At 44.9% G+C, this 144179-nt stretch overlaps 1 protein-coding gene, 1 long non-coding RNA gene and 1 pseudogene across 2 annotated transcripts; 2 read left to right on the forward strand and 1 right to left on the reverse strand.

The window, feature by feature from the left end:
* The first annotated feature begins 4977 nt into the window (after positions 1-4977).
* Positions 4978-116121, forward strand: FUZ (fuzzy planar cell polarity protein). The gene is made up of 11 exons (XM_040327535.1): positions 4978-5262; positions 8509-8630; positions 44588-44672; positions 47946-48014; positions 57255-57359; positions 60593-60790; positions 65777-65872; positions 67765-67871; positions 84483-84562; positions 107133-107231; positions 115574-116121. Exons 1-11 carry the CDS (start codon positions 5179-5181, stop codon positions 115774-115776), a joined length of 1248 nt encoding a protein of 415 aa, XP_040183469.1. The 5' UTR covers positions 4978-5178; the 3' UTR covers positions 115777-116121.
* On the reverse strand, positions 64157-65873 carry LOC120916520. The gene is made up of 2 exons (XR_005743991.1): positions 65797-65873; positions 64157-64471 (listed from the first exon to the last, which is right to left on the reverse strand). It is a non-coding gene; the product is annotated as an uncharacterized LOC120916520 (long non-coding RNA).
* Positions 116122-118907: 2786 nt separating the features above from the next.
* On the forward strand, positions 118908-119084 carry LOC120916689 (annotated as a pseudogene).
* Positions 119085-144179: the final 25095 nt, after the last annotated feature.

A 144179-nucleotide genomic window follows, 5' to 3' on the forward strand; every position in this document is an offset into this window, starting at 1 on the left:
GTGTTCAATGGCTTTGCAAGAATGGTGTTTGCATGAAATAGGCCTTGAGAGAAAATTAAGTCCTCCTCTTTCTGCTCTGCCTCAAGTGCCCTGTCCATAATGTCATGCAGGGTATGCTCTAGCATGAACACAAGAGGGATTGTGTCACTGATGCATGCATTGTCATGGCTCACTATCCTTGTTGCCTCATCAAATGGTGACAGTACAGTGCATGCATTCTTTATAAGCAGCCATTGGTGTGGGGGGAAAAAGCTGAGGTGCCCTGAGCCTGTTCTTGTGCCATACTCACACAGGTACTCATTGATGGCCCTCTGCTGAATGTACAGCCGCTGTAGCATTGCCAAAGTTGAGTTCCACCTGGTGGGCATGTCTCAAATCCGGCAGTTTTCAAGCAGGTGCATATCCTGCAGAATGTCAGCCAACCTAACACTAGCTGTGTATGCCCATCTGAAATGGCTACATACTCTTCTGGCCGGCTTTAGAATATCTTTCAAACACGGGTACCTGTTTAAGAAACGCTGCACCAAGAAATTGAGGTCATCTGCCAGGCATGGCACATGTGTAACTTTCCCTGTCGATGGGTGGACAGAAGGTTAGTGCCATTATCGCACACCACTATTCTATACTTTACAGCTGGTGGTGTGCTTCCGTCAGATGTGTTGCAAGGACCTGTGACACCCTTTGCCATACCATCATCCATGTCAGTGGAGGCTGCTGAGAGGTCATGAGATATAGGGGGGGTAGAGAGAAGAAAGTCACCGCTCCAATTAGGTATGTGGATGAATCCGTATGCTCTCAGAGAAACCCAGGTGCCGGCAATGCACGAAGCAATTGTAGAAAGAAATGTTTGGACAGCCGCACTCTGGAAAAACCTTCTTGGTTGCCTTTTATTGATAAAAGTATTCAAACACCACACATCACAGCAAAGACAGGGGCATACAGCTGACGTTTCGCACTACAATCAGTGCTGCTCATAGCATCGGCTTCGGGTGCAGGCACCCGCATTGCAAGTAGGGGAAATCGGCAGTGAAGCCTTCAGGCTTCATGGTCGGTTTCCTACTGCTCATGCGAGTCGTGCGATGCTTTCTGAATGGTCCCGACGTCTTCTGGGACACACACAGATCCGAGAAGGCAATGGGGGGGGGGGGGGGAGGGCAGGATAAAATAGTGGAAGTGACGTACCTCGCCGTGGCGACATGGGACAGAAGTCTCGAAGAAAACATGACAAAGAGGTATGAAAAAAAAAATCCAGAATGTTGGGTGATGTCATGGTGGAAGGGAGCCGAGGCGGAGCCTCATGTATGTGCGGGTCTGCAGGACGGAAGCAATGCAAGCCAGGGAGAGGGACTGTCAGGCCTCGTACACACGACGGGACATGTCCGATGAAAACGGTCCGCGGACACGGCGAGGTGCGCGACCCTGGAAGGTCAATGCTTCCACGCATGCGTCGAATCACTTCGAAGTATGCGAGGGCTTTCGGCCGAGCGGACATGTCCGGTGAGTCGTACAGACGACCGAACATGTCCGACGGACAGGCTTCCAGCGGACATGTTTCTTAGCATGCTAAGAAACATTTGTCCGCTGGAAACCTGTCCGATCCGCCGGAAAACTGTCCGGTCAGCCGTACAGACGACCGAACATGTCTGCGGAAACTGGTCCGCAGACCAGTTTCAGCAGACATATTCGGTCATGTGTACGAGGCCTCAGTGCTGTTTGGACTGGAGATCATTTGGTGTGGAGAGAGACTAATGCCGCGTACAGACGGTCGTTTTTTGTGATGAAATAAAACAACGTTTTTGAAACTTCATTTTCAAAAACGACGTTACCTACACACCATCGTTTTTTCAAAATGCTCTAGCAAAGCGCGGTTACGTTCAGCACTCTTTTCCATTGAAGCTAGCTTCATAACTTGCTTCTGAGCATGCGCGGGTTTAAAAACGTTGTTTTAAACGTCGTTTTGCCCACACACTATGATTTTAATTGACACAAAAAACGACGTTTTGAAAAACGACACAAAAAATTCAAGCATGTTCGAATTTTTTTTTTGTAGTTTTTCAGAAGACATAAAACAAAGTTTTCCCCACACACGGTCATTTTAAATGACGTTTTTAAAAACAACGTTTTTTTTCATCACAAAAAACGACCGTCTGTATGCGGCATTACTGTGACTCTGTGATCTGAGCTGTTGCACACCGCTGTTAGTGTCACTGTGAGGCCGGGTACTCACGAGCAAACATGTATGGTGAAAGCGGTCCGTCGGACCGTTTCCACCATACATGTCTGCCAGAGGGCTTCTGTACGATGGTTGTACACACCATCGTACAGAAGTCCGCGCGTAAACAATACGCGGGGCGTGTCCGCGGTGTCGCCGCGTCGATGACGCGGTGTCGCCGCGACAATGACGCGGCGACGTGGGCGGCCCGCCTTTAAAATGCTTCCACGCATGCGTCGAAGTCATTCGACGCATGCGAGGGACGGCGGGCGCCTGGACATGTACGGTAGGTCTGTACTGACGACCGTACATGTCCGAGCGGGCCGAATTCCAGCGGACTGTTTTAAAACAAGTCCAGGAATATTTGTCTGCTGGGAAAAGGCCCGGCGGGCAAATGTTTGCTGGAATTCGGCCCGCTCGCGCCCACACACGACCAAACATGTCTGCTGAAACTGGCCTGCGGGCCAGTTTCAGCAGACATGTTTGGTCGTGAGTACGGGGCCTAAGAGTCAATTTCATGTGTGTGTGTGTCTGCCCACTCTAATTTCTTGCCCACTCTAATGTCTGCCCCCAAGCTACTTATTATATCGAAAATTAAATAAGAAATTTGTTTTTTGGCTCAAAGAGAACTTGGTCTCAAACAATTTCCGTCCTATGTCACCACAGCGAGGTACGTCACTTCCGCGGTTGCATTCGGCCCTCCTCCTTCTCTCCCGCTGCCTTCTGGGACCTGTGTGTGTCCGAAAAGATGACGGAACCATTCAAAAGGCGCCACGCAACTTGCGAATGTGCAGTAGGAAATTGGCTGTGTGCAATGGCGGCTCCCCCGCTGGCCAATGGGAGTGTACACGCTCCCACAATAGCGAGTTCCCAAGCCGACGTACAGCTATGGGATCATGCCACCTTGTCGCAGTATATGATGGCGGCTGGTCGGCCAGCGGTTAAATCACATTGCTAATTGCATATCACTACTTGTTTGTAGCCTAAATACTGAAATTTGCACTTAAAACTGTAATTTTGTATCTTTTTATAACTGTAGTTTTGTAACTTTTGGAAATGTCAGTAAAAACTTGGCTGTGCCAGTAAATTTTGGGTGTTGCCATAGATTTCAATCTGGTAGGTCGGCAACATTGATTTTAATGCACACGGACAGTGAGAGACTGAAATATGCAGGGAATACAATTCTGGGCCTCTGGGAAGGTTTTGTACACCCGGAATTTTACACCCAGCATCAGTGGCAGTGCATCCATAAGGGCGCCGCCCCCTCTCTCCTGCCACCCCCTCTATCACCATAGATAGATTTATGCATTGCATGAATCTATCTATGGCCGCTGCCAGCCTCTCTTCAGGCGCCCTGCCCCTTTTTGGGTGCCAGGCGCCTGAATTACAGCAGTGGGGGGTGTTTTTAATGCACCTGATCAGCCTAAATACTCTAATAGGCATCAAAAAGGGTAAACAGCAAGCGCCATGCTTTGCGCTCGCAGTTCTCCCAGCTGTGTTACAAAAGCGAATTAACATTTGCTTTCCTAACACTGAAGCGCCAATCAGGTGCTCTGGTCTGTTACCCGTCACCTCATTGGCTGAAAGGACAGGCTCTGTGATTGGACGCCTATCAGGCATCCAATCATAGCAGAGGACGGGAAGAGAGGACAGGAGAAGACTTTGAGGAGCATGGAGGACACCACTCACTACCCGGGCGGGCACACTGGCAGCATTTGATGGGCACAGTGGCAGCATTTGATGGGCACAGTGGTAGCATTTGACAGGCACAGTGGCTGCGTTTGATGGTACAGTGACAGCAATTGATGGGCACAGTGGCTGCGTTTGATAGCACAGTGGGAGCATTTGATGGCACAGTGGCAGCATTTGATGGGCACAGTGGCAGCATTTGATGGGCACAGTGGTAGCATTTGACAGGCACAGTGGCTGCGTTTGATGGTACAGTGACAGCAATTGATGGGCACAGTGGCTGCGTTTGATAGCACAGTGGGAGCATTTGATGGCACAGTGGCAGCATTTGATGGGCACAGTGGCAGCATTTGATGGGCACAGTGGTAGCATTTGACAGGCACAGTGGCTGCGTTTGATGTCACAGTGATTGCGTTTGATGGGCACAGTGGCTGCATTTGATGGGCACAGTGGCTGTGTTCTATGGCACAGTAAGGCTGCAATTGATGTTTTTTTTTTTCCCCAGAATTTGTTTGCGCCCCCCAAAAATTACAAGCACCAGCCGCCACTGCCCAGCATATTTTCAGCCTCCTGCCACCCATGTACATGAGGCCTAACATGCGTTGTACATGCATCGTGGCACGCCGTGAAGTAAAAAAACATGGAAGGCTTGTTCTTTCGCCATTTAGGCGCATTGTCAGTCCATTCAGAAGGTATTGTGAGTGTTCTGCTGAGAATGGGCCCCAAATGATGTTTATATCTATTCAATCCCAACACAAGCTGAATGCACCTGACAGGAATCTGCAGGCTGTGTCCAGCACACGCTGAGCTCTACAGTCAGTCAGAAATATCACACAGGGTTTGATTAATGAAGGAATTCTCAGAGAGATCATCACAAACCGCTCAGTGTGAAGTCCTCCCACCACTATTCTGTATTTACTATGACTAGGAGGACCTCTTTCAGTCCTCCCATCCCCCTCCTTCCCCGCCGCAGTCCTCATACTGCAATCCTCTCTAGCACAAAGCCAGCCTGCTATATATACAGCACTGCGCTACTGGCGCCTACCACTTCATCTCTGCCGGGGGGAGGCCCAGCTCATCTGCGCCCTCGTGTGGGCGCTCGCCGCAGGTTCCTCCCACCGCCGGCTGGCAACACCACGTTCACGCCCCCCTTTGTTGCCAAGCGACGGCTTCGTGCAGCGCTGGCGTCTTTTCCCGGCGTGCACCGGGCGCAAGATGGCGGCTAGGTGCTGTGTGATGAAGATAATGAGGAGAAGTGAAGAGGAGATGTGAGAGGGATGGAGGAGTCGTCTGTCTTCCTTCTGTGCCTGACGGCCAGCAGCGGGGTGCCCCTGTATTGTCGCAGCAAGAGCAGCAAACAGGTAATCCCACAGAGTGCTGGAGGGACTACAAATCCCAGCATGCTTTGGGGTTTTAAATGACAGCATGACCTGGTATTCTCTGCAGGGGATCTTTTGCAGGACAACAAGAGAGGACCTCAAATCCCAGCATGCCTTGGGAGCCCCTGCAGGGGAGACCACAAATCCCAGCATGCCCTTGGAGCCCCTGCAGGGGAGACCTCAAATCCCAACATGCCCTGGGAGCCTCCACAGGGGGGGAAGCACAAATCCCAGCATGACCTGGGAACCCCCGCAGGGGAGACCACAAATCCCAGCATGACTTGGGAGCCCCAGCAGGGGGGACCTCAAATCCCAGCATGCCCTGGGAGCCTCCGCAGGGGGGACCTCAAATCCCAGCATGAGCGGAGTGCCTCTGCAGGGGGGGAACCACAAATCCCAGCATGCCCTGGGAGCCTCCGCAGGGGGGGGGGGGGTCCACAAATCCCAGCATGACCTGGGAGCCCCCAAAGGGGAGACCACAAATCCCAGCATGACCTGGGAGCCCCCAAAGGGGAGACCACAAATCCCAGCATGACTTGGGAGCCCACAAATCCCAGCAGGCCCTGGGAGCTTCCGCAGGGGGACCTCAAATCCCAGCATGAGCGGAGTGCCTCTGCAGGGGGGACCTCAAATCCCAGCATGACCTGGGAGCCCCCAAAGGGGAGACCACAAATCCCAGCATGACCTGGGAGCCCCCAAAGGGGAGACCACAAATCCCAGCATGACCTGGGAGCCCCCAAAGGGGAGACCACAAATCCCAGCATGACATGGGAGCCCACAAATCCCAGCATGAGCGGGGTGCCTCCGCAGGGGGACCTCAAATCCCAGCATGAGCGGGGTGCCTCCGCAGGGGGGACTTCAAATCCCAGCATGAGCGGGGTGCCTCCGCAGGGGGGACCTCAAATCCCAGCATGCCCTGGGAGCCTCCGCAGGGGGGACCTCAAATCCCAGCATGAGCGGAGTGCCTCTGCAGGGGGGGAACCACAAATCCCAGCATGCCCTGGGAGCCTCCGCAGGGGGGGGGGGGTCCACAAATCCCAGCATGACCTGGGAGCCCCCAAAGGGGAGACCACAAATCCCAGCATGACTTGGGAGCCCACAAATCCCAGCAGGCCCTGGGAGCTTCCGCAGGGGGACCTCAAATCCCAGCATGAGCGGAGTGCCTCTGCAGGGGGGACCTCAAATCCCAGCATGACCTGGGAGCCCCCAAAGGGGAGACCACAAATCCCAGCATGACCTGGGAGCCCCCAAAGGGGAGACCACAAATCCCAGCATGACATGGGAGCCCACAAATCCCAGCATGAGCGGGGTGCCTCCGCAGGGGGACCTCAAATCCCAGCATGAGCGGGGTGCCTCCGCAGGGGGGACTTCAAATCCCAGCATGAGCGGGGTGCCTCCGCAGGGGGGACCTCAAATCCCAGCATGAGCGGGGTGCCTCCGCAGGGGGGACCTCAAATCCCAGCATGAGCGGGGTGCCTCCGCAGGGGGGACCTCAAATCCCAGCATGAGCGGGGTGCCTCCGCAGGGGGACCTCAAATCCCAGCATGAGCGGGGTGCCTCCGCAGGGGGACCTCAAATCCCAGCATGAGCGGGGTGCCTCCGCAGGGGGGGCTTCAAATCCCAGCATGAGCGGGGTGCCTCCGCAGGGGGGACCTCAAATCCCAGCATGAGCGGGGTGCCTCCGCAGGGGGGACCTCAAATCCCAGCATGAGCGGGGTGCCTCCGCAGGGGGGACCTCAAATCTCAGCATGAGCGGGGTGCCTCCGCAGTGGGGACCTCAAATCCCAGCATGAGCGGGGTGCCTCCGCAGGGGGGACCTCAAATCCCAGCATGCCCTGGGAGCCTCCGCAGGGGGGGGGGGGGGGGGTCCACAAATCCCAGCATGACCTGGGAGCCCCCAAAGGGGAGACCACAAATCCCAGCATGACTTGGGAGCCCACAAATCCCAGCAGGCCCTGGGAGCTTCCGCAGGGGGACCTCAAATCCCAGCATGAGCGGAGTGCCTCTGCAGGGGGGACCTCAAATCCCAGCATGACCTGGGAGCCCCCAAAGGGGAGACCACAAATCCCAGCATGACCTGGGAGCCCCCAAAGGGGAGACCACAAATCCCAGCATGACATGGGAGCCCACAAATCCCAGCATGAGCGGGGTGCCTCCGCAGGGGGACCTCAAATCCCAGCATGAGCGGGGTGCCTCCGCAGGGGGGACTTCAAATCCCAGCATGAGCGGGGTGCCTCCGCAGGGGGGACCTCAAATCCCAGCATGAGCGGGGTGCCTCCGCAGGGGGGACCTCAAATCCCAGCATGAGCGGGGTGCCTCCGCAGTGGGGACCTCAAATCCCAGCATGAGCGGGGTGCCTCCGCAGGGGGGACCTCAAATCCCAGCATGCCCTGGGAGCCTCCGCAGGGGGGGGCACAAATCCCAGCATGACCTGGGAGCCCCCAAAGGGGAGACCACAAATCCCAGCATGACATGGGAGCCCACAAATCCCAGCATGAGCGGGGTGCCTCCGCAGGGGGGACCTCAAATCCCAGCATGACCAGGTACCCTCTGCTGATGGAGGCCTCTAATCCCAGCATGCCCAGGGAAGTCCTCCAATCCCAGCATGTCTGTGGATTTTTGATGATTGGCTGACACGCTGTGCTTTTATTCAGAAGAGTGCTGGACAGTTCTGCTAGACAGTCATGGCTACTGATGTCCCCAGGAGGTTTTAGCGAGAAGGTGAATGAAGTTGACAAGACATCCTACCCTGGGAAGTGGTTCTGTGCTGCTGTATGCCGTACGTCAGTGGCAGCAAAATGTTTAAAGCAGGCCCCCCCCCCCCCACCTGGTGATCTGACCAGTGACACACCTCCTGTACTAGAGTGCCTCAACTCTGGAGGAATGACAACAGGAGGCACAGCGACAGCAGCATTGAAAGTCTGGGAAGAGGGTAGTCTTAGAAAATTTAGATACAGTAACAAATTGAAGCCAAACTCCAGTTCACACTTTATAATCAGTTACAGCCGTTTTTTTTCCATTTGGGATAAAGGTTTTATATAAATTGAATAAAAGCTGATCATTTTAATCACCCCTGCCAGTGTTGAGCGTGTTGTCTCTTCCGTGTAAACTGATACATTCTACTAGAGAGCTTGTGCTGAGAAAAACAAGGGGGGGGGGGGTAAATATCTGTAGCATATCGAAGACTGGAGAATAGCTTTTCATGCTGATATCTTTTTTTTTTTATAGCTGACTTTCTCTGTGATTGGATCACTCAATGGCGTGCACATGTTTGCAAATAACCAAGAGGTGCTGCTAACTTCTACACGTACAGAGAACAGCAGAGTGCTCTGGAGAACCTTCCATGACAGGTGAGTGACGGTGACATTGTATGTAATGTCCAATTAAGAAAAAAATCATCCGAGAGTGCTCATTGGCTCAGGTTAGGCTCATAACAGACAGAACTACCCAACAGTTACCAGGAAATAAAATATCTAGACCAAAGGATAAAATAGTCCACGTTCATTTAATTGTTCGTACTGAAAAAAGCAGCCAATATGCTTTGGGGTCTAATGCCGCGTGCACGCGACCGTTTTTCATGAAGTGAAAAATGCCATTTTTTAAATTGGTCATTAAAAACGATCGTGTGTAGGCTCCAGAGCATTTTTCTCGATGTGAAAAATGGGCATTAAAAATGTAGGCCCAGATTCACGTAAGAGATACGACGGTGTATCTCCAGATACGCCGTCGTTTCTCTGAGTGTGAGGCGTCGTATCTTGGCGCCTGATTCAAAGAATCAGATACGCCAGAATTTGTATAAGATACGACCAGCGTAAGTCTCCTACGCCGTCGTATCTTAACTGCATATTTACGCTGGCCGCTAGGGGCGTGTACGCTGGTTTACGCCTAGAAATATGTAAATCAGCTAGATACGCCTATTCACGAACGTACGCTTAGCCGTCGCAGTACAGATACGCCGTTTACGTAAGGCTTTTTCCGGCGTAAAGTTACCCCTGCTCTATGAGGCGTACCAATGTTAGGTATGGACGTCGGAACAGCGTCAAATTTTTCACGTTTTACGTCATTTGCGTAAGTCGTTCGCGAATAGGACTGGGCGTCGTTTACGTTCATGTCGAAAGCATTGGCTTTTTGCGGGTTAATTTGGAGCATGCACACTGGGATACGTTCACGGACGGCGCATGCGCCGTTCGTAAAAAGCGTCCTTTACGTGGGGTCACAATAAATTTACATAACACACGCCCACATCTTCCACATTTGAATTAGGCGGGCTTACGCCGGCCTATTTACGCTACACTGCCGCAACTTTGCGAATACTGCACTTGCCTGTCAAAGTTGCGGAGGCGTAACGTAAATAGGATACGCTACGCCCGCACAAAGATGCGCTCTCCTACGTGAATCCGGGCCTTAGAACCTATTTAAATTTTTCGCGTCTTTCATGTTGTGAAAAACGGTCGTGTGTAGGCTTTAAAAACGTGCATGCTCAGAAGCAAGTTATGAGACGGGAGCACTCGTTTTGGTTAAGCTAGCGTTCGTAATGGAGATAGAACATTCGTCACGCGGTAACAGACTGAAAAGCGCGACGACTGAAAAGCGCGAATCGTCTCTCACCAAACTTTTACTAACACGAAATCGGCAAAAGCAGCCCAAAGGGTGGCGCCATCCGAATGGAACTTCCCCTTTATAGTGCCGTCGTACGTGTTGTACGTCACCACGCTTTGCTCAAGCTTTTTTTTTCACGATCGTGTGTAGGCAAGGCAGGCTTGACAAGAATCACGTCAAGAAAAACTTTGAGTACGCGGCATAAGGAACTTCCTTTATCAGGACTGTAGTTAAAATCCTTAAATTGACTCGAAATAGAGCTTTCCCGTGTAAATCTGTGCAGGGAAGCTGATTGCTGGATCAGGAGAGTTATTGGCAAGATCACGATTGTTTATGCAGATACTGCTGGTCTGATCCCTCCTGATCCAAACATTGGCTTCCCTGTACATGTTCACATAGGAGATCTCTATTGCGAGTCCATTCAAGGTTCTTATTATAACTGAGGTCCATATGAAGGGGGAGTTTCTTAGACCCCCCAAAATGCATTGGCTGTTTTTTAGTAAAACCAATAAATCAATTTGGACTCTTATTACTTGTAATGTGTCTATTATTATTCTTTTGTGATAATACATCTTAAAGCGGTGTTCCACTTTAAATGGGTACTAAAGGTTTTCTTTCTTTTTCTTTCTTTCTTTCTTTCTTTCTTTCTTTCTTTCTTTCTTTCTTTCTTTCTTTCTTTCTTTCTTTCTTTCTTTCTTTCTTTCTTTCTTTCTTTCTTTCTTTCTTTCTTTCTTTCTTTCTTTCATGTCATACTTGCCTCCACTGTGCAGTTCGTTTTGCCCAGAGTGGCCCCAATTTGTCCTCTTCTGGGGTCCCACGGCGGCTCTTCTCTCCGCAATAGCTAACCTCTTCTGAGAAGCTCTCTCTCTCGAGGGGGTTACCTTGCGGGAGCCAATAGCTGTGCTGCTATCAATCTATCCAATGAAGAGCCGACAAGCCATGGAGACAGCGGCGTGGGATCGCGCCCACGGAAATTCGGGGCTCAGGTAAGTAAAATGGGGGCTTGGGGGGCGGACAGTGCAAGGTGTTTTTTTTTTTTTCACCTTAATGCATAGGATGCTTTACAACCCCTTTAAGGTAATGTACATGCAGGCTCTAAAAGGAGCGGTCAGCAGGTGTTCCTGATGTTTGAACAGCTACTTCCAGGTTCGTGACTTGAAAAAATGTATTGGGGGGAAAATAGCATAAAGTGGAACTAAAGTCTCCATTTCAAAAACTTCAAGCAAGCAGGCTCTTTATTGTATAGACATTCACTGAGGTTAATTTACCAAACCTGGAAAGTCCACTCCCCTGGCGTTCGGATGGTGGGCCAATAAAGGCCTTGTACGCATAGCCGATCTTTGCGATCACAAGGGTATGCTATGCGAACGATCTCTAGTGGACAAACATCAGATGCCACCCACCGAGTGTGATAGGTATACTCAAATACACCATTATCTACAAACTTTACTTCGCAAGGGTGATTTAATTACATTAACGCCTGTAGAACATCTATGTAGTCAATATGACAAAATCAGAGGCCACATGTCGGCTATAGGGTTGTCCCGATACCACTTTTTTGAGACCGAATACAAGTACCGATACTTTTTTTTCAAGTACTCGCCCATACCGATTGACAATACTTTTTTTTAATGTCATGTAACAGTGGCACTATTTTTTTTATATCTCCACTTTAAGACAGAGAAATGGACTAAGGACACAGATTCCCCAGTCCCTTTCTCTGCAGCCTCAGCTAAAATGAATGGAGAGAAGCTCCTCTCCATTCATAAACTGAGCATCGTAAACACAGGTTATGATGCTCAGTTATGTGAATTTGACAGAGTCAGTGATCACTGACTCTGTTCATTCTGAAAAGGTAGGAGCCATCCTGACAGATTGAGTGGGGGGGGGGAGCACGAGGGGGACAGCACGGAGGGGGACAGCATCGGTATCGGGACATCCCTAGCTCTATCTATCTATCTATCTATCTATCTATCTATACACAATTTTGATGTATGTTTCGACGAAACTAAATTATATGCTTCAATGGGAACAAGACCTTCAGGAAACCCTTGACCTTGAGGAGTGGCACGCAATATCAGAGACAGCTTCTCGGTTGCTTATCAACACCTCTATTATAGAGGCTAATTATAAGGTCTTATAGAGATGGTATATGGTGCCGGCCAGGTTGGCCACTTTTGTACCCAGAGTTTCTTCAAGGTGCTTTAGAGGATGTGGCCAGGTGGGATCCACCTATCACATATGGTGGACCTGCCCCAAGGTCAGGAGATTTTGGCTTGGGGTCTACAATTTTTATCTATACCCTTACCCGGATTAACCTGATGAAATCCGCAAAACATGCACTGTTGGGTGGCAGGGTAGCGGTGGCCTCTGAGTCCCAAAGGCGGCTTCTCACATTTATATTTATTTCAGCAAAAATAACTATAGCCAGGAACTGGAGGTCCGCTGCCCTGCCATTTGATCTGCTAAAATACAAAATGTCGTGGCTTATGCTAAATGAGAGGTTAACGGCAAAGGTGCAAGATATGATGAAATTGTTTCACAACGTATGGGATCCATGTATTGGATGCCTAATGAACGACCCCAGGACGCTCACACTTTAGATCTGTTCCCAGGAAACAGATCACTGGACACTGTACTGTAGTTCCCTCCCCCGCCTTCCCTTCTCATCTTATCTGTCCCCTCCCCTATACTCTTTCTACTCACGGTTTCATCCCCCTCTATCTCTTTGTTTTAAAAATTCTTCATCACTAGGTTTGAATTTTTTGTTTTGTTGTGATGTCTTTTTCTTTATTTTATTTACCATTGGCGAACCATTGCTGATTTGGGACATTGAGGGAGTCATCCGCATCATGGGAGGAGCCAGACTCCCCTGATTGTCAGATGGGGAGCTGGTTCTTCCCTGCGGGTAGAATCAACACTAGGACATTGGACTGAGAAAAGGCCTCAGGTTGTAGACACAGTGGTACTGTACACAGTTTAGATTTCTTAGTTGATATGGGTTTTTTTTTCTCTTTACCATGCCTCATTCAGCAGATGCTTCACAGTCCATGTCAGGAATTGAGAATGATCCCTGTGTGTTATACGAGGATTACTCAAGCCTTTTGAGATACTTAAAGGGGTTGTAAAGGAAACATTTTTTTTTTTTCATAATAAGCATCCTTTACCGGCAGACATTCCTCTTTTCACTTCCTCATTGTTAGTCTTTGCTCAGAAATTGCTCTATTTTTTCTCTGTTCTGTGCACTTCCTGCTTGTCTGATTTTACTGACCACCGTGATGGGAGGCTTTACTGCGGTGGTCAGTAACGTGCTCACCCCCTCCTGGGAACTACATCTGTGTGTCAGGACGCTCTCTACGTGTTGGAGACTTCAAGGAGGTGTGAATTACAGGACGTGCCGCAAAGCATACTGGGAAATGTAGTTCTTACATGAACGAGCGATGCAAACCAGGAAGTGAATGAAAGAGCAGAAACTAGAACGCCGGAGGTGATATAGATGAAGGAATTTAATAAGTATTTACTCGTTTTTTAACAGAATCATTACACTATTCTGTCTGTCTACCTTGCAGACATTTAGGCAAAAAATTATTTTCCTTTAGTGACCCTTTAATGTTTGACTCCCTAACTATGTTGTATACTGAGCAATGTAAAGCCGAGAACATCATACCCTGTATTGTAAAACTTTAATAAAAACTATTGAAACATAAACCTGGAAAGTGCAAAACCTGGTGAAGCCTGGTAGCCAATCTGCTTCTAACTTCAGCTTGTTCAACGAAGCCTTGACAAAACTGGAAGGTGATTGGTTCCTTTTGGGGTTGATTTACTAAAACCTGGAGAGTTCAAAATCTGGGGCAGCTCTTCAAAGGAACCAATCGGCTTCCAGTTTTATTTTTTGTCAAGGCTTTTTTGAACAAGTTGAACTTAGAAGCTGATTGGCTACCATGCACAGCTGCACCAGATTTTGCACTTTTTGGGCCAGATTCACAAAGAGATACGACGGTGTATCTACAGATACACCATCGTATCTCTGACGTAAACTGGTCCTATCTATGCACCTCATTCATAGAATCAGATACGCATAGATAAGGCTAGATCCGACAGTGTTACAATGTGTTACACTGTCGGATCTTTTTTTCAATTTAAAAATGGCGCCGGGGCGTTCCCGCTGATTTACGAAAAATAATATGTAAATCGGCGAGATACTCAAATTCACGAACGTACGCGGACCTGTCGCAGTGTTCCTACGTCGTTTCCGTAGCGGTTTTCCGTTGTATACTTACCCTTTCTTTTATCAGGCGCAGCCAATGTTAAGTATAGCCGACGTTCCCGCGTCGAATTTAAATTTTTTAACGTCGTTTGCGTAGGTCGTTCTCGAATACGGACGGACGTCGTTTACGTAAGCGTCGCAACCACTGACGTCCTAGCGACGTCAGTGGGAGCAATGCACGCCGGGAAATTTCGCGGACGGCGCCTGCGCATTTAAATCGGCACGGGAACGCGCCTGATTTAAATATGACACTCCCCTAGCCGCGGAATTCGAATTCCGCAGGGGGATTTAGGATCCGCCGTCGCAAGTTTGGAGGTAAGTGGTTTGTGAATTAGCCACTTGCCTCCTAAACTTGCGGGAGCGGATCTTAATTCACGTAGATCGAGCGGATCTATAGATCCGCTGAGCTACGTGAATCTGGCCCTTTCTGTTTAAGGCTGGGCTCACAGTAGTGCGGTGCGAATTTCAGCTCTCTTATCTCTGCAGAGAGATAAGAGAAGTGTTCAGCAGATCCATTGCGTTTTAGCTGCAGATAAGCTGCGAATTTGGAGACCTGGGAGAGGGGAGGGGGAGGGGGGAAGTGTATTGAACTGAATGAGACAAATACTGAAGAGAAATTAACACATCTGCGAATTCAGCTGCGTACCCATAGAAGATAATGGGACTGAATTCGCACCTGCACCGCAAGACCTAAAAAACGCACACGGTTTGGCGGCAATGCGCAGTGCGAATGCATCGTACATATGTGAACCAGCCTCATTGAAAACAATGTATTTTGAAATGTTCTGCAAATTGGATGCGGTTTAAGCCGCGCATAATTCGCATAGGTGTGAACCTGGCCTTAGTAATATATTTTCTGCTATAAAAAAACTGCCTTCCTGCTCACAGTTTATGTACACTGAGCTACACAAGTCGGTTTACATTCTGGGACAGATCCTGTGTATCAAGGTGATGGAACTCTTACACATGTGCAGGAGTGAAGTCCTCCCACACCGGCCAATAAAGACGCCTCCTTCGGCCAGGCATCCAGAAAAAGCTGGGTAGAAGATGCTGGCGGGGGACGTTGGAGGAAAAGGTAGGTATTGCGGACTTACGTTCCGCTTTAACCACTTGCTTACTGGGCACATATACCCCCTTCCTGCCCAGGCGAAATTTCAGCTTTCAGCACTGTCATGCTTTGAATGACAATTGCGCGGTCATGCAACGTGGCTCCCAAACAAAATTGACGTCCTTTTTTCCCCTCAGATAGAGCTTTCTTTTGGTGGTACAGTGAGGAAAATAAGTATTTGAACACCCTGCTATTTTGCAAGTTCTCCCACTTGGAAATCATGGAGGGGTCTGAAATTGTCATCGTAGGTGCATGTCCACTGTGAGAGACATAATCAAAAAAAAAATTCCAGAAATCACAATTTATGATTTTTCAACTATTTATTTGTATGATACAGCTGCAAATAAGTATTTGAACACCTGTCTATCAGCTAGAATTCTGACCCTCAAAGACCTGTTAGTCTGCCTTTAAAATGTCCACCTCCACTCCATTTATTATCCTAAATTAGATGCACCTGTTTGAGGTCATTAGCTGCATAAAGACACCTGTCCACCCCATACAATCAGTAAGAATCCAACTACTAACATGGCCAAGACCAAAGAGCTGTCCAAAGACACTAGAGACAAAATTGTACACCTCCACAAGGCTGGAAAGGGCTACGGGGAAATTGCCAAGCAGCTTGGTGAAAAAAGGTCCACTGTTGGAGCAATCATTAGAAAATGGAAGAAGCTAAACATGACTGTCAATCTCCCTCGGACTGGGGCTCCATGCAAAATCTCACCTCCTGGGGTCTCAATGATCCTAAGAAAGGTGAGAAATCAGCCCAGGACTACACGGGAGGAGCTGGTCAATGACCTGAAAAGAGCTGGGACCACCGTTTCCAAGGTTACTGTTGGTAATACACTAAGACGTCATGGTTTGAAATCATGCATGGCACGGAAGGTTCCCCTGCTTAAAACCAGCACATGTCAAGGCCCGTCTTAAGTTTGCCAATGACCATTTGGATGATCCAGAGGAGTCATGGGAGAAAGTCATGTGGTCAGATGAGACCAAAATAGAACTTTTTGGTCATAATTCCACTAACCGTGTTTGGAGGAAGAAGAATGATGAGTACCATCCCAAGAACACCACCCCTACTGTGAAGCATGGGGGTGGTAGCATCATGCTTTGGGGGTGTTTTACTGCACATGGGATAGGGCGACTGCACTGTATTAAGGAGAGGATGACCGGGGCCATGTATTGCGAGATTTTGGGCAACAACCTCCTTCCCTCAGTTAGAGCTTTGAAGATGGGTCGAGGCTGGGTCTTCCAACATGACAATGACCCGAAGCACACAGCCAGGATAACCAAGGAGTGGCTCTGTAAGAAGCATATCAAGGTTCTGGCGTGGCCTAGCCAGTCTCCAGACCTAAACCCAATAGAGAATCTTTGGAGGGAGCTCAAACTCCGTGTTTCTCAGCGACAGCCCAGAAACCTGACTGATCTAGAGAAGATCTGTGTGGAGGAGTGGGCCAAAATCCCTCCTCCAGTGTGTGCAAACCTGGTGAAAAACTACAAGAAACGTTTGACCTCTGTAATTGCAAACAAAGGCTACTGTACCAAATATTAACATTGATTTTCTCAGGTGTTCAAATACTTATTTGCAGCTGTATCATACAAATAAATAGTTAAAAAAATCATACATTGTGATTTCTGGATTTTTTTTTTGATTATGTCTCTCACAGTGGACATGCACCTACGATAACAATTTCAGACCCCTCCATGATTTCCAAGTGGGAGAACTTGCAAAATAGCAGGGTGTTCAAATACTTATTTTCATCACTGTAGTTGATCACCTGTGCGTTTTTTATTTTTTTTATTTTTTGCGCTATAAACAAAAATAGAGCGACTATTTTTTTTTTTTTTCAGTTTAGTTCGATACGTGTTCTTCTACATATTTTTGGTAAAAAAAAATCGCAATAAGCGTATAGTAATTGGTTTGCGCAAACGTTATAACACCTAAAAAAATAGGGGATAGAATTATTACTTTTTTTTTTTTTTTCTTACTAGTAATGGCGGTGATCTGCGATTTTTGTCACGACTGCGATATTATGGCGGACAATTTTGACACATTTTTGGGACCATTCACATTTATACAGCGAACAGTGCTATAAATATGCACTGATTACTGTATAAATGTGACTGGCAGGGAAGGGGTTAAATGTGTACCCTGGGAGTGATTCTTACTGGAGGGGGTGACCGATGGGTGTCCCTATGTACAAGGGACACACCATCTGTCTCCTCTCCCTAACAGGACGTGGATCTCTGTGTCGCCTTCCTCCGGATCAACTGCGGATAAAGGATTAGTGTATATGGGATTGTATTATGTATGTATGTATATATATATATATATATATATATATATATATATATATATATATATATATATATATATAATATAATTTTTTTTTTTTTATTTGGTTACTGTATTTGCCGGCGTATCAGACGACTGGGCGTATAAGACGACCCCCTATTTTTCCAGGAAAAATGTTGGTTTTGGGATATACTCGCCATATAAGACGACCCCCTTCTTACTAGTCTGTCTGGAAGCTGAGGGGTAGCCAGAACAACCGCTGACAGAAACAGGCATTTTTCAAATCTCACTGTGCCATTCCATTCCATGCCCCACTGTGCCATGGCATTCCATGCCCCACTGTGCCGTGCCATTCCATGCCACCACTGTGCCATTCCATGCCACCACTGTGCCATTCCATGCCACCACTGTGCCATTCCATGCCCCCACTGTGCCATTCCATGCCTCCACTGTGCCATTCCATGCCTCCACTGTGCCATTCCATGCCTCCACTGTGCCATTCCATGCCTCCACTGTGCCATTCCATGCCTCCACTGTGCCATTCCATGCCTCCACTGTGCCATCACATGCCTCCACTGTCCATCACATGCCTCTACTGTGCCGGCCAAGACGATCTCCCTACCTTATTTTTTTGCTGCGGACATCCATGTTTCAGGCTGCGGGCATCCATGATTCAAAAGCCGCGCCTCCTCCTCAGACTGTTCCGTGATAGGCGGAACACAAATTTTCCCAGCGGGGCCTCTGTTCAGTGTTCTGCCTATCACGGACGTTCTCTAGTCCGAGGATGACAGATCCGGCGTATAAGACGACCCCCGACTTTGGATACATTTTTTTGCATCCAAAAGGTCGTCGTATATGCCGGCAAATACGGTAATCTAGATGGACTTTTTTTTTTCAACCTGACTAACTATGTAACTATGAATGCCAGCAGGAGGGAGAGGAGAGGCAGCTTTCAGCAGCTACAGGATGAAGGGGATCGGTTACAGTAAATGCCGCCCCTCCTAGCCAAGTCCTGGGGGTCTGCAAGGAAGGATCGCGGTCTACCTATCATCTTCCTACGATTGATGGGTTGCCAAACCCTGATCTATAGCAAGCGTATTATTCAACTTTGGTCAAGACTGCACAGTTTGTTTTTATGTACAAGTGCCCCCCTTTTTTTTGGGGGGTGAAGGTGGACTAACCCAATAATAATAAACTCCAAACTGTTATGTGACTATTAATTTGTACCATTTTATTGGTCAAATGTTGCAGCTCTCTTCATTATTCTCTGTATTCTCACTTAAAATAAAAATTAAAAGGTGGGCGGGGGGGAGACACTGGTGCGCTGTGGCACTGAGAGCCACATAAAAAGAAGGGAGAACTCTGATGATTCATTACCCACATGAGGACAATGTGTACCATATTTCCTGGACGAATACACTTCACAAGGTGTATTTTGGATGAGCGCCTATGTTGAGTTATTTTTGTAGTGTTTACCTTAATATAATTATTCGTACAATGTTCATGTTTTTTTATACTTGCTCTTCCACATTGTTAGTGCAATAACAGTAGAGATTTGTAGATCAGCTGCTGATGTCAGATAGAAAAGCATTATAATGGCTCGAATAGCTTAACCACTTAAGCCCCGGAACATTATGCAGGTAAAGGACTGCGTCACTTTAACTGACAATTGCGTGGTCGTGCGACGTGGACTCCCAAACTAAATTGGCGTTTTTCCCTGTTCGTCTTTCAGGACAGGTACTGTAGAGAGACACAGGCTCCTCCCCTCTTAGGAAACACCGCCTTCCAATTAAGGATTTAAGCCTCATCCTCCCTCAGCTCCTCAGTTTATGGTGTTTCCTCCGGCAGGAGACACCGCTGGGGCCGAGAGCCAGACAGCTGGGGAGGCTGGGGCTATGTTTTCTGAGGAGGGGGGTCCTGGACTCTCTTTTTCTCAGTCCTGCAACTACCTGATTGGGCTAGTGAGCTCTAAAATCGAAGGTACCTGTTGCGCTGCGTGCCTCGGCGTTCTTGGGGAAGTATTTGACCGAGGGGGTCCTTTTCCTTTCGTCCAGGGGGGCGCTGCAGGCGGCGTGTCGGCTCCCTGTGTAATCACACAGTTAGGTCAGGAGCTGAGACCGGCCGGATGACGGGTGACGTCAGATCCGGAAGGGGCGGGCACTTCCGCCGGATACGCGTCTTCTAGGCCCAGACGCGGCAGAGGATAAGGACCACACGCCAGGCTGGTGCGGCCTACGCTTTTCAGCCGTGGAGACGGCATTCGGAGCGTGTCCATCGACCACAGCCTAGACCGGAGATGTCGGAAGCAGAGGCTTCACACGCGCCTCCGGAGGACAGCAGCACCAGCCACTCTAAGGTAGGAACCCTGGGGTGGTGTTCCTTTACCTTCTTTTCAGCTTCACTGGTGTATTCTCCTGGTGGTCGGGGGGTGAGGTAGTGTGTCCCTTGGTGATGGTTGGCTAGGGGGAAAAAACACTCCTGGTGGTTTGCTGTTTTTAAAAGAAACGCTGATAACCTCTCATACCTGCTCTTGCTTTTTACTGTGTTTTACAGAAATCCACAGAAAAATCGGGTCATAGCTCCAAGAAGAGGTGTCCTTCCTGTAAAACTTCTTTAGGAGAGACCTGGAACAAAGTACTGTGCAGACGCTGTATTGAGGGGTTAATCAGGGAGAAAGAGGCAGAGCAGGGTTCTGAGCTAGCAACTACAGTGAAAGAGCTTACCAGCACTTTTCAATCTTTTAAGGATCTGTTTGCTGGTTTTCAGTTGCCACAGAGTAGCCCTTCTCCAGTGCAGCAGGTTAATCCACCTGGTCCTGTGGTACTTCCCTCCGTAAGTGGAGAGAACCCAGAGGACTTCAGAGAGGACGCTGAGGAAGAGCGAGATAGTGCCGCTTCTGACTCCCAAGGGGAGTCTGAAGGGGAAGGGAAGGAGGGGGAACCCTCAAGGAATTCCCGATATAAGCTTTCCCTTGAAGAAGTGGATGACCTCTTAGGGGCAATCCACGCTACGTTGGGGATCCCTGAAGAGAAAAAAGCACTATCGCTCCATGACAGAATGTTCATGGGCTTAGGGGAACAAAAGAAAAGAGTTTTCCCGGTCCATGAGGTCTTGGTCCAGACCATCAAAAAAGAGTGGCAGGATCCGGAAAGGAAACCCTTCCTTTCAAATGCATTGAAGCGAAGATTTCCCTTTTCTGAGGAAGAAGCCTTAGTTTGGAACAAAATTCCCAAATTAGATGCGGCATTCTCACAGGTGTCCAGACACACTGACTTGGCGTTTGAAGACATGGGGGTGCTTTCAGACCCCATGGACAGAAGAATGGATTCACTTCTGAAGAAATCGTGGGATTCTTCACAGGGGAATCTCAAGCCTGCCATGGCAGCTACAGTGGTAGCTCGCAACATGGAACATTGGCTCACGCAATTGAAAGCGCACATTGAAGCAGGGACACCCAAAGAAACTGTTTTGGCCTCTTTTCCTACACTACTGAATGGGGTAGCGTATCTAGCAGACGCATCAGCAGAGTCTATACGCATGTCTGCGCGCTCTGCGGCCTTGTCTAATTCGGCAAGGAGAGCCTTATGGCTCAAGACATGGCAAGGGGATAGCGCATCTAAGGTTAAATTTGTTGCGGTATTCCCCTCACAGGAGACCTGCTGTTTGGACCAGGTTTGGAGGCTGTTCTTGACCGAACAGCCGACAAAAAGAAAGCCTTTCCTCTAAAGAAAAAGTTTGGGGGACAGGCAAAGAAGAAGTTCTGGTCCCAGAAGAAAGTAGAAACCCCTAAACCAGAAGGGAAAAGGAAGTTTTGGGGGCCGAAAGGTAAGGGGCGCGGAGCAGCGATTTTTCGTGCTCCTGAACAACCCCAAAAACCACAATGACGAAGTCAAGGTGGGGGGAAGATTGGGGGCCTTTCTCCCACAATGGGAAATGATCACCAGCAATCAATTTGTGCTGGGGATCATAAGGCGAGGATACAAATTAGAATTCTCAAAGCCTCCTCCGTTAAGACTTTTGATCACCGAACTACCAAAATGCAAGGAGAAATCATTAGCTCTTCTTTCCTCCCTTCAGGAGTTGGAGGATCAGGAGGTAGTGGTTCGGGTCCCGACAGAAGAGACAGGCAGGGGCTTCTATTCCCACATTTTTGTGGTTCGCAAACCATCAGGGAAGTTCAGACTTATACTGAATCTGAAGCCCCTGAATCTCTCGGTCACTTACAAAAGATTCCGGATGGATTCAATTTACTCAGTAAAGACCCTTCTCCCCCCCAATTGCTTTATGGCATCAATAGATCTGAAGGATGCCTATTTGCACATCCCTATAGCAGAGGGTTATCAGAAGTTTCTGAGATTGGCAGTAAGGTCCAAGGAAGGGACATTTCACCTTCAGTTCAAAGCCCTTCCCTTCGGGCTCTCCTCTTCCCCCCGCATCTTCACCAAAGTTATGGTGGAGGTCTTGGCGTTCCTTCGTCTCAGAGGGATCTCAGTGATAGCGTACCTGGACGACCTGTTACTGTTTGCAGGGTCACCGGAACAGCTGTCCCAGGATCTCCGGGTAACAAGAGAGGTCCTGGAAAGCCTGGGATGGCTTTTGAATCTGGAGAAATCCAGTCTAGTGCCATCTCAAAGGGTCACCTTCCTGGGGTACGAACTGGACTCAACCAGACAGATGGTCTTTCTCCCAGCAGAAAAAATACAAAAAGTAGACAGGGCAATGCTACTTCTTCAGGGCAGCTCTCAGCTCACAATAAGGAAAGCCATGTCAGCCTTGGGTCTTCTAACTTCCACACTTCCGGCGGTACAGTGGGCAGGGTTGCATTTTCGTCCCTTACAACTTTACATCTTAAGTGTCTGGGATCGCAACCCGGGGTCCCTGGATGCTCTAATTTCAGTACCGATTCAGGTCAAGAGAGCCCTCTGGTGGTGGAGGAAGGGGGCGAACCTGTTACAAGGGCTGGAGTGGATTTGTCCAATATCCAGGACAGTAACAACGGACGCCAGTGGCACAGGATGGGGAGCACATCTGAATTCTTCTCTGATGCAGGGTACCTGGGAAATAGAGGACTCAAAGAGATCCTCGAATTGGAGGGAGCTGAAGGCTATAGATCTGGCCCTCAGAGCCTTTCAAAGAGATCTTCAGGGTCATCATGTCCGAATCCGTTCGGACAATTCCTCCGCAGTTGCCTATATCAACAGGCAGGGGGGCACCAGGAGCCAGTCCTTGTGGAAGCTGACAGAGTCCATCCTCAAATGGGCAGAGACCAACATTTTGTCTCTTTCTGCGATTCATCTGAGGGGGGAGCAGAATCAAGTCGCAGATTTCCTCAGCAGGAAAAAGCTGAGGGAGGGCGATTGGGTCCTGAACCAAGAGGTTTACGAAGTGATCACTCAAAGGTGGGGAATACCGGAGGTGGATCTGTTCGCCTCAAGGGGAAATACCAAGACACGGCTATTTTTTTCCCTGAACAGGTGGGACGGAGCACTAGGGGTGGATGCTTTAGCACAGACCTGGCAGTTCGTCGGGTGTTATGCTTTCCCCCCTCCGGTTCTGATTCCAGCAGTTTTGAGAAAGCTGCAAAGGGAAAACACAACGCTGATTCTGATTGCACCCCATTGGCCCAGGAGACCATGGTTTTCCATTCTGAAGAGTCTATCAGTAGAACCTCCTTGGATTTTGCCAATCCGGGAAGACCTTCTTACTCAGGGTCCAGTCTGCTGTCCGCAGGTGGAGAGGTGGAACCTAGCAGCCTGGCTTCTGAGGAGGAGCTGCTAAGAAACAAGGGCTTTTCAGAACGACTAATAGCAACCCTTCTAAGCTGCAGGAAGAAGGAGACGCAAGCAATCTATCTTAAAGTTTGGAAGCGTTTTAACAACTGGTGCTTGGAAAGCTCTTTCAAGGTTCATAGCTCGATAGCAGTATTGGAATTTCTGCAGGCAGGAGCAGACAAGGGGCTGGCCATTAGCACACTGAAGGGTCAGGTCTCAGCTTTGAGTGTTTTCCTAGAAAGACAGTTAGCATCTGACCCATGGGTTTCTAGGTTTTTTAAGGCCTTGAGTAGAAGACCAGTTAGAGCCCCCAACTTCCCAGTATGGGATCTTTCATTAGTTCTACAGGCTCTTACAGAGGAACCATTTGAGCCGCTAGAGAGTAGTACTTTAGAGGTGATCACACTCAAGACTGTATTCTTGGTAGCGATCACCACCGCTAGAAGAGTGAGTGAACTCGAAGCCCTGTCAATTAGGGCGCCCTTTTTTCAGATTTTTCCGGACCGCATTATTTTTAAGACGGATCCGGCCTTTTTACCGAAGGTATCTTCTAATTTTCACAGAAGTCAAGAAATCACATTGCCTTCTTTTTGTTCGAATCCTGTGAGGGAACAGGAACACAAATTTCACAGTTTAGATGTAAGGAGGTGTGTCCTACAATACTTAAATAGCACAGAGCAGGTCAGGAAAACTGATTCTCTTTTTTTGTTTTATTTTCGGGGTCCAAAAAGGGGTCCAGAGCCTCTAGGCGCACGATAGCCAGATGGTTAAGATCGGCCATTATTCAGGCATATATATCTAAGGGGGTGGAGCCTCCACAGGGTATTAAGGCACATTCCACCAGGGCTGTAGCAGCTTCACAGGCAGAGTGTGCTGGTGCTTCCCCGGAGCAGATCTGTAAGGCTGCAACATGGTCTAGTTTCTCGACTTTCGTGAAACACTACAGACTGGACCTGCTTTCGACCAAGGATCAAGCCTTTGGACGCAAAGTACTACAAGCAGTGGTCCCACCCTAGGGTAAGGTGCTCGCTTATCCTCTCTACAGTACCTGTCCTGAAAGACGAACAGGGAAAAATGGGGTTACTTACCGGTAACATCCCTTTTCCAGGAGTCTTTCAGGACAGCACTGGTACCCACCCTTTTTTTCTAGGGGTATTTCTGAAAAACTCATCATACAAGGCCGTCAGGTAAGATGAAAAGTGATATTTATTTGACGTGTTCTTGTGTCTCCCCAGCTGGCCGGAGGTACTCTGGAAAAACTGAGGAGCTGAGGGAGGATGAGGCTTAAATCCTTAATTGGAAGGCGGTGTTTCCTAAGAGGGGAGGAGCCTGTGTCTCTCTACAGTACCTGTCCTGAAAGACTCCTGGAAAAGGGATGTTACCGGTAAGTAACCCCATTTTTTTCCCCCCACAAATAGAGCTTTCTTTTGGTGGTATTTGATCACCTCTGCGGTTTTTATTCTTTGCGCTATAAACAAAAATAGAGCGACAATTTTGAAAAAAATTCAATATTTTTTACTTTTTGCTATAATAAATATCCCCAAAAATATATTTAAAAAAACATTTTTTTTCCTCAGTTTAGGCCGATACGCATTCTTCTACATATTTTGGTTAAAAAACACGTTTACAAAATAGGGGATAGTTTTATGCCATTTTTATTAATAATTTTTTTTTTTTACTACTAATGACAGCAATCGGTGATATTTTTTTTTTTTTTTTCGTGACTGCAACATTATGACGGACACTTTTGACACATTTTTGGGACCATTGTCATTTTCACAGCAACAAGTGCTTTAAAAATGCATTGTTTACTTTGACACTGGCAGTGAAGGGGTTAACCAGGAGGGGGCGCTGAAGGAGTTAAGTGTGCCCTAAGGGAGTGATTACTACTGTAGGGGGGCGTGTCTGTGTGTGTGTGATGTCACTGATCGTCGTTCCCTAAAACAGGGAATGGACGATCAGTGATAGTCACACTAGGAAGAACGGGAAAAGGTTTGTTTACACTTACCTCTCCCCGTTCTTCCTCTGTGACTCGATCGCAGGACACCGGCGGCGATCGGGGCCGTGGGTTCCGCGGTCACGGATAACAGGACCGCTCGCGACCCACGGCTGGGCTCTTAAAGGCGACGTACAGGTACGTGTCTGTGCCCAGCCGTGCCCTTCTGCCGATGTATATCGGCGTGAAGGGGTCTTTAAGTGGTTAAAGTGATTTTTAAACCTTTTCAACTCTGATCTTCCTCTTCTAGGGTCTGTGCTCTTGGCTCCCCCAGCAAGTTTCTGCCTAGGGGGATACTTGTGCAGACTCGCTCCCGAGCTCCACTGCCTGTCTTCATAGACACAGAGAACATAGCTTTGCCCTGCCCCCAGCTCCCTTGTCACAGAATTTGATTGACAGCAGCAGGAGACACTGGCTTGCAATGTTTATATGCTTGGGATTTTAACCACTAGAGGGCCGCGCTATAGATGAAAGACGTCTATAGACTCGGCACTTGATGTCTCAAGTGCCGAGTGGACGTCTTTAGACGTCCTGTTGTGATTCCCCGTGCGCGCCGGTGGGGGCGCGCAGCGGGGAAACAACGTGCTTGGCGCATCGCTCGGGAGCCGATGTGAGTGCCTGTCCGCCAGACACCCGCGATCGTCGGTGACACAGCAGGACATGGAGCTCTGTGTGTAAACACAGAGCTCCACGTGCTGTCAGGGAGAGAGGAGACCGATCTGTGTCCCTTTACATAGGGACACAGCATCGGTCACCTCCCCCAGTCAGTCCCCTCCCCCCACACAGTAAGAACACAATGAGGGAATACATTTAACCCTTTCCTCACCCCCTAGTGTTAACCCCTTCACTGCCAGTCACATTTATACAGTAATTAGTGCATTTTTATAGCACTGATCGCTGTATAAATGTGAATGGTCCCAAAATCGTGTCAAAAGTGTCCGACATGTCCGCAATATCGCAGGCCTGACAAAAAAATCGCAAATCGCAGCCATTACTAGTAAAAAAAAAAAAAAAAAAATCATAAATCTATCCCCTATTTTGTAGGCGCTATAACTTTTGCGCAAACCAATCGATAAACGCTTATTGCGATTTTTTTTTTTTTTTTAACAAAAATATGTAGAAAAATACGTATCGGCCTAAACCGAGGGAAATATTTATTTTTTTAAAAAAAAATTGGGATATTATTATAACAAAAAGTAAAAAATATTGTGTTTTTTTTCAAAATTTTCTGTTTTTTTATGTTTATAGCGCAAAAAATAAAAATCGCAGAGGTGATCAAATACCACCAAAAGAAAGCTCTATTTGTGGGAAAAAAATGATAAAAATATAATTTGGGTACAGTGTTGTATGACCGCGCAATTGTAATTCAAAATGCGTCAGCGCTGAAAGCTGAAAATTGGTCTGGGCACGAAGGGGGTTTAAGTGCCCAGTAATGAAGTGGTTAACAGATATTAACAACCTCCCGCCCACCGACTAATGACGGTGGCGGGGAGGCTCTCTTGTTCTGGGACGACATCATACTACAATGTCTCACTGATCTGTGGCGCACGATCTGGTACACAGCGCAACCCCGTTCCCGGTAAAGAGCCGACGATGAGGTTCTTTACTCATGTGTCCAATCACAGCTGATCACATGTAAACTAGGAAATTACGGTTATTGGCTCTCCTCACACTGACCGTGTGAGAGGAGAGCCGATTAGCAAAATTTCCTCACAGGGGAGACTTGTACAGATAATCAGGGCACTGATAATCAGTGTCCTGATGATTAGTGCAGCCCCAACAGTGATGCCAATCTGTGCCCATCACTGCCACCTATCAGTGGCCAACAGTGCTACATATTTTTGCCGCCCCATCAGTGCAGCCTATCTGTGCCCATCAGTGCAGCCTCACCAGTGCACATCAGTGAAGGAGAAAAATTACTTATTTACAAAATTGATTAACAGAATGTAAGAAACTTTTTATTTTTCCTTAATTTTTTTTTTAAAATGCCACCAAAAGAAAGCTCTATTTTTATGAAAAAATGATAACAATTTCATTTGGGTACAGCATTGCATGATTGTGCAATTTTCATTCAAAGTCTGATCACAGCAGCTTTGGCTTCAATGATCCATTTAACAACCTCGCGTTACAGTGATCATTGAAACGTGGTACCTACATACTGTCACATGTTTTCTATGTTACACCTTTTATAGATCCCTAGGCTTGTTTATGTAGCAGATCTGGAAATTAAAGCTGTCACAAACAATGAGCAGGCTCTTTATTGCAGAAGAGACATGCAATTAGATGCACCTATCTGCCTGATCACTGTCTTCTCCAGCACATAAACTGTGCCGTGCATGCACAGCTCAGCTTACGCCGCCGGCCAGGATGATTGACTCCTGTGCATGCACTGGAATGATGTCATCTTGTGCCAGCCAATAAAAACAGCCAAAGACCAGTACATAGAGGATGTTCTTGGCACTGGCGTGGGACGTTGGAAGATATGTTTACTTCCAATTTAAGGCCCCACTCATACTTGCAATTGGGACTGTTTATGATCAATGTGGGAGGCTCAGTGGGGTTCCTTGCAATTTAGCTGTAGGTGGGAAGCCCCATTGAAAGCAATGGGAGCATGATCGCTGTAACGAGACCCTTGCTCGCTCGCTTCCACTCTCCCGACACTCCTCTGCTACTAGTGAGTCAGCTTGCAGATCGCAACGTCTGATGGTTCAGTCATCCAAGGCTCCAGGATCCGAACTACAGCTATCTGCCGTTCGGAATCCATTAGAACAAACGCCAGGCAGGCTGTATGTAAGTTCAAACAGGAAGACCTTTATTGGAAGTACACAACACACTTTTATACAGAATTTGGAACATCCTGCCCCCAACACAACCGCTTTCCTATTGGTCAATTGTAAAGTACATGTAGTCCTCCACTAGGTCCTCCTTAGCCATGCAAATGAGGACTTGAAAATGAGTCAGCAGGGGTGGTCCGATAGCTTGATTAGAAGGACTGTTATGTGTAATGAGACAGAAGCCCCAGGGGGCAATCAATGTACACAATAGCCAGACACAGAACAATGGAGCCGTCTGGAGCCTTAAGACAGGGAAGAAGACCCCCCACTGTGTAACAGATTTCAAGGAGGAACACTTTTGCATTCCAAGGTCCATGACAATTCGCATTCTGCAGCTATTCACAGCCCCTTGCATGTAATCACTCTTGCATCAATTACCTGCATGCGATTAGCCCTGTACTCAGACTGTTTGCATTAATAGCGATCATCCGCAGGTAATTGATGCATAAGTGATTACATGCAAATGGCATGAAATCCCTTTGGCCACTATCAGGCTCCCTGTGACTCGCAACAAAAATAACAGGTGCCGCTCAAGGCTCCACCAGGTCCTTTTGCATGACAAATCAAAAGGAGTGCCAACAAGGGCAGAGCTCATCCCAGCTTAAAATATCTAGTAAGGAAAGGAAGTCCTAATGCCGCGTACACCCGATCATTTTTCGGCATGGGAAAAAAAAACGTTGTTTTTAAAAACGTTGTTTTTAAAAACGTCATTTAAAATGATCGTGTGTGTGGGCTGCACATTGTTTTTTCGTTTCTGAAAAGCAACAAAAAAAAAATTTGAACATGCTGCATTTTTTAACAGCGTTTTAAAAAATGGCGTTTTCGGGTTGTAAAAAATGATCGTGTGTGGGCTAAAACGACGTTTTAAACCCGCGCATGCTCAGAAGCAAGCTATGAGGCGGGAGCGCTCGTTCTGGTAAAACTACCGTTCATAATGGAGTAAGCACATTCATCACGCTGTAACAGACAAAAAAAGCGCAAATCGTCTTTTACTAACAAGGAATCGGCTAAAGCAGCTCCAAGACGAATAGAACTTCCCCTTTAGAGTGCCGTTGTACGTCACCGCGCTTTGTTCATAATTTTTTTTAAAACGAAGGTGTGTGGGCAACGTCGTTTTTAATGATGAAGTTGGAAAAACATTGTTTTTTGGACATGCTGAAAAACAACGTTTTCTTTCATACCGAAAAATGATCGTGTGTACGCGACATCAAAGTCGCACAACACAAAACACTATAAGGGAGGTATATGACAACCTTAGCTTGGTCTTCAACCAGGCCATACCTTTCAACGGGTTTTACTCTGTCCCAGAGCTTAATCATCGGGGAACTATCAGGCTTCCATTGCTTTCAATGGGGCTTCCTGTCTGTAGCTTCCTGCAAGGAACACCGCTGAGTCTCCTGCAGGTAATCACAAATAGCCCCATGCACAAGTGTAAATGTGGTTAAAAAAATGCAATTTGTTAAAATGTGAAGACCAGGTTATAGAGACCCTGTCAAACCGATTACCCTTCACACCCTCACCGACCTCTGTCTCATCCAGTGTGTTTTCGGTAGCATGTAAAAAAATCTCATAAAATTCGAGATTTTCCTAGCTTGTGACGGAAAATATTAATTATATGAAGACAGGAGGCGAGTATCTTATGCATTATCTTTCTTTAATAATGCTCATAGCAGAAATACAGTAAAACATTTATTGTAACTTAAAAAATTCAAAGAACTACCATTCCCAGCAGTCCCTGGGCCAACGTAGCCCCTCCCAGACCGTAGCCTATATAAGGGACTGTCTGAGGTAACCTATTCCTCTTTCTTCATGCGAATTAACGTAAACAGGAACCGAAAGTCCATTTAGACATCTCCGCGGCTGCCGGGAACCTTTCCGACCGGAACACGACATCCGAATCTGGAGGGAACGAAAAGGACAAGGCCAACACGGACCAACTTCATCCAGACCAACTTCATCCAAACGGGGGACTGTAGGAAACCCAAACCATTCGGAGCCGACCGGTCAGTCGTCTTCAGGAACATGGACCAACGGATTCAGTCAACGGTATCCCGACTCCGGATCTGGGACGTAGTAGGAGCCTCTATTTTCGGTCTGCGGTGAACTAAACCCATGGATCGAAACGGAACAGCAATCCCAACGGGGCTAGTGAAAACGAACTCCCGGGACTTATCAGTCTCTGACTTGCAGGATGCGTGGTTCAACAGCCTAGAACGAGAGAGAGACAACCTCGTGACAGGGTTGGGTCGGGAGGGAAGATACTCGCCTCCTGTCTTCATATAATTAATATTTTCCGTCACAAGCTAGGAAAATCTCGAATTATACATCAGACAGGAGGCTCATATCTTATGCAAGTTCAAAGCTACAACAATGTATATATATATAAATGATAACAATCGGAAACAACTACAAAACTGACATAGATATGTGTTCCTCCGGTCCAAAGCAGAATTGGCGGAAGGTGATTGGGACGACCAGTCCGCCGCTAGTCGTAAGTCCTAGAGGGAGCCGCTCGAGGTGACGACCTTAGAAGCCACCGCTCCATTGGAGGGGTGGGCACCCAACGGGGTTATATCAAACCCTGCCATTTCCATGACCGACCGTACCCCTCTAGCTAGTGTACCTGAGGAATCCGGAAACTGAGGTTTAACGTAGGAAATAAGGAATTGGGAGAATTGCGAAGATCGTGGCGGGACCGTCAAGGACTCCTAGGTCTGTATACAGCGGAGCACGCACATTTGTGGATGCGCGGGGAAGAACGGGTAGAAAGCCGATGGAAGTCCCGTCGCTGTCCTACGCATGACGGAAAAACCTGATTCCCAGAGGTGAGACCTGACGCCTGGCTATGTCCAGCGCCGTGACGCCTGACACACGTTCGACGGAATCAGACACGAGAGGGCGGTAAGCTTGAAGGACGATAACCTCAAGACAGAGTGAGATCGACCCCCCCAGTCCGAGCGCCTGGTCAGGACCTTGGTCACATCCCAAGAGTGCTGATACCTTGGGCGTGGTGGGCGTTGAAACTTAACGCCTTTCAAAGTCGGCACACCCATGGATGTTCCCCCACCGTTAGCAAGTCTACAAGGGAGCGGTAGGCTAAGATCGCAGGGCGATAGACGTTCATGGAGCCATAGTACCTCCCTGATTCAAAAGAGTCCGTCAGATAGTTGGGCACTACAGGCAGACGCCTGAACGGGATCAACCTGTCGTTGATCACATAAACTAACCTAGAGTCCCCAGGTTAATCGAGATGCCGATCTAGTCCCGGGGCCAAGGCAAGGAGACCCCAGCTGTACTTGAAAGGTCGCTGTCCGCGACCAGCACCCCAAAATCACCCATGCGGGGAGAGGTAGGATGTGTGCCGTGAGTAGAGGGTGTAGATCCCCGTTCGGACTGGCGAGGAGATGAGGGGGGTGAGGAAACAACCCGGGGAGATCCACAGACATCCCCAGAAGGAGGGGAAAACCTGGTTGCGTCGGCCACCGTGGAGTGAACCGCACGACTGATGTTCTCAGGCTCGTAATGTGAAGGAGGACCCTGAGGGTCAACGAGAACGGGGAAAACGCGTAATGTGTCCCCTGTGGCCAAGTTTGGCGGAGGGCGTCCACAGCATGCGCCTCCGGATTCGGCCTCTGGCTGTAAAGCGCGGGAGTTGATGGTTGAGACGAGAGACAAACGGGTCCATAGAGAAAGGATCCCATAAGTGAGCGAGGGCCAGGAACACTGACCGGCGCAGGCGCCAATCGCTGGAACCGGTCGGGTAACGAGAATTCCAATCCGACATCATGTTGGAAGTGCCTGGGGCATATTCCGCAACTGGAACGATATTGTGTTCCAGATAGAGGTGCCAGAAGTCTTAGGTAGATCCGCTAGGATTCTGGATCCGGGACCTCCCAAGCGAATTACGTACTAGACCGCGGTTACGTTGTCCATACGCAAGAACACGCCATAGTTGGACGTGTGTGGCAGCAGACTCCTGATGGCAAGAAGGTCGCCAGGAGTTCTACGTGTTGATGTGCAGTTGAGACTCCCCTGTGGACCACGTCCCTCCTGCGGACGAGGGACGGCACCGAGCACCTCAGCCGAGGCGGTTGGCATCCGACTCTATGACGAAGTCCATTGTGGAATTGAAGATGGTCTTGCCGTCCGTTCGTCGGTCTGACGTAACCACCACCGTAGTTCCATTATGGCTTCTGTGTCCAAAGCGACTTCGTCTGTACAGCGAAGCCCCTAGCGAAGACGCAGGGCCCTGAGTCTCTGGAGGGCTCGATAGCGAAGAGGGGCTGGAGAAAATGGCCTGGCTTACCGCCGATAACAGGCCGACTAAGCGAGCCAGTCCGCGTAAGGACACTCGTTGTTTGTTCAGCAAGATACTGATCTCTTGCAGATGGCAGCCAATTGGTCATGGGTAGCCGAAAGATCGCTCGGTTGGTGTCCACCAAGAACCTCAAAACTCTATCACCTGCGATGGGGAGAGGATAGATCCCCGTGATCTATGGGGAGTTGTCCGGGAGGCGTGCTCGCCCGCCAGGCGAGGGGGGACGAGCCATTAAGAGTAGGTCGTCCAAGTAGATAATCAACCTCACCCCTCTGTTCCGCAGAGTGTCACCACCGGATCTAATAGTTTGGTGAGATTTTTTCAAGCTACCACTGGGCGATAACCGCCACCCTTTCCTGACCAGGAAGATGTTGTTGAGGAAACCCGGAGAGAGCGGGTCCGCCTCTACTGTCGCTTGTTCGGTCCAAAGGTCCTGCAATTCGTTGTCTATTAGGGTGGTGATCAGGTTTGAAAAACCGAATGGGAAGAGGAATCAGGCCATGTCCGGTACTATACCTCTGACAGCCCGTTACCGTACTGTGTTAGACTTTGTAACGATGTTTGGGTTTATCCAGGCTGGGATAGAGCCCTACCGTCTTGCATGTCAAACGGCTGTTAGCGGCGGTAGCCTGCTCACTAAGGCGTAGGATGTTGGTGATCGGTCCAAAAGGTCTAAGACCCTGGCCTGTATGGTCCGAAAGGACCTCTCTATTCCCTTCTTGGGGTACTTCCCGTGTATGGTGAGATACCTCCAGAGTATGGGGTCCACCCCGGGAGTGTGCACGATCTCGTTTGGCAATAGAAGGGGGCATTACTCCCTCAATTTGTTTCGGTTAGCTATACCGACTGATCTCCGGATCCAGTATTGGATATATTGGGCCACCTCGGGTAGAGGAGTCTAGTCACCGGAGTGTGGATGGCTAATCGCCCCTTGCTCGGAAATGGCTCTCCACGAGAGTCCAATATGTTTCACCCTGGAACACAGGGTTGGCGTCGTCATGAAGCGCCATGTGCCCACTGCTCTCATAATCATATCATCATCATCCTCATCATCTTCAGACTCAAAGGTGTTAGCCGCCTCGGACTCCGTGGACGACTCTGGAAGAGTCCACGAATGAGTATGGCTTAGTCCGTCTAGCGGACCGCTGCCTCTGCATGTGCATCTCCCCGAGGCTCGGGGGTCGATCGGAGTCTGGGAGGGCAGTGGGTCGGCAGTCCTGGGAGGGTACTGCCTGGGACATATTATTTACTTCCCTTGCCAGGAAATCGGGGGCCACATTAACGTGGCGGTGTTTTTGGGACACCTTGCCCTACTTAGGGGCGATACATCATTGCCGGAGGGTCCGGACATAGGGGTGCAGGCGGGTTGGAACAACCGACGCCATGGCAGCCTGGACGGGCCTACCGATCAGTTATTGAACCTGTGCCGCACTGAGGTAGACTGGGCCTACTCGGGCTGTGTCCACCACATCAGGGGTACTAGCGGGGGAAGGTCCAGACGTCAGGTCCAGACGTCAGCCATAGGAGAAGAGACTGCTGACTGCGAACAGTCCAGTAATCCAGCACCGTAAAATATGGAAATATGTACAATGCTATAATTTATTTATATATTTGTTTATTTATTAAGACCGGTATAATTTAATTTATTTATATATTTAATTATTCATTTAATTATTAGGGTAAATGAGGGATATAATCTGGGGAATAAATTCCCCAGAAACATGTATTTGTTTATTTATGTATTTATTTATTTATTTAGATTTGGTATAATTTATTTATTTTATTTGTATATGTATATATTTATTCATAAGATTGGTATAATTTATTTATTTATTTATATATTTAATTATTTATTTAAATTATTAGGCTAAATGAGGGATATAATCTGGGGAATAAATTCCCCAGAAACATGAGGAGTGATAGAGGAAGGATTCGTTCTCCCCAACCAGTGCATGGACTAGTGCAGTGAGGGAAGAGATTCCCCAACAAGCAAGGGTAGCCAGAGTTGGTGAACCGTGTCCTGTGCATTACACAGCGGGCGGGCGCCTATCAGAATGCGATTGGCAGAGTCGCGCAGGGACAGGCTCCTATCCTATCCTCCCCACCGTCGGCGCTGAACTGGCGGCGAAGGGGAGAGGAGCCCGAGATCCCTCGCGACCCGAGGATGAAGTCTCGCGGGACTACGATCCTAGGTTGCTGATTGGTCGAGCGGCGAGCCCCGCGCGAAGACGCGCTGTGAGGAGAAGGGGGGAAGGAGAAAGATGGCGGTGCCTGGGGATGGAACTCGGCGAGCGGCCGGGAGCGGATGCGGGCACATGTAAGAGACAGCCCTCCGGCGTCGGGGAGACGGATTCCCCGCCGTGGTGGGCGCACATGCGGTATAATAAGGAAACAGTGACACCTCACACAAAGAGTATTGTAAAACACAACCAGCTGAAAAACAGGAAAAACACAGGAAAAATAGTAAAAATAGTAAAAGGCGATTTGGGAAGGAAACGGGGGTCAGAAATCCCCCCTGTCCTCCCTGGAAGTCGTAAAACAACAGTATAGAGTAATAAAATAGGAACAATAATGTAGAGTACTTATCTGTCAGCCATGAGCAGAAAGAAAGAGGAATAGGTTACCTCAGACAGTCCCTTATATAGGCTACGGTCTGGGAGGGGCTACGTTGGCCCAGGGACTGCTGGGAATGGTAGTTCTTTGAATTTTTTAAGTTACAATAAATGTTTTACTGTATTTCTGCTATGAGCATTATTAAAGAAAGATAATGCATAAGATATGAGCCTCCTGTCTGATGTATAATTGGCACTAAAAGTCAGTGCTTAGTAAACAATGATTTCAAGCTTTCTATGAAGCTATTTGTGTCAATGGTATGCCATTTCCCTTCATGCTACTGAAACCCACCGATGTAGCGCAGGGGTGTCGCACTCATTATCACAGACCACATCAGCAGTATGGTTGCCCTCAAAGGTCCGGTTGGATCCGGATCACGCTGTGTACAGAGTGCAGGGTTAAGGATTGCGTTGCATACAGAGTTCAGGAGTACGCTATGTATAGAGTGGAGTTCCAGGGGTGCCCTATGCGGAGAATGCAGCATTCAGGGGTGTGCTATGTTTAGATTGCCGGGCTCAGGAGTGCATTACATACAGAGTGCAGAGTTTAGGATTACGCTACGTACAGAGCAGAGTTCAGAAGTGCGTTATGTACACAGTGCAGTTCCAGTGGTGCTCTTTGCACAGAATGCCGAGTTCAGGGGTGTGCTATGTACAGAGTGCAGGGTTTAGGGGTGCGCTACTCAAAGTGCAGAGTTCAGGAGTGTGTTGAGTACACTAAGCACAGAGTGCAGATTTCAGGGATTTGCTGTGTACAGAATGCAGGGTTTTATGGGTACGCTGTGCACCGTGTGCAACACCAACTCCCCACCCCCAAAGCTTCCTTGTATCTCTACTCTCACCTACCTGGCCCAGCTCTACCTCGCCCTGCAGGGAGATTGTTCTCTCTCTCTTTCTCTCTCACATTCTGGAGCTCTGCGTGCAGGGATCTGTTAGATCCAAGAGCCACTGAGAGCAAAGCGGCCCTTTTATAAACACAGAAGTCTTCTGTATTTGCAAGTGACAGCAGGGAGCGGGAGTCGGGGTTGAGAGCCAGAGGTTGCGGAATGGAGTTCCACCATGTTCTGGGTGTGAGGGCCACATGACCAGGCCTGGCAGGCCCAATTGGGCCTGCGGACCATGGCCCGGATTCAGAGAGCAATTGCGCCTGCGTAACCATAGTTACGCAGCGCAATTGCTGACTTGCTCCGGCGTTACGAATGCTCCTGATTCAGGAACATCGTAACGCTGACTGCAGCCTAAAATCTGTGTGGCATAAGGCTCTTATGCCACGCAGATTTTAGGCTGCATTCTTGCGATGACCGCTAGGGGGCGCTTCCATTGTGCTCAGTGTATAGTATGCAAATTGCATACTAACACCGATTCACAATGTTGCGCGGGCCCTGCGTACGCAAGTTACGGAGTTTCCGTACGGCGTCTTTAGCGTAAGGCTGCCCCTTCTAATAGTATGGGCAGCCAATGCTAAAGTATACCCGCCGTTCCTGCGTCGTGAAATTTGAATTTCACGTCGTTTGCGTAAGTGATTCGTGAATGGTGCTGGACGCCATTCACGTTCACTTTGAAGCAAATGACGTCCTTGCGACGTCATTTGCCGCAATGCACGTCGGGAAAGTTTGCCGGCGCGCCCTCGCAATTTACAGGGCTACTGCTCCGTGAATCGAGGGCAGTGGCGCAAATTTGCGGGGGCGCAGGGCAAAATCGTTGCCCTGTGCCTCCGTAATTTATGCGCAAATCTTACTGAATCCGGGCCAGTGTGTTTGACATATGTAGGGTTTGAGGGGCACTCTAGGCAGCCTGAAAAGCTCCCTATATGACACTCCCCAAAAGTTTTATAAAGCAGGATTTGTAACCTGATTTCTTTAGCAGAACCTACTTGCTGGCATGCATCATGCAGGATTTCTGTAAGTACTTCTTATGCAAATTATTGGCCTGTGTTTAGTTGGCAGCATAGCAAGTGATAACAAGGCCTGTTTAAACAAATATTGTCTAAATGATGGAATGTGGGATAAGGAATGTGTATTGTTAGTTGAACTTGGTTTCCTTTCTGAATTTTTTTTATTTTTTTCAGACCTGTGGAGTAATCCAGCGTAAAACATCTCCTCCTGCAATTTGCCTCTGCGCAGGAGCTTCCTGTAATAGGGACCAGTCACTGCTGCTCTCTCTCTTTGTGCAGGGCAACTGGTCTTGTATCCGCCCCCCTCCTGTAGTTTTCTGCAAGTTTTGTATCCACCCCTCCTGTAGTTTTCTGCAGGTTTTGTATCCGCCTCCCTCCTGTAGTTTTCTGCAAGTTTTGTATCTGCCCCCCTCCTGCAGTTTTCTGCAGGTTTTGTATCCGCCTCCCTCCTGTAGTTTTCTGCAGGTTTTGTATCCGCCCCTCCTGTAGTTTTCTGCAGGTTTTGTATCCGCCTCCCTCCTGTAGTTTTCTGCAGGTTTTGTATCCGCCCCCCTCCTGTAGTTTTCTGCAGGTTTTGTATCTACCCCCTCCTGTAGTTTTCTGCAGGTTTTGTATCCGCCCCCCTCCTGTAGTTTTCTGCAGGTTTTGTATCTACCCCCTCCTGTAGTTTTCTGCTGGTCTTGTATCCGCCCCCCTCCTGTAGTTTTCTGCTGGTCTTGTATCTGCCCCCTCCTGTAGTTTTCTGCTGGTCTTGTATCCGCCCCCTCCTGTAGTTTTCTATACGCCCCCTCCTGTAGTTTTCTGCAGGATTTGTATCCGCCTCCCTCCTGTAGTTTTCTGCTGGTCTTGTATCTGCCCCCTCCTGTAGTTTTCTGCTGGTCTTGTATCTGCCCCCGCCTGTAGTTTTCTGCTGGTCTTGTATCTGCCCCCTCCTGTAGTTTTCTGCTGGTCTTGTATCTGCCCCCGCCTGTAGTTTTATGCTGGTCTTGTATCTGCCCCCTCCTGTAGTTTTCTGCTGGTCTTGTATCCGCCCCCTCCTGTAGTTTTCTATACGCCCCTCCTGTAGTTTTCTGCAGGATTTGTATCCGCCTCCCTCCTGTAGTTTTCTATATGCCCCTCCTGTAGTTTTCTGCAGGATTTGTATCCGCCTCCCTCCTGTAGTTTTCTGCAGGTTTTGTATCCGCCCCCCTCCTGTATTTTTGTATCTGCCTCCCTCCTGTAGTTTTCTGCAGGTTTTGTATCCGCCCCCCTCCTGTATTTTTGTATCTGCCCCCCTCCTGTAGTTTTCTGCTGGTCTTGTATTCTGCAGGCAGCCTGTAGTGGAAGAAGTTCATCTTCTCTTTATTTCTATACTTTCTCCCGCTGATTTCTTTTTTTTTTTTACGTTTCTGTATCCTTTGGTTTTCAATGCTGTAATAAGTAGGAAAAATCAGGGAATTAAAGTTTATTTTTATTTTTTTTCGTATCTACAGTTCTTTAATTTTTAAACTAAAACTACCACTGGACCAACTGTAAAAAAATAAATAAATAAATAAAGTTAATTCTTCTTTTTTTATTTCCCCTTTTAATATGCATGCAATTTTAGTATTCTTGTTATTAATATCATTGATATATAATAAATGCTCCAATAGTTTTGTCATTGCTTTACAAAATAAAGGGAGACAGTATAGTTACAATGCAGTTCAAGGCAAGAGTGTTAGGCCTCATGCACACGAGACGCTGCTAAACTCGAGTTCAGAGGCATTTGGGCATTTTTTTCAACTGCCCCTGAACACATTTAATGTTATCCTATGTGTCCATGCACACAATCACGTTTTTTGGCGTTTCAAAGCAGTTGGGTTTAGGGCCGTTTTTCCAAACCCAAAATTTTGGGTTCAGAAGCATTCAGCTTTTGCGTTTTAGACGCAAATCGCGGCAAATCGCGGCAAAACGCGGTACCGGCGTTTTGCCGCGATTTCGTCTATAGGCGTTTTTAAAGGTGACCTATTTTTTTACATTAGAAATCTCGAAAATGATGGCAAATGATGAAAAACCATAAAAAAAAACATAAAAAATGTAATTGCTTGTATTGCATTGTGGACAATCCACAACTTGTGGCAGGTGACGTGGCCAGTGGACAATCCACAACTTGTGGCAGGTGACATGGCCAGGTGACGTGGCAAGTGGACAACCCACAACTTGTGGTAGGTGACGTGGCCAGGTGATGTGGCAGGTCACGTGGCCAGTGGACAATCCACAACTTGTGGCAGGTAACATGGCCAGGTGACGTGGCAAGTGTACAATCCACAACTTGTGGTAGGTGACGTGGCCAGGTGACGTGGCCAGGTGACGTGGCAGGTGATGTGGCCAGGTGACGTGGCAGGTGACGTAGCCAAGTGACATGGCAAGTGGACAATCCACAACTTGTGGCAGGTAACGTGGCCAGGTGACATGGCAGGTGACGTGGCTTGGTGACGTGGCCAGTGGACAATCCACAACTTGTGGCAGGTGACGTGGCCAGTTGACATGGCAGGTGACGTGGCAGGTGGCGTGGCCAGTGGACAATCCACAACTTGTGGCAGGTGACGTGGCCAGGTGACGTGGCAGGTGACATAGCCAGGTGACGTGGCCAGTGGACAATCCACAACTTGTGGCAGGCGGCGTGGCCAGGTGACGTGGCAAGTGGACAATTCACAACTTGGCAGGTGACGTGGCCAGTTGACGTGGCAGGTGGCGTGGCCAGTGGACAATCCACAACTTGTGGCAGGTGACGTGGCCAGGTGACGTGGCCAGGTGACGTGGCCAGGTGACGTGGCCAGGTGACGTGGCCAGGTGACGTGGCAGGTGACGTGGCAGGTGACATAGCCAGGTGACGTGGCCAGTGGACAATCCACAACTTGTGGCAGGTGGCGTGGCCAGGTGATGTGGCAAGTGGACAATTCACAACTTGGCAGGTGACGTGGCCAGTTGATGTGGCAGGTGACGTGGCCTGTGGACAATCCACAACTTGTGGCAGGTGACGTGACAGGTGATGTGGCCAGGTGATGTGGCCAGGTGACGTGGCAGGTGACGTGGCCAGGTGACGTGGCAAGTGACACGCTAAATACACGTACACTGCTGCTCTCTCAGCTGCTCTGGTCTCACAAAATGGCTGAAATGGTTAAATAATATTGTTTTTTGAGCTTAGGGAGGGTCTTATGATGTTTCTTAACCAAATGCTTATAAACGCAAACGCGGTAAAACGCGGTAAAACGCCGCGAAATTCGCGGCAAAAACGGGCGTTTTAAATGCCGGTTTTTGCGTTTGAAAACTTGTGTTTAGATGAGTTTGCATTTGCTTCTCGTGTGCATGGGGCCTTAGGAGAGCACGGGTCTTAAGAGCTTACAATCAGAAGTAAAACCTTTTTTATTTTAATAGTCCATGTTCAGTACTTCTAAGGCTACATTTACACGTGGTGTATCAATGCCTACCCCCAATGCGAGGGACGTGTTTACATGCACTGGGGTGCCCAGGTGTTTGTGCATCCCTGTGCAGGTAGTCCCATTCATGTCTATTGGGATACATTGGCTGCATGGACGTAGCTGCTGCTCTCAATTTCACATCAGTGCCCTGCATGGCCCTGATTACAGCCAGTGTAAGTGGCCCCCTCTTACATGGGCATTTGAGCTGCAGTATTACCACCTTCTTTTTTCCCCCTGTAAAACAAAGCACTCAGTACTCAGTACTCAGGACTGTACCAATGCTGTGGCTGTAATGTTTTGCTTAAATGGGTTGTAAACCCTGCTTTGTTTTTACCTACAAGTAAGCATATAAGGCTTACCTGTAGGTAAAAGGAATATCTCCTAAACGTGCAGTTTAGGAGATATTCACCCTACATGCAATTGTGGACGTCGGTGGCACATGCGCTCTGAAGGTCCAGCATACCGTGCCGGACCTTTAGAGCTTCTTGCTGGAACAGAGGGCTCCCACGCGCATGTGCGGGAGTGACGTCATCACGGCTCCGGCCACTCTCAGCGCCGGAGCCTGCAAACCCTGTTGAAAGGCTGGGGGAACATGCCGGGGCTTCATTCTAAGGTAAGTATTTCATAATGTGCTAGTATGCAATGGATACTAGCACATTAAGCCATTGACTTGCAGTTTTTTTTTAGCGCTTTATAACTGTTTTAATGGCCGCGGCAAACGTTAAACAGCATGTCGTATTCGGCAGGCGACCCAACACGTTAAGAGTAGAACACTTTATCCTTCTAATCTTGCAGAACTAAGTTTGGAAATATTTGCGGCAGGTAACATGGCACCCTAGGTATATGCTCAGTGGATCTGCTGGGGGATTCTCAGCCCCGCCTGCTGCAGCCGTCATGTGAGAGGAGAGAGATGGTGGGTCACGTGAGGGCCGATCCGTGCTGTGAAACGGGTATATAGCTGTATTATTTTTATAAGACGCAGACACAGCGCACAATACATACATAAACGGAGAGGATACTGTAAAGTGTACTTGGTGGGTTAACAACCACTTTAATTGAACAAGTTGAAGTTAGAATCTGGCTACCATTCACCATATTTTGCACTTTCCAGTTTAGTAAATCAACCCCAATGCCTTACTGTCAAACTAATAGCAATCTTAGATAAGGCACTGCAGAAGCTTCTTTGATCAAAAGGGCAGCATAGAAGGAAGCTTCTCTACCTGCATTAAGCAGCATTTTTGGGTAAAGGCATTATAAACCTTCCTATCTACATCTTGTGTTTGTCCCTTGCTTAAGATGTGCATTGATCATGTAGTCTCTTGGTATCATTTGTTGCCCTGTACACACGGCCCATGGTAATGTAAATCTTCACATTCCTGTGTCAGATGTTTTTGTTTGTGTTCAGATATGAGGCATGCAACATGGCACACTTCAGGTTAATGCATTAACTCTGTCTGTAGTCTGAGAACTTACATTTCCTGTGAAAAAACTGTAGTTAGATCTGACACAGACACAAACAGGCAGAACAGAATGCTGAAAGATGTTTTCATCACATTAGCACTCCTCCTGTTTTCATCACATTAGCACTCCTACATTTGTGATGCAACCCTAAGGAAATGGTGAGGCATGTACTGGATGCTGTGTAACCCAGGAGAAGAAGTTGCCTATGGACAGGCTAGCTGCAGCATTACATGAATATAGGGGAATCGATGAGCCATGACACTTCAAACTGCAGCAACTGCATGTGAATCCCCTGTCAGCCCTGTCTGTGCTTATGGGGAAATCCATGCAAATTTCTTTCCTGTAAACACAAATTTGCATAGTCTATGGGCCTGCCTTAGTCAGTTCTTACCCAGTGTCAGTTAGTGCCAGATTACTCACCGCACTATCACAGTTTAATTGGATAGGTTTTATAGTAAATAAATAAAAAAAAAAAATATATATATATATATATATATATATATATATATATATATATATATATATATATATATATATATATATATATATATGTCTTTTATATTATAAAAATTGTAGTGGTGATCAAACGCCACCAAAAGAAAGCTCTATTTGTATGAGGAAAATTATATAAATTTGGTTTGGGTACAACATTGCATGACTGTGCAAGAACCAGTTAAAGTGGTTGTACACCCTGTACAACCACTTTTACCTACAGGTAAGCCTATAATTAGGGCTTGCCTGTAGGTGCCGGAAATATCCCCTAAACCTCCACAGTTTAGGAGATATTTGCAATAGAGCCGTGCCCCGATGTCTACAGCGCATGCGCCATAGACAACGGCACTTTAGTAACAGCGATCGTGCTGTTTCTAAATGGAGTCATGCCTTGACTGGCGGTTCCCGCTTATGCGTGGGAGTGACGTCACACGACTCTGGCCATTCACAGAGCCGGAGTTCGTGACCCTGGAAGGAAGAGGGGTAAAGATGGACGCTAGCTGCTAGTGGGGACAGCAGTGACATCCCAGGTTTCGGTTTTAGGTAAGTGACACCTAATGGGCTACTATGCCATGCATAATGGCCAATTATGCTTTATCTTTGCAGGGAAATAAAGAGGAAGTAAAACTCATCAGGGTTTACTTCTTCTTTAAAGTAATGCAGTACTGAATAGCAAAAAAATTGCCTGATCACGAAGGCGGTAAAACTTTTCTGGAGCTCAAGTGGTTAACACAATGAAAACATTTCAAAGTGTACAATGCTTTTGAAATAATATTAAACTGTGGTGTAAAAAGAAAAAATTCAAGTATGCATTCTTATCTTACAAAAGTACCTTTTATCTCTTTCAGCCTCCTATTAACTTTCCAAATTCTATTGTTTTTTTGCTGCTGTGATCCAACTTTCTGTTAGAGGGTGGCTACGTTTATTCTCCATAGTCCACCTGTATGTAGGAATGTAACCACCCTCTCATGCTTGCTCCTGAGATGTACTAGGGACTGTGGGGTTTGTAGTGCACATGACCACAACTAATGTGCTGTGCTCGTTTCAAACAGAAGTGAGTGTGGGGGGGGGGAGGTTCAGGAGCTCACCAGAGACCTTAAGGGCAGAAAAACACAGTAGGAAATTATTTAACAAAAATAAATTACAGGACCATTAAAGTGGAGTTCCACCCATAAATATAACATTACATCAGTAGTTTTAAAAAAATGGCATTAATCCTTTACGAATTTTTTTTTTTTTTTTTTAGATGCCTTCAAAGTGTTGTTGCTAGGCAGAATAGTTAATCTTCCCACTTCCTGCACCTAGGTGCTTAATGCTTCCTAACCTACACCGCACAGACTCCTGGGAATGTAGTGGGTGTAACTTTCCAGGAGTCTGTGCACTCCCCAGTCTCAAAGAATCATGTGACTTGGACAGCACAGGTGCTGAAACCTGATCTGACACTGTTTGTGCAGAACTGAGCATGTGCGAGATTTGCAAGGCTGAAATCCAGGAAGTCATACAGTCTGGCTTCATGATGCCCACACTTAAGATGGCCCCAGTCAATTTCTATTTTATAAAGTCTCTAAATGCTGTAACAACCTAACAAAACGGACCTTAGTTTACAGGCCAACTTTACTAGAATACATTAAGCTTGTGTATTACAGGGGTATTTATATTTAAAAAGTGAAATTGTGGCCGGAACTCCGCTTTAAGTAGTGGATGTATACGGTGTATACGGATTATATTTGGAAAATAAGATTGTTAATAAAATAATATTTACCTGTCAAGGGATCCAGCTTCATCCTCACCCTGGCCGGTTCTTTGTCAGTCTTTTGGGTCTCTGTATCTGGGTAACTATGGGAAGCCGACTGTGACTCTTTGTGGCTCTTTGTGGCTTTACAGCCAGCTTGCCACCGTGCTGCACTTTGTGAACGGTCCCGCTGCCTTCTGGGACCTGTGATGTGTCCTAGAAGGTTGTAGGCGGGGGGGGGGGGGGACTTCGGTTGAAATCGCCTAGTCAAATCCGACTGGAAGTGGTAGCGGGTAGAGGAGGAAGGGGGCAGAGGAGGGCATAAAGTGAAACCTCCCCTTTAGGGCGATGTTCCACTTTAAGACTGGATGGCAAGTTCACTTTACACTGAAAATACTTCTCTATGCTGTACAGTACTATGATTCTTTGTTAAACCTTATTTATCAGATTAAACCCTTCTTCTTTTTTATTTAATTTTGTGTTTTTGCAGCATCAATCTGATAGTGATGTCATGTGATAGCAATGCCAGTGACCACTCGCTGAACAAACTTTTGGAGAATGTATTTAGTGCTATGGTAAGTAAACCAATACTCTTTGGATACAGCTTATTCAGATCCGAGGTTCTTCCTTAAAGTGGATGTAAACCCTCCATACACCCAGTGAAGTGAACAGCCTCCGATGATACACAGGGATGAACCAAATCTCCATATGAGTTTTACATCCATACCTGCTGTCTTCACATTTTATATACTGTTTAGAAAGTTCAGATCTTGTAAGGAGATTTTCTCTTCCTGTTTAACACAGAGTGTGAAGTCTGGGCATACAGCCAAGATAGCTAAAATGTGCTTATTGGAGGAAAGGCACACACCCCCTCTCATCATAGGCAGATACACTCAGAGGTGTTTTGTAATGGGGTCTGCTCCCTGCTAATCTATTTTAGCAACCTCCACTGACTGAAATTTCAGGCTGCTTTTGTCTAAAGTGTCTGAGAATTTGTCAGGAGTTATCCGGCTGATAACAGAGGGAACGGGTCAGGAGAGAGCTAAGGGACTTAGATCTTTTATTAGAGATAACAAAACACTGCAAATATATGTGCCCAGCTCAAATTTCATGAATCGGGTTTACATTCACTTTAATGGGGTTTAACTGTGAACACGTGGAGCCCCCAACCCCCACCTGGGAAGAAACTGCTACTTCCAGCCATGTAAGCCAGTTATATTTGAACACCACAATTTCATTCCTGTTACATTGGCTATAAAGCATGTTCGCCAATTAATCAATATATTCCTTCAGATTAACCCTTTAACTGCTAGAGTTGTTTTTTGTTTAACATGTTAAAAAAAAAAAAAAAAAAAATTTTGGGCCTGCGGACTAGTTAAACCCCCAAACATTACAGATCTTCTGAAAGCAGAGACACCCCTGGGAAATAAAAGGATTACTTTAGTTAACTGTAAATATTGGCCCTATAATTTTTGCTTCAACTCCGTAATGTATTATGATATATAAGGTACAGCACAATTGACGTTTGCACACACATGAATGTCCCCAATGCATGCGTTTTACATTCATATGTGCATCTAAGTTGGGGGGGGGGGGGTTGCTTGGATGTTGCTTCAATGTTCGTTCAGGTTGGGGGATGTAACGGGAGGGCTCCTGGGACCCAGAGGCTCTTGCAGGGTGTGGGATACTCCTGTTTCAGCTTCACCGATGACTCTTGTGTCTAAAGTCATCCTATGTCCACTAGGGGCATAAGATGACTGAGAAATTATATCTATGACTACATGAGATGGGGCAGTAATGTAATCCACAATATATTCAAGAATGTCTGGAAGAACTATTTACAGGTTGTTGATTCTAAACCCAACCTGTCAATAGAAAGAGTGATTCATTCAATGTGGGAACAGAGACTGTTAAGGTGTTTAATGTCATCTGCTACTGTCATGTAAATGAACCTTAGTCTGGCTCTCAAGAACTTTTCATTGTGTGATGCTAATTGACACTGTATTGTGTATATTTCTATTGATGATAAATGTGTATTATATAGCAGGTGAGAAGAGCTTATCTCGGAGTCACCTTGTCTGGGTAAATTATTAGAAATTGGCTCATGTATATTATCTTGGAGACAGAATGTCTGTCTCCTAAAAGATGTGTATTGAGCTCCTTGTGTCATGTTGTGGGTGGAGTTGGGTCATTGTTCATTGTGGTTCCTAAACTGTATATAAGAAGCCTGAGTTTCCCAATAAAATCTATCCGTTTTTAACCAGAGAACAGAGCTGTGTGTCTTGTTTCTGGGGAATCCATATGGGCCGTGTTCGTCTGCTGGATTGTGGCGTGTCGATAGCTGTCTTGGGTTCGGAATGGAATATCGTGAACGGCGTTAACCCCTGACCGTTACAGGGGAGATCAGTGAATGGATGGTTTACCTCACCTCTAGCCAGCAGCACCCGCCATGTGGATCCTGGGCCCGTGGTGGGGGGGTTGGGTTGCACTACCAGGGGTCTATGTACGGTCGCCTCCAGCTGACAGCTTGTCCGATTTATATGTACTCCCAGCTGCTGTAGCAGCCAGGAGATTGTGTAAAACCACCCACTGCTGACATATAACATTTTAATTTTGTGTCAGACCTGTGGATAAATTAAAGCCATTGTACTGAAAAATACATACAATCTGGGAATCTAAAATATGCACATTTTCTTGTTTATTAAGAGATACAAGATTCAGAGACAGTTGGGTTGTCCAAGTCCCTCAGCCGTCCGGAACTCTCCCTCTGAATTGCCTGAGACACAGCAGCAACCCCACTGGCTCTCTCAACTCTCAATATGAGATCCAAAGAGATGTCACTATCAGTGAAGCAAGCCATCATTAGGCTGAAAAAAAAACCAAACAAACACGTCAGAGAGATAGCAAAAACATAAGATGTGGCCAAATCAACTGTTTGGAACATCCTTAAAAAAGAACGCATCAGTGAGCTCAGCAACACCAAAAGACCGGAAGACCACGGAAAACAACTGTGGTGGATGACCAAAGAATTCTTTCCCTGGTGAAGAAAACACCCTTCACAACAGTTTGCCAGATCAAGAACACTCTCCAGGAGGTAGGTGTATGTGTGTCAACAATCAAGAGAAGACTTCACCAGAGTGAATACAGAGAGGGTTCACCACAAGATGTAAACCATTGGTGATCCTCAAAAACAGGAAGGCCAGATTAGAGTTTGCCAAACAACATCTAAAAAAGCCTTTGCAGTTCTGGAACAACATCCTATGGACAGATGAGACCAAGATCAACTTGTACCACACATTGCTAGTGGGAGTGAGAGATCAAGCAGCATGTAATGTGAATGAAAGGCAGTTAGGTGGTGTTACAGTGGAGGTAGACCAAAGCATGGATAAGGAGCAGAAGAGGCTGAGGGAAAAGCCAAGTGAGAATGGAAGCAGTGCAGGGGGTTGAGTGTAAACTGAAAGTGCCAATGGAGGGGGACAGCTGGGGGGCGGTGAGAGGCCGAAGGTGCAGAGGAAGGGGGCGAGCTGGTGGTGGTGAGCAGCAGAGGATGCAGAGGGGGTGGCTGTTATAAGGGGAATCCCAATGAGATTAGGTCTGAATAATATGTCCGGGTTTCAGGTGGACTGAAACCCGGACACATGATTCAAAACCCGAACTGTCCGTGTGAATCCCGGACAGGTGGCAACCCTAATGCCATGTGCTTTTGTCACCTTGAGTTGTGCGATATGAAGCAAATAATATGTTTAGATGGCAAGTTTGCTTTAAATTTTATGCACTTGTTTGTACAAGCTAATTTTGTTTAGCGCATTTATCCTACAGCTGTGTAACATATGCATTCATTCTTTTAGGTTCTTGTAATCGGGCTGGATGACCTCATGAATATAAAAAATGTGGAACGGCTAAAGAAAGATTTTCGGGTAAGTGAGCCACTGCTTGGGGGATACAGCTGTGGATTTGAGCTTCATATGGTAAAGGCGTGGAGGCTGATCGCTTACAATATAACGTCATGTTTAATATTACTTTACAACCACTTCAATACTGGCCATTTTCACCTTCTTCTTGCCCAGGCCAATTTTCACCTTTCAGCGGTGTAAAATTTTGAATGACAATTGTGCGGTCATGCTACACTGTACCCAAATTTAATTTTTATAATTTTTTCTCCCCACAAATAGAGCTTTCTTTTGGTGGTATTTGATCACCTCCTGCGGTTTTTATGTTTTGCGCTATAAACAAAAAAAAGAGCGCCAATTTAAAAAAAAAACACTATTTTGTTTTAGTTTGTGTTATAATAAATATCCCATATTTATTTATTTTTTTTTATTTATAAAGGCATTTTTTTTCTCAGTTTAGGCCAATGTGTAATCTTCTACATATTTTTGGTAAAAAAAATTGCAAAAAGCGCATATTGATTGGGTTTGCGCAAAGTTATAGTGCCTACAAAATAGGGGAAAGATTTATGGCATTTTTATTATTAGAATATTTTTTTTTTAATAGTAGTGGCGGCGATCTGCGATTTTTATCGCGACTGTGACATTGCGGCGGACACTTTTGACACTATTTTGGGACCAGTGACACTATTACAGCGATCAGTGCATATTTATAGCACTGATTACTGTAGAAATTTCACTGGCAGGGAAGGAGTTAACACTAGGGGGCGATCAAGGGGTTTATGTGTGTTCTACGGAGTGATTCTAACTTTGGGGGGAGGGGACTGACTTGGGGAGGTGACCGATCGGTGTTCCTATATACAAGGAACACACGATCAGTCTCCTCTTCCCTAACAGGACGTGGATCTGTGTGTTTACACACACAGATCCACATCCCTGCTCTGTGATGAGCAATCGCAGGTGCCTTGCATACATCGTGGCCGCCGTGCACGCGCATCGGCTTCCGAGTGACATGGCGGCGCGTGTGCGCCCCCTATATCGCCGGGAAGCCAATGACGTCATATGACGCCCGCCCAGGATGGGAGATCCCACCTGCGGAAGTTATATGACTATGGGCAGGTAGGGAAGTGGTTACATACTTTGTTTGGGCCAAGCGTGCCCAAATGAACTGTTTCTGTTACTGCTGGGTGTGCTATGACTAACTGTAGTAGTACTAGCGACTTCCTGTCTGCTGCCAGATATAGTTAGGCTGAGTGCTTCTCAGACCTGTATTTTTATCAATGAACACAAGGCTTTCTCTAATAGGCCGATTGGTAGAGATCACAATGTCATCTGCTGTCTTTCAACCTCCGCCAATCAGAAGAAGTCTTGTATTCATTGAAAAAACTACAAGGTTTCTCCTAACTGGATGAGAAGCACTCAGCCCAACTCTATTTATATCCAGCAGCAGAGGGGAAGTCACCTGTGCTGCTGCAGGAAAACACCGCTACTCACATATGTAGCTAATGCTACTACAGTCCATTATGGCACACTTGGCAGGCACATCATTCTGTAATGGAAATAGTTTGTTTGAGCTAGCTTTACCCAAAAAAACTATTTTAAATTACCATTACACATGGAATTCTACTTTTAGGGAAGCAAAAATTGTCTCGCAAAGTAAAAATAAGCTTAGTTATTAAACTGTGTGTTAAATACTCCATTATCTATCTGCAAAGGAAAAAAACAAACAGGATCATGCATATGATTGGGTGATTGAAGGGAACACCATTTCACTTTATATACATGGCTAAGGGGACTTTCACTTTGCAAAGGGGATTTTCATTTAACTTGGTGGATAAGATGAAGTTTTATGCTTGGCTCAGTCATCAAAAAAATTTTTTTATTTTTTTTGTTGTTCTTGCAAATTTTCACTTATTCACAAAGCTAAGCAACATTTCACTTTGCATAGTGAACATACTCTACTCCAGGGGTGCCCAAACTTTTAACGAGCAGGGACCACCTAAGCGACTTGGTAACCGGTCGCGGGCCACAATGAGTGGAGCGGGTGCATGGCAGCCCACTCTACTCTATAGAGCCCACTCTACTTTTTTTGCAGGTTGGATTGGAAGTAGTCCATTTACATCTGATACTCCTTAGAGGTGAATGGAGGGTCCAATTGGGTCGGACTAACCGTGTGAAAGGGGCCTATGGCTCAGTGCAGGTAACCCTTGGGTGCATTGCTCTGCACCTGTGGATCAGTTTGAAAGCAGCCCAATAACAACTGCAGAACAGATATGCCCATATATACACTCTGATTTTAGTAATAAACTTACCTTTAATAACAGTATTCTATTCTATCCCAGAGCAGGAGGTCGCAGGCCTCATCAGAGGGCTCTGCATGCCACTGGTTGGGCACCCCTGCTCTACTCTGTTAGCATGTCAGCCCCATTATGTCCTGACTCTAGAAAAAATACCGGGCTATAATGCTGCGTACACACAACCGTTTTTCATGACGAGAAAAATGCATTTTTTTAAATTGGTCATTAACCAAAAACCAGCCCCGGACCTTTAGGCAGCTAAATGCCCAGGCCAGGTTTTGCGATTCGGCACTGCGTCGCTTTAACAGACAATTGTGCGGTCGTGCGACGTGGCTCCTAAACAAAATTGGCGTCCTTTTCAAAAAATGCATTTAAATTGCATTGTTTATTGTGAAAATGACAGTTGCAGTTTGGGAGTTAACCACAAGTGGCGCTGTAGGAGTTAGTGTTCACTTAGTGTGTGTTTACAACTGTAGGGGGGTGTGGCTGTAGGACTGACGTCATCGATCGAGTCTCCCTTATAAAAGGGATCACTCGATCGATACGCCGCCACAGTGAAGCACGGGGAAGCCGTGTTTACATACGGCTCTCCCCGTTCTTCAGCTCCGGGGAGCGATCGCGACGGAGCGGCTATAAACGAATAGCCGCGCCGTGGTCCCGGATCGCTCCCCGAGGGAATCTGCCCGCCGCACGCAGTGGAGGGGGTCCCGATCGGACCCCCCACCCGCTAGAAGGCAGGGACGTATATATACGCCCATCTGCCTGTCCGTGCCATTTTGCGGACGTAAATAGTCGTGCGGCGGGCGTTAAGGGGTTAAAAATGACCATGTGTAGGCTCCAGAGCATTTTTCTTGACGTGAAAAATGGCCATTAAAAATTTAGAACCTGCTCTATTTTTTTCTTGTGGTTTTTCTCGTCGTGTGTAGGCTTTAACAATGGGGGGAAAAAAACGTGCATGCTCAGAAGCAAGTTATGAGAAGGGAGATTTGCATAATCGGCTCAAAGGGTGGCGCCATTTGAATGGAACTGCCCCTTTTTTATAGTGCCGTTGTACGTCACCGCGCTTTGCTCTGAATTTTTTTTTTTCATGATCGTGTGTATGCAAGGCAGGCTTGCCAAAAATCGCGTCTAAAAAAACTTTGTTTTTTTCCATGACATGAAAAACGCTTTCATGCGGCATTTTTATGCGGCATTAGAGTAGTTACATCCCAGTTCTCACATCCGTTACACTGTTTAGACTTTCACATCTCTGGGAATCTCACGACATAATCACTTGGCACATTTAAATATGTAAATTACATTATTAGGTGAACAACCCCCAAAACTTTTTATAGAGTATCTCTTGCTTTAGCTGTGAAAACAGGTTTTCCTTAGCATTCAACTTCTCTTATTTGCTCCCTTCTGGTCAGTAAAAAGGTCCTATTGAAACCATTTTATTTCTATTCAACAAGTAGCATTAAAAGATTCAGCTTAAATTAATATAATTTAATATATTTTGGTGAGAAAATCGTGCAAGAAAATATTTGCAGAAAACAAACACTACAAAACAGACAAAAAGCAAACATAAAAATAAAAAGGATTAAAAGTGAAAAATCTTACATTTTGCCTGGTCTTTTGATTCTGTGTGGAGTTTAATTCATTTGCAGAGGAGGTTCAAATGACTAGCATTCCATTATAGTTTTGTGGGCTGAACATAAGATCAGAGCTGCAAATACAGCCATTGTTTATGATCACTGGAGAGGGTTTTTATAAAATCAACACACACAATAAAAGGTCTGAGGGTTGTGCTGACGGTGCCAGAGAGTGTATCTTATTGTGCCTCAGTGAATGTAATCTTCCTGCCATTTCCATCTCACAAAGTTTCACGATTCAACAACCAAAATATAATTGTACAGATCACAATTTCTTATGCCGCGTACACACGATCGGTTTTCTCGTCGGAAAAACCTTTTGGTTTTTCCGACGGAATTCCGCTCAAGCTTGTCTTGCATACGCATGGTCACACCAAATTCCGCCCATCAAGAACGCGGTGACGTACAATACGTACGACGAGCCGAGATCAATGAAGTTCAATAGGCAGTTAGGCTCTCCTGCTTGATTCTGAGCATGGGTGTTTTTTTGCGTGTCGAAATTCCATACAGATGATCGTTTTTTCTGATAGGAATTTTTTCTGTTGGTGAAAATAGAGAACCTGCTCTCAAACTTTTGCTGGCGGAAATTCCAACAGAAAAAGTCCGATGGAGCATACAAACGGTCGGAATTCCTGTCCAAAAGCTCACATCTTTTTCAGACAGGAAAACCGATCGTGTGTACGCAGCATTAGAGATGAAAAATGCTATAAATTGGGTGCATCTTTCACCTAATATATCGTATTGACCTTCTGGATCTTGTATTGGGGTATTGGGATGTTTGAATCTTTCCAAATTTTAGGGAAACACTTGTTATGACGGTGACTTCATTTTAGTAGGAATTCTAGAAATTATACATCTAGTCTGACAAATGACTGTGTCAGACAAATGACTCCAGCCCTGTGAGCACCTCCAGCGACCAAGAATTTCTATCATCGGTGGGATCGGGACACTATGCAGATTTTGCATTTGACCAGATAAGCACTTATTGTGAGTTATAACATTTTTAATAAACTACCCACTAGATGGCGCTTCCCTTTCTTTACACACACACAGGAGTGGTGGGGGAAATTGCATGCAATGCAGACGGGAATCACAGCGCATTCCTGTTCAAATTGCCTGCGATATGTGCCCATTTATATTGTATAGACGCTATTATGTCCTGGTAGACAGCTGCATTGACCCTGGACTTAAGCACAATGGACCAACACCAGCAGATGACATGGCTCCCCAAATCAACAGACTGTGGAAACTCCACACTGGGCTTCAAGCTTTTTGCAGTGTGTGCCTCTCTCCATTTTTCCTCCATTCTCTGGATTCTTGGTTTCCAAATGAGATGCAAAATTTGCTCTCATCAGAAAAGAGGACGTTGGACCACTGAGCAACAGACCAGGTCTGTTCTTCTTTAGCCCAGGTAAGGCGCTTCTGACGTTGTTTGTTGTTCAGGAGTGGCTTGACAAGAGGAATACGACATTTGAAGCCCATGTCCAGGATCCGTCTGTGTGTGGTGGCTCTTGATGCACCGGCTCCAGCCTCAGGCCACTCCTTGTGAAAGTGCCCAACACTTTTGAATGGCCTTTTCCTGACAATCCTCTCCAGGCTGCGGTCATCCCTGCTGCCTGTGCACCTTTCTCTTCCACATAACTTTCTATTAATGTGGTTTGATACAGCACTTTGGGAACATCAAATTTCTTTTGTAATTGCCTTTTGAGGCTTTCCCTCCTTATGGAAGGTGTCAATTATGGTTTTCTGGACAACTGTCAGGTCAGCAGTCTTTACTATGATTGTGATTCCTACTGAACCAGACTGAGAGACCATTTAAAGGCTCAGGAACCCTTTGCAGGTGTTATGGCTTAATTAGCTGATTGGGACACTTTTGGGTAGATTCAGGTAGGGGCGCGTAAAATTAGGTCGCCGTAGCCTAGCGTGTTTACACTACGCCGCCTTAAGTAAGAGAGGAAAGTACATGATTCTGAAAGCACTTACCTCCTTACTTAGGGCGGCGTAGTGTAAACACGGCGGGCGTAAGGGCGCCTAATTCAAATTGGTTGGAGGGGGGCGTGTTGTATGTAAATGAGGCTTGACCTCACGTTTTTTTACGTTTATTTTTTTATTTTTATTATATAATATATATTGCGCTGAATATTAACTAAGATAATGTGAAAACCAAATTATGCGTGATACAATATGTACACAGATCCACAAACAAAAAGAAAAAACAATTAGTCCAATTGTATGGATACACCAGTGTTTCTTCCGTGAACAACACCCTGTGTAATGATTGAGAGATGTGGGATCTAATCACACTATGTGGACATCTGTTTCATATGTGCAGCGCTTCCTCCACACTGATACAGCTCATAGAAAAACAAGAGAAAAGATCTTCATAGCGCAAATAGCATGAACAAATATGGGTAACAAATTCCTGACTAGATCTCACTCACGAATCCACCGAGTTTAAACAGCATTTAAGGACAACCAAGCACCAATCCTTCAAATTAAGCCGCTCAGCGTCTCTGATGCACTCTCCTCATTCGAATCTCAGATCCGTCCCGCTCGTAACTCCTCCCCCACGCGTTACGTCACTAGACACGTGACTTAGTCATGGGTAACTGCTTGCCAGGTCTCAGCTGATGTTATTTATAGTCAGCGAGATACTCAGGCACTTGTTAGTGGGACTAATGGCTGAATAAACTTATCTACATATTGTCCAAGTCTTGAATTTATGGACTGAATTCCATTGATAATGGGTCTGCCTGGAGGTCTGAGTGGGTCCTTATGAATCTTTGGTATTGTATAAATTATAGGCACCCTGCAGTTTTTATGGTTGTAAATGCATATTCTATGTTGATTTTAGTTTTTATTATGGTCGGCAAATATGGGTATTGAGAAGTTGCTGGAGTTTCTCTTTTATAAATTCATGTGTAGTACCACTAATGACCATTGGAGGCTGTCATATACCCACAGTTGTCCACACATATTGCTAATGTTTGGAGGTTATAGTGTTGTACCACTTGTGACCACTGGAGGCTGCTATGTATATATACATATCCCCAGTTGTCGAATATGAATTGATTGTTTTTAAATAATAATTTTAAATTGTACTTGTATTTTAAATTGTACTTGTATTAAAAATTATACATATGAATATGTTACCAATCCTTATGAGCCTGCGATGATGTAAGATGAAACACTCCCTTACTGCATATCCCGTTAGTGCCTGAGTATCTCGCTGACTATAAATAACATCAGCTGAGACCTGGCAAGCAGTTACCCATGACTAAGTCACGTGTCTAGTGACGTAACGCGTGGGGGAGGAGTTACGAGCGGGACGGATCTGAGATTCGAATGAGGAGAGTGCATCAGAGACGCTGAGCGGCTTAATTTGAAGGATTGGTGCTTGGTTGTCCTTAAATGCTGTTTAAACTCGGTGGATTCGTGAGTGAGATCTAGTCAGGAATTTGTTACCCATATTTGTTCATGCTATTTGCGCTATGAAGATCTTTTCTCTTGTTTTTCTATGAGCTGTATCAGTGTGGAGGAAGCGCTGCACATATGAAACAGATGTCCACATAGTGTGATTAGATCCCACATCTCTCAATCATTACACAGGGTGTTGTTCACGGAAGAAACACTGGTGTATCCATACAATTGGACTAATTGTTTTTTCTTTTTGTTTGTGGATCTGTGTACATATTGTATCACGCATAATTTGGTTTTCACATTATCTTAGTTAATATTCAGCGCAATATATATTATATAATTTTTACACCATTTTTGTTTGACATACATCACTTTATTGCTGCGTTTATTATTTGGTTATTTTGTTAATGACATTTTTTTAAATATTTAATTAGCGCTGTAGTACCATTTTCACATTTTTACGTTTATTACTACTGCGCATGCGCCGGGCGCCTACATTTCCCAGTGCGCATTGCGGCTAAGTACGCCGTACGGGCCTATTGATTTTGACGTGGACGTAAACGACGTAACTCCCGATTCGCGGACGACTTATGCAAACAAAGTAAAAAATTCGAACCTCGCGGCGGGAACGGCGGCCATACTTTAACATCATAGGTGGAATAACTTTAGGCCGACTAAAGCCTTACGGAAACAATGTAATTCGACTGCGGCGGCCTGGCGTACGTTCGTGAATTGGCGTACAAGCTCATTTACATAATCTACGCCGGCCGCAATGGAAGCGCCACCTAGCGGCCATACAAAAAATTGCAATCTAAGATAGGACGGCGCAAGCCGTCCTATCTTAGATATGTTTAAGTGTATCTCTGATTGAGAATACACTTAAACATACGGCGGCGTAGATTCGGAGTTAGGTCGGCTTATCTACTGATAAGCCGGCCTAACTCTTTCTGAATCTACCTATTTGAGCCTAGAATATTGCACCTTTTCACAATATTCTAATTTTCTGAGATTGTGGATTTGGGGTATAATCCATAATCGTCACAATTATGACAAATCACGGCTTGAACTATCTCATATGTTAGTTTCACCTTTTAAGTTGCATTAGTGAAATTTTACTTTTGCACAATATTCTCATTTTTCGAGTTTCATCTGTATGGTGGTATTGCCTGAAAATAGCCTTCTGGAAAGAAATATCCAACCTCATTTTCTCTATCACCAGCATAAACCATCCGTTGCCCCCTGAAAGAGCTCTTTTTGGCATTGGCATAGACAATTGGCCGAGCAAATTCCATGTCTTTATCACCCACGTTCTTATGCAGCTAGAAAAACCCTGGCGAGCGTCTGGAGATCAGATACTACTCCCTCCTGCACCAAAGCTATCAACTTTTAAACACTCATACAACCCTCAAACAAATCTTTGCAAAACTTCATGGCAAAAATACTTTATTTCAACAAAAATGGGCATGTTGGACCGTGGGCAATAGAAACACGATCATGCTGTGACCAAACACGGCCCAAACCTTCATCACTTACAACCCTTATCAGATACTTTTGAATCTGTCTGCCGAAGAAAAACCAAACCTCCCCAGATCAACATCACTTGTTCCTTCTTCTTTCACGACACAGTGATGTTCTTTGTTTTCCACCTTCAAGTTTAAGTAACAAACTTTCTGAATTACAATGCAACGGTTACTTATTTTTGTGTTTTTTAAAAATATTCTCACTTTTAGAAAGTTGAATTAATGCCTTCCTATTGCCCGATCCAATCTCCCAATTGGTGACCTTTGGCATTAAGCTTGCAGAAATGTATGTATTGTTGTTTGTCTCTACCTGTATCAAAATAATCTTCAATAAAGTATATATAAATTTAATACCACATCTTTTAATGTACAGTTTTGTCTCTTTTTTTTCTCTCAATTCAGGCTTGTTACAAGTTGATTGACAGCTTCTTAACTGAATCTGAGAAGATGGGAGACCTAACGCAATGTGTAGACTGTGTCATCGCTCATGACGCGGCTATTCTCCAGGTAGGTGCACAATTTATCAGAACAATAAAATGATCAGCTTTGATCATAGAATTTTAAGGTACCGTATACACCTTTTATTAATCACTTGCCAACCACTGCATGTATATGTACGTCCACAGAATGGCACGTACAGGCAGATGGGCGTACAGGTACGTCCCCGCCTTTCCACGGGTCGGGGGTCCGATCGGGACCCCCCCCCCGCTACATGCGGCGGTCGGATTTCCGCGGGGAGCGATCCGGGACGACGGCGTGGCTATTCGTTTATAGCCGCTCCGTCGCGATCGCTCCCCGGAGCTAAAGAACGGGGAGAGCCGTATGTAAACACGGCTTCCCCGTGCTTCACTGTGGCGGCTGCATCGATCGAGTCATCCCTTTTATAGGGAGACTCGATCGATGACGTCAGTCCTACAGCCACACCCCCCTACAGTTGTAAACACACACTAGGTGAACCCTAACTCCTACAGCGCCCCCTGTGGTTAACTCCCAAACTGCAACTGTCATTTTCACAATAAACAATGCAAATGTGTCAAAATTGTCTGAAGTGTCCGCCATAATGTCGCAGTGACGAAAAAAATTGCTGATCGCCGCCATTAGTAGTAAAAAAAAAAAATAATTAATAAAAATGCAATAAAACTATCCACTATTTTGTAAACGCTATAAATTTTGCGCAAACCAATCGATAAACGCTTATTGCGATTTTTTTTTTTTATACCAAAAATAGGTAGAAGAATATGTATCGGCCTAAACTGAGGAAAAAACGTTTTTTATATATGTTTTTGGGGATATTTATTATAGCAAAAAGTAAAAAATATTGAATTTTTTTCAAAATTGTCGCTCTATTTTTGTTTATAGCGCAAAAAATAAAAACCGCAGAGGTGATCAAATACCACCAAAAGAAAGCTCTATTTGTGGGGAAAAAAGGACGCCAATTTTGTTTGGGAGCCACGTCGCACGACCGCGCAATTGTCTGTTAAAGCGACGCAGTGCCGAATCGCAAAACCTGGCCTGGGCATTTAGCTGCCTAAAGGTCCGGGGCTTAAGTGGTTAAAACATTTTATTTTTTAACTCATTGATTTTGATTTGATTTTTATTATTTTGTAAAGCGCCAAATACAGTTCATGAACTGTGCCTAATATTTATATAAGTAAAGGGCAATTTTTTTTTTTTTTTTTAGCTTTGGATAGAATGTTTTTATTGCTGTTTGTGCCCCGCCGGGGGAGATTCACACTCTGTTTGTCTTGGTGATCATTTTCACTAAAAGCACAATGTAAGGGAAATCCAACATTTACTTGTCATAAGAGCAGGAAGTGAGAGGGAATCTTCCAATGGTGACAGCTGCCGTCCAATTCAGGATCAGCTGCAAATACCTCCTTTACCGCACAGCCAGATGTTCAGGCCCACTTTTCCTTTTTTTTGCCTAGCAGTAGGCTCTTTAAAAAAAAAAAAAAAAAGTTCTTGCAAAGTATTACCCCTACCTTCTCTATCCTTACTTTCCTTCTTCTACTCTTTCCCTTCCTCTTCTCTACATTATCACCTTACAGGTAATACTACTTGACTACTTCCTGGAGACGCTATTCTTGTTCGCGCCCGAATTGCAAGAGAGGTTTTTACTGATTGCTACAATAACTGTTTAGATGTTATCTAGACCTTTAATCCGAATCCTTCTGTCTACTAGATGCCTACAAGTTGCTATATCTTTTGATAGTCCACTCAAGAGTCTAGGAACAGTTAGATAAATACAACAAACAAAAGTCACTGCCCCTACCTATGACTGGTCTATACAATAAGGAGCGCTGGAAAGGGCGCATATACATACAAAAACATGGAATATCCAGGCTCAAACTTACCGACCAACCAAATTCACCTGTCTAACAGTGTGCGTTAAAAACAGAGGTTTAGTTGCACGCATTTGCAAATGCATGTGTAAGCTGCAGGCCCCGTCAAGGCTCTCTGTATGCTGCAGTCCGTGCAACTAAACCTCTGTTTTTAACGCACACTGTTAGACAGGTGAATTTGGTTGTTTGCCGATTGGTCGGTAAGTTTGAGCCTGGATATTCCATGTTTTTGTATCTAGGAACAGTTGGCATACTAGGCATCTCAAATTTGATATTTTTTTTCCTTTCTTTATTGTTTTGCATCTATTTTTCACTAGGTATCTGTGTATTAATTACTAAGACTTTGTCCGGGGGGGGCAAACTCTATCCTTCCAGCGCAGTCTGAACCCATAAGGGGTGCTGGGGAGGTGAGATTACCCCCCCCCCCTACCGGAGACGGTTCTTTTAGTATGGACCCACTGCGAGCACAATTGATGTCTCTATTTTAGACATGCTTTCTGCTATTTTCTGTAATGCTTTGGTAAATGTTCTATGATGGTTATACCTGTATTTCTATTATTATACATATGTTGATATTTCAATAAAAAACTATTGAAAGAAAAAAAGCTAGTGTGCATGGAGCCTAAATCTGGGCCTGCAATATAAAGTCTAAAGTTTAGTCTAGTTTTTGCAGGTTCCCTCTCTCTGACTCCACTGGAGCCTCATCCACATACACTGAAACATTGAATGGAAGTATACTATTACAGAAACAAACAATGAGAGCCAGTATCGTAAACCGTATTTAGAAAATAAAAACTCTGCATTCAGTGTTCCGTATAAAACACCTGCTTAGGTAAATTGTGTAACTTTTCAAAATTGCTGTATTTCATGGTTGATCAAAGTAGTTCGCAGATGTCTGCAGGTAAACCTCCCCCCTATCAGATTTGCCATGATTTTAGATTTTGCTTACAGCAACTACAAAGTTAAATTGAATCTAGTATTGCAAGCATTTTACAACGATCTAGAAACGTCTAAAAAAAAGAGTAAGGCCGGCCATACACGGTTTGAATCTTGGTTGGTTCAGCAGGAATTGGCTGAGAGTCGAACCGTTAATGGTCAGACTGAATGTATCAAGTTGACCGCTCTTTTTCAACTTGGGTACAACCAGCCTTCTGGATTCTCTTGTGGTTATCGCAAGCCACTACTATAGCCGCTAGCAATAATCGATGTCTTCTTCTGGCAGGAATGGCTTGGATTCCTGTATTAACACTGTCTGTGTTGATAGGGGAATCAACCTGTGGTTGCAGGAAAGAAATGTGCTCATTGTTTGTCCAGGCTTAACTGTTAGTAATGTCCATGTCATCTATAAAAGGTTTATCTTATAACTTCTTCTGTCCTGTTTTTTAATTTGAATCATAGGAGTGCCTTGATGGTTTTACACAGGCAGCGGAAAGTGAGTTTGGCTGCCTTCTGACTGGAGGGAAGGTGGTGGTGGCCACAGAGAAGTGGTGGAGGTTGGCATCCCAAGATGCGATGTTGCTTTGCTGGCTGGTTTCCTCTTTGTCTCCACATTCATCACGAGATTACCCGGTGTATCTACCCCAAGGGAGCCCTACGGTGAGCTGACACAAGGACTACTAATGCAGGTTTCTGTTGGAAGCCTTGATTGTGAATGCAAATATTTTGGACATACAGGCCCGGATTCAGAAAGATGAGCGCATCTTTCTGCGGGCGTAACATATCTCTGATACGTTACGCCGCTGTAACTTTGGGCGCAAGTTCCGTATGCAGAAAGAACTTGCGCCCTTAGTTACGGCGGCGTAACGTATGTGTGGCGGCGTAAGCCCGCCTAATTCAAATGGGGATGTTGGGGGCGTGTTTTATTTAAATTTCACTTGACCCCGCGTTTTTGACGTTTTTTTTGAACATGCGCCGTCAGTAAAATATCCCAGTGTACATTGCTCCAAAGTACGCCGCAAGGACGTATTGGATTCGACGTACAGCCCTATTCGCGAACGACTTGCGCAAACAACGTAGCATTTTCAAAACTCGGCGCGGGAACGACGGCCATACTTAACATTAGCAACGCCTCATATAGCAGGGGTAACTATACGCCGAAAAAAGCCTAACGTAAACGACGTAAAAAAATGCGCCGGCGGGACGTACGTTTCTGAATCGGTGTAAATACCTAATTAGCATATTCCTCGCATAACTATACGGAAGCGCCACCTAGCGGCCAGCGTGAATATGCAGCCTAAGATACGACGGTGTAAGACACTTACGCCGGTCGGATCTTAGGGAAATCTATGCGTAACTGATTCTCTTAATCAGGCGCATAGATACAACGGCCCGCACTCGGAGATACGATGGCGTATCAGGAGATACGCCGACGTATCTCCTATCTGAATCCAGGCCAGTGTGCCTGTAATTGTAGTTATAGTGTAGTGATGTCCGGCATGTAATGGAGCTCACTAAAACTGACAAAGTAAAACTAAATTTTTTCGTCAGAAATGTATTTATTTTGTTCCGTAATCTTCATCCTCATGTTGCATGGAGCCTGTTGTATAAAATTCACCTATCCTGAGTGAGCTAAATTATACATTTCTGCTGACTCTCCAGAAAACCAGTACAGTAAAACCTTGGATTGTGAGCATAATTTTGTTTCGGACGCATGCTTGTAATCCAAAGCACTTGTATAGCAAAGCAAATTTTCCCATAAGAAATAATGGAAACCAAATTATTCGTTCCACAACCATTTATTCATAAGTCCTTCAGTTTATAGTCCATATAAAAAGATTATAGCAATGTGATAAGTTGTGTAACCATAAAATGTCCATCCACAAATGGAAGCCTCCCCAAGAGGATTAGAAGCAAAATCCAGCAGAAGCTGCAGAGTATAAAAGAGAAGAGAGGCGCCTCTAAGTGTAGCAATATGGTTACATTTAATGAAGGTACAAAATTTAGCAACTCGCATGGTTGATGATTAAAAGAGGCATCTAAGTATGCAGGCACCCGGGGTAAAGTGATCCACATAGACCGTCATCCTCATCCCAGCTCTCACTGCTGTTAGTCTGCAATCGTGACCGGGAAGACTACCCTGCAGTAGAGCTTTCTGAAAGTGAGGCTTGAACTGCTTATGGAAGGGATGACATCAATGGCGGTACGGAGGACAGTCTATGTGGACCGCTGTATCTGTATCTGTATCCCTATACCGTTACGTCACGTACCTCGTGACTTCCTCAGGGGAACCCGATTGGTTATTGAGGCATCCTAATTATAGTTACCTTCGCGTAACGTCATAGGGATACAGAGGCTACCGCATATCGGAAGGAGCGAAGGGAACCGTAAGACTACGCATTTTGCTGCATTTAAACCCTACAAGCTCTTGTTTTCTTTATACATTGTAAGAGTCCATTTTTATGTGTGTGTAACTATTAAAGGTACTATTTTATACTACACCATTGGAGCTCCTTCTCCTCCTTGCTTTATACCCTGGGTATGGGCTGGAGTCTTCTCCCCCCCCCCCTTCTTTTGGCTGATATAGAGCTACTATAGGGAATAGAGGAGCCTAATAGTGAATATATCGCAGTGGCCACGACACTAGCAGCAGAGAAGACTGATGATAAAGGAATAAGTTGATGTGCTCTAGATCCTTTGGCAGTGAGGTGAGAGTTCTGAGAGACTGGTGGAGGACACCGAGTATGGTTCAATACTGCAATTTAGGAAACCTATCCATCAAGACCATTGATATATTGGAAGATTGACCCTGTTTGTTATATTCCATTTTAAACAGAACTTTTACATCCTGCATTCCCTTATTGTTCATTGTTATATTGAACCATTCTTCACACTAAGCCTAATCCATTTTTGTCTTTTCCATATAGTTTTGCACTTTGTTGCGACTTTGTGCACTTTGGGACTATTGATCATATACTTATGTTGTATACTTTTGCTGTATATTTCTTTGCCGATTAGTTATTGGTTTACATATTTACACTATTTATGGTTTTATTGTAGTTCGACACAGCACTGCGTCACTTTCTTGCAGTTTGCACATATTTGTATTCTTAAAGCGGGAGTTCACCCATTTAAAAAAAAAAAAAAAATCTCCCCTTAGCTTCCTGCTCGTTCGGTCTAGGGGAATCGGCTATTTATATTAAAATATGTGCAGTACTTACCCGTTTTCGAGCTGCATCTTCTTCCGTCGCTTCCGGGTATGGGTCTTCTGGAGCGGGCGTTCCTTCTTGATTGACATTCTTCCGAGAGGCTTCCGACGGTCGCATCCATCGCGTCACTCGTAGCCGAAAGAAGCCGAACGTCGGTGCGGCTCTATACTGCGCCTGCGCACCGACGTTCGGCTTCTTTCGGAAAATTGTGACGCGATGGATGCGACCGTCGGAAGCCTCTCGGAAACCTGTCAATCAAGAAGGAACGCCCATTCCCGAAGCCCATACCCGGAAGCGACGGAGAGGATGCGTCTCGTAAACGGGTAAGTACTGCACATAGTTTAAAATAAATAGCCGATTCCCCTAGTAATAACGAGCAGGAAGCTAAGGGGGAAAAGTGCCCTCTAAGGGTGAACCCCCGCTTTAAGCGCAAGATCAATATTTACCATTATTTATCTTTGTGTACAGTGAACACTATTGGATCTAGCAGCTTTTTAGCTCCAGCTTCTTCTAATTTCACATATACTCACCAGTAGCGCGAAAGACATTTACTTTTCAATGTGCACGTAAAAGCACTCCACACCCAAGTGCTTTCAATCTGCTTACCAGAAGGATGTGAAAAATATGTAGTGTAATCATATATCACAGGGGACCAGATAGGGGTGTCACATTCCAAGCATTGAAAAACGAACATAAGGATTCCAAATTCACCAATCTCGTGTAACCATCAGAACTCCCAGGAAGAGTTGAATTGGGATATGCATTTACCAACAGGATGTTACCCAATAGAAGGAAAAAGCAATAATGGTGAAGCCCATAAGGTAAAAAAACACAATTCTTTATTGTAGTCTACTTACAGGTGTAGAAAAACAGACTTCATGATGTATAAATTCCGCGGCTTTCAGCGTGCTTGCATTGGCCAGCCTTGCATGTTTCATCCCAGAAGGATATCATGAGAGGCGTGGACTATTGACGCAGGCACGCCCATTTATATACAAACTATCATGTACCGTGTTGCCCCATGATAAGGCAGCACGGCTTTAATACCAGCTGCTTCAAATCTGTGTAATCGCGAGAATGTTTGTTGGGTAAAATTGCTCTGTGGGATCTCCTCTTCTTCTTTCCCGCCCACCTGTAATGTAGGGAATTGGTGGTGTTACAGACACTGACAGGTCATCCAGACTCAAAACCCAATAAAAAAAAAAGATAATTGTCGTCATGTGAATTATACTCTAAAGATAATAAAAGCAGAGGTTCGCCGCAGCTGTTTAACAAGATGTGGATCCCATGGTCTTGCTCACCACTTACAGCTATGCTACCGGTGTTGAGTATCCCAGGAGAATTATAATCTGTACCTTTTTATCATATCTGCAACCATTTTTATTTTTTTTTACCACGTCCTCTGTTACAACCCCGGTCTCTTGTCAACACTTCCAATGTATCCTCCAATAAAAGACAAACTATAACAGTTGTACTGCCAACATACCACTAGATGGTAGCCTTGTACTTAAAAGCCAGAAGATTCTACATCCTATTTCTGCAATGTTAGTCTACCTCTGTGTGTATATATAATTCTATATATATATAGATATAAATTACAGCGCAGCCTGTCTAAAATGCACATCAATGAAGAATGTGAAAGCGCATTCATTATATGTGAATTAGGCATTCGTTCATAAACAGATTGACAGGCATTTTGCTGGGTTTTTTAATCAAAAGGCAAAATACTCCTACATGTATTCAACTCTGAATGCGTTGCATTTGATTATTCATATCGTATAATATATGAAGGTTTTGTATAACACATATTGTGATTGCTATGTTTTGGTGCACACTGCATGTGCTTCTGTCAAAACCTTAAAGGAACACTAAAGGTTAGTTTTTTATTAGATCAATTGATTGCTGTAAGCTAGAGCATTTAAATATCACTTACCTCGTTTTTCCTTTTGACCTCCAAAATACAGTAATCCAGGTTTGAAAATGCCATTTCCTGTCTCTCCTCTTCTTGCTTTCCACCAGCATCTGAGCCGTTTTGCATGGTGGAAAGCAGAATGTGCTCACCCCCTCCCTATGACTACAGCCCTGCATGAAGATGCTCTCTTATCCCTCACAGGCATGGAGGCTAAGCCTAATGGGAACTGTAGTTCCCATTAGGCCGTGATGTAGCAAGAATGAATGCGCACCGCAAACCAGGAAGTCAGTGAGAATAATGATTCAGGAGTGCTGGAGGTGAATAAAACAGCTCGATTTCAACAGGTATCAAACTATTTATAATGCAAAACATTACTTTTTACTTTATCAGCTACTGTCAGACTTTAATTTAAGAGGAAAATATTTTTGTCTTTACAACCCCTTTAAAGTAGGTGATGGATGTGTTTTGCTAAAATGCAATGAAAGGCACTAACTTTTTGCTAATCGTTCCATTTTTATTTTTCAGGTTCCACACAGACTTCTCACCTTCCAGTTGGTTCCTGGTGTGGATGTTTGTGTCCTTTGTGGCCCCAGTCCATCTCTGCAAAAAGTTGAGTCCGAGGTCAGTAAGCAAACTATTTCATCAGTTAAAGTGGAGGTTCACCCGAAAACCTAATTTTTAACATTAGATTGATGCTCATTTTGTCTAGGGGAATCGGGCGTTTTTTTAAAAATCGAAGCAGTACTTACCGTTTTAGAGAGCGATCTTCTCCGCCGCTTCCGGGTATGGGCTGCGGGACTGGGCATTCCTATTTGATTGACGGGCTTCTGACGGTCGCATACATCGCGTCACGATTTTCCAAAAGTAGCCGAACGTCGGTGCGCAGGCGCCGTATAGAGCCGCACCGACGTTCGGCTTCTTTCGGCTACTCGTGACGCGATGTATGCGACCGTCGGAAGCCTGTCAATCAAATAGGAACGCCCAGTCCCGAAGACCATACCCGGAAGCGGCGGAGAAGATCGCTCTCTAAAACGGTAAGTACTGCTTCGATTTAAAAAAAAAAACTACCCGATTTCCCTTGACAAAATAAGCCTCAATCTAATGTTAAAAAAATTTTTTCGGGTGAACTCCCGCTTTAAATTCATATAATTGTTGCCAGTCTAAAGTATTAAATTGTAAACCCTTACATATAGCAAGCTAAGTGACTAGTGTTGTATGCTACACAGAGATGAAACAAACCCGCCAACATAAGTTGTATCTGTTTATCTGCTGCAATCTGCCCTGTACATCCATTCAAAGTGCAGACTTTACACAAGATCTCTCAGCTCTGAAAAGCAAGGGGCTGGGAGCTAAAGTTACACTCTGCAGAGCTCAATGAGAGACTGTCAATCACAAACTGTGTGCTGGAGATCCTTCCCCCTTTTACCTTTTGGCGTTGCAAGTTATTCATGCAGAGAAACCAAGCAGCAGACAGAAATGACACTTGGTGCTCTGGATATAGACCGTATACACTGTAGAGGGATGTGCGTTGTTCAAATTTCATGTCTGGTTTGCAACCACTTTAACCACCTCAATACAGGGCACTTAAACCCCCTTCCTGTTCAAATCATTTTTCAGCTTTCGGTGCTGTCACACTTTGAATGACAATTGCGCAGTCATGCAACACTGTACCTAAAAAAAGAAGGGTGACAAGTTTGGAAAACAATTTTTTTTTTACTTTTTGTTATAATAAATATCCCAATTTATTTTTCTTTTTGTTTTAAATTTCCCTCTGTTTAGGCCAATATGTATTCTTCTGCACATTTTTGGTAAAAAAAATCGCAATAAGCGTAAATTGATTGTTTTGAGCAAAAGTTATAGTGTCTACAAAATAGGGGATCGTTTTATGGCATTATTATTATATTTTTTTTACTAGTAATGGCGGCGATCTGCGATTTTTATCGTGACTGCCATATTGCGGCAGACATTTCGGACACTTTTGACACTATTTTGGGACCATTCACATTTATACAGCGATCAGTGCTATAAAAATGCACTGACTACTGTATAAATGTCACTGGCAGGGAAGGGCTTAACACCAGGGGGCGATCAAGGGGTTAAATGTGTTCCCTAGGGAGTGATTCTAACTCTAGGGGGAGGGAACTCACACGGGGAGGAGACCGATCAGTGTTCCTCTGTACTGGGAACACACCATTGTCTCCTCTCACCTGACAAGACATGGATCTGTGTGTTTAGACACACAGCTCCACGATCTAGCTCTATTACCGGGCAATCACGGGTGCCCAGCGGACATCGTGGCCGCCGGGCATGCGCTTTGACTCCCAAGTAACATGACGGGGGTGAGCGCCCCCTAGAGATGCGGGAAGCCTAGGACATGATATGACGCCCGCCCAGAACGAGAGCCACTAAACAGCCACGGAAAGCTGTGAAATGTCTTGGTCACAAATTCCTGTTACCTCTGTATGTGATTTTGAGATTAATCGTAACCCCATATGTTTTTTGGTTTTGTATAGTTGGTAGAAAGATTTTGGAAGCCTGTTCTGGATCCGATTAAATCCTGTTTAAGAGTGCAGCTGAGATCGTTCCCAGCCTCTGTTCCATTACACCATGGGATTCTGGGGTAAGAATATTTGAACATTTGTGTCGTTTTTGATAAATGGATGGATAATTTTAGAGTTGAATCTTCAATGGTGATCACTAATGCAGGGGTGTTGGCTGCCATCTTTTGGTGATTGGGTAGGGCACTTAACAGGACTGCTGATGAGACGGGCTGCAGACACTGAATCTTTGTGCAGAAAGAGAAGATGCGTGGAAACAAAGCATCAGTTGTGGCAGTGGCCATGCCCAATAAAAGCTGACAAGGGGAAAGTCTTTACCAAACGTCTTTACATTATATGACTTGTCTTTACCAAATGGAGCTACAGTATATCCAACAAAGATAAATGGCTTCTTTAGTCAAAGCACCTGCATAGCCAATATAGTAGTGCATATATGCTACATAGAACCAGCATGCCCACTGATGGCTAGGAGTGGCAATGCACCTCCCACTGATGCCAGGAACTGACAATACCATTTACACCACCTGCTGATATCTGGGACTGACAATACACCACCTGCTGATATCGGGGACTGACAATACACCACCTGCTGATATCGGGGACTGACAATGCACCACCTGCTGATATCGGGGACTGACAATACACCACCTGCTGATATCGGGGACTGACAATACACCACCTGCTGATATCGGGGACTGACAATACACCACCTGCTGATATCGGGGACTGACAATACACCACCTGCTGATATCGGGGACTGACAATGCACCACCTGCTGATATCGGGGGCTGACAATGCACCACCTGCTGATATCGGGGGCTGACAATGCACCACCTGCTGATATCGGGGGCTGACAATGCACCACCTGCTGATATCGGGGACTGACAATACACCACCTGCTGATATCGGGGACTGACAATACACCACCTGCTGATATCGGGGACTGACAATACACAACCTGCTGATATCGGGGACTGACAATACACCACCTGCTGATATCGGGGACTGACAATACACCACCTGCTGATATCGGGGACTGACAATACACCACCTGCTGATATCGGGGACTGACAATACACCACCTGCTGATATCGGGGACTGACTGTCCCCGATATCTTAGGCCTGACAGTACACCATTTGCCAATACAATGGCAGCCAATGGAGGGATACAGACAGCCCTCCTGTACTGGGACTGGATCCCATCAGGTCAGCAGGGGGGCTCAGTTGCAACAGAGTCTGCCTGTGGCATATCATCAATTGTAATTGCACCCCTGGCCAAATCTCCAGGATCAACAAATTCAGGAGCAGAAAACGAAATGTACAATCTCACTTTTCTCCTCCGGTTGGCCCAGATTGCCTCCAAATTTCCACTTTTCAGCCGGGGGGGGTTTGGTTGGATTGGGGGGCTGGGTTGATCTGAAGTTACCACACTGAGGGTTATTGTATTGCATTTTTTTTTTGTGTGTGTGGTAGCTTGATTTTTGTGAACTACTAGTAATGTCTGTACAATAAGAGCTGTGGAACAAGTAATCTTAAAATTAAAAAGAAGGCGACTAATCAATCAATGTAGACTAAAGGGTTAGTTATGCAGGTAAGGGGCGCCTAAACAAACTGTTCAGCTTAAGTTAAATAAAGACCTTGCTATGGGTGTAGGCTATTTATTTACCTCCCTGAAGCCTGGCATCATCTCATTTTGCCCTATTGCTAGGATACTCCCAGCCATTACTGCGCACCCCCACCATCATAGGAGCAAGCCCCGCGCATGTGTGGTCCACTATTACCTCCGTCGCAGCATCACTGAGGTCAGAGCTGCTGCCACAGGGGAGAGAGTGTATGTGACAGGGTTTGAGTTGGCTGAGAGCGTCTTGGCAACAAGGCAGGATGGGATGATGCCACCTCTGAGAGGTTTCAGCCAGTCTTCGGGAGGTACATAAATGGCCTACAACTATAGCAAGGGCATTATACAACTTTGGTCAAGGCTACACGGTTTGTTTTTATCTACAGGCACCCCTTACCTGCATAGGCAGCTTTTTGGTAAAGGTGATCTAACCCTTAAAGCTGAAGTACATAGAGCAGATGCTGCAGGTTCAATATAGGCTTATTTGAAAAAATGAAAGTGCCCTCTGGGCACAAAAAAAAACAAAACAAAAAACCCTTGACATGGGACCCCACACTGCAAAGGGTAAATGCCTATTTACGAAAAAACGAACAACAATTTTCAGCTTACTTACCATCCAGTCTGCATCAAACTGAATTGACCCTGTCTAAGGTTGGGTTCACACTATTTGCAGAACGACTCGCAGCAGGGGGGTTGGTGCGTCACTGTTCACCGTTTCAGGGGTGAATCGTGTCCGAATTCTTGTCTGAATTCGGACCTGAAACGGAGCCAAAGACCCACAGGACCCTTTTTAGTGCGCTCTGCGGCCCCCCTGGAGATGTGTGACCCGGCTCCTCCTCAATTGGATTTAAGTCTGGACTTTGACTGAGCCATTTTAACACATGAATATGCTTTGATCAAAACCATTTCATTGTAGCTCTGGTTGTATGTTTAGGGTCGTTGTCTTGCTGGAAGGTGAACCTCTTCCCCAGTCTCAAGTCTTTTGCAGACTCTAAGGCCCCGTACACACGTCCGAGGAACTCGACGTGCCAAACACATCGAGTTCCGCGTCGAGTTCAGTGTTGAAGCCGCCGAGGATCTCGGCGGGCCGACTTTCCTCATTGAACAACGAGGAAATAGAGAACATGTTCTCTATTCGGCCCGACGAGTTCCTCGTTGGCTTCCTCGCTGAAAAGTGTACACACGACCGAGTTTCTCGGCAGAATCCAGCTCCGATCGAGTTTCTGGCTGAATTCTGCCGAGGAAACTCGGTCGTGTGTATGGGGCCTAACAGGTTTTCTTCTAAGATTGCCCTGTATTTGGCTCCATCTATCTTCCCATCAACTCTGACCAGCTTCTCTGTCCCTGCTGAAGAAAAGCATCTCCACAACATGATCCTGCCACCACCATGTTTTACGGTGGAGGTGGTGTGTTCAGGGTGATGTGCAGTATTCATTTTTTTGGCCACACATAACGTTTTGCTTTTAGGCCAAAAAGTTAAATTTTGGTCTCATCTGACCAGAGCACCTTCTTCTACATGCTGTATCCCCCACATGGCTTCTTGTAATCTGCAAATGGGACTTCTTATGGCTTTCTTTAAACAATGGCTTTCTTCTTGCCACTCTTCCATAAAGACCAGATTTGTGGAGAGCACGACTAATAGTTGTTCTGTAAACATAGGCCCGGATTCACAAAGCACTTGCGCCGACGTATCTCGAGATACGCCGCGTAAGTGTAAATATGTGCTGTCGTATCCATGCGCCGTGCCCACAAACTGAGATACGCCTAAAAATAGGCTTCATCCGACCGACATAACTTGCCTACGCCGGCGTATCGTGGGCGCATATTTACGCTGGACGCATCTGGCGCTCCCATTGATTTCCTATTCAAATATGGAAATGAGGGAGATGCGTCGATACACGAACGTACTTGCGCCCGGCGCATTATATACGCGGTTTGCGTAAGTCGTACGTCCGGCGTAAAGTTATTCCCCATATATGAGGCACAACCCATGCAAAGGTATGGACAAGGGAACTCAAGCCGGCGTATTTTACGCTGTACGTGAATATGGCTGGGCGTAGGTTACGTTCACGCCGTAGGCAGTGATCTGTCGTATCTTGGGCATTCGTTTCGACGTGATTCTGAGCATGCGCACTGGGATGCGTCCACGGGACGGCGCATGCGCTGTTCTTTATTTGTATCTGGCTGAGACTCAGCCCATCATTTGCATGGGGTCACGCCTCATTTGCATTGCTCACGCCCACTTCCACTTACGCCTAAGAAACCCAGTGCAGATTTGGTGGCAAGTGCTTTGTGAATTTGGTGCTTGCTTCTCTGCGCTACGTCGGCGTAGCGTATATGAGATACGCTACGGCGGCATAAATATGCGCAGATGTCTGTGAATCCGGGCCATATTCTCCCAACTTTAGAATTGGATTTCTGCAGCTCCTCCAGAGTTATAATGGGTCTCTTGGCTGCTTCTCTGATTAAAGCTCTCCTTGCCCAGCCTGTCAGTTTAGGTGGACGGCCATGTCTTGGTAGGTTTGCATTTGTACTCTTTTCATTTTTGGATGGTAAATGGAACAGAGCTCCCTGAGATGGTCGACGCTTGTGATATTTTTGTATAACCTAACCCTGCTTTAAACTCCTCCACAACTCTGGTGTGTTCCTTGGCCTTCATGATGCTGTTTTTTTTCAAAAAAGGTTCTCTAACAAACCTCTGAGGGCTTCACAGCACAGCTGTATTTATACTGAGATTAAATTACACACAGGTGGACTCTATTTACTAATTAGGTGACTTCTGAAGGCAATTGGTTCCACTAGATTTTAGTTAGTAAAGGAGCTGAATACAAATTCACGCCACACTTTTCAGATATTTATTTGTAAAAAAAATTGAAAACCATTTATCATTTTTCTTCCAGTTCACAATCGTGTGCCACTTTGTGTTGGTCATAAAATCCCAATAAAATATATTTGTTTTTGGTTGTAACAGCATGACAAAATGTGGAAAATTTCAAGGAGTATGAATACTTTTTCAAGGCACTGATGAGGTGGCAATGATGAGGGGGCATAAATATGCCATACTAATGGGCACGGATAGGTGGCATTGATGAGCCTCTTCTAAAGATCATGCACATGAAAGCTTGCAAACAGTTTGCTGTAGACAAGCAGACTAAGGACATGGATTACTGGAACCATGTCCTGTGGTCTGATGAACCAAGATAAACTTATTTGATTCAGATCTTGTCAAGTGTGTGTTGGTGGCAACCAGGGGAGGAGTACAAAGACAAGCGTGTCTTGCCTACAGTCAAGCATGGTGGTGGGAGTGTCATGGTCTGGGGCTGCATGAGTGCTGCCAACACTGGGGAGCTACAGTTCATTGAGGGAACCATGAATGCCAACATGTACTGTGACATACTGAAGCAGAGCATGACTGGGCCACAGGGCAGTATTGCAGCATAACGACCCCAAACACACCTCCAAGACGACCACTGCCTTGCTAAAGAAGCCGAGGGTAAAGGTGATGGACTGGCCAAGCATGTCTCCAGACCTAAACTCTATTGAGCATCTGTGGGGCATCCTCAAATGGCAGGTAAAGGAGGGCAAGGTCTCCTAACATCCACCAGCTCCGTGATGTCCTCATGGAGGAGTAGAAGAGGACACCAGTGGCAACCTGTGAAGCTTTGGTGAACTCCATGCCCAAGAGGGTTAAGGCAGTTGTGGGAAAAAAATGGTGGCCACACAAAATATTGACACTTTGGGCCCAATTTGGACATTTTCCCTTAGGGGTGTACTCGCTTTTGTTGCCAGTTGTTTAGACATTAATGGCTGTGTGTTGAGTTGCAATGTTGTGTTTTTTTTTTTTTTTACACATCAAGTTGTGCTCGAAAGAAAGACCCTTGTTTTGGTTTAGTGTCTGCTCAGAGGTTAACTTGTCTGAAGGCAAAATATTTTTACGTTTTTAAACTCCGGGTGGGCGGAGGGAGTTTTAATTGCTGTTTGTGCCCCAGTTAGGGAGATTCACCCCATCTCTTTGGAGACCTGGGATAAAAAATGAGGGGAAAATGCATTTTGAATTGTTACCCGACTAGGGAGGTAATATAATTTCTGTGACAGAGCCTTCTTTTTTATATATATATATATATATATATATATATATATATATATATATATATATATATTTAGGACTGTTACTGATTAAAATTTTCGTGTTCGATTAATCAAGTTTTTTTTTTTTTTTAATAGATCGACTAATTTTGATTAATTAGAACGCACATACATTTTTCGGATCACCACTATAATCCACTATAGTCCCCACTGTAATATCCACAGACATCTCTCCCCTGTAATTCACAGACATCTCCCCACTGTAATATGGTCCACATCTCCCCCACTGTATGCTTGCTTAGTCTTACCAGAGAAGCCGGCCGAACACAAGCAGTTGAGGCCAAGTGATGACGTCAGCGTGCCACTCTAGGCTCACCTAGGCAGCCGCCGGGTGGACCAAGATGGCCACCGCTCCAGGAGCTATGCCGAAGCCACGGCCTTTCCTATGGCCGAGGCAGCAGCGGAGCTCTGCAGATCACGTGGTGTGCCGATCCGCATATGGTGACCTGTTCGGATCACGGATCATTTACGATCTGTTGCACCACTAGTACTGATTAAAAGAATTTGGATCGATCAACATTTTTTACGATTATTCAAAGAATTAATCTTTCATTTCCACAGCCCTAATAAATATATACGTGTGTGTGTGTGTGTGTGTATATATATATATATATATATATATATATATATATATATATATATATATATATATATATATATATATATATATATATATATATATTTTTTTGGTTGTTCCTCTCCACGGAAATCTTTAGTAAAAGGCAATATTTAAGTTTATTTTGCAAAGCAAATATACAAAAATCAAATACTTTCAACAGGGTACATTCTCTGTACTGCGACGCAGCGCATAAATACACTACATATCAATACAGTTGCAAGCATACAATTAAATTACATTCATTCAACCCATTCTGCGGTATGATGCCTGATGTGTTGCGCAGAGTTGTGAAACCCCGAAACATCACATCGTGCATGATGCCGCATTACCCTGAAAACAGTAGTTCAATAAAGCGTGTCAAGAAATGTCAATGTCAGGGGGAAGGGGAAATCTTCAGACGTCCTCTTCCTCCTTAAAGTCCATCAAGGTATAGTCTCTCAGCAGACTGAAGGTCAGTCTGCGACAGTCCTCAATGGACATCCTCTGCCGGTGGTGTACGCGGCGGTTCCTGGCGTACCATAAAGCGTCTTTAAAGCAACACAGCACCCGCCAGGCACTGTCAATGTCCTCCTGTGAATGAGTTCCACAGAAGAGTCCGTTTAACACACCAAAGTGTGTAATGGCAGTCTGTGGTACAAAGTCTTTAAAGCGGGAGTTCACCCATTTGTAAAAAAATTTTTTTCTTCCCTTAGATTCCTGCTCGTTCGGTCTAGGGGAATCGGCTATTTGTATTAAAATATGAGCAGTACTTACCCGTTTTCGAGCTGCATCTTCTTCCGTCGCTTCCGGGTATGGGTCTTCGGGAGCGGGCGTTCCTTCTTGAGTGACAGCCTTCCGAGAGGCTTCCGACGGTCGCATCCGTCGCGTCACTCGTAGCCGAAAGAAGCCGAACGTCGGTGCGGCTCTATACTGCGCCTGCGCACCGACGTTCGGCTTCTTTCGGAAAATCGTGACGCGATGGATGCGACCGTCGGAAGCCTCTCGGAAGACTGTCAATCAAGAAGGAACGCCCATTCCCGAAGCCCATACCCGGAAGCGACGGAGAGGATGCATCTCGTAAACGGGTAAGTACTGCACATATTTTAAAATAAATAGCCGATTCCCCTAGTAAAAACGAGCAGGAATCTAAGGGGGAAAAGTGCCCTCTAAGGGTGAACCCCCGCTTTAAGTTCAGGTTCCAAGGCTGTCAACAGGCCCTGTGCAAAGGGGCACTCCCAGAAAACATGATAGGATGTTTCCTCCTGGATGATGCAAAAGGGGCAGTGCCTGTATCTGCACAGGTTTCTGGCATGCAAGAATGTGTGTGTGTGTATATATATATATATATATATAACACATCTGCCTCTTGACTTTTTACAGTACAGCAGTAATGAGGTGCTTAAGTTGCATCATTGAGAGCAGTAAAGTGATAACCAAAATGTTAGAAATCGTCACTTTTATGCAGATTCAGTTTATATACTGTACAACCTTCATTGGTTATTGACCAACTCCATCATGAGATTGAAAACTTCTACATAAGAGAACTAGGTGTGCAGAAATAAACTTTAAAGCAGGTGGTATCCTGGAAGAAACTAATATATCTTCTGCAGAAACATTATTTGTTTATCTGTTTCCTGCAGACTAACACGTCCGTTCAGAGTTCAATGAGTTTGTAAGATGCACGTGGCATTAATCTGGAGAAAATCATTCCTTAATAAACTTTGACCTGGATGGAAATAGATGACATAATATAGTAAATAGCATAGATGCATGACGTTTCCCTATCACAATCTGATATTATATACAGCTGAGCGAGATAATGGACGTTACAAGGCACAGACTACAGTACATTCCAGCTGAACCAGTGTGGTCCTTTTTGGATTCTGGCTGCAGTGATTTGCAGAGTATGCAAATTAAAACTAAATGACAGGCAAAATTTATTTTGGGGGCCCCCCAGTTTTTACCCCTAGTGGGCAAGTATTATAGCATTATATTATTATATAGTATTATAGCATATTTGCATATTAAAGCACACACCTTGCAAAGCCCCCCTCCAGTAATGTAATGTACAGTACATGTTCTGTTGCCAGTGCTTCCATCTTCATCCAGTGTACCTCTAATGTTAATGTTTGAGAAAACAAGCCCCATAAAATGGTTATTGATCGCAGATGCATCCGTATGGAAGAGAACCCTTGAGATACAGTGAGGGGGGAAAAAAATTATTTGATCCTCCTGCTGATTTTGTACGTTTGACGAAAAAATTATCCGTCTATAATTTTAATTAGGGTTGTGCCGATACCACTTTATTAAGACCGAGTACAAGTACCGATACTTTTTTTCAAGTACTCGCCGATACCGAATACCGATACTTTTTTTTAATCTCATGTGTTAGCGGCACATGTGTCGGTGTTTTTTTTTTTTTATCTTTAACAATTTGTTTTTAATTTGTTACAATTTTTTTTTTTTACAATTTTTTTATTTTATTTATAATGCTTTCTTTTTTTTAAGGGGGGGGGGGGGGTGGACCGTGTCAGTGTGTTTTTTTCTTTTATTTTTTTTATTATTTTCTACAATAATGTATATATTATTATTATTATTATTATTATTATTATTATTATTAATTTATTTATTTATTTATTTTTCAGCCCTGTTGGGGGGCTTTGGTGAGATATCAGGGATCTTAACAGACCTCTGACATCTCCCCTTTGAGACAGAGAAAGGGACTAGGGACACAGATTCCCCAGTTCCTTTCTCAGCAGCCTCAGCTGTGCTGAAAATGAATGCAGAGAAGACAGCGTCTTCTCTTCATTCATAAACTGAAACATTGTAATCACAGTTTACAATGTTTCAGTTATGTGAATAGACAGAGTCAGTGATCAGAGCAGTAAGGACCTGGATTTCCTGGCCCCTACCCCGCTCTCCATCCTGACAGTTCCAGGGGGTGGAGGAGGAGCACGGAAGGAGAGAGATACACAGTGGGAATACACGGTGGGAATACACGGTGGGAATACACGGCGGGAATACACGGCGGGGATACACAGAGGAATACACGGAGGGAGAGAGAAGCACGGGGGACGCGGAGGGAGAGAGAAACACGGCGGGGGACACGAAGGGAGGGAGACTGCAGCAAAACGGAGGGAGGCTGGAGGAGGACACGGGACAGTCAGCGGTGATCGTCTGTGGGGGAGTTACAAGCACCAATCACCGCTGATTTGAGAGAGAGAGAGAGAGAGAGAGAGAGACGAACGAAACACAACACGAAACGAACTTGTAACTTCCCCATGCACTGATCACCGCTGACAGTACATGTATCGGGTGAAGCATCGGGAGCATTTGCCCGAGTACAAGTACTCGGGCAAATGCTTGGTATCGATACCGATACTAGTATCGGTATCGGGACAACCCTAATTTTAATGATAGGTGTATTCTAACAGTGAGAGAAAGAATAACACAAATATCCAGAAAAATGCATTTCAAAAAAAGTTATAAATTGATTTGCATTTTAATAAGTGAAATAAGTATTTGACCCCTTCACAAAACATGAATTGGTACTTGGTGGCACAACCCTTGTTGGCAATCACAGCGGTCAGACGTTTCTTGTAGTTGGCCACCAGGTTTGCACACATCGCAGGAAGGATTTTGTTCCACTCCTCTTTGCAGATCTTCTCCAAGTCATTAAGGTTTTGAGGTCCCTTCTTCAGCTCCCTCCACATATTTTCTATGGGATTAAGGTCTGGAGACTGGCTTGTCCACTGAGGAGGAAGGGGATATTGGGTAGAAGAGGTGGTTAACTGATCTGCTGGATGAATTGCAGTTGGCATTTATGCACCATGTGTAACAAATGCATCATGGTGTGGAAATGTGGCAGCCGGCGGAGTTGATAACAGTGGTTTATGGCAGATCTGCCCTCTAATTTCGAAGCATATACTGTAAAAGCTTATAATAATAACATCATATAAAGACATCATGAAGCAAAATAAACCTTGCTCTTTCTATGTGCAAGAGCCATACTTTTTTTCTCCCCAAGCCCTATATAGTCCTCTACTGAGTTAAACACTGCAATTAAGTTGCATCTAGTCTTAAAGGGGTTGTAAAGGTTTGTTTTTTATTTTCTAAATGGGTTCCTTAAAGCTAGTGCATTGTTGGTTCACTTACATTTTCCTTCGATTTCCCTTCTTAATGTTTTTTTTTTCTTTGTCTGACTGCTTACTGTTTCTCCTCAGTAAGCTTGCCCCCATCATCCGAGCCGTTCTGGCTGGGGGTTAGTCAGCCAGAACAGCTTACTGAGGAGGAACAGGAAGTGAGAAATTCAGACAAAGATAACAAAGAAATAAAAAGAAAGGAAAAGGTTAGTGAACCAACAATGCACTAGCTTAAAGGAACCTACTGTATTTATTGGCGTATAACACTCACTTTTTTACCCTGAAAATAGAGGGTAAACTGTGCCTGCGTGTTAAACGCAGGGGGCTGTGGAAAGTTTTTTCCCTTAAACTTGCCTCTTAAAGTTATGGTGCGTGTTATACGCCCATAAATACGGTATTTAGAAAATAAAAAAAGAACCTTTACAACCCCTTTAGTTCTGGCATGGCACACTGTACTGGTCTTAAAGGACAAGTTCCCCTTTGCAAAGTCCATCCTGTGTAAAACACATTTTTTTCACTTTTTTTTGTGATCAACTGTCGGCATGTAAACAACGGCAGCCGGAAATGCCCCATAGTTCCTTGCATAGCGTTTTACAAGTACGCTGCGTAGTCTGTTTTAAAGCACGCAATCGCCAAGATGCTTGGTTTAAAAAAAAAAAAAAAACGGTTTAAAAACACCTATGCAGCGACTAATTAATGAATTGGTTGGTTGTTAATTTCACAGGTCCCTGACCACAACCTGTGTTCTCCACCCCTTCGCTGGAGCAATTGGTTCTATAATATTTAAATCATTGGTTCTATAATATTTATTTTAAATCAGGATGACACATTATTTTGCAAAGGTGAACTTGTCATTCAACATTTTGGACTAGATTTATTACCTGTACTTACAAGTATGAAGGTAAGGGTCTGCAACAGAATATGCCTGGATATAGCACATGTTGACAAACAGGGCACTTCAATAGAAAAGACTATAAAACCATGTTGGAACAAGAAGGGGGATAGGGGAGAGTGGGACTTTATATGAGGACATGACTCCATCCCTGTCATTTGAACAAAAAACGTTACACTGCGGCAGTAAACACGGTGATGCAGATGGGGGGGGGGGGGGGTAGGTGGGACTTTAGATAAAGTTCATGATGACAAAGAACATACGGTAAATTGTGGCAATATAAATAATTTAATGTTGCATACAAAACATGTTTACATACACTTAATTCCATATACAGAAACTGCACCTATAACATGGCACCAATCTCTGACTGAGCAATCACTGGTACTTGTTATAAGTAGGGTTGTCCCGATACCACTTTTTTAAGACCGAGTACAAGTACCGATACTTTTTTTCAAGTACTCGCCGATACCGAATACCGATATTTTTTTTTTTTTAATCATGCGGCACATGTGTCAGTATGTGTTTTTTTTTTTTGTTTTTTTTTTACCTTTAACAATTTGTTTTTAATTTTTTTTTTTATTTTATTTTTTACCATTTTTTTATTTATTTATAATGCTTTCTTTTTTTTTTAAGGGGGGGGGGGGGGTGGAACGTGTCGGTGTGTTTTTTCTTTAATTGTTTTATTTTCTACAATATTTTTTTTTATTCTTTTGTTTTTTTATTCTTTATTTATTTTTTCAGCCAGGTTGGGGAGGCTTTGGTGAGATATCAGAGGTCTTAACAGACCTCTGACATCTTCCCTTTGAGACAGGGAAAGGGACTAGAGACACATGTTCCCCTGTCCCTTTCTCAGCAGCATCAGCTGCGCTGAAAATGAATGGAGTGAAGACAGCGTCTTCTCTTCATTCATAAACTGAAACATTTGTAAACATAGCTTACAATGTTTCAGTTATGTGAATGGACAGAGTCAGTGATCACTGACTCTGTCCATTCGGAGCAGTAAGGAGCCGGATTTACCGGCTCCTACCCCGCTCTCCACCCTGACATTTCCAGGGGGTGGAGTAGGAGAACGGAAGGGGAGAGAAACACGGCGGCATACACGGGATACATGGCGGCATACACAGGATACACGGCGGCATACACGGGATACATGGCGGCATACACGGGATACACGGCGGCATACACGGCGGCATACACGGGATACACGGCGGCATACACGGGATACACGGCGGCATACACGGGATACACGCGGCATGCACGGGATACAAGGCGGCATGCACGGGATACACGGCGGCATGCACGGGATACACGGCGGCATACACGGGATACACGGCAGCATACACGGGATACACGGCGGCATACACGGGATACACGGCGGCATACACTGGATACACGGCGGCATACACTGCGCCATACACGGGATACACGGCGGCATACACGGGATACACGGCGGCATACACGGGATACACGCGGCATGCACGGGATACAAGGCGGCATGCACGGGATACACGGCGGCATGCACGGGATACACGGCGGCATACACGGGATACACGGCAGCATACACGGGATACACGGCGGCATACACGGGATACACGGCGGCATACACTGGATACACGGCGGCATACACTGCGCCATACACGGGATACACTGCGGCTTTCAGCTGCTTTAAAAACAGCGTTGATCGGTGCTTGTAACTTCCCCACGCACTGATCACCGCCGACAGTACAAGAATCGGGCAAATGCTTGGTATCGGTCCTGATACCGATACTAGTATCGGGACAACCCTAGTTATAAGAGAACATAGTAGCGTGCAAGTTTTCTAATTTTTTAGGTAAATATAAACCATCAACCTCCAGTGAATATAGTGGAAATAAATGCAGAAAAAAATATATATAGTACATGTATAGTGACCGTGAATTGGCTGCAACCACTTAGTAGTGCACTCATAAGACACTGCATAATAAATGTAAAAGAAAAAGATGAGAATGGTGCGCTTATTCAATAATGTGCCATAAAGTAGTATACTCAAAGAAAAAAATGTGCTGAGTATCCAAACATACATATAAATAAATGTGAATAAAGTCCAACTAAAGCCCAATGGTAAGAGGGGGACACGATTGGCGTTTTGGGACTTTGAGTGAGATTACATATAAAATGTATCTCCATTCCGGATTCAATATGAAACAAAAGGAGATTGGGACTTTGAATGAAGCAGTATGCTAATGGGGGGAAAAAAATGAAATGAACCATTGAAAGTAGTATACATGTATTAAATAGATAAAATATCTACACAGTAAAAACAGGTAGCGTGTACAGTGACACATAGCATAACCAAGATTTACATCCATAATACAAATGTTAACACATAACAATGAATTGTTTAATTCAATCAATAAATGTGGACACATAGGAACTGGGCAGCACACAACAAAAAATTGTAACATAAATTATAAACTATAAACGAGTCATCAAATTAGTTGATGAGAATAAAATCCCATTAGCGCATATAGCTACATCTTTGTAAGCCCAACGCGGCGTTTCGTGTGTACGAGGCCTTAGAGGTAGAGATCTACCTGAACAACATTGGAGACGTCAAAGATCACCTGGCACAGTGTCGCCTCCTCACACCTGATTTAAACCTCCAATTGTCGCACTACTATGTTACAAACGTGTGCAGTGCACGGCAGTCATCAGGTTTAATCCGATAATGAGGAGACACCTGTCAAACACTCGGATCGCTTTTTAGAGGATCAGCCATGCCTGCTGCACTTGTGAATGAGCCCTTAGTTGCGTTTGTCAGCGGCACCCTTAAGGCTCATTCACATTTAAAATACACCATAGGTATTCCACATAGGAGACCAAGATACGGTCTCCCTAGGGAACAAAGACTGCTACCTACCGGTATTATTGGGCAATAATGGATCAGATATTGAAAAAATAAAAGTAGTTTATTAATGTATCAAAAAGTTTTTTTAACAAATACAAAGTATTAAAACGAGTTTAATTGCTCATATGTTTAGCTATTGATGACCAATATGATAAAATAACAATTCCTTCGAAACACTTGCACTTGTAATGAAAAGTGGATTTGCCTTTCATAAATAACCCTCTCTGTGTTAAACTGGAAGAGAACATTTCCTAACACGATCTGAACTTTCTAAACGGTATATAAATGTGAAGACAGCAGATATACATGTAAAACGTATGTAGGGAGATTTGGTTCATCCCTGTGTATCATCTGAGGCTGTTCACTTCACTGGGTGTATTGAGGGTTTACATCCACTTTAAATAAAGACTGTTATACCCATCACAAAAATACTCAGCCTGTAAAAGTAAGTATGAGCGCAAAAAATCACTTTAAAATATCTCGGGAAGCAGATGGTTTCTACTGATCACGTTCTCCACCTTTTTGTGCAGTAAGAAATCACTTTGCAAGGCACCTTCCACAACCCCTTGTTTTGACATAACATACAGGAAGAAATATTGCTAAAAAGGTAGCAGGATTGTACTTTTATTGTATAAATTTGAAAATACCCACGTAGATGTGTGAAACTTTAGAATAAATGCTTCCTGATGACTTTCATGTGAGTGGCATTCCGTTGGTAGAATGAAAGAAAGCCCATTGTTTCCCCCAATCAACACAGTCAGTGTTGATGGGGGAATCCCTTCTGCAGTGCAATTGTTTTCTACCGACAGGAGCCTTCATGATCGGCAGAACAATATTAACCGCTAGCAGCTATAGCCGCCGGCAGTAATCGCATGTAAAAAAATCTGACAGGCTGGTTGTACCAAGTGCAACCAGCTTGCCCATACATTTATTGAATCTTGGCCAGGCCAACTAGCTGAGAATCGATCCATCTATGGCCGGCTTAAAGGGTCACTAAAGGAAAACATTTTTTTCGCTAAATAGCTTCCTTTACCTTACTGCAATGCTGGTTTCATGTCCTCATTGTTTTTGCTCTAATCCTTCTCTGTTTTGAACACTTCCTGGTTGTCTGTTTCCTGATGAAAAAAGTCATGGGAGCTTTCTCTCTGTGGTCACTAATGAAGGAGGTGTGATTACTGTGTGTCTAAAACCCCTCAGCACCAATCAGTTTAGTTTTACAAACTATCAAAGAGCAGGAAACAGCATGCAAAAACGAAACTGAAACTGTAGGTACATTATATGATTGATTTTTATCTATTTTTAATATTTTTTAAAAGGAATCAGTTAACTATTATGTCTCTATACCCTGTAAACAGTCATTTCAGCAAAAAAAAAAAAATTCCTTTAAGGCTGCTGGTTTATTCAAAACTTTTTTACTATACATTGTGGGCTAGATTCAGGTAGCCCTGCGTAATGTTGTGCGGGCGTAAGGTATCTCCGATACGTTACGCCGCCGTAAATTAGGGCGCAAGTTCCTTATTCAGAAAGAACTTGCGCCCTAAGTTACGGCGGCGTAACGTATGTGCTCCAGCGTAAGCACGCCTAATTCAAATTTGGATGATGTGGGCGTGTTTTTTTTTAATTTAGTTTTTGAATTTTTTTAAGAACGGCGCATGTGCCGTTTGTAAAAGAATCCCAGTGCGCATGCTCGAAAATTCCGCCTCAAAACGTTAATGCTTTAGACGTGAACGTAACTTACATACAGCCTTATGCGCGAACGACTTACGCAAACGATGTAAAAATTTCAAAATTTGACGTGGGAACGACGTCCATACTTAACATTGCGTACACCTCATAATAGCAGGAGCAACCTTACGGCAAAAAATCCTAACGTAAAAAATGGCGCCGGGCGTACGTACGTTTGTGAATCGGCGTATCTACCTAATTAGCATATTCATTGCGTAAATCGACGGAAGCGCCACCTAGCGGCCAGCGTAAATATGCAGCCTAAGCTACGACGGTGTAAGACACTTACGCCAGTCGGATCTTAGGGAAATCAATGCGTAACTGATTCTATGAATCAGGCGCATAGATACGACGCCACAACTCAGAGATACAACGGCGTATCTGGAGATACGCCGTCGTATCTCCTACCTGAATCCGGCCCATTATTTTTACTATAAACTTCGGTTCCACCCTCCACAACAGTCCCAGTTTCTTATGTTACCCCTTGGGGGAATTTAATTGCCCATCTCTGATATACCTGGTGGGTAATTTAAACCACTTATGTTGTCCCAGCTAATAAGTCAGTTCTTGGTAGAGTTTCCCCTGCAAATATTGATGTAACTGTGATTTGTTTTTTGCATGAATGTCTAATGTATGTCTTTTATGTTTCTGTTTTATTGTAGCATCTTGCTGGTAAATCAGGATTTGAATAAAAGTTTATATACTGTGCAAGTTCATCCTACTGAGGAGATGCAAAGATCAGGTGAACAAATATTAGTTCTCTTTTAAGATGACGTGCCTGTTTAGTAATTTCTTTGGAACCTGATGAAGAATACCAGCTTTGTGCAGATGGGAGCCCAACCTGCAGAAGTAAATAAAGCCTGCTAATGTAGTGCTTTGTACTGTTTGTAGGAATTCTGTTAATTGTGCTTTTGAAAATGCCATTTTATTTGACTATTTACTCTCACGTTTCTGGACTCCTGGATTTGATTGGAAAGATGGATTAAAGCGGTATTAACCACTTCCATACCGGGCCTATTTTGGCACTTCTCTCCTACATGCAAAAATCCAAATTGTTTTTGCTAGGAAATTACTCAGAACCCCCAAACACTATAGATGTTTTTTTAGCAGACACCCTAGGGAATAAAATGGCGGTCATTGCAACTTTTTATCTCGCACGGTATTTGCGCAATAATTTTTGGGGTAAAAAAAATGTTTTCATAAATTAAAGAATAACAAAACAGTAAAGTTGGCCCAATTTTTTGTATAATGTGAAAGATGAAGTTACGCCGAGTAAATAGATACCGAACATGTCAGGCTTTAAAATTGCGCACACTCATGGAATGGCGCCAAAACTTCAGTACTTAAAAATCTCCATAGGCATCGCTTTTTTTACAGGTTACCAGTTTAGAGTTAGAGGAGTTCTAGGGCTAAAATTGTTGCTGGCGCTCTAACGCACGCGGCGATACCTCACATGTGTGGTTTGAACGGCGTTTACATTTGTGGGCGGGACTTTTTTTTTTTTTTTTTACTTAATTTATTTTATTTTTACACTTTTTTTTTTTTTTTACATTTTTTTTTTTTTTGATCACTTTTATTCCTATTACAAGGAATGTAAACATCCCTTGTAATAGGAATGGTTTGTGACAGGTACTCTTTTTATGGAGAGATGCAGGGTCAATAAGACCCCACATCTCTCCTCCAGGCTGGAAAGCATTAGATCGTGAAAAGAAATTCACGGATCTCATGCTTACAGCTGCGATTGCGGTTTTGTTTACATTCCGGTACCCGGGCGTGACGTCATAACAACGCGTCCGGGTCTCCGACGATCATAGAGATGACTGGTGACCATCTGGTCACCAGTCATCTCTATGCCTCCCATCCGGCGCCGGCAGATCGTTTCTCCGGTCTCCGATGGCACGGGAGAGCCCGGAGAAGCACCGGATGGCGGCCGGAGGGGGGGGACGTCGCCTGTCGCCTATAAGAACCAAGAGCCTATAATCAAGCGGCGGAACTGCTGCTATGATCGTTTTTATGGTGCACAGGATCGCCGGCTGAAGAGATGGATATCTGAATGATGCCTGTAGCTGCAAGCATCTTTCAGATATCCCCACTGAAAGTCCAGGACGTCATATGACATCCTTGGGCGGGAAGTCGTTAAACCCAAAACATTTGTTATTTTGCAGCTTACCAATTCTAAGATCTAATGGATGCCTTGGCCTAAAAAAAATAAAAGAAAAATTATAATTTCTTACATTTTCATCAGCCAATAAGTGTTTTTTTTTTTTTTTTTTTTAACACAACAGGCTGTCCTGCAGATTCATCAGTTACAGGGATGAGACAAACTATTTACCATTCGCAGGAGTACCTACAATGCTCAGTTTTTATTAATGTAAAACCTTTATCTCAGAAGAGAAAAAAAATTCTGTAACTGCAGTGTGAGCTGGAGTTTGGCTTAAATTTTAGTGTATCTAAATCTGCTAGTCCATCTAACACTCCCTCCCCCACGACTGACAAAGCTGCTGCCCAAAAGTGGGGGCACGCTAATACAGGAGGTGGGTTTATGGCCAGATCATCAGGTGAAAACAGCTAAAAAAAAAGTCTAAGGCTGGGTTCACACCATCGCTGCATGTGGTTCACAGCAAGGGTGCGGTGCATCCCGGTTCCCCGTTTTCAGTTCCTATTTCAGCCCGAATGTTTGGCTGAATTTGGACCTGAAATGGACCAAAAGACACACAGGGCTCCTTTGTAAATTTGCACCGGAGCCACAGCAGAGATCTGTGAATTGGCTCCATAGAGAGCCAGTCAAAATCTCCTGCTATTACGAATTGGACGTGGATTTTCATAGGTGTGAATTCAGCCTAAAAAAGAAAACGAATGCAGCCACAACTAATAAGTAAGCTGCAATATATTACATTTTTGGTTTTGGGTTTAATACCCCTTTAAGAAGTGTCCTAGTCTTTCTGCCCACCGAAGTCCAAAGCTGATATGAAGCATCAAGTCTTTTTGTGTTCTGGCTTGCAGTACTGTATATTCTGAGACTTGCAGGGCGACATTTCTTGGGATCCAGATTTACTATTTTATCTGAATTAATGAATATATATATTCTGACATGGGGTAGTTGGCTCTCATGGTAGATGTGTTTTATAAAGTGAATCCTCGGCAGACAGGAACTATATTTAAGGGCCTGGTAGCCCACGAAGAGAGACTCTGTAATATGCTGTGACACCTAGCGCATAAGCTCACTTAGCTTCGGCTGCAGTCTCGCCCTGCACCTCTTGCCAGTCTCTCTGACTGTTGTCCAGCTCTCATGGATACTTGACTCTCTTAGCCGGAGCACCCGGCTTCACAGCCCACCTTTGGCCTATGGATTGGGTTCTCCTGACAGCAGCCGACCTGACTCCCGGAATGAGATCCACTATCTGTTGGCTTCTGGCTTGGGCCCCTTGACCCCTGGGTGAGATCTTCCATTTCCCACACTGGGAGCTGTTTCCAAACTGGAAGCTCTGAGCTATCCTCAGACCGGGGTAAGAATGGGCTTGGGCATGTTCTAATCGTACCTGCCAGGAAGACTGCACTGCACTGCACATGCCAATCATAGGCTGTGTGTGTGTGTGTGTGTGCAGCTGCCGGTCGGGAATGCCTCACTGCCTATTATTTGCGGTGTGCAGTGATGGCTTCCTGGCGGGCTCAATCCAAACACGCCCGAGCCCATCACTAGATGGGGGAGTATATAACGACCCTGCACACCTGTGTATTCAGCCAAGTTGCAGGCATCTAGCAAAACCTGGACACGGAATTGAATGTTTCCGATCCAGAACTACAGTTTCTGGAGAAAGAAAAATACACAGCCAGGGGCGGACTGGCCATTGAGTCACTCGGGCACTGCCTGAGGGCCCCATGCCACTAGGGGGCCCCCATCAGGGTTGCCAGGCTCAGTAAAACCAGGGACAGTATGTAAAAATCTGGGTTTTTTTTTACATCTGTCCCTGATATGTCCCGAAACCGAAATGCTTTTGATGTGAAAATCCAGAGATTTTAGCTGCCCCGCCTCTGCACTGCCTCCTAGCGTGGTGGCCATCTGTAAGCCCAGGGGCCCCATAATCTTCTATTGCCCGGGGGCCCCATGAGTTGTCAGTCCGCCCCTGTACACAGCTTTACTCTGCCTAGCCTAGGCAGAGTAAATCTGTGTATTTGGCTTTCTCTGGATTTCCTCTCACTGTCACAACGTAAGAATGCTTTCAAAAATATACATTAAAGTGATTGTAAAGGAAATTTTTTTTTATTTGTTAAACTTACCTGCTCCATTCTCCTCTTCTTGGGTCCCCCACGGCTCCCTTGCTGAGTGTCCCCATAGCAAGCTGCTTGCTGTGGGGGCACTCATGCATGCTCGCTCCTGTTTGCTTATTTTTATCAATTTCCAAAATGCAAAGTGATCAATAAAATAAAATACAAATCTCAATCAAATTAATATCTGGTGTGACAACCCTTTGACTTCAAACCAGCACCATTCTTTTAGGTAGTCCATAACAAACACGAGTCGGCAACGCTACAGATTCTCCATAGAAAACTTTATTACAGGCATACCCCACTTTTAAGTACACAATGGAGTTTATTTACTAAAGCTGGAAAGTGCAAAATCAGGCTCACTTCTGCATAGAAACCAACGAGCTTCCAGGTTTTATTACCAGGCTTAATTAAACAAGCTGGGGTTAGAAGCTGAATGGTTTCTATGCAGAAGTGAACCTGATTTTGCACTTTCCAGCTTTAGTAAATAAACCCCATTGTGTACTTAAAAGTGGGATATGCTTGTATAGCAGGAACATTGGTATGATGAAGGCTTAGGCCGAAACGCGTCGGTTTTGGATGAGGTTACTGCTATAATAAAGTTTTCCATTGAGAAGCTGTCGGGTTGCCGGCTCGTATTTGTTATGGACTCTCTGTGAACTCCATTAGCCAGAGCACCGACCACTCTGCACACTAAATTGCACAATAGAGCGGTAGAGCTTGGGTGAGTTTTCTGTTGATTCTTTTAGGTACACTTGCACACAGTTTTTGAAGGAACTCGGCAAGGGTTGCTCCAAACATCTTGGAGAACTAACCACAGATCTTTTGTGGATGTAGACCACCCCCGATCCTTCTGTCTCTTCCCAGACAGACTCCATGATGAGGGATCAGGACCTTGCTGTTTTTAAGGCAAAGGTTGGTAACACCAAATATTGATTTCTCTTCTCTTTATTTTCTTTCTATTTTTGACTTAACTAAACTATTAACACTTCTTCTGTTTCTGAAATCTTCTTTTTTAATTTACCGCACGGACCTGTCCAAAACTTTGGCACAGTGCTGTGTTTGGTCCCTTTCACACGGGCGGACCGTTTACCTGAATGGGCGCTATGGAGCGACGGATGTCAGTGGTGACCATGTCCGCTGACATCCGATATGGTTCGATCCGCTAAAATCAGACGCATGGCAATATAACGACATCCGTCCTGGCGGAACGGATTGGGTGTGATCTGATGAAAACGAGATATGATGCTGTCCGTTTTCGTCCGATCTCTCCACAGGACTCAGCGGCGCTCGACAAGCCCCTCTCTCCGTGAGCAGAAAGGGACCTGTCATCCGCCGAATCAGCGGAGATCAACGGAGAGATCTCCCGCTAAGCTGGTGGACTCCGTGGCAACGGATCCGCCTCATGTGAATGAGGCCTAAGACACACACGCACATGCATTATGAAAACAGAACAAATCTAAGCTACATTTAAATTTTAATGGTGACTGTGCTTAAATGTTAACCAACATAAAGCTATGTTCCCAATCCTGCTAGATGGATGATTAATAACTATTAAAAGTGCTGGCCACAGTAATTGACTTGCTGACCACGAGTTGGAAAGCCCAGGCACTTGGTCACGGGACCTCTGCTTATGTGGAATATGAGAGTAAGGGAATGACTGATTACATGAACAAAAGCCTTAAATGTGAAAGGACCGGAGCCATGCCTGGAACATTTTCTTCAGAAAATTAATTGCGTCCGCCTTTGTTTGTTTAACTTTCCATTCTATCCTACACGTTTTTGGTCCCTCAGGTGTTGCTGGGCTCCTTAGAGGAGGTTTTTACAACAGTCATGCAAGACTTTATGACCCAGCTAATCTCTGACCCTGACCACAGAGGCAGTAAAAGGCCTTCTCTGTAGGCTCGATGACTGATCTGCCTGTGACAGTGGCTGCTATTCATTCTCATAAGTTGCTGACTGATGAGCTTTCCCTGGAAGAGCTGCAGTCTTCTGCTATTACATTGAAAGAGACCATTTCGGCCCTAAAGCCACTTTCACATTGAGGCGTTGGCTGCGTTGACGGTAAAGCACCTCTAGTTTTAGTGGTGATTTTCGCTTTCTAGCGGGATGCTTTTTAACCCCTGCTAGCGGCCAAAAAAGGGTTCAGATGCTTCGGTAGAGCTGGCCATTGATTTCAGTTGCAGGGGCGGTTTAGAGCGATGTTTACACTGCTCCCGCACCGCCCCAAAGATGCTGCTTGCAGGACTTTTTTCCTGTCCTGCAAGCGCATCGCCCCAGTGTGAAAGCATTTGGGCTTTTACGCTGGGGCTGCAGAAGAGGCAGTTTACAGGTGCTTTCCAGGCGCTATTTTTATCGCAAAAATGCCTGTAAAACGCATCAGTGTGAAAGTGGCCTTATTGATGTAATCTGCTATTTTCTAAAACTAGAAAATCAGCCTGTTGCTTCTGGTAGTGCTGTATCGGTTCTGTGTCTTACAGGGCCACTAAGGCCTCCTTTAGTTACCGTATTTATCGCGGTATAACGCGCTCCCGCGTATACCGCGCACCCCTAAAGTTGCCCCCGAAATTCCTGTTAAAAAAAAATGTTATATGATTTCATTACTTACAGTTTTTTGGTGTCTTCCCAGCGTCCATCGTCTGGTCCGGCGTCCGTCTGCGGCCTTGATGGTGTCCTCCCGGCTTCTCCAGCGCGCGCTTCAAGTCGAGTCCCCGCTTTCCGTGCTCAGTTCGAACGCCTCCGCCGACATATACCGAGTGCAGTACACTCGGGTACATTCGGCAAGGCTCGGCGTCGCTCGCGCTCACGCTCTGTGACGTTTATGGGTGAGCACGAGCGAAGCCGAGCCTGGCCGAATGTACCCGAGTGTACTGCACTCGGTATATGTCGGCGCAGGATTTCAAACTGAGCGCAGGAAGCGACTATCGGCGTATATCGCGCACCCACAATTTTCCCCTTACTTTAAGGGGAAAATAGTGCGCGATATACGCCGATAAATACGGTACATAGTTGATGAGGTTGAAAAAAGACACATGTCCAACCTGTGTGTGTGTGTGTGTGCGCTTTTATGTTAATATTACATTGTATATCCCTGTATGCTGTGGTCGTTTAGGTGCCTATCCTAATAGTTTTTTTTAAATGATTGATGCTCCCTGCTGAAACCACTGCTTGTGGAATTCCCTTTCGCTGAAAAGTTTTATCCCTATTGAGAGGTCACCAGTATGGTATTTGTACATTGAAATCATATCCCCTCTCAAGCGTCTCTTCTCCAGAGAGAATAAGTTCAGGGCTCGTAATCTTTCCTCATAACTAAGGTCCTCCAGTCCCTTTTATTAGCTTTGTTGCCCTTCTCTGGACTCTCTCCAGTTCCAGCACATCTCCTTGAGGACTGTTGCCCAGAACTGGACAGCATACTCCAGGTGCGGCCGGACCAGGGTCTTGTAGAGTGGGAGAATTATTGTTTCATCTCTGGAGTTAATTCCCTTTTTAATGCATACCAATATTCTGTTGACTTTGCTTACAGCAGCTTGCATGCCATTGCTGAGCCTGTCATTTACTAGGACCCCCAGGTCCTTTTCCATCCTAGATACCCCAGAGGTCCTCCCACTAGTGAGTAGTTTGCATTCTTATTTTTGCCACCTATATGCATTATTTTAAATTTTTCTACATTAAACCTATTTTTCCATGTAGTTGTCACCCCATTAATTTGTTCAGATCTTCTTGCAAGGTTTCCACATCCTGCAGAGAAATTATTGCCCTGCTTAGTTTAGTATCATCCGCAAAGACTGAGATTGAGACGTTTATCTCATCCTCCAGGTCGTTTATGAATAAATTAAATAGGATTGGTCCCAGGACAAAACCATGGGGGACCCCACTTTCCACACCGGTAGGTACTCCCCATTTATCACCACTTTCTGCACTCGCCCTGTAGCCAGTTTTCAATCCATGTACTCACCCTATGGTCCATGCTGGCAGACCTTAGTTTGTACAGTAGACGTTTATGGGGAACAGTATCGAATAAATCCAGATGCACCACTCTCTTTGACTTTGTTTTTAGTATGAAGATTAAAAGCACCCCGATATGGTTTTTGTGCCCCCCAAATGCTTGTTGACACAGTACTTTCTTATTAAAGCGGATGTGCCATGGGAACAAAATATTAAAAGCCAGCAGCTACAAATACTGCAGCTGCTGACTTTTAATATTAGGACACTTACCTGTCCTGGAGTCCAGCGCCGATCGCAGCAGAGCACGAGCGATCGCTCGTCACTCTGCTGCTCCCCCCGCCATCCACGCTGAGGGAACCAGGAAGTGAAGCGCTGCGGCTTCACTGCCCGGTTCCCTACGGCGCATGCGCGAGTCGCGCTGCGCCCGCCGATTGGCTCACACGCTGTGTGCTGGGACACAACGGGCGACAGACGGGATGTGACGGAATGCCCGTCTTTCGCCCGTAGCGTGTGGCTGGAAGTGGGTGCAAATACCTGTCTTTAGACAGGTGTCTGCACCCCCCTCCCCCCTGAAAGGTGTCAAATGTGACACCGGAGGGGGGGAGGGTTCCGATCAGCGGGACTCCACTTTAGGGTGGAGAACCGCTTTAAGGAGTTTTGTCACAGTCATCTGGATCAGACCATCTTTCGCCTCAGCAAATCACCTAATATTCCAGTGGCGGATAGCCCTTTAACCACTTGCTTACTGGGCACATATACCCCCCTCATGCTCAGGTGAAATTTCAGCTTCCGGCACTGCGTCGCTTTAACTGACAATTGCGCAGTCGTGCGACGTGGCTCCCAAATAAAATTTACGTCCTTTTTTTCCCCCCACAAATAGAGCTTTCTCTTGGTGGTATTTGATCACCTCTGCGGTTTTTATTTTTTGCGCTATAAACAAAAAAAGCAACAATTTTGAAAAAAAATTATCAATATTTTTTACTTGTTGCTATAATAAATAGCCCATTTTTTTTTCTCAGTTTAGGTCGATACGTATTCTTCTACATATTTTTGGTAAAAAAAAAAAATCGCAATGAGCGCTTACAAAATATGGGAATGAGAATTATTATTTTTTATTATTTTTTTTTTTTACTAGTAATGGCGGCGATCTGCGATTTTTTTTTTATTTTTTATTTTTTTATTGGGACTGCGACATTATGGCGGACACATCGGACACTTTTGACACATTTTTGGCGCCATTCACATTTATACAGCGATCAGTGCTATAAATATGCACTAATAACTGTATAAATGTGACTGGCATTGAAGGGGTTAACACTAGGGGGTGAGGAAGGGGTTAAATGTGTACCTGTATTGTGTTCTAACTGTGGGGGGAGGGGGGTGACTGGGGGAGGTGAACCGATTGTGTCCCTATGTACAAGAGACACAGATCCGTCTCCTCTCTCCCCTGACAGGACGTGGAGCTCTGTGTTTACATACAGTGCTCCAAGTCCATGCTCTGTCATTGCCGATCGCGGGTACCTGGCGGACATCGCGACCGCCAGGCACGCGCATCGGCATCTCGGGGACGCGCGCCCCCCATTGGCCGGAGGAATCCAGGACGTCATATGACGTCCTGTTGTATTTTCAGAGCCACCGTGAGGCCGTCATTTGACAATGGCCCGGGGCTCAAGTGGTTAAGGACCACAATGATGAGAGACTATAATCCCTTTCTAGGGCCATGCTCTCTTTGGCAGGCTCCAACTTGCACCTGGTTCTGGCTGTAGTCCCATGCCAGGTCTACGCTAGGCTAGACTATGGCATGGGTTAAATCCCTTAACCACTGCTTTGATAGATACTAATCGTGCTCAGACTCAAAACTGCATACTCAGACTCAAAACTGCATACATCTATGAAATGGCAACAAACTACAGCACCTACATTTTTATCATAGATGGAACTTTAACTTTAACAGGCCATGTTTTGGGAATTTCTCTTAGATAAAATAGCTGTCCAAAATACCAAGCCATTGACTCAGATTTATACAACGTGTGCAATATAGAGGAAACCTGCAAACATGGCCTGTTGGGGTACTTGAGGACAGGCCTGAGAACCACTTTATTAGACTACCAATGTGTCCCTCTGCCCTTCACTGCCTCTAATCCACTGGTTCTCAACCTGGGGGTCGAATGACAATTTGCCAGGGGTCACCAAATCCTGGGCTGTTTATGAACAGTTCTAAATACCATGGCCCAGATTCAGGTAGATTTGCCCATTACTTACACATGAGCTGCTCAGCTGAATTTCTCTGCGCTGGGGCAATTTTGCCAAATTGCCACCTGATTCAGGAATCGTTTGTTCAGTTAATTTGCTCCTGTTTAAGGCAAAGCTGAGGGCGCAAGGCCGTGCAAGTCAAAGTGGGTGTGCCCCTATGTAAATGAGGAATTTTCGGCTCAGCAGAGGTTTGCGCCGGGCGCGCGCATGCGCAGTTAGAGCGCTGCCGTCTGCGAATGCGTCAAACTGCGCCTAGCATACTTTCAGGGCAAATCCTGCTCAGCTGCTTGCACTGAGCAAATAAATAGGAGCAGACTTGCGCAGGTTCTTTGCTGAATTTCATCCTGCTTTTTCCAACCCCCCCTGAGCAAGGAAATTCAGCCCATTTAGAAGAGATGGCACTTCCCAAAGCAACAAAAAAAAGGAAGGCAAACTTTGTGGCTGCGGAGATGGACATCTTAATTGCTGCACTCCAGCAACATAAAGAAGTTCTATATGGTGCCCAGCGGGCAAACACCACCGTTGCCCAAAGGAGGGCTATCTTTGAAGCCATAGCCCTGGACATCAATGCCCTGGGTAATGAAGATCGTTCCTGGGATGACATTCAAAAAAAACTGAACGATATGAGGCGCAGGGTCCGGGATAAACTGGCTCTTATCAGAAAATATACCGGTGGCACGGGAGGTGGACCGCGCTGTAAGATCCGGCTAAATCATGAGGAGGAGCTTATTGCCCAAACTTTTGTGCAGGAGCAGGTGGAGGGACTTGAAGGGTACGACTCCACTGTCGGGAACTTGGGGACTGGTAAGTTATTTTTGTTTCATATCTGCTGTGCATCATGGGAGGGGGTAGAAGTGAACATGTGAGCAGTGTGTTTCACCAGCAAAATATTTCGTTTTGGTGTCATCCACAGGTGGTGATGATGATGATGAAGCTGGGCCGTCTTCGGCTGCAGGTCGACCCAGCCCATCCATACCAGAGCCAGGGGTCCAGTCAGGCCCCATGGACATTCTGTCTATGCTGGTCCAGGAGGAGATCCTACCGGGGCCAAGTATGGTGGAGGAAGTGGTTTTGGAGGAGGATTCCTTTTTCCTCATCCAGGAGGACTCTGGCTCCCTCCAGGAGGATACCACCATCCCTGAGCAACCCACCACCCCCCCGCCCAGCACGTCATCCCCCTCCAGGGCAAGCCCCTCCATTGTGGACCCCTCCCCTTCTCCCTCTATCCGTGCCCGAGCCTCTCCTCCCAGGAAGGCTCTGTCCAAAACGAGGCATATATCCTCCAGCCTCCGTGACGGTCTGCTGGAGGAGCAGGCCCTGCAGACCCGCCATATAGGGGACATGGTGGGAGAGGTTCGTCGTCTGGCGGACAGCATGGCATCCACCTCCACCTCTGTGCAGCATGCCCTCACCCTGCATGCAGACCGGGACAAACATGTCTCACAGAGCCTGGGGGAAATAAGTGGCAACTCCAAGGCCATAGTCACCTGCTTGGTGGCTCAGGAGACCACACCCGCTTTATTAAGCAGGATGGCAGCTGCGGTGGAGGCCAATACCGCTGCTGTGCAGGCCAACACCGCTGCAGTGCGGGAGGAGGGGAGAGTTACCCGCCGGCATCAGCGGGATACCACCACCCGCCAAATGAGGATGTTGGCCCAGACCAACACCATCCTCGCCCGCCTGGCCAACGCCATGGAGGGCATGCAGCCACCACCTGCGCGGAGTCTGGAAGTAGGGGTTGATGCTCCTCCCCCCCCTCAATCCCCACCCCATGCCTCCTCCGCACCACGGAGATTGAGGAGCCAGAGCCGGGGCACCCTTGGCCCAAAGAAAAAAACAAAAAAATAATATAATTTCGACATTTATTTTATGCACAGAATATGATTTATTTATTTTTTTGATATATGCTCAGGATATGAGTTTATTATATTTTTGATATATGCTCAGTATATGAGCTTTTATATTTATTTGTAGTCCCAACACACGGTGAGGAGTGTATACTACAGTGTGACTGGTGTGTGAATGGGGGGGGGGGGTGGCACTCCTGCTGGAAAAGGGGTGTCACCCTCTGCCATGTGAAAGGTGTATGAATGGACAGCAACATAATTGGAGCCTTGACGCGGCGTTGCTGCTCCCTAATACCATGGGGTATTGTTGGGTTTAATCCAATTCGGGGTGCATGTGTCGAGTGTGTGCTAGGGACTACAGTGGTGTGCATACATGCATTATACTTGTGACAAGATCAGGGTGTGTTTAATGTGCAAAGAGACGTTCCACAAGACCATTCCGGATTGCTCTTCCCTCAGAAGATCCGGTAGTGTTTCTTGGGGGGGGGGGGGGGGTTGCGTGGTTCGGGGGTAAGGTCATTGCGTAGCTCAATGTGCATGCCCCTTCTTTGAGCTAAATTGTGGAGAATACTACATGCCCCCACGATTTGGCACACAAAGTTGGGTGAATACAACAGGGTCCCCCCTGATTTATCCAGACATCTGAATCGAGATTTAAGGATGCCAAATGTGCGCTCCACCACCGCACGGGTACGTGCATGGGCTTCGTTATATCTTTCCTCTCCTGGTGTTTGAGGGTTACGAAATGGGGTCATCATGTGAGGTCCCAGGGCATATGCAGAGTCACCTGGAAGGGAAAAGACAGGAGGATGTTAGTCGTGCATGTGCCCCTTGTGATGTGTGCATCATGGGGGGGGGGGGGGCAGTCATACCTGACACCCATGTCACTCACCAATCAGCCAGCTGTCTCCATACATGTTCTGGTCAAACTCGGTTGGGATGGGGCTGTGTCGGTAAATAAAACTGTCATGGCTTGACCCTGGGTTAGGATGAAGGAAAAAAGCTGGGACAGCCGCACTCCAAAAAAACTCCTCCTCCACAGGAATCAGATTACCTGGTTCTCTTTGAGCGGTTACCCACTCTCTCGCTTGACCCTGGGTGTTTGGCACGGACATGCCATATGAGGCCATGTGCATCCACAATCATCTGCACATTTATCGAATGCCAATGCTTCCTGTTGCAGTAGATATGCTCGAGGAGCCGGGGGGGGGGGGGCGTAGTGCCACATGGGTACAATCTATTGCACCCACAGTGCGTGGAAATCTGGCTATTGCATAAAAATCACTGATTGCCTTCTGCCGCAGGTCAGCCGTGGTTGGTTTAATAAATTGTGTGCCCATGCGTCTGAGTATTGCAGGGATCACTTGGTGCACACACCTGCTCATGCTGGATTGGGACATCCCCGCCACCATTCCACCTGTGCGCTGAAATGAGCCACTTGCCAAAAAATGAAGGGTTGCCACTACCTTCACCAGTGGCTGCACTGCCTGTCCCCGATGGGTCGGGCTGCTGATGTCATCCTGCAGGATTGTTACCAACTCAAAGATGACTTCAGGGCTGAAGCGAAACATGCGATACACCTCATTATCACTCATCTGAAAAAGGTTGTAGCGCCCTCTGTAAATCCTCTCCCGTGCCCTCCTACGAGTCGGCTCAGTCAATAGAATATCAAGAACCATAGCTGCCCCTGGCATGTTGGTGCACAGATGTGAGGTCCCGAAAATGTGGGTGCTCTGCTTGTTCAGCTCGTCTGTCTAGGTGCTGCTGAAGTTGCGCGCTCCTTCAGATGACATTTGGCCATCTTTTGCTAACTTGCCCCTGCTTTTAGCAGGAGCAAGTTTGCCCGGGGAAAATAGCTTGCGCGCTTCCAGCGCAAGATGCGCATCACACGCGCATGTTTCTGAATCATCGGCAGTACCTAATTTGCATATTCGCTGAGGGAATTCCATGAAGGCGCAACTTACACCCCGCGCAAAATTGCGCGAAAATTGCGCCGGAGCAGCTAGGCTGCGTGCGCGGGAAAATGGCCGCATTTCAGGCTTAACTGGTTTACAGAATCAGCCGCAAATTTGCATGGGAGCAAATCAGTACTTGCGCGGCGCAAATCACACTTGCTCCCGCGCAAGTGCTTCTTGAATCTGGGCCCATTTTTATATAGTAAATGGATGTGACCTGACACACACTATAATAAAAGTAGAACACATGGCGGCCTCCATCCCTAAATTTGTTATATAGAAGAGAGGAGTTTGTGGGACTTTAAATGAGGGAGTGCCATGTAAAAAGAAATACCATAAAAAGTAAATTACAGTACATGATTTATTTTTACAATCTTATATACATGTCAAATATTTTGTATTAAATAGGTAGTCACAAGGCTTACTCTAGATATGCTGCTACATAGCATGCAATACAGAACTACAATCATAGACATGGCAGATATATGTAATAAAATCGGTAAGTATGTGGAATATGAACAGGTGATTGTTGGCATCTGGCGTAGAGTGCCCCCAGATGCCAACAATCACCTGTTCATATTCCACATACTTACCGATTTTATTACATATATCTGCCATGTCTATGATTTTATTTCTGTATTGCATGCTATGTAGCAGCATATCTAGAGTAAGCCTTGTGACTACCTATTTATTTAATACAAAATATTTGACATGTATATAAGATTGTAAAAATAAATCATGTACTGTAATTTACTTTTTATGGTATTTCTTTTTACATGGCGCTCCCTCATTTAAAGTCCCACAAACTCCTCTCTTCTATAGTTCTAAATACCAGTCAACATTGGCACAAAACCTTCAGGCTTCTGCTAGAAAGCTGAACATGAAGAGGAGCTTCATCTTTCAGCATAACGACCCAAAGTATACATCCTAATCAACAAAGGAATGGCTTCACCAGAATAAGATTAACATTTTGGAATTGCTTAGCTAGAGCGCAGACCTGAATCCCATTGAAAATCTGTGGGGTGATCTGAAGAGGACTGTGCACGGGCGATACCCTCCCAAACTGACAGATTTGGAATGTTTTTGCAAAGAAGAGTGGGCAAATTTTGCCAATTTAAAATGTGCCATGCTGATAGACTTATACCCAAAAAGGCTGAGTGCTGTAATAAAATCAAAAGGTGCTTCAACAAAGTGTTAGTCTAAGGCCCCGTACACACGACCGAACATGTCTGCTGAAACTGGTCCGCAGACCAGTTTCAGCAGACATGTTCGGTCGTGTGTAGGCCCGAGCGGACAGGATTCCAGCGTACATTTGCCTGCCGGGCCTTTTTCCAGCGGGCAAATATTTCCAAACTTGTTTAGAAACAGCCCGCTGGAATCCTGTCCGCTCGGACATGTTCGGTCGTCTGTACAGACCTACCATACATGTCCGAGCGGCCGCCATCCCTCGCATGCGTCGAATGACTTCGACGCATGCGTGGAAGCATTGAACTGGCAGGGCCGCCACACCCCGCGTATTGTTTACGCGCGGATTTCTGTATGATGGCGAGTACAGCCATCATACAGAAATTTCCGGGCAGACATGTACGGTGAAAACGGTCTGGCGGACCGGTTTCATCGTACATGTTTGCTCGTCTGTACGAGCCATAAGGCTGTTCACATGCAACCATGTTTTTTTTTTTTTTTTTTTTTTTTTTACTTCCCTCCACCTAAAAGATTTCAGTTTGTTGTTCAACTGAGTTGTACAGTTTATAGGTCACAGAAACCTGACATTTTAACAGGGGTATGTAGACTTTTTATATCTGCTGTCTTCAGCTTTTATATATTCTTTAGAAAGTGCACATCATGTTAGAGATTTTCTCTTCCTGTTCAGCGCTGGAAAAGTGAAGTCTGGCCATACAGCCAAGAGAGCTGATTGGAGGAAAGGAGCACCCCCCCCCCCCTACACATAGGCAGAGACTCTCAGAGCTGTGTTTTGACTAGACCAGCTCTCTGCTAATCTATTTATAGCAACCTCCCTCAACACAAAATTCAGCCTGGTTTTATCTTGGTTGATGGAGAACTTGTCAGAAGTTTTCATGCTAATAACAGACCATCGAAATGGCAGAAACACACCGGACTTATGCCGCGTACACACGATCAAGTTTTTCCAACTTCATCATTAAAACGACGTTGCCCACACACCATCGTTTTTAAAAAATGCTCTAGCAAATCGCGGTGACGTACAACACCTACGACGGCACTATAAAGGGGAAGTTCCATTCGGATGATGCCACCCTTTGGGCTGCTTTAGCTGATTCCGTGTTGGTAAAAGACGATTTGCGCTTTTCTGTCTGTTACAGCGTGATGAATGTCCTTACTTCATTATGAACGCTAGTTTTACCAGAACGAGCGCTCCCGTCTCATAACTTGCTTCTGAGCATGCGCAGATTTTTAACATTGTTTTAGCCCACACACGATCATTTTTAACTACCCGAAAAACGACATAGTTTAAAACGTTGTTAAAAAATGCAGCATGTTCGAAAAAAAAAATTGTCGTTTTCAGAACCCTAACAAAAGGAAGTATTCAGCGCTGAAAAAGTAAAATTAAATAACAATAAAAAATGTAAAATAATGCTAGCCAGCACTTAGGGTAAATTCTAATTAAACTTCCCACAAGCAACATATATAGTGAAACAGTGCAGCGCAAAAATATTAAGATACAAAGTAAGAAAAGTCCATATGTGAATGTGTATAGGAGAAATCCAAATGAATTTCATTAAATGGTGCAGGTTCAGAGCAGGTGACCAGATAGAGATCCTCCACCAAGAAGTAAAGATGGCCTCTCACCTGATTCATTCGACCTTCAAAAGGTCACAAAGCATGGCATACAATCTCAGATCCTGATATGATCGGTCAGAAGGTCGCTTGGCAAATCATCAGAACCCGAAAAATTATGTGAAGCCCACACACGATCATTTTAAATTACATTTTTTTAAAACAACGTTTTTTTCATGCCGTAAAATGATCGTGTGTACGCGGCATTAGTGCTTTGGAGAGAGCTGAGAAAACACTACAGATATATGTGCTTGGGCCAAGTTTCATCAGGTTTACATCCACTTTAACCACTTCAGCCCCGGACCATTTGGCTGGTCAAATATCAGACCACTTTTTGCGATTCGGCACTGCATTGCTTTAACTGACAATTTGCGGTCATGCGACGTGGCTCCCAAACAAAATGTACGTCCTTTTTTTCCCCAAAAATAGAGCTTTCTATTGGTGGTATCACCTCCTGTGTTTTTTTTTGTTTTTTTTTGCGCTATAAACAAAAAATCTATATAAAAAAAAAAAAGTTTTTTTCCCCTCCGTTTATGCCGATACGTATTCTACATATTTTTGGTAAAAAAAAATCGCAATAAGCATTATGGCATTTTTATAATTTTTTTATTTTTTTTACTAGTAATGGCGGCGATCAATGATTTTTATCGTGACTACGACATTATAGCAGACACATCGGACACTTTTGACACCATTTTGGGACCATTGTCATTTTTACAGCGATCAGTGCTATAAAAATGCACTGATAACTGTAAAGGTGTAAAGGGGTTAACCTGTAGGGGGCGCTGAACTGTTAGGGGGCGTGGCTTGCTGTGACACGTCACTGATCGATGTTCCCGATGACAGGGAACACGATCGGTGACAGTGTCACCAGGCAGAATGTGGAGATGTTGTGTTTACACTAACATCTCCTTGTTCTTCAGCTCCGTGACACGATCACGTGACACGGGCGGACATTAGGCCCCCGGTCACAGAGCTCGCGGCAGGGTTGCGAGCGCGCCCACACGGCGGCAAGTTAAAGGGGACGTATATATACGTCCATTTACCAGCCGTGCATGCTGCCAATGTATAAGTTTGTGCGGCAGTTGGCAAGCGGTTAACCACTTAAGGACCGCCGCACGACTAAATACGTTGTCAGAATAGCACAGCTGGGCACATGGACGTATATATACGTCCCCTTTAAGAGCCCAGCCGTGGGTCGCGAGCGCGGCGCCGTGCTCGCAACCCAGTCCGATGCTCCGTGACCGCGCCTGCAAGCCCAATCGCCGCGGGTGTCCCGCGATCGGGTCACAGGAGCAGAAGAACGGGGAGAGGTGAGTGTAAACACCTTCCCCGTTCTGTGCGGCAATGTCAGTGATCGTCTGTTCCCTGATATAGGGAACTACAATCCCTGACATCACACGTCCAGCCCCGCTCCCCTTCAGTTAGAAACACACATGAGGTCACACTTAACCCCTACAGCGCCCCCTAGTGGTTAACCCCTTTACTGCCATTGTCATTTTTACAGTAATCGGTGCATTTTTATAGCACTTTTCGCTGTGAAAATGCCAATGGTCCCAAAAATTTGTCAAAAGTGTCCGATGTCTCCACCATAATGCCGCAGTCATGAAAAAAAATCGCTGATCGCCACCATTAGTAGTAAAAAAAAAAAATTAATAAAAATGCCATAAAACTATCCCCTATTTTGTAAACGCTATAAATTTTGCGCAAACCAATCGATAAACGCTTATTGCAATTTTTTATTTTTTACCAAAAATAGGTAGAAGAATATGTATCGGCCTAAACAGAGGAAAAAATAAGTTTTTATATATATATATATATATATATATATATATATATATATATATATATATATATATATATATATATATATATATATATATATATATATATATATATATATATATATATATATATATATATATATATATATATATATATATATATATATATATATATATATATATATATATATATATATATATATATTTATTTGGGGGATATTTATTACAGCAAAAAGTAAAAAATATTGAATTTTTTTCAAAATTGTCGCTCTATTTTTGTTTATAGCGCAACAAATAAAAACCGCAGAGGTGATCAAATACCACCAAAAGAAAGCTCTATTTGTGGGGAAAAAAGGATGCCAATTTTGTTTGGGATCCACGTTGCACGACCGCGCAATTGTCAGTTAAAGTGACGCAGTGTCGAATCGCAAAAAGGAGCAAGGTCCTTAACCTGCATATTGGTCCGGGTTTTTTTTTTTTTAAAAAGCAGGAGCAATTACTGCATCTTTCCTCAATCCAGTCCAATAAAATCAGAGCTTCTAGCATTGGACTTTCAGCTCTTTTATCTCTCCTTTGCTAGTTTCTCTCTCAAATTTATCCTCCTTTTTTTTTTTTTTTTTTCGTATAGTATATCTTTCAACGTGATGGCTATAAATATCCCTTTCTATGAAGGTAGCGACTATTGCTACAGCAACATATTTCTTTTACAGCAATGCACAGACTGCTTGTGGTTGGGATACTGTGCATATGTAACCTTACACATCTACAACAAGGAACATTTTAATCTGCATTGAATGAGCACAATATTACCATTGTCTTGGAGTACTGTAGAGAAATTCCGTAATGCAAATACTGTAACCATGAAATGGATTCTTCCAAGTTATTCACAGTTTAGGACAAAGTGGGGCAAGCCTCAATTACATGCTTCTAGGGCAGAAACTATTGTGCTTTATGTTTTGTTTTTTTTTTTTTTGTGCTTGGTGCATACAACCGGGTATTAAGTATCAGAAGGTCAATTTTAGAAACAATGGGCCAAATCCTCAAAAGAGATACGCAAGCAGAACTGCTGTTCAGCCTGCGTATCTCTGTGCCTATCTTTGGAACTGATCCTCAGAAGCAGTTTTCCAAAGATAGGCAGAAGATCTGACATCTGTAAGACACTTACACTGTCAGATCTTAGGATGCAGTACCGCATCCGCCGCTGGGGGCATTTCGCATTGAAATGACGCTTTGCGTATGCAAATGAGGACTTACGGAGATCCACAAAGCTTTTCAGCTTTGTTTTTTCTGCGTAAGTTTACGTTTGCATACGTAAAATTAGGGCTGCTTTTACAAGGTGTAAACTGTTTACACCTTGTAAAAACAGACCTTTCTTTCGATCGCCGCGATTTTTTTTAAATTTTGAATTTTATTTTTCGGCACGTAACTTTTTTTTTTTTTTTACCCGACGCAACTTTATTGTCTCGTCGCAATCCACAAAGCCCGGCGTAACGTAATTTTGCGCGCTGCCCGTCGGGAAAATTACGTCACGAGCATGCGCAGTACGGCCGTCGCGGGAGCGCGCCTCATTTAAATTGTCATCGCCCCCTGGATAACAGGACCGCCTTGCGCCCGGAGAATTTAGGTTACACTGCGTGAAATTTCTAGGTAAGTGCTTTGTGGATTGGGCACTTAGGTAGAAATTTCCCGCCAGTGTAACTTAAATGGGAAAAATTAAGTTAGGCTACGATTTTGAGGATTTGGCCCAATGGTTGTTTTCCACATGCCTCCAGTCAGGTTTAAAGCTTCCATGAACTATTGCAAATTGGGGACAAAGGGTTTACATCTGGTTGATGGGCCTGAAGAGCTATGAACAGGTCCTAATTCTCATTACTGTAATACATAGGGCCTATTGCCTTCTAGTATCCACTGAAACCATTACTGCAGTTGGAGCATTAAAGTTTGAATCTTACTGGGTGTATTGGATTATGTAAGCCAGAGGTGTTAAACTCAATTTCATTGTGGGCCGCATCAGCATTATGATTGCCCTCAAAAGGGCCGGTTGTATCTGTAAGATTCGATGTCCAGCGCATCCCCTCCCCATATATTAGATGTCAAGAGCCACCCCACCATCAGAAGTTGAGTCCCCAACTCTCCCTTACATATCAGTGCACCCCCCTTTGCTTATGCTGCTGCTGGAAAAAAGCTGGATGCATTGCTTGAAAGCAGCAAGTAAGGGTCTTGAGGAGGACCAGAGGAGGGCTGGAGCTCTCCTGCAGGAGAGGTGCGAGGGCCACATAAAATGGCCTGGAGGACCGGATTCGGCCCGCAGGCCTTGTTTGACACCTGTGATGTAAGCTGTTTGAGATGATTCCTGCCCCGATATTTAGTTTTGTTTTAGGGTTAAAGTGGTTCTAAGGGCTAAGTTTTTGCATACATTCTATGCATTCAGTATGCAGCTACCCCCCCCCCCCTCCTCCCTCAATACTTATCCAAGTCTAATCGCCGACCCAACTATGTGCATGTGCTGCTCTCCCCTGGGTCTCTGCCTCCTGATTGGCTGAAAGAGAGCCATTGGCTGCCGCTGCTGTCAATCACAGCTCACAGCCAGTAAAAAAGGAGCAGGGGTTTTATGGACACATGGAGCCAGGCTTAGGAGTGAGCACGAGTGCCCCCCATAGCAAGCTATGGGGACACTTGTGGAAAGGAGGATTGGGGCTGCCGGCAGGGGCCTGAGAAGAGGAGGATCGGGGCTGCTCTGTGCAAAAACATTACACATGGTGGTAAGTATAACATGTTTGTTGTTTTTAGAACGCAAAATAGTAGCAACATTTTTTGTACTTGGCTTCTGAGAAAATTATAAAGTAATGCACTTGGGAGCTAAAAATATTAATTCAAGTTACTGACTAGGGTCTGGGGCATTTGAGGATGGAAAAGGATCTGGGGGTCCAAGTAGGTCACAGACTTGGTAACAGCATGCAAGGTCAGGAGATTACTAGTACGCATTAAAAAGGGTATTTACTGTTGGAGAGATGAAACTAGAGTTCTGCCACTTTACAAAACTCTGGTCCAGCCACATCTTGAATTTGCCATCCAGTTCTGGTCACCAGTCCCCGGGAAGGATTTGCTGGAACTAGAGAGAGTCCCAGAGCAGGGCAAAAAAAAGCTAATACTGGGTCTGGAGGACTACAAACATTAAACACCTCATCTACAGGATGAATAAGTTTAAAGTGGTTATAAAGGTTCAGTTTTTTTTTAAATGTAATATAATAAACATCTTAAATACTTGTTTTTGATCAGAGCGGACCCAAACCTCCTCTTTCTGGGGTCCCTTGCCAGCTCTTTCGGCTCCTCTTCCTCCCTTTCTAATACCCCCATAGCGAGCCTCTTGATCACAAGCCGGGCTGTGTGGTTTTATTGACACACACAGTGCTGCTCACAGTATTTTGCTTGGGTCCCTGTGAATAGAGAGAGAGCAGAGCTGCTACTCAAGCTTTTAGGGGGGTTGGGGGAAGCTGGACATGGAAGTTTTTTTTTTTTTTTTACCTTAATCCCAAAAGGTAAATAAATAAATAAAAAACTGAAGCCTTTACACACTCTTTAAGAGGGCATATGATAGTGATAGGCCAGGGTTTGACAAATTTGCTTGGAATCTAGCAGCCAGCTAAAAAAGTTAGGAGCCAGAAAATGCGGCCTGTCCCGCTGAGCTTGTGCACAGAAGCAAGCGCATACGCGAGTAGCGCCAGCATATGTAAATGGTGTTCAAACCACACATGTGAGGTATTGTCGCGATTGGTAGAGCGAGAGCAATAATTCTAGCCCTAGACCTCCTATGTAACTCCAAAGATGCAACCTGTAGAATTTTTCAACTTCGCCTATAGAGATTTTAAAGGGTAAAAGTTTGTCGCCATTCCACGAGTGGACGCAATTTTGAAGCGTAACATGTTGGGTATCAATTTAGTCGGCGTAACATTATCTTTCACAATATAAATAAAATTGGGCTAACTTTACTGTTGTCCCTCCTCCCCACCTTGGTGTTATTCTTTATTTGCTTGTGTTTTTTTTTTTTTTTTCCTGTAATCCTAGGACTTTATTGCACTATAAGATCCTTTCAGTTGCCTACTTGTTGACAGTAGATACAGTTTGTTATCTTGAGATATGTCTCTCCAGTTATCCCTTTCTGACTCGGCTCCCAGGTACCCTAGATTACATGACTTTTATTACATTTATATTTACATTTGTTTTGTAATATGTCCTACAACTGCTGTAGATGTAGCTTCCTTTGTTTTCTTTGTTATCTACGATCATAATATACCTCAATAATAAACTTTTTGAAAAAAAAAAAAAGATCTTGGCTTAAAAAAAAATTGAGCAGTTAAAAATTCCCCCTCAAAAAATGTGGTTATACATGATTTTCAAACTCTGTTATTTATATTTTTGACTTGTATGTGGGATTTGTCTTATAGATATGAAATGTATACTGGAACAGCGGCGGGCAGCTCTTCGTTCATTTTATACTCTTGCCATGTCACGTTATTTCCGTCCAGACCACCAAGATGGGAAAAGTGAGTTCTGCTTCTTAAACTTTTTTATTTTTTTGTATTTATTTGAATTTTTTTTTATTAATATTTTACAGCTCTAATACACTTCTATAATCTCATAATACAAAAAACTAAAAACAATTGATACATAAACAGAACTTTTATGTACCATATGGTATGGACTTTGTTAAAATATTAAAATTTACATATATTACAACACAAAGCCACATCTTATTTTAAAGAGATTGTAGAGTTATAGCTGATTACACAAGATTATGTGTACACTTGGACGCCCTTCCTTTAAAAAATAAATAAAAAATAGTTGATTTACTAAAACTGGAGAGTGCAAAATCTGGTGCAGTTCTGCATACAAACCAATCGGCTTCCTTTTTTTTTTTTTCAAAGCCTAATTGAACAAACAGAAGTTAGAAGCTGGTTGGTTACTATGCGCAGCTGCACCAGTTTTAGTAAAAGCCCCCCCCCCCCCCCCCCCATTGTCCGTTCTTTTCAGCTCAGTAACTTTTTACTCTCCTATTTTGTAGCATACCCTATCTGACTTTTTTTTTTTTTTTGCATAGTGATTGTTGGGTCATGCAAAGAAAACCTTCAGATTGTTAAAATATTATAATCCTTTTGTACAATTCACACTCCATAACTGCAACACAGTTCCATAATTGTTTTTTAATTGATGCCTTTGATAGTTAATAATGCCCTGATGCTTTTCCGAGACCTGCCAATCTGATCACAAAAACATAGCTCTACCTTCTGTTTACTGAACTCTACTAGGACTGGCCATACATTATACAATTTTCTTATTCAATTTCCTTTAGATGTACCTTCAACTATTTAGTGCAAGAGCCTGCCTGATTGCATACCAATTGAAAGTGTTTAGGTCTGTTACTAATGCTGCCCAGCTCTGCCTATTGTGTTCAGATGACTCTCCTGCAGACCCTGTGTTAACATGTAAATAGAGCCGGCATCCATATGTAAATCGCTGTTCAATAGTCCAGTAGACGTATCAAAAAAGGGCCGGGGGGGGGGGGGCTCCTGGTTTAGGGGGGCGGAAAGAGATCCTGTGTGCTCTCTTCACCACAAACGTTGTAGATACTTCTGTTAAATTCAATACTTCTGTTAATAATTTTTCTGAGAATTTAATTGGATTATCTCCCTCCACTCGCTCTGGCAGACCCAGGATTTGAACGTTGTTTCTTCTTAAGCGACTTTCTGTGTCTATTGCTTTGTCCTGTAGCTCTTTTATTTGTTTTTCCAATGTGTGCCATTCCTTATTATACTTTTTTAATTTATCTTCAACTTTTGAAACGCGAATTTCTATTTCTGCAATTTTTTTCTGTATTTTATCGAACTCACGTTTTATTGAACACACATCTACTGCCAGGGCATCAATTTTATTTGTCAACTCTTCGCTGCTTACTTTAATCGCCTCCAAGATGTCTTTCCCAGAGGGAGCATACTCCACCTCCACTTCTCTCACAGTCTGAGTCTCTGCTGTTATCCCTTTTAATGGACATTTTTGAGGGGATTGTGGGGGTTTCCCTGTTGTTTATTGGGGGCCATTTATCCTCATAGCAGTTAATTTATTATTTGATTGTTTTTCTTTTTTATATTTCCTCCCTTAACCACTTTTGGTCCTCTCCTATTCCACTCTCTGCCTGACTTCTGATTGTCTGTCCACACACTAGAGGGCACTGGAAAGTACTCAGCAGAAGTAAGCAGTCACTTCCCCCCTCTGTTCTTATTCTGGAGTTCCTCCTATACACTTATCCAGGCGATCCTTTTTTTCAGAGCAAGCGATAAAATAAAGAAAACCAGTCCTCCAGGTTATCAAAACTTAAAGCTCACACCATAGAACCAGAGCCTGGAACTTCAAAATAGAAACTAGGAGCTGGGAGACAAACCAGAGTGCCAGGGAGCTAATAATCAGGGGTCATAGACCAGCATCCAACAAGTATACCGCAGTCTCTTCACCTCTCCCTGCTCCACTTACATTTATGCCCCCCTCACCTGGGCTCTCCTTCACACGGTTCTCCCCTCTCAAAAAGAAAAGGCAATTTTAAAGCCTAGCGTTATCCGGGGGATTCTGCCAGGGACTCTGCCGGAGATTTCAGCTGAAAGTTATGCCTTCCGCTTGTGGACTTTGCTGTGTTAGACAGGAAAGGGAGCCTCCGGTCACTGACATGGATCAGCACCCCATGTCTGTATTACAGCTTCTCCAGTACTCTCCTCGTGGCTGCTAATCTCGTGCTGATGCCGCATAAGCCGTCTACGCAAGGAGAGCTGATAGGGGAAGAGCCGGTCTGCAGTCTGTGCTCACTCTAGCTTGGCCATCGATCGTCAGGGCTGAGAAAGGGGGAGAGGCCGGTCCTCGTACATTCAAACTTGGAGCTTGGCGTTTCCAGCTGGTAGCATCACGAGATCAGAGCCCGCGCACGTCACATGTCCACGCTCTCACGCATGACATCAGCACCTGCTGACTTTAAATATATGGACACTTACTTGTCCAGGGCGCTCGCGATGTCGGGTCCCAGAGCCGATTTGTCCCTTTGCTCTCGGTTGCTTGCGGCTTCACTTCCTGGTTCCCTACTGCGCATGCGCAAGTTGCGCTGCGTGATCCCACTGGTCCCTGCTGTCTTCTGGGACCTGTGTGTATCCCAGAAGACAGCAGGGGGGGCAAAGTAGGCGCTGGACGTGGCACAGGTCACTGCGGTGATCTATGCCCAGAAATGGGAGAAAATACCTGGATTACACAGGTATCTGCTCCCTCCTCCCCCCTGAAAGGTGCCAAATGTGACACCGGAGGGAGGATTCCAAGAAGCGGAAGTTCCATTTTTGGGTGGAACTCCGCTTTAAAGACAGTGCTGTTTTTTTGTGCGCCAAATAAGAGCAGGGGCTTCTTTTGGGTCAAAAAGCTTCATGCAGTACGTTTTGCTGCGATTGCTGCATGATAAATTGCACCGTAAAACCGCTCTGCATTTTAGGTGCCATTAAAAATGACACACATCCTGCATTTTGCCAGCATTGCAGTGCAATTTGAGAATTGCAGCAAGATTCATGCCGATTCCACCCGCAATCCCAAATAGCAAGATGTGAATGGGGCCTTACATTGGTACAAGCTCAATCATGTATTACATGCCAGTGCCTGGAATTCCTCTTTATTAAGCCATGTGACTGCACCTTTCAAATCTTGCTGGACTCTGAAAAGTAAGTGTACATTTTTGGAAATAAGGATTGACTTTGTGAATTTAGCTTACAATAATAATGAATTAAGAATACATTGGGGCTCATTTGTAAAGAAGCAATATGGTCTTGCCAAAGTGCAGTGAATTTAAGAAACACAGCATTATGCTTTTCTGATATGCCTAGTGTGCTCAAGCTTTGAAATTCTGAAGCCAAAAAAGCGTTAATGGAGCAGTTACATTGTCAGTTTCTTTCCCTTTGGGATAAAGTTTTTACATACATAAAAACTGGTCATTGTAAGCACCCCTGTCAGTATTAAATGGTTTGTCCAACCCTCTAACTGCTACATATACATAGGTAGCACTGTACACAGCTGTGAAGATTTCCGAACACCTGGAAGATCGTCTAACATTTCCTTTTGACAGGACAAGGCTTTAAATCAAACCCCCCCCCCCCCCCATTTTTTTTAAGTAACTGGCAGCATATGTCTGCTACTACAAAAAGAAAGCTACCTCAACACTGCCCAGGTCAAAAAATGGGGAGAGCGAGTGGGTGGGACTCTCGCCCTTTTTTTTTTACCTCAACAGGGATGGGAATGTATGACAATATTGGGCCATAATTTCACTTAAAGTCCCAAGGAATGGAAATCCAGGTCTTGGCTTAATTTAAAGTCCCTAAAGAATCTCCTCCACTTTAATATTAACACTGCCCAGAGTCGTCAGAAGTGTCTACATCCCTTCCATTTCAGATTACCATTTAAAGGGGTTGTAAAGGTTTGTTTTTTATTTTCTAAATAGGCCCCTTTCACACGGACGGCTGTTCTGCCACAGTTAAAAGCATGTTTTGTTATTTTGAAATTCAGAGAATCTTGGCACAGCGTTCACTTGCAGTTGTACATTGCGATTAGCTGCGTTTACGTGCGACTGCGTTTACCCGCGTTTAGCTGCGTTGGAACATTCTTGCCATTTCTGTTCCACTGTTCCATTGCTTTCTGTTGTTTTTCTTTCCTTGTTGTTGCTGCTAACTGCAGGTGACCTAGTACGCTGCAGATAGCTGCATTAAATTGTTCCTGGACGCAGTCAAATGAACTTTTTCTATCCGCACCAAACCTCATGTAATGAAGCCATTGCTAAACGCAGTGTGTGAATGTGGACATAGGAAAGCATTGTCTGAGTTTAACTGCAGTAGATAACTTGATCTATCCACAGCTAAAAGCTGAATTATATCCGCCCGTGTGAAAGGGGCCTAAAGTTAGTGCATTGTTGGTTCACTTACCTTTTCCTTCGATTTCCCTTCTAAATGTTTTTTTTCTTTGTCTGAATTTCTCACTTCCTGTTCCTCCTCGGTAAGCTGTTCTGGCTGGGGGTTAGTCAGCCAGAACAGCTCGGATGATGGATGCAAGTTTACTGAGGAGAAACAGGAAGTGAGAAATTCAGACAAAGAAAAAAAACATTTAGAAGGGAAATCGAAGGAAAAGGTAAGTGAACCATCAATGCACTAGCTTAAAGGAACCTGTTTAGAAAATGGTTTAGAAAACCATAAGAATGTAAACATCCCTTGTAATAGAAAAAAGCGTGACAGGTCCTCTTACATATGAGATCTGGGGTCAAAAAGACCTCAGATCTCATATTTGGACTTAAATGCAAAAAAAAAAAAATGGAAATTTTGTCATTTGAAAAGATGACAACAACAAAATGTCTCTTTAAGACGCTGGGCGGGACTGACGTTTTGACGTCACTTCCGCCCAGCAATGCTATGGGGACGGGTGGGGGCCATCTTGCCCTCACTCGCATCCCCACACAGCCGGTAAGCCCTCTCCCGCCACCGATAACGGCGTTCTCACGGCGAATCCGCCGTGGAGACTGCTGTTATCGTTGACAGGACCGCTCACTGAAGAGATGGATATCTCGGTTGTGGCAGCAGCTGCTGCCGTTACCGAGATATCCATCTTTAAAAACAGGACATATATATACAGTGGGCGGTCGTTAACTGGTTAAAGGAACCTATTTAGAAAATAAAAAATGAACCTTTACAACCCCCTTTAACTAGTAGCCGACCGCGCACCGTCATTATACGGCGGCAGGTCGGCTCTCCTGGGCGAGAGCCCGTAGCTATACGTCCTATCGTATAGCCGCCACTAGGGGGCGCGTGCGCGCCGCCGGAGGCGCGCGCGCGCGCTCCCCGCTCGCCCCCGACTCCCGTGCGTGTGCCCGGCGGGCGCGATCGCCGCCGGGCACACGCGATCGCTCGGTACAGAGCGGGGAACGGGAGCTGTGTGTGTAAACACACAGCTCTCGTTCCTGTCAGCAGGGGAAATGCTGATTTTCTGTTCATACAATGTATGAACAGAAAATCAGTGTTTCCCCTAGTGAGGCCACCCCCCCCCCCCACAGTAAGAACACACCCAGGCATACTTAACCCCTTCCCCGCCCCCTAGTGTTAACCCCTTCACTGCCAGTGGCATTTTTATAGTAATCTAATGCATTTTTATAGCACTGATCGCTATAAAAATGCCAATGGTCCCAAAAATGTGTCAAAAATGTCCGAAGTGTCCGCCATAATGTCGCAATACCGAAAAAAAAATCGCTGATCGCCGCCATTACTAGTAAAAAAAATATTAATAAAAATGCCATAAAAATACCCCCTATTTTGTAAACGCTATAACTTTTGCGCAAACCAATCAATAAACGCTTATTGCGATTTTTTTTTTACGAAAAATATGTAGAAGAATACGTATCGGCCTAAACTGAGGAAAAAAAATGTTTTTTTATATATTTTTGGGGGATATTTATTACAGCAAAAAGTAAAAAATATTCATTTTTTTCAAAATTGTCGCTCTATTTTTGTTTATAGCGCAAAAAATAAAAAACGCAGAGGTGATCAAATACCACCAAAAGAAAGCTCTATTTGTGGGAAAAAAAGGACGCCAATTTTGTTTGGGAGCCACGTCGCACGACCGCGCAATTGTCTGTTAAAGCGACGCAGTCCCGAATCGCAAAAAGTACTCTGGTCTTTAGGCAGCAATATGTTCCGGGGGGTAAGTGGTTAACCACTTGCCGACCGCCGCATTTACATTTACGTTGGCAGAATGGCACGGCTGCACAAAGGGACGTCCATTTAAATTTCCCGCTGGGCGCACACGCGCCCATGCCAGCGGGACCCGCAGACTCGATGTCCGCCAGTATCCTGCGATCGTGTCACGGAGCTGCAGAACAGGGAGATGCCTATGTAAACAAGGCATTTCCCTGTTCTGCCTTGTGACAGGGCAGTGATCAATGTCGTGTCACTGGTAGCCCAGCCCCCATACAGTTAGAATCACTTTCTAGGACACACAACCCCTCCCCCCCCCCCCCAGTGGTTAACCCCCTTCCCTGCCAGTGTCATTTACACAGTAATCCGTGCATTGTTATAGCACTGATCTCTGTATAAATGACAGTGGTCCCAAAATAGCGTCAAAAGTGTCCGATGTGTCCGCCATAATGTCACAGTCACGATAAAAAAAAATTGCAGATCGCCGCCATTACTGATCGCAGATTGCAGATCGCCGCCATTTTTTTTTTTTATAAAAATGCAATAAAAACAATCCCCTATTTTGTAGACGCTATAACTTTTGCGCAAACCAATTAATATACGCTTAGGGCCCTTTCACACGGGGCGGATCAGTAATGATCCGCCTCCGTGTGTCCGTCAGCTCAGCGGGGATCCTCCGTAAAATCCCCGCTGAGCCGTCGGCTGACAGGGCGGTCCCTGCACACTGTGCAGGGACCGCCCTGTCTTTTGTCCGCTCTTCCCTATGGGGGGATCGGATGAACACGGACCGTGTGTCCGTGTTCATCCGATCCGCAGACGGAAGAAAAAATAGGATTTTCTTCCGTCCGCAAAATCGGAGCTTTGCAGAGGCGGGTGATTACGGGTGTCAGCGGATGTTCATCTGCTGAAACCCACAATCACATAGGGGCCAATGTATGTCCCGTTTTCATCCTTAAACGGATGGATGAAAATGCGGACATACGGTCCGCACATGTGAAAGGGGCCTTATTGCGATTTTTATTTTATTTTTTACCAAAAACATTTAGAAGAATACATATCAACCTAAACTGAGAAAGAATTTTTTTTTAAATATATATTTGGGATATTTATTATAGCAAAGTAATGTGAAAAATATACTACAGCGCTAATTAAATAATCAATTCCACGTGCACCTAAATAAAAAAACAAATAATATAGCTGCTATCTTGAGTGATACCAAATCCAAACAGTGAAACATATAAAATATAGATGCGCTAATATTAACTTAAAAGGTGATATAAACGTACAAAAAAAACTAATCAGGGAGAACACTCCATAAACTGTGAATTACTAATATGTCCTTAATTAGTGCACAGTGATTAGCAGGATTCCATGCAGGGAAAAAAATCACTCTCTTCAATCTGAATGCTAATCCAGCCCTCCACCACTGTGATCAGATGATACAGGCACTCACAGACAGGGATTGCATGAAAGAAAAGAGAAAAAAAGCCTCATTGCGCAATATTCGATGACAGATCAAAAAATGTAATCAGAGCATTGACATATGCACTCACGAATCCCCGCTTTCAGTAAAGCATGAAAACGCCACTCAGTATGTTGTTTCCTCAGCTCGATCCGATGCACTCGGATTCGATCGCAGGCTCCTCCCTACGCGTTACGTCACAGGCACGCGACTTACTCATGGGTTCATATGAACCCATGAGTAAGTCGCGTGCCTGTGACGTAACGCGTTTTTTTTTTCAAAATTGTCGCAATTTTTTTTGTTTTATAGCGCAAAAAATAAAAACGGCAGAGGTGATCAAATACCACCAAAAGAAATCTATTTGTGGGGAAAAAAAGGACGTAAATTTTGTTTGGGTACCACGTCGCACAACCACGCAATTGTCAGTTAAAGCGACACAGTGCCGAAACGCAAAAAGTGCCCTGGTCAGAAAGGGGGTAAATTCTTCCAGGGCTGAAGTGGTTAAAAGCCTTCTCTTCAGTCATATATTTAGATTGCTTTGATGTCTTTTATTTTATATAGTAATGTGTGGGGTGTGTTCCATACTGTATATAGTTGTTGGTAGGTAATTACTGATACAGTGTAATCCTGTTTTTCGGTATAGTCCATTCTTTAATTCTCCCTCTCTATTGATTCACAGCTCAGTATGAGGAATCCTTTCCAATGGGATTTAGCCATCGTGCTCACCAATGCTACACCGTCTCCAGCAGCCACAAGTGCTACGCCATGAAGACGGATCTGCACCTTCTGTTCCTTCTCTTTAAAACGGATGTGCCTACGTTTAGCATGCGGGCCATTGCTAATAAAACCATGCAAGTGTTTACCAAAGACTTGACTTTTTGACAAACTGACCTTGTAGATAATAAACTGTGGCTACAACATCACGTTTCATATGCAGAGATATTCCAGGAATTACTTGTTGTGATCCGTGTACAGCATGACTGTGTAAAGACACCTGTTATTTAACTTTACATATCTATAGATTATATTTATTTAACATTGTATGACGAAATCGTAAAGCTTCCCAGTGACGGTAATTGCTGTAATAAATGAACCCAGAAAGAGTTCAATTAAGTTCAGTGTCTGTATGCATGCATATATATGTGTAGGATGAATGTATAAAAAAAGATTTTTTTCTGGTTAAATTGTATTTTATATACCTCGAAGGAGTTGATTAAAGTGTAATTTTTACCTTTTTTGCAAGTTTTTTTTTGATAATTTTGTCCACATACATAGACACAGCCTGTATGGATGGTCGGATGAAAAACAAACCGCCTGTCCAACTGTCATCCAATCCGATCCACCAGATGGATAGGGAATGTATCCCCCATCTGTCTGTTTTTAAGTTCAGATTAGATGCCAGCGTTTGTCAACAGACAAATGTTCGTTGACACCTGCCGCTCCATGGGAGCAATGGATGGTCAGATCGGATCCCTTTAACCACTTCAGCCCCGGACCATTTTGCTGGTCACTTTTTTCAATTCGGCACTGCGCCGCTTTAACTGACAATTCCGCGGTCGTGCGAGGTGGCTACCAAACAAAATTTGCATATTTTTTTTCCCACAAATGGAGATTTCTTTTTGTGGTATTTGATCACCTCTGCAGTTTTTAGTTTTTGCACTATAAACAAAAATAGAGCAACAATTTAAAAAAAAATTATATTTTTTATTTTTGCTATAATAATTATCCCCCAAATATATATATATATATATATATATATATATATATATATATATATATATATATATATATATATATATATATATATATATATATATATATATATATATATATATATATATATATATATATATATATATATATATATATATTCCTCAGTTTAGGCCAAAACTTTTTCTTCTACATATTTTTCGTAAAAAAAAAAAAAAAAATTGCAATAAGCGTTTATTGATTGGTTTGCGCAAAAGTTATAGCGTCTACAAAATAGGGGATACTTTTATGGCATTTTTATTAATATTTTTTTTTACTAGTAATGGCGGCGATTTTTATTGGTACTGCGACCTTATGGCGGACACTTTTGACACATTTTTGGGACCATTGGCATTTTTATAGCGATCAGTGCTATAAAAATGCATTGATTACTGTAAAAATGTCACTGGCAGGGAAGGGGTTAACGGGGGAATCAAGGGGTTAATTATGTTCCCTCATTGTGTTCTAACTGAAGGAGGAGTGGGACTAGAGGAAATGACAGATCGCTGTTCATACATTGTATGAACATACGATCAGTAATTTTTCCCCCTGAAAGAACCGGGGAGCTGTGTGTTTTGTGCAGCCGAGCCGGTGGACGGTCGGCAAGCGGTTAAAAACTGACAGGCAGACCCGATCGGTTTGCCTTTGTTGCCTGTGTGAACGAGGCCTTAGTCAGATTTCAAAGTACAAAATAAATGGGGTACAAAAATCTACAAAATATGCTAGGCTGCTCCAAACACATAAGAGCACGTATCCATTAGACAAAAAAAAGTATATAAGGAGAAAGAAAATTGTTAGAAAAATATTGCAAGCCGTCTGATCCTAAGGACTCGACATATTAACCGCTTGCCGACCACCGCATGCCGATATGCGTCAGCAGAATGGCACAGGCAGGCAAATGGGCGTACCTGTACGTCCCTTTTGAATTTGCCGCCGAACGGACGCGCGAGCCTCGGAGTGTGCCCCCGCAAACTCGATGGTCGTCGGCGGCCCGCGATTGCGGTGAGGAGAGGCAGAACGGAGAGCTGCCTATGCAAACAAGGCATTTCCCTGTTCTGCCTAGTGACATGACAGGGATCTCTTCATGCTTTACTGTAGGAATAATGTTATTTCGAAAGGGAGCTGTATTGGATTTCTTCTACTTTATTTGGTGTTGAGGCCAAACAATTCAGTTTTAGTCTCATCTGACCATAACACCTTTTTCCATGTGGCCTCAGAATTTTCAAGGTGCATTTGAAGTGTTTGTTGTGTTTTTTTTATTTTTTTAAATAAGACTTTACAAACATGTTATACTTTTATGAATGTGGTAATACTTGTGCGCTATGTGACCAACAATAAATACCATGCAGTTGCTGTACACAAAGTGCTACAACTTGTTATGTAGGTACATAAAAAATACAGCACTTGCAATTGAAAGTTGTGATACCATGCAAATCTGTTCTGTGCTCCAAACAGTCCAAAAAAAAGTGCGGAAGTGCTTTAAAAAACATGCTGTGCCATGTGTCACTCTCCCCTCTTGTGGCCCCACTCACCAGAAAAACGGACACACAGCTTTTTAGTCTGGGGGTCAGACAGGCATACATCTGGTGTGGGGTATATAAGATCTCATAGGCTTCCTGTTCAGATCTCCTTAAAGGGGTTGTAAAGGTATTTTTTTTTTTAAATAACAAACATGTTATACTTGCCTCCACTGTGCAGCTCGTTTTGCACAGAGTGGCCCCGAACTTGGTCTTCTTGGGTCCCTCAGCGGCTGTCTTGGCTCCTCCCTGCAAGAACTAACCCCCTTCATGCGAGCTCTCTCCCATGGGGGTTAGTTCTTGTGGGCTCACTCCCATGATACAGCCTGCGGCCATAGCCGCAGACTGTATCACTCGGCCTTGCCGCGTCATTTGATGTGATTGACAGCAGCGCAAGCCAATGCCTGCGCTGCTTTCAATCAACCAATGAATGAGCCCAGAAGCCCAGCCGAGAAGCCAGCGTGTTCACGGCGCAGGACTTTCCAGGGGTCAGGTAAGTAAATGGGGGGGGGGGGGGCGCTAATCCTCTGATGTTTTTTCACCTTAATGCATGTGTGCCTTTACAACCCCTTTAACTGCTCTTGTCACAATTGTTCTTGCCACAATTCTCAAATGGAAAGAAAGGGCACCAGTAGTGAAGTACTGTAAAGATTTTTAATCCGCGCAATAAATATAATCTTACTTACATGTAGCACTACCCCCTCAGGAGCCGCTGGTTAGATTTGGGACGGCATGTTATGTATCTTGATACTTACCTGGCAGGGGAGACACCATGATCATGAAGGTGGTTCTCCCAGGGCGAGGCACGGCCATTGCACTCTGGCCGTGCTGTTCGTGGTGTCTTCCCTGCTGCTTCTCGGCCTTTTGGCTAGGATCGGGTGTAGTATCTGTTCTTATCAGTTGTCAGCGGAGCGCTGAAGCACCTCCTACATGGGGAGGGTGGATGCAATCCAATGATGTCATTGCACCTGGAAGGATGGTTTCAGCAGGGACTACGCCGTGCTACCCGAAAGTTACTGGGGGCCGGCCCATGGTTGAGTCTGAGCCATCTGGAAGGGTGCTCCTGGTGAGGATGGGTGCTGCGCTTGGTCTTGGTCTTTTTGCAGAGTTCTAGTGTGGCCTTCTGGCTGGCTGGTGTAAGTGCTATCTCTGTCAGCGATCCGGTAGGAGGAGCAGGTACTGCCCTGAGAGTGGACGGGGTAAGGCCATGCAAATCTGCCAGGTTGACGGAGGGTCTGGAGGGGCTAGTATTGGCGGAGGCTGCTAACTGGAGCGGCAGTTCTCCCTAAGAAAACCTTGAAGGGCTCTCTAGCTGGCAGGGGTGGAGGGCTGCATTGGCTGGTCGGGGGGTGTAGATTTGGAAGGAAAAGCCTATGGTGCATGTGCCCCTGGAGTGGCAGTCCAGGGGTATCTGAAGATCACTGTGTGTGAGGGACACATTGATTTAAGATACCACAGTCACTGCACCAGATACACGCTTTTTTAGCACCTGCCTCCTGGGCCGGGCCTTTTGGCTAGGACCGGAGGAATTTTTTATTCCTGGCCGGAGGGCCTGGTCATTGTTGAACACAATGACCACTTCTTTCACTCTCCTCTTCACTAGAGTGCGAACAGCGGTGATGCGTGGTGGGCGGTGAGAGATGATCCCATCTCTCTGCTCCCCCACCTTACCTCTAGCAGTGTAGCGGCCACGCTGTGAGGGCAGAACAGCGGTTATGCGGGCGGGCGGTGAGAGATCTCATCTCTGCATGCCTGTCTAATCTCTAACAGTGTAGCGGCCCACTGTGAACAGTGGTGATGTGGGCATTTAGGAATACATCCAGCTCTCTTTAACCGCTTGCTGGCCACCCTATAGTAGTTTTACTGCTACAGGGCAACAGCTCTGTGCAAGATCACATATATATAATAATAAAAATTCACATCAGAAGCCGATCTTCGGATGCTGGGCACTTGATGTCCTCTGGCACCCGAAAATCGTTGGTAAACTACACAGACCGGGGATCTGCCTATGTAAACAAGGGGGAAAGGGATGGATTCTGTGTTCCTTTAAAGCAGGGACTACAATTCATCTTTTCCACTAGTAAAAGGAGACACAAAAACACTGTCTAGGCACACAGTTAACCCTTTGGTAGCCCTAGATGATAACCCATTCCCAGACAGTATCATATTTGTCAGTGACTGTGCATTATTTTAATACTAGTCACTGGTGTCACTGGTTCCCGCAAAGTGTCAGTTAATGTACGATTGTAATTTCGCAGTAGCGCTATAAGTCGATGATCGCCGCCATTACTAGTATATAATAAATAAATAAAAATCCCATAGTTTGTAAACGCTATAACATTTGCAAAAAACAATCAATATACGCTGCTTCTGATTTTTATTTACCAAAATTTTTTAGCAGATTACATATTGGCCTAAATTTATGAAGAAATTTGAGTTTTTATTGGATATGTTTTATAGCAAAAAGTAAAAAAATATTGTTGTGTTTTTTTTTTTCTTTCTGAATTGTCGGTCTTTTTTTGTTTATAGTGCAAAAAAAATTAAACGCAGCGGTGATCAAATACCACCAAAAGAAAGCTCTGTTTGTAAGAAAAAAAATTGACATAAATTTTATTTGGGTACAGTGTCGGACGACCACACAATTGTCAGTTAAAGTAATGCAGTGCCGTATCTCAAAAAATGGCCTGGTCAGGAAGGGGGGTAAATTGTCCAGGGGTCATGTTGTTAAAACGGAAGTCCGCCCACCCCTGCAAAATGAAAAGCCAGCAGCTGCACATACTGTATCAGACACTTACCTGTCCTGGAGTCCAGCGATGTCGGCACCGCATGCGGATGTTTCCATCAGCTGTTGGGTGCACACTGCCTCCATTGCGAGTAGAAGAACCCGGCAGTGTAGCGTTTCGGCTTCACCCTGGGAACCCTACTGTGAATGTGCGAGGCTCCGCTCCTCTCTCCTACTGGCTCAGCGACGGGGGGAGGATGAGGAGGAGGGAGCCCCAGCCGTGATGTCAATACCCGCGGCTGATGCACACGGAAGTAGGGAAAGCATACCTGTGAAAGACGGGTATGCTGTCCCCCTGAAAGGTGCCAAATGTGGCACCGGAGCGGAGGAGGAGTACAATGAGTGGAACTTCACTTTAAACAGTTTATTGAGCCGGCCAGAATTAGTTCATGAGGAAGTTTATTCCACGTTTTCACAGCTCTTACTGTGAAGAAGCCTTTCCAAATGTGGAAGTTCAATGTCTTTCCCTCCAGATGTAAATATTGTTTCCTTGTCCTCCTGTAATGACCTGAAAGTGAATAACTCAAATTCACTATATTGACTACTTAATTATTTGTACATGTTGCTCATATTCCCCTTAATGTCCTCCTCTGAAGAAACAATAAATGTAGTTCTTCTAATCTTTCCTCATAGCTGAGCTCCTCCATGCCTCTTATCAGTTTGGTTGCCCTTCTCTGCACTTTCTCCAGTTCTTCAATATCCTTTTTGTGAACTGGTGCCCAAAACTGAACTGCATATTTCAGATGAGGGCTAACCTGAAAACTCAATTTATAATGTAGGAACATGCACTGTAAGCCTCTAATGCAGGGGTGGGCAATTATTTTTTCGATGGGGCCACATGAGAAACTAAAAATATTTTGGAGGGCTGGGCCAAAAGGCTAAACTCAATACTGCATAAAATCAATTGTATTTCTTTATAAAAAGCAGTAAATATCATTGTTGGACAACTGGTACGAGTACTTGTTATAGTTAAACAATGAAAAAGTGAGGTTGCCTTACAAGAAAAAAATTTTTATTAAACAAAATTTCCCAAAACAATGAACATTTTTCACTATTTGTGACTCATATTAGTGAAAATTATGGTTTATGTATGTCTTATTGTCTTAGTGATTGATTCACATCACAACTTCATTGATAGCTTTTTTGTATGATTTTTAGTTTTGCTCATTACTGCCACACACGTGCAATGCATGGCTGCATGTGTGTGGCAGTGATGAGCAAAAGCAAAAATCATACAAAAAATAAGGGTATCAATTTCAAATCAATGAAGTTGTGATGTTAATCAATCACTAAGACATACATAAACCAGTGTGCCATCAATTGCTGCCAGTGTGCCATCAATTGCTGCCAGTGTGCCATCAATTGCTGCCAGTGTGCCACCAGTGTGCCATCAATTGCTGCCAGTGTGCCATCAATTGCTGCCAGTGTGCCATCAATTGCTGCCATTGTGCCATCAATTGCTGCCAGTGTGCCATCAATTGCTGCCATTGTGCCATCAATTGCTGCCAGTGTGCCACCAGTGTGCCATCAATTGCTGCCAGTGTGCCATCAATTGCTGCCAGTGTGCCATCAATTGCTGCCAGTGTGCCACCAGTTTTTTTTTTTAAGTTTATTTTCATACATTTTTCTCAGTTGTACCTTATCCTCTTAATTTGTCTCCTTTTTCCACTCATTTCTTCCTTTTTTCCTATTCTCATTTCTCTATCATCTTTTTATTTTTCACTCGTATTTTTTCTCTTATTTTCCTCTGCTTTTCTGTTTTCCTTATTTTTCTCTTTATATAGTCCCCTTTTTTTTCTATTTGTTCTTCCCTCTTCTTCCCCCTTTCTTATCTCCTTTTTGCCAGTGCCACCATTCATCTTTATCGATTTACACTTTCCTGTCTCCTCCATTATCCCCTTTCTCGTTTACCTGTTTTGCTTCTTCTGTGTCTCCTTTACTTGTCTCCCGATCTGATGGCTTCACTTCACATGTGTCTTCCTCCCTCCTGTTGTTTTTTGAATGGACGTAATCTGTCTGGGTGGGCGGGGTCTCCAGACGTCATACGTCATCAGCGGCCCCAGCCCTGGCAGCGTCGGCGTTGCCTAGCTACTGCAGGCAGCAGAGCGTGTGCGGGGACAGCAATAGCTGTTTTGATTGGATCCGACCTGCTTCCTAGCAACCACGGATCCCTGCACAGCACTCATGCTGTTCAGTGTCTCCGGCTTCTCCCAGCCCTGCTCTGATGATAGATGACGTTGGGCAGGAGAGCCTGGAGACTAGAGGAGACACAGGCACAGCCGCATAGAGGGAGGTAAGCGGTGACCACGGCCTGTGTTAACCCTCTCCAGGCCGCGGTCCCCGCTTACCTCCCGCTGTGCGGCCCGGTCATAAACAAATATCGGACTGCGGGCCCCCCCGAACCTCACTCAGCTGCGGGCCCCATAGCGCCCGCGTGGGTCGCTATGGCGGTAGTTCCGCCACGGCCATCCACTACAATGCTACTTCTAGCGATCCGCCCGGGGGCCGGATTAAAAGGTCCGCTGGGCCGTAGTTTGCCCACCTCTGCTCTAATGTCTCTCTATGTTGGCATATACTAGCTTGTTTCAGAGCGGAAGACATTGTTGATAATGACCGTGTTCTTATAAATGGATTATATATAAGGAAGAAATACAGTTTTTTGGGAGGGTTGAATTGGGAAAAGGAGTTGTTGATGATTGCCAGAGAGGGGTGTACTGTGGGTGCAGGGTTAGTAGATGTTGGTTGGATGGAAGTGACCTGTGATGGGAGAAGTGAATGCACTGTGTATGTCCTGTGAGTCAAGCTAGCCATAGATGGTTCGAATCTCCCTGTTGAGCCAGCTGGGATTCAAACCATCTATGAGCAGGCTGATTGTATCCAAGTCGATCCATTGATTTCCTTTGGGTACAACCAGCAGGTTGAATATTTCATACGATTATTGCCAGCGGCTGTATCTTCGCACCCCCCTTCCCTGCTGGGAAAACACAATGGCTTCACGGGAGGGATTCTCCCATCAACACTGACTGTGTTGATGGGGGGATCAAGCAATATTCTTTCCTCCAACCCATGGTTGCACTGCATGGAGGGGAGATGTGGGCAGAGATACCCGATGTATGTTTTGGCCATTATAATAAAGAGATTTTAAAACTTGATTTTCCCAAGCTTGCATGCCTACCAAGTAGTCCCACTTTTTTATTTTTATATTCTACTATTTCTTTCATTCCAAATTTTATATAGAATGTGGCATCAAGAGTATAAATTGGCCTTTAAGACCTGATAGAACCAGCAGTACAATATGAAAAATCTCATTATACTTTGTATATAACAGATATTCCATAATATAATGGTGTGTCTGTTATTTGGCTTCTAGGGTGGTACAGGCAGTTGTGACTAAATAAAAATTACGAAACCTTTATTAGTTGTTTGACTAACTCCTCTGAGGTAACCCAATGACGTTCCCAGAAGTGTCTTTACCCAGTTCTGTCTTATCTTACAAGCTTTCACCTTTCACCCACAGGATAAGAAGATTTGCAGATCGGCAGGGTGGGAAAATGTTGCTATATAATTGTTAACACAAGGTACTACGAATGCATTGACTGTGTAGAAGAACATAGGCCAAGTGGGTCTGCAGCACATGGGCAAAATTTTAGTAATGCAATAAGCAGCATGAATGCTGAATCCTGCACAGACATTGAGTTTGGACACATTTATTGGGCACTTATATATTTGTTTATGTCTGTAAATAGATATGTATTCGCTAGGGTTGTCCCGATACTAGCATCGGTATCGGGACCAATACTGAGCATTTGCGCGAGTACTTGTACTCACGCAAATGCTCCCGATGCTTCTGTCGATATTTTTTTTATTTTATTTTTAGGTGATGAGCAGGCAAAGAATGGGCGGAGAGCGGGGGCGGGGATCAGGGGTTGAGAAGGGGCGGAGAGCAGGGGCGGGGCTGAGAAGGGGCGGAGAGCAGGGGCGGAGAGCGGGGCTGAGAAGGGGCGGAGAGCGGGGGCTGAGATCGTGCTAACTGCTAAGAGGAGGGGAGAGCGGGACGAGCAGGACGGACATCATAGCAGCCCTCGGCAAGTAAAATAGATTGTGTAAACAATGCTGAATGAATACTGTCACTAGTACACAGTACACACTATCACAGTTGCATAAGTGCCAGCCACCTGTCAGTGCCTATAAGTATCAGTGCCATCTAACAGTGCCAGCCACCTATCATTGCCCATAACTGCCACCTGTCAGTGCCTATAAGTGCCGCCTATTAGTGCCATCTAACAGTGCCAGCCACCTATCAGTGCCCATAACTGCCGCCTATCAGTGCCAGCCTGCCAGTTTATGAGTAACCTAGAAAGGGGAGGAACTAGCATAGTAAAATATATTTTTAGATCTTACTATGAATAATTATAGTCAGTCATAGGTATAACAGAAAATATACCACATAAAAAAGACAAGCTAAAACATGAAAACCATGCACTGTAATTACATACGTGCTTTAACAATTGCCTTCTGGGCCAATTCTGACATTCCTCTCCTACATGTACAAATCAGCATTTTCATCGATTTTATATATATATATATATATATATATATAAAAAGAAAAGATGGGACACGATCTCCAATGCAATTTTTTTTACTGAAGTATCTTCATAACATGTACTGTGCAGTTTCGAGCATACCATGCTCTTCATCAAGCTCTGTGTAATGACTCACAACAAGCATTTTACCCATATACAAAAACCACAGGGTGTAGCCACACAGGTGTATGCCATAACGCCCTCCTTTCTCAATTAATCGACTTACTTTCTAATATACATTACACTACATAAATTGCCTACCGTCATCACCTGTAATTGGTCCTACTTGTCATATCATCCCTAAAATTCACTAATCAACTTAACAGGATATACCGGTACATTTTTACCTACTACCACAATTTATCATAACTGATACATATTTTCTTGAAATATTGTTTCATTCCATAGTTCTTCTCAAAAATATGCAGTATCTCTTAAACCAGGGGTAGGCAACCATACTTTCGAAGAAATTGAGAGTGACGATTTTATGACAAAAAAAGTCAACTTCACACACGTTATAAAGTAAATGCTGTAAAGTACTTGAGTAGTAGCGAGAAATTTACATCCTGCACTCATGCCTCAGATCAGCCCCAATTCCTGCACCTTTAGACCTCAGATCACTGTCCCCCCTCTAAATCTGTTTCACCACTGTACCCCCCTGATCATCTGTCCCACCACTGTACCACCCTGCACATCCGCCCCAGCTCTGTACTCCCTGCTCATCTTCCCCATCACTGTACCGCCTTGCTCTTCTGTTCATTCACTGTACCCCTCCTGCTCATCTGCCCCACCAATGTTCCTCCCTGCACATCTGCTCCGCTGCCGTACCCCCATGCTCATCCGCCCCACCACTGTAACCCCCTTTCTCATCTGCTCCACCAATGTACCACCTGCACATCTGTCCCACCTCTGTTCCCCCTGCTCATCTGTCCCACCTCTGTTCCCCCTGCTCATCTGTCCCACCAATATGCCCCCTTTCTCCTCTGCCCCGCCACTGTATCCTCCTGTACATCTGCCCCACTGCTGTACCCCCCCTGCTCTTCTGTCCCACCACTGAACCCCCTTCTCATTGGCCCTCACACTGAACCCCCCCGCTTTTCTTTCCCACCACTGTAACCCCATTCTCATCTGGCCCAACACTGAACCCACCCCCGCTCACCTGGCCCAACACTGAACCCCCTTTTCTGAGGTTTCTGAGGTTTCTGCACAGATGTCAATGTAAATCCAGTACAGGAACTACTTTTTGAAATCGGTACAGCGCCGTAGATGCGGTATCGCACCGATTAGGACGGTGTCATTGCCGGCAAATGCCGCCGATTTGAGATGCGAAATCGTACCAAATCGTACCCAGTGTGAACCTGGACTAATTCCACAAACTGTCACATGATTGTGGTTTTCTCAATCACAGTGAAATCCCTTCTTTCTGAGATTGGTAGTGGCAACCAAGTGAGTCATCATCCTCCAGATGGTGGACAGGGCTAGCAGGACTGTGATTGGCTTTAGCAGTGGCTAATGACAGTCGTCCTCCTCCTGGAAACAGGGACCTGCAACAGAACTGCACCCAATCTCTTCCCCCATCACAAAAGCTGAGGATTGCAGCTACAGCAAAGTTAAAGAACCAAACAATGTTTCCCATCTTTTACAATGTGTGGGGGCTCAGTGCCTCCCCCCTCATTGCAAGTGTGGCGTGGGTAATTCTAAAATTGGAACGCATTAGTGTCTCGCTGACACTTCCCTGCGCTACTCTTCTGATGTGAAGGGAGTCGAGTGTCGGCAAAAGAGACTTCAAGTGCTGATTGCGGCACCAGTGCCTGGGGTTTCCTACCCCTGTATTAAACATTCTGCATCTTGATTCACACCTAAAAAAAAGCATAGCAATCAATCATACAGATGTCATTCTAAGACCCCTTTCACACTGGGTCGGTTTGCAGGCACTATAACGCTAAAAATAGCGCCTGCAAACTGACCTGAAACAGCAGCTTCTGTCTCTCCAGTGTGAAAGCCTTGTGGGCTTTCACACTGGAGTGGTGCTCTAGCAGGATGGTAAAAAAAAGTCCTGCTAGCAGCATCTTTGGAGCGGTGTGTATACCGCTCCTGCAAATTGAAATCAATGGGACACCGCGGCTATACCGCCAGCAAAACGCCTCTGCAGAGGCGCTTTGCGGTGGTTTTAACCCTTTCTCGGCTGCTAGCGAGGATAAAAAGCACTCGCTATCAGTCAAATAGCGACGCAAAATTGACGCTAAAGCGCCGCTAAAAATAGCAGCGCTTTACCTCCGACGCTTCCCCCCGCCCCAGTGTGAGGGCCTTTATAGAAACAAATAAAGATCATAATCCCTATTCATCCCACATAAGGATTGTAATCTGTTGATCTACCATACCTCTCTCTGTTTCAGTTTCAAAATCCCGTCCCCACCTCTCTTGTCCCTCAACACTTCCTCCAAAATAAAAAATCTTAAATACGAATCCTTATGTTCCTTTTCCAAAAAATGTTTAGCTACAGGCAACCCAGGTTGTTTGTTCCTAATGGTACTGCGATGTTGGGCAATTCTGTCATTGATCTTTTGTGTGGTTAAGATGTTACATAGTTACATAGTAGGTGAGGTTGAAAAAAGTTCATCAAGTCCAACCTATGTGTGTGATTATACTGTATGTTAGTATTACCTTGTATATCCCTGTATGTTGTGGTCATTCAGGTGCTTATCTAATAGTTTCTTGAAACCATTGATGATGGTAAATCACATAAGCAGACTGGCATGTGTGGAAACCTTTTACCATATTTTTCTGACTGTTACTAGGATGGATGTCACTATCTCCTTTCAACATCAAATTGCCTTGTATGCAATTGAGACAAGGAAAGCAACCCTTCCGTTTCTTTCCCAAAATGTTGTTTACGTTTCTTGTTGTGTTATCCTAAACTCTGACTGTACCAGAGAATCTCTTAGAGCCGGTTCACACAGGGGCGACTTGTCAGGTGACTTAGCCGCCTGACAAGTCGCGCTCCGTTCTGTACTATGGAACCGTTCTAACTGGAGCGACTCAAGTCGCTCTGACTTAGAAAAAGGTTCCTGTACTACTTTGGGACGACTTCAGGGTGACTTTATAATTGAATATATATTGAATTATGAATTATGAATATGAATTATATATTTATGAATTGACTTTAATACAGAAGTCATTTTGCAATTCGCCTCTGAAGTCTTGTGCAGATTGCCATGCCGTGTCGCTCGGCAAGTCGTGCTGCCCCTGTGTGAACCGGCTCTTAGTGTTTTGTTCCTACGATACGCTTTCAAGGGAATCTGCTGAAAATCCTCTATTTGTGGGTAAGCACATTTTAGTAAGGGCCAGTGTCTTTTAATGATTCTAAAAATGTCCTCACTATAGCTGTGGAACTGCATGGAAAGGGGCAATATCCTCACCTCCTGTTTATCTCTCTCCACAGCTATACTTCTCTCCCTGATGTACTCTCCTGTGAAATCATACTCTCGAGATATCCCCGTTCCCTAAATTCCTGGCAAATCTCTTTAAACCTTTGTTCCTTTATGGCTTTGTCACTTACAATACGTTTAACCCTACAAAGTTGGCTCTGTACAATGGATTTAAATACGTGAAGTGGATGAAAACTATCAAACAAAAGCAGTTGATTCCTATCAGTGGGTTTACTAAATAAATTGGATTCTATAATGTTGTTATTCCCACATTCCTAAACCTTGTGGACAAACTTCCCAGAAGAGTTAAAGCTGTTATAGCTGCAAGGGATGGGCCCACTCAATATTGAATACTACGGACTAAGACTGTGATGTCATTAACCACTTGCCGCCCGTCCACCGTCAAATGACGGAGGGGTGGTGCGGCTTTTGTGTTTGGACAACGTCATATAATGTCGTCCCAAAACGGCCACTCTTGCATGCCAGATTAATAACAACATGATAGAATCCGATTTATTTAGTAAATCTACTGATAGGAATCAACTGCTTTTGTTTGATAGTTTCCATCCACTTCATGTATTTAAATCCATTGTATGAAACATTAAAAAAAAAGGAGAGAAAGAGGTATACCACACTCTCACCCTAAAAAGAGATGAATTAAAAGTACTAATAGAACAGGAAACCTGTAAGATCTTTAACAGGATTAAGAAAGAAAGGTATCTAGGAGGAAACAAGGCTGGAAAGTACCTGGCTAGAATACTAAAAAATAAAAATTATATAGAGAAAATCCAAAATAGCACTGAGGAAATGGTATTCACAACAAAGGATATAGCAGGGGTATTTCAAAAATACTATGGAGAACTGTACTCAATAAAACGGAAAGAGACTGGTGTTGGAAATGGCAAGGTTAGAGAAAATTAAAACCTTTCTGAGGGAAGTGAGCCTAAATAAAATCCCAGAAGACAGATTAAGTGCCTTATAAGGACCTATAACAGAAGAAGAGACCAGAGCCTAAAAAAAAAACAGCCTCAGGGAAAAGTCCAGGCCCAGACAGACTGACGACATTTTACTGCAAGAAGTTTAAGGCCCCTTTCAGACGTCCGCTCCGTCTGGCCGTTCATTACAAGTCCGTTAACGGACTTGTAATGAATCCCTATGGGGACGCGTCCGTTAGCGGATGGAGCATCCGCTAGCGTCCGCGTCAGTCGGGATCCGCTTTTCCGAACGGAAGAAACCCTATTTTTCTTCCGTTCGGCAGAGCGGAACTGATGCAGACGGACAGACGGTCCGTCTGCATCAGGTTCCCCATAGGGGACAGCGGAGCAGAGACAGGGCGGTCCCTGCACTGTGTGCGGGGACCGCCCTATCCGCCGACAGCTGAGCGGGGATCCCCGCTGAGCCGACGGAGACACACAGAGCGGACCTGGAAACGGTCCGCTCCGTGTGAAAGAGCCCTAAAGAATTATTAATCCCCAGACTATGCACCTATATGAACAGGATAGGAACAAGATGGGAGATGAGAAGGGATACCCTAGCAGTGGTCATTACCATCATTCCAAAGGAAGGGAAAGATGCGACCCTATGTTCAAGTTGCAGACCCATCTCACTCTTAAATGTATATATGAAACTATTCGCCAAAGTATTATCTAGTAGGATGAAAGTGGTAATGAATGACTTGGTACATGCTGACCAAGTTGGATTCATCCCTGGAAGGGAAGGGAGAGATGACGGGGTTAGAACTCTGTTGCTGGTGAAGGAAATAAAACAAAAACAGATCCCCAGGGCTACTTCTCTCAATAGATTTAGAAAAAGTGTTTGATAGGTGAAGTAATTGGTACAATAAATATTATCATTCCGAAGGTGGTTACGGATTCCCTCTATTTATTTCATATATGTATTAATTGTCTTTCTAAAGTTAGTCTAATAAAACTCTGATAAGGTTACTGTTGGTAGCAGAATAATACAAGGTTAGCTATGAAAATAAACACACTGCTTAGTAAAACAATATCTTATTTATTTCCCAAGAAACTAGGGAACTGCTAACATGAAACACGAACGTAAAATATACAGAGCATATAACAACAGAACATCACAGATACTTATCACATCCCCTAGACATAGTCTCATCAGCTGTACTCAAGATGGTATCAGCCATGAGGCTCAGGCAAGAGCCAGGAGTGAAAAAGGGGCAACTTCCCTTCTGTGTGCAGATGCAGATTCTGATATGCTACAAAGCTTTGAATGTAACTGGTTACATTCCAACTTGGTTGTGTCAACCAGAACGAAACTCCAGAAATATGATATTAAATCATGTTGCCTTCCAACAATCGGGTAGACTGGGGATTCACGATGAAGACATTAGAGGTAATGGGGGTAGACCCAAAGATGACTAAATGGTTTGAAGCATTGTATAATTATCCAACAGTTAGGGTAAAGGTGAATGGGACAGTATATAGGCCATTTGAGATGTATAATGCCCTCTGTCCTCCCTATTATTTGTTTTGTCGTTGGAACCACTTTTGGCGGGGATCAGACAGAGCACAGTTAGGCCCCTTTCACACGGGGGCGGATCAGTAATGATCTGCCTCCATATGCTCCGCTTTCTCAGCGGGGATCGCTCCGTTGATCCCCGCTGAGCCGACGAATGACAGGGCGGTCTTTTCTCCGCTCTCCCCTATGGGAGGATCGGATGAACACGGACCGTGAGTCCGTGTTCATCTGATCCGCTCTGCAGACGGAAGAACAAATAGGGTTTTCTTCCATCTGCAAAATCGGATCTTTGCGGAGGCGGACGATTATGGGTGTCAGCAGATTTTCATCCGCTGACACCCGCAATCTTAGTGGGACCAATGTATGTGCCTTTTTCATCCGCAAACGGATGGATGAAAAACCACGTGTGAAATGGGCCTTATAAGGGGGATTACGTTAGGGGGTGAGGAGCATAAATCAGCGACCTACGCCAATGATGTATTGTTCTAAACCTAGAGTAACCATGCCCAACCTAATGAAGCTACTAAAAGCCCTACAGAGAGATATCAAACTTTAGGATGAACCCCTCTACATCAGAGATTCTTAATATCAACTTTAGGAAACAGGACCTGCAGATATTCCAACAAGAGTTCCATTTATATGGCGAGAAAAGGAACTAAAATATTTAGGAGTAAAAATAACACCAACGGAAGAGACAATATATATTTTTTAAAATTGCAATTTTTATTGAGAAAAAAAAATTGGTTTACATATGGTAAAGTAATTTTACATACAGTATAATGCAGTTAGAGTCTAACGGGTGATTTTTGTGTTTTAGTACTTATTAAGATAAAGAAAGTCATATTATTCATTATACATGACAGCATAGTGGTTGGCATGGACCACTTTGGAATATGTCAAGCCCCTGTAAAGGGGTTCAAATATTTAAACATGAACAGTAATTTTGGGTAAAGAACCCCAATGTCAACATGAGAAATAAGATAAGGCATGAGTACTAAGATAGGTACAGTTTAGGTATATCAAGCACCGGGGAAGGGGAGATTGTTTGGGGATTGGATCAGAAAAGCAGATGCACAATTAAAAAACATCATGGTGAAAGGTAAAATACACACGTTACAGGATCTAAAATATATAAAAAAACTAATGGTAATTGATGAATGGAGGTATTACCAGCTGAAACACTTTGTCACATCACTGTAAGATCGGACAAACAACTGTATGTATAGCAGCAGGAAGAAAGAGGGGGATCTAAAGGATCTATGAAGTGCTTATGAGATTGAAGGGGCCGGAAATACTGCCATTCATAATAAAGTGGGAAGGAGAATTGGGTAAGGTAGAGAAAGACCAAGACTTGGGGAACATTTTTAAGATGACACATACCACGGCAATTGACAGTAAGACCATAGAAATAAATTACAAATGCTTAGCCCGTTGGTATATAACACCTGATAAGGCTCATAAATGTCAAAAGGAGGTCTCACAATTATGCTGGCAGGGAGGTGAGAACGATGGCTCACATATGGCGGAAGTGTCTAAAAATTAAAAACTACTAGAGAGAGGTGTTGCAGGTAATTAAGGAGATCACAAATATAGAGATAGCAGCGGAACTGTGGAGGTGCTTGTTTCATGGGGTGAGAACACCAATTAAACAATACATAAGAACATTGGCTCTCCATCTAATAAACGTAGCGAAAAGTCTAATACCCCGACACTGGCAGGAGACAGAAAGTCCTACGATGGGGAGTTAGGGTAGAAAAGTGGATGAGATTTATAATATGGAATATCTTCGGTTCTGTGGAGAGGAGGGTATGGAAGGACTGGAAAGTAAGTGGAAGGTTTGGAGAGAGTTTTTAAAAAGACAAGAAGATATTTAGAACTAAAGGGAGTAGACGAAGTTGAGAGGATGGGAGTCACGGCAGCAGTGTTAATTTTGGCAGAAAATTTTGATTTAGTTTTATGCCGTGTACACACGACCGTTTTTCATGACGAGAAAAATTAAAAAAATTTAATTGGTCGTGATAAACGGTCGTGATTAGGCTCCAGAGCATTTTCTCAACGAGAAAAATGGGCATTAAAAATTTAGAACCTGCTCTATTTTTTCTCGTTGTTTTTCTCGTCGTGAAAAACGGTCGTGTGTACGCTTTAACGAGGGGGAAAAAAACGCGCATGCTCAGAAGAAAGTTATGAGACAAGAAATTAGCATAATCAGCCCAAAGGGTGGCGCCATTAGAATGGAACTTCCCCTTTATAGTGCTGTCATACGTCTTGTACGTCACTGTGCTTTGCTCGAGCATTTTTTATCACTATCGTGTGTATGCAAGGCAGGTTCGAGAGGAATCGAGAAAAACATTTTTTTTTCCATGACTTGAATAACGGTCATGTGTACGTGCCATTAGTCTTAAGCCTCATACAGACAATCATCGTTGGCCAGGAACTTGTCTTGCATAGAAACGGGAAAGAATTGTCAGCCAACAAACACAAAATTACGTGTTTTTTCAGCTCTTTAGCACCACCCTTTGGGCAACTTCTGCTAATGTGTTATGGTGAGCATTGCTTCTGAGCATACGTGTTTATACTTTACACGATCGGAAAATCCGACAACACACAATTGTTGGCAGACAATTTTAAAACATGTTATCCCCATTTGTCCGTGGAAAATCAGACAACAATTGTCCGTTGGAGCATACAAACGGTCGGATTTTCCGACAACAGCCTGTCATCACACAATTCCCGTCGGATAATCCGATCGTGTTCATGAGGCTTAAATCTTAGGACTAAAATCACATTTTAGTTTTAGTCACATTTTCTTCTTCTGCAATTGTTTTAGTTTTAGACATATTTAGTCAACTAAATCTCCAGTACATTTTAGTTGACTAAAACTAATTTTAGTCTTCTAAAATCGAATGGGTGTAGATAAATTGTAATGCATTACCATTTCTCTACAATTTCCAAACTCATTATATACTGCTGGAGTGAAAAATCTAATATGTTATTTTTTATGGCATTGAGGTATGAACATGCACTACAGATAATTTTTTTTTTTTTAATAAACATTTTTATTAAAGATTTTCAGCAATACAGCAAAATCCATGACTTAGATACATTGTACACATATCAAATTAAGTCTTAACAGGGACTTACAGTAACAATTACATATAAAGGCTCATGTATATGAGTATATCATATGAAACAGGTCAATGGAATATCGTATATACACGGATCATAGTCCAAGAACAGGTGTCAAAATGTAAACCGTAAATCCCACACCAACCGAGGAATTCGAGACCTCTTAGTTCCCATTCCACATTTGTGAAAGAGGCTCCCCTCTGCCCTACCCACCCCTAGTCGGGGACAATCTGTGGGGAGCGCAGAGAGGAGAGTGGTGGAGGTCGGGGTAAAATAGATTTGGCCTACAGTAATCAAGCAAAAAAGAAAGAAAAGGGGGGCAGGGAGGGGAACAGCGAATATTAGGCATGCCCGAGCTATCTATGTCCTATCCTATCCCATCCTATCCCATCCTACCCCTTGAGAAGAGCCAGGCCGGACTCAATGTCCAAAGAGGGGTGTACATCCCTGTGTGGGAGAGAGGGGGGGGATTGAGGTAGATGGGGAGGACACAGGGGTGGAGGAGTATCTGATTGTTAGATCATTAGGTGAATCTGATATCTGATGTTATGCTAGGGTTTTCTAGGGCACTGAGAGGTGTTTATGTAGGGGGGTTTCTATACAGAGTCCAACATGTCCATGTTTGTCTGTATTTCTCGTGTGTGTCCTTGGATTGGTGGATAAGACGCTCCATTTCTTCTACCCTGTCAACACGTGTATGCCATTCTTCAATTGTTGGAATAGTTTTAGATTTCCAGTATATAGGGATGCATTGGGTGGCAGCATTTATTAAATGAAGAATTAGTGATCTTCGGTATTGTACTCTTGGTGTGGGGGTGTGATGTAGCAAGAATTGCGCTGGAGTAAGGCTTATTGGTATTGTTGTAATTTGTGTGATGTGTTCATGCACATCCTTCCAAAACTGGGCTAATAGAGGGCATTCCCACCAAATATGAAAAAATGAGCCTTCCGCCCCACCACACCTCCAGCAAGAAGGGGAAACTGCTGGAAAGATTTTGTGAAGCTTGTCTGGTGTTCGATACCACCTAGTGCAGAGTTTATATCGGTTTTCTTGTGCGGAGACATTAACAGTTCCTTTATGTGTGTGCTCCCATATAATGTTCCAGTCTTCGTCAGATAGGGACATGGAGAGATCCTTGTCCCAGGCTGAGCGAGTGTTTGAGGAAGGAGGCGATTTTAGCATTAGTAATGTGTGTAACGTGGAAATCAGATGGCGCTTTGGTTCTCCCGCCGTGCATATTTGTTCTAAGGGAGAGAGATCTCTACACCATTTCGGATGTGACTGAGTGGGACCTAAAAAATGTTTAAGTTGGAGATATTTAAATATAGACATGTTCACCTGAGGGAATGCTTTTATTAGTTCTGGATAGGATAATAAGTCGCCGTTGTGGAAGAATTGATGCGCTCTAATGGCTTGGGAGTTGGGACCCGTCACTGGATTTTTGTAGGTTATATTTGGTATGAAATCGGGATTGTGCGATAGAGGTGTCAACGGTCCTGGGGAGGGAGTTAATCTCAGGGTTCGACATATCGTCTTAAGATTCTGGAGTGTAGGACCTATTAAAGGGTGATTAAGGCATTCTGTAGGGATCAAGCGCTGATCTATCCATGGCAAATGGGTAATCGGGAAGGAGAGGAATGCATTTTCCAAGGCAATCCAGTCCTTGTTTCCAGTGTGGAGATGCCAATCTACGAGTCTAGTGAGTAAGCAGGATTTGTGGTATAGGGCTAGATCAGGTATACCCAGGCCCCCCTTGTGCTTTGGTTGAGACAGTTTATCCCAGCTCAGTCTGGGTGCTTGGCCAGCCCAAAGAAATACTCTACAGTGTCTTTTGAATGTTGTAAAGAAGGCCTGTGGGATCATGATTGGGACCGCTTGGAGAAGATATAAGATTCTTGGAAGGATATTCATCTTAAGGATTGCTGATCTACCAAACCACGAAAATCTGCCGTTATTCCAGTCCACTAGGTCTGTTTTAATAGTTGAAAGAATTGGTAGAAAGTTTAATGAGAATAGCTTACTTAGGTCTTTGGGGATTTTAATGCCTAAGTATGTGATATATTCAGACTCCCACTTGAATGGAAAGTTTTGTTTACATAAGTCCACTACTGGGGTTGGAAGAGAAATGTTAAGAGCTAGCGATTTGTCGAAGTTAATTTGTAAATTAGCCAAAATGTTGAACAATCTAAAGTCCTTCAAGAGATTGGGGATTGTAGTTATTGGATCCGAAAGGAATAGCAGGACATCATCCGCGTAAGCCGCTGTCTTGTATTGCTTTCCCCGGATCTCAATACCCTTGATTGCGTCGTTCGCCCTAAGTTTTCTAAGAAAGGGTTCCATCGTAAGAATGAAGATGAGGGGGGATAAGGGACAACCCTGACGGGTTCCATTGGCTATGGAGAAGGCGTCCGACAGGTGGCCGTTTACCCTAACCCGGGCCGTGGGACCAGAGTACAGCAGTTGGATCATCTGGGTAAGACGTGGTGGTAATCCCATTTTAGTCAGGACCGCCTGCAAAAAGTCCCAGGCCACTCTGTCGAACGCCTTCTCGGCATCCAATGACAGAAAAAAACCACAATTTCTTGTGAAGGACAGCCAGTGATGAATGTTGAGAGCTTTTATAGTGTTGTCCCTGGCCTCTCTGCCAGGGACAAAGCCAACTTGATCAGTTGTGATAAATTTAGGGATCAGTGGGAGGATACGGTTGGAGAGTATTTTGGCGTACAATTTGATATCGACGTTTAATAGCGAAATCGGTCTATAATTGGTGACAAGCGTAACATCTTTGCCAGATTTGTGAATCAGGGAGATATGGGCCTCTAACAAATCTTTTGTGTGTGAAGGGTAGTCCGGAAGGGTATTAAAGGTAGAGAGAAAATGGGGGGATAGTGTGTCAGAGAATGTCTTGTAGTAGCTAAGTGGCAGACCGTCTGGGCCGGGACTTTTCCCCGGTTTAAGTTGGCTTATTGCTAATGTGATTTCTTCCGCAGTGATTGGGGAACCTAGGTCGGCAATGTCGTCAGGGGCGGTATATGTTGGGCAAAATTCTGATAGAAATTCCTCTATCAAGGTCTTCCTATCAGGAGCTGTTTCTTGTTGACGGGAGTTCTGTAGATTATATAACCCAGAAAAATATCTGACAAATTGATCTGCTATTCCGTTGTTAGTAACTATGGATTCCCCGGAAATGGCCGTGACATTGTTAATGGTATGGGATGCCTTTTTTTTTGTAAGGCCGCTGCTAAAAGTTTACCCGACTTATTCCCATATTCATAAAAAAGTTTATTTGTCAGTGTATGTTTACGGGCAAGTCTTTTTTTGATTTCGCCAAGGAGTTCTTCACGGGCTTTAACAAGCTCATCGTGTGTTTGGGTAGCTAATGTTCGTTTGTGTGTTAGTTCCAGGGCCTTAATTTTTTCTGATAGCTCTAAAATGCGCGCTTTCCGTACCTTGGCTCTCTTGGCCATTATTGAGATAAAATGTCCTCGAACCACGCACTTATGGGCAGCCCAGGCCAAAGGAGCGGACGTGTCTTCAGTTAAGTTTTCCGAGAAGTAATTGGAGAGGACCTTAGATATGTCCGAGGTGTGACTATTGTCTAGCAAGATAGAGTCATCCAGTCTCCAAATGGGCGATCTGGGACGACTCGTAGGGATCGATAGTAAAATAGTGATCGGGTGATGATCTGACAGTAGCATTGGGTCGATAGTGGCGTTTACTAGGGTGGTAAGATCGTTTTGTGAGAGGAAAAAGTGGTCTATCCGTGAATATTTTTTATGCAGTGGTGAGAAGTATGTGAAATCCTTCACATTTGGGTGGAGTGTTCTCCAAGTGTCATGAAGGGACAAAGTAGAGAGGGTGGACTTAATTGCTTTCAGCGCACTGAATTTTAAACAGGTAGAGCCATTGGATGTGTCTAGATCTGGTTGCAGGGGAACATTAAAATCCCCACCTAAAATGAGGGTACCTCTTTGGAAAGATGTAAGTTGGTAAAGGGTCGAACGGAAAAAGGGAACTTGTTTTGTGTTGGGGGCATAAATATTCGCTATTGTGTACATCACATTGTGTATGGTACCCCGCAGGAATATGTATCGTCCCTGAGGATCCCTCTGGGTATCTAGGATTTCAAAAGGACAGTGTCGCGAAATTAATACCGATACTCCCTTGGATCTTGCCTCATTATTAGGGGCGTGAAACACTAGCGGGAAGTTCCTGTCAGTTAATTTGGGTATTGTATCTGCACGAAAATGTGTCTCTTGGAGGAAAGCTATGTGTACTTTTTCTTTTTGTAGTAAGAAAAGTAAACGCGACCGTTTTTCGAGGGTGTTCAATCCCCTAATATTCAGGGAATATATTTTAATGTGACTTAGGGGTCCCGCTCTCTGTGCAGGGGGTAAGGGGGGCGATGCCGGGGTCATGTCTGCAGCGTAATAAGTCTGATGGGAAAATGAAGGGAACTATGTTAGGCAAGGGGCAGGATGGGAAATATACAGGCCTCAAGTGAGGTCTACGATGGCAAGTGCAGTGTTGGTAGAACGGGCCAGGCGACCCGTGAGTTCTAGATACCGATTAAGTGGTGAAGGGTATTCCACACACTTTCTATTTACAAAGAACAATCGGAAAATTACAGTGGGTGCCAGACCCCCAGGATCCTACCACAATCCCAAGAGCGCCAGCACACCACTGTTGCGGGGTTAGCCAAGCCAGCCGAGGAAAGAGAAACACTATTATTGAAGCTTTACCTATAAGTTTCTAACAAAGTTATTAAACAAACAAATAAATGTAACCAATATTAGCCAAGCCACCTCAGAGTGGATTCAGACTGAGAGGAGACAGGGAGCTTATTAAAGATGTACTAGGTACCAATTTTGTTAGTGACCAGAAGTAGATCACAATCACATATTTAAATTTGAACCGTGAGGGGTTTCTCAGTGTGAATCTCACATTCTGATCAATACAACAACTTTTTCTTATCACATAAGAAAGTGTAATAAAGAGAATCCGTTTAACATTTAGAATATACTAAATAGTCGCTATTAACAGTAATAATATTCCATTTTGAGACTACCACTTGACCGAGCCTGTTCTGCAGTCTCCTTTCCGGGAGGAATGACAGTGGTGTGGATATGCTGCCAACACACCCGGTCAAGACTGTTTACCTGTTACCTCTGACACTCCAGGATCTCGAGGGGCCAGTAACAACATAGACGGGAGGAGAGGTGCCAGGGAGGCCCTGGGTCTCTGTTGAACCCGGAATGAAAACCTTACTGTGCTCGGATTTGGGTTTAAAGTAGATTGCCAGAGTCACACTACCCCGGTGGAGTGAAGGACAAATTGACACTAACACTAGAGGACGAGATGGCAGTACAGTGTTCTTTGGTTGAAGTACATCTTAAGTGTCCTTAGCGAAACTTCTGGGGTCAAGATGTGTCCACTGTTAACTCCAGAGGGAAGATTATGCAGATAGGCCCCGTAACACCAGTTAGTGTGGAACAAAAATAACTTTGTGACCTAAGTGCGCAGGAGAGAGGTATCTCTCAGTATCAAAAACTTAGACGGGGGATGAACTTGGTTGGGCCATGGGGAAAACTTTCCCATTAAGAACTCAGGAGGAAGGGGTAGAGCGGGGCACATCAACTAGCAATTGATAAAACTTTCAAGGGCTGTTGGATGATGTGAATCAATGTCAAGTCTATTACTCATTATGATCTCTTCTGGCCCTCCTGGCCTCCGGTGGGGTCATTTGGTCTTGTTCTCTTCTTACTTCGGAGGAGTTCTGAGGGGTTCTTGAGTTAGAGGGAGATCTCATCCTGCGGAACCTGGTGGTTTGGGTATCCATGGGTGTTTCAGGTGGTTTCCCTCTTCTCCCAACTGACCGGCGGTAGGGTGCGTACCAATCAGGCACTGAAATCGGTGGCAGGCCTAGTGTTTCACAGAACCTGGGCAGGTCTTCTGGCACTCTCAAAGAAGCATTGCGACCTTGGTTCGAGGCTGCCAAACAGAAGGGGAATTTCCATTTATACCTAATGTCTTTTGACCGCAACACATCCAACAATGGTTTAAGATCGCGCCTATGTTGCAGGGTGATTCCTGAAAGGTCTTGGTATAATTGGACCGGGGTTTCACCGCAGTACAGTCTCTGACCCCTGGCCCTACTCAGGATTTCTTCTTTTAGTTTGAAATTAGTCATACAGCATATTATGTCCCTAGGGGGATCTGTATCTCTACCCCTTGGGCGCAGGGCACGGTGTATTCTCTCAAAATCGATGAAGGTTTGAGGGGGTTTACCTAAAATTGAATTGAATAGGGCGGTGACTTCTTTTTGGATTTGATCCCCCTCAATTACCTCAGGCATTCCTCTCACGCGAAGATTCCGGCGTCGGCCTCTGTTGTCTAAATCTTCCAGCTGTCGATTCACTTCCCTCAGCTGGAGGGTATGGTCATCTATCTTTCTGGTGGATTTTTGTAGAATTACTTCGTGTTCATCCGTTATCTGTTCAGTAACAGACACCCTGTCAGCAAGAGAGCGCAAGTCTATGCGGAGTTCTGCTATTGCTGTGGCCAGAGTGTCCTTGATGTCTGCCGCTACTGCTCTTAAGTCCAATATATTGATCTGTTGCATTCCGGCACTCCCGGTGCCCGCCATAGCCCCTGTCATTTGAGAGGGTATCTCTGGTTCTGGAGCCGTCAGCACAATTTCTGTGGGAGATTGTGAGGATGTTTGGGATGTACTCTGGGTACGACCCCGGCGGGTGGGTGCCATGCTCCCTTGGGAATTGCGATGTTGATCCGTAGTGCTATGTCCTGCTACTCCAGTGTGTTCTCTGGGAGACCGGGAACGAGATGCCGAGGAATGGCGTGATGAGGTTCCCATAATCACCGGTACCCGAGAGGAGAAGGAAAACGACCACAGAATTACCTTCCTTCTTTTTGGGCAGTCTGTGCTTTAGTATACTGCAGTTTCTCCTTAGGGTATGCTGCAATGGGGTATATTGCTACTCGGCAGTGAGGATAGTGAGTTTACTCAGGAGTAATTGTCGGCCACCACTGGGTGATCCTAGCTGGCAATCGGGTAGAAGTTCTGACTGAATTTGCGGGTTTGTCCAGCATTCAAGCCCAGTATGGCATATAACACTTAAAGTTCTTCCCCTGCCTTCCTTTCAGAGTGGTTGGTGGGATAATAGGGGGTCAGCAAGACCGGGCATAGAGAACAGAAAAGGGTCTCCTGGAGGGACTTTATGACCAAGTATATAGGGTAAGGGCCGGTATTACAAACCGCCAGGCACTTCATCCAGGGGGGTGATAGCTTGGTCATGTCCCCAAATCACTCAGGCCCCAGTTCCAGGGATGCTGTGGTTTGAGACAGTCAGGGGTGTCAGGTGTGCTCCTCAGAAGCGTCCACAGGGAGGACCAAGATGGCCGCCGACACCGGGTCTATTTGCCTAGTTCAGGGGCTTACAGGTAAGTATTACCTTGTGCTGGTGGTGTCCTCGGGCTGTACAGTCCCCGGTCCGAGAGGTGATAAGGTGTTCAGGAGCAGGGGTGAGCTGGAAACTCGGCTGGGCGCCTTCACTGAGGGGACCAAGATGGCCGCCGCGTCAGACTGAGAGCCGAGTGTGCGGCCTTTCAGCGAATTTGTGAGGTAGTTGCTGTGGTTCGGTGGTGACCCCCAGGCTGCGCGGACCCCGGTTCAGGTAAGGGAGGGATGTTGGAGAGCGCTGGGGGTCAGTTGGAACCGTGCGGCTCCGACGCCGGAAGGATCAAAATGGCCGCGGCTCCGTGACTAGGCCGAAGCCGCGGTCTTTCCTGAGACGCGTCCCCCGGTCTGGGAAATTCGTCCACGGCAGCCGCACAAAGCACTTTCTTTTGTGCAATGGGTATTCCGACCGTGGGCAGAGGGGTTCTCTCAGGCTCGCAGGGTGTTTTCCTGGCACTTTGGAGGCAGAAAGCTGTCGTTAAAGCCAATGTGCTTTCTGAGGTGACAGGAGCTTAGGAATTAGGCGTCCATACTCTCCGCTGGCTTGGCCACGCCCCCACTACAGATAATTTTTAAGTCAAATTTCAATTTTGTTTTAGTCTTACGTACACACAAACATTTTTAATGGTCTAGAAAAAACGTTTTTTTCAACCCAATTCTTGTCAAGCCTGCCTTGCCTACACACGATCGTGAAAAAAAATGCTCTAGCAAAGCGCGGTGACGTACAACACGTACAAGGGCACTATAAAGGGGAAGTTCCATTCGGATGGCGCCACCCTTGGGGCTGCTTTTGCTGATTTTGTGTTAGTAAAAGTTTGGTGAGAGACGATTCGTGCTTTTCGGTCTTCGTGCTTTTCAGTCTGTTACAGCGTGACGAATGTGCTATCTCCATTACAAACACTAGTTTTACCAGAACGAGCGCTCCCGTCTCATAACTTGCTTCTGAGCATGCACGTTTTTTTCACGACGTTAAAGCCTACACACGACCGTTTTTCACAACGTGAAAAACGACACAAAAAAATAGAGCATGTTCTAAATTTTTAATGCCCATTTTCACGTCGTGAAAAATTCTCTGGAGCCCACACACAATCATTTTTAATAACATTAAAAAAATATATATTTTTCACGTCATGAAAAGTCTTTTGACTAAAATGGCATTTTAGTTTTAGTCCCATTTTAGTCCTGACTAAAATACCATTTTGGTTTTAGTCATATTTTAGTCATCTCAATTAATTTAGTCGTATTTTAGGAGACTAAAATAGTATTAATTTAGTTGACTAAAATGTTTTAATCAATGAAGTTAACACTGCGAGGCAGAAGTTAAGTATTAAAAAAAAAGAGATTAAAAACCATACACTGCAATTACATATGTGCTTTAACTACTTGCCTACCAGGCCAATTCTCACATTCCTCTCCTACATGCACAAATCAGCATTTTTTTTTTTGCTAGAAAAACATATTATATATATATATATATATATATATATATAGATATAGATATAGATATAGATATATATATAGATAAATATTAGGGCTGTGCAAATTAACTTTTAATTAATCGATTAATCTTTAATTTTTTTGATCGATCAAAATCTTTTTGATTGATTAAAATTCTTTTGATTGGTACTCACCTCTCCGCCGGCTTCTGGGCCTTCAGGGAGTTCCGTCGGAGATCCAGTAACGTCACGGACACCGGCGGGGCTTGCCGTGACCATCTGAAAGGCTCCTTTGTTATGCCTTCATATCTGCATGCCGGCAGGACCTTACTATCTGCCACATGCAAGGGCTTTTACACTTCCCTCTATCACTTCCCTCTATCAACCTGGGATTCTACAACCATCCACTGGGAGTTGTGATAGTTCCCTTCACGGGACATCTTCATGCCGACGGACTGATGTTAACCTCTCCTCATCTGGATTGAGCAGTGGTATCGTTGTACACATTGTTATACCAGTACCATACTTAGCTACATGTTTTTATGACTGCCTTTGGTACCGTTTGGTATTACTCGCATAATTTTTACAGTTTATGTAGCTACATCGATTTTATCTCCAGTGCAATATTTATTTGGTTACCTACTTGAAGACTATTAAAGTTTTAATGCTATTTCCATCGAGTGCTGCCTTTGTGTG

This window comes from Rana temporaria, chromosome 10 (genome assembly GCF_905171775.1).
Source record: "Rana temporaria chromosome 10, aRanTem1.1, whole genome shotgun sequence".
NCBI classification, from domain to species: Eukaryota; Metazoa; Chordata; class Amphibia; order Anura; family Ranidae; genus Rana; species Rana temporaria.

Bases quoted from the DNA above. Each gene is read 5' to 3' on its own strand.
- FUZ (XM_040327535.1), top strand. From the start codon at position 5,179: ATGGAGGAGTCGTCTGTCTTCCTTCTGTGCCTGACGGCCAGCAGCGGG. The intron at 5,263-8,508 runs GTAATCCCACAG...TTTTTTTTATAG, and splicing joins GCAGCAAGAGCAGCAAACAG to CTGACTTTCTCTGTGATTGG. The intron at 67,872-84,482 runs GTAAGAATATTT...GTTTTATTGTAG, and splicing joins TTACACCATGGGATTCTGGG to CATCTTGCTGGTAAATCAGG.